Source organism: Scardinius erythrophthalmus (genome assembly GCF_964197995.2).
Source record: "Scardinius erythrophthalmus genome assembly, chromosome: 21".
NCBI classification, from domain to species: domain Eukaryota; kingdom Metazoa; phylum Chordata; class Actinopteri; order Cypriniformes; family Leuciscidae; genus Scardinius; species Scardinius erythrophthalmus.
The window spans coordinates 27,594,781-27,709,882 of NC_138241.1; the positions used below are offsets into that span (position 1 = coordinate 27,594,781).

The window sequence follows — 115,102 nt, forward strand, 5'->3', positions numbered from 1 at the left end:
AATAACAGTAAATTCAAGAGAATATGGCTTTGTGTTCTGTATATACATACATACATACATACATGAAAATCCAATCAGCAGCAACACAACACAGAAATCAAGGGTTTCAAAAACAGAAAAACATGTTAATGTGCAAACATACTGTTGCTGAATGTTTCGGCTGTCCTATTCTCGCGTCGGCTAGATTTGGTTTGTTCAGAGGAAATGTTGTGATAATACAAGATAACTGATGTGAAAAAGAAGCTAGTGAACAATTAACAGGTTATATCATTTATTCAGCAGCTGTGAGCAACAGAAGAAAAAAAAGTTATCATTCTGGGTTATTTACAAAGGCTCTTTTATCACAGCATTCATTTATCCATTAAGATACTACTTTGGATGCATGTACACTTTTGGCAAATGGCAATGACACTAATGCCCTCGAAAAGCTAAAATATTGAATCAATTAAAATCCATAAAAGCTCAATCAGAGTAGTTTTCAAGTTTCATTGTTCATCTGTATTAACAAGGCACACTTTATTCTCTATTGTTTATTGGAAGGTGGAGTACTGAAGGTGAGACGAAACAGAATAAAGAAGCAACTCTGGGTTTATGAAACAACCCAGTCGTATTTAACAGACAAGCCCTAGTGACTCTTACATTCGACTGTTTGGGACGCCTCTAACATTCAAAGGTTTATAGATAAATGTACTACTGGAGGTCAGAAAACCAGATGACCTCCTGCAGCAGCTAGCAACCATAGAAGAAGTTTAATCATCAGTGCGTTTTACTGGCTAAACAATTGTACGTCCTGAGGTGGCGTCTATAAATGTCTATGCTTTGACAATATATACTGAAAGGCATCAGTATCCTGATATCTCAGTACTGATAATTAAAGTGGCTTTAATATGCCTGTGGCATAAAGTTGTACAGTTGAACAATAAACATCTGAGGACTGTGCAAACGTTTACATACATTCAATGGAATCAAGAGCCTAGCCTGTATAACTGTATATCCCTAAACTCTTGCATGTTTCTGTATCTTGAGGCACATTATTACTATTTTTTGGAGCAAATTAAAACCGATTCAAATTCGAAAACGTCTCAATAAGACCTTTCACTTCTACTGCTTCTACATATTTCTGAATTGTGAAATCACTTTTATGCATCTGGTAAAGAACCATTTAAACTGTCTTTAAAAACTGTATGTTTAAATGAAGTTGACTAGAACAAGTCAATCACACAGTTCATTTAAAGCAAGGACAAAATGTGGTAATACACATCGCATAACCATTTTTGTATGATAAAAGAAACGAAAACTTTAAACATGTTTAAGAACTTGTTTTAAAAATGTATATCTAACAACTTCTGATCCCTGACTGTTTTAAGTAGTAGCACATGTACAGCGTATGAACTTAAGATGGAGATACTGAGCTTACAAGGGTTAAAAATACCAGAGAACAGATGAGAAACAGTTACATGATGCCAAAATCTTGGGAAATATTCTATTTAAACGGGCTGTAAGGCAACTTCCCGTCTCTTCCGGCACCGAGTCCCCGAGTCCAGAGCATAATCCGGCCAGTGCTACATGCAGGCCAAGCAGCCTCTTAAAAGAGCTGGATCATTGATTCCCTTGACTTCCCAACACCAATCCACTTCACTACAGAAAACATGGAGGAAGTCATTTGGATTACTGCAGTAAAACAACCCAATTGCATTGTCCACATTCATACTTTACAGTACGTTTACATGACAACAATGTGCTAAAAATGGAAAGGTTTTTCCTTTCCTTTTTTGAAAAGTTTCATTTTGTTGTTTTGGTTGTCAAGTACTCACACATACCTATAGACTGAGCACGTAATGCGCATGACGTCATCGTTTTCACACATTCACGTTTTTGTACTTTACACGAAACACGATAACGGTATAGTTTTCAAAAACATGCACTTTGAAACACATTTTCAGAAGTTTGCGTTTTCAGGCCCCACGTATAATGGCCAAAAAGCACACAAAAAAAGTTGCAAACTGTCGTGTAAACTTTCCTAGATCCCTTTTTTTTAATACTTTGGTCACTTTTTTAAAACTCTTCTCACAGAGAGCATAACAGCAGTCTATGTGAGCTAAACTGTAGATTATTTATCACTGCTTTGGCACAAAATGCTTTCAAATTGCATGATTTGTTTCACAATTACATTGAACCACCAGCAAAACTACAGTCCAATTTGCACGTTTACATACTCTTTTCCAAACAGTTAAACTCAAGTTTGAAACCTAACATAATACAAAACTGAATAAAGGCCCTTTCACACTGGACGCGATTTTGACGCACGAATAATTTGCACGATGGTTTTATTTTTTGATCAGCTGTTTGTGTAATGAGTGCTTCCACACAGAACGAATTTTTTTCGCTTCGATGCCGATTTTTTTTTTACTTTTGCGGCGACAGAAAAGGCTTCAGCCTATCATATACTACAAGGACAACGATTTGAAAGACAATGTGTGGCGTAGCATTGCCAACTCGGTTATCTCGACTTTGAGTATGTTCGCACACGAACTATTCGCTTTTTCGTTACGCATCCGGTGTGAAAGGGCCTTAAGACAAAAATTTGCTACATTTCTATAGTAATACCATACTGAAATATATTCCAAATCTATATTCCAAATTGGCACAGATACTGTATACATTTTGTGTTGTTGTGGTGTTGATTCACATTTTACAAAAGAAAACTTTCTGAACTGAATGGAATCAACACTGAAGTGACTTCAGCAGAATAATGACACTATTGTCTTCTGTGGAGCTGCTTTACAGCAGAATTAAATTAGTCTCATATTTCATAAAATTTGCATCAGTGATCATTATTTTCCTATTTATCATGTGAAGCTGCTTTGAAACAATCTGTTTTGTATAAGCACTATATATAATGGTGACTTGACTTGTTGACAGTGTTTTAGGGCGTTTTCACACCTGTTGATCATTTACTTTGTTCGGAAACAGGGATTAAAATTGTTATAATGTTACAATTTCTTAGTTCGGTTTGCTTTCACAAGGCAACATAACATTAGTTAATATGAGTCAAGTATGAGTAAACTCTCCTCTCACTGGTCACATTTACGTTCCAGGATTCGGCTCATCGCGGTCAACAGTCAGGATGGATAGACAACAGATCTGATTGTGGCTTTCTTTTTAGCTGTCATTATTTTACTTTATCATTTTTAGCAAGAATCAAGGCTTCGTCTGTATTTTTATGTGTTTTGGACAGTTGTTCTGAAATATGTTCGTCGACCAAATTTCAATAAGTCATTTCACATCATCTTTGCTCCAAGTTAAACCACGATTCATTTTGATAGGCATTAGAAAAACAAACATTGCTGCTTTTCATGCAACATCTATCCCATCATGTATTGTGATACAGCCTGGTTCTTTGGTCTGTTGGGTCGGATTGCTTTCTCACCACAAGCGAACCGCTCCAGAGTTCGTTTGCAATCACGCCGAGACCGCCTTGCTCAGGAGATCTCGGACCGATTATTTTTGGTGCGGATCCGAGCGCGATTGCTATGTTAACATATACCTAAACGAACCAAACAACGCACCATGTTCCGAAAAAATGCTCCGAATGAGCCAGGTGTGAAAACGCCCTTAGATCAGGGAATGTGTTTGTTGCGTGACAATCTTTGCTAGAGTTATGGAAAAATGACTTGATTTGAGACACTGTACATCAAGTGTTTTGGTAGTTTTAGTGCATTCTGAATGTGTAAGTAACTGCAGTGCCAAGCTGAACTTTTAAAAAAGTGACTTCTGAGAAATGTGTCCTAGCGATGGTAAAAGTCTTACCAGGCACACACAACTGATCTTCGATGTAGCAGACATATTTTTTTGCATTTTCTGGAAGCTCATCAAAGGTCCGGACAGCAGACGTGTCTGTATTCCAGCCTGGCAGAGTCTCATACTGGACTTCAACCTTCTGTAGCACTTCTTGGTTTGCTGGGGAAAATGTATGATATTTAACTACACTAGATTTGATCAAATCTGTATGTGATGTGAAAAATGTGCTGCTTACCTGGAAAATGTGGGATGGTTTCACCATCTAATTTGTATGCCACACAAACGTTGATCTCAGGAAGCACATCTAAGATGTCTAGTTTGGTGAGAGCTATGCTAGAGGGGCATACAGAGAGATGCATATAAGAAAACTGTATTTTATAGAACACAAATAAAAACTAAAAACAAAGGAGACATCACTGAACACTCACGCTGTGAAGCCATTAATCATGTGGGCATATTTGATAAGCACCAGATCCAGCCAACCACATCTCCTTTTGCGACCTGTGGTCACGCCCACTTCCTTGCCTCTCGTCTGTAAGAGCTCTCCAGTTTCCTACGAACAAGTACAGGATGACTAAAGTGCAACATTTCATTATTTTGTGTATTTGTGTGTACAGATATCTGAAAACGTATAATAAAGAAGTTAAACAGTCAAGCTTTTAAAAGGTTTTATTTTATTTTATTAACTAATATTAACTAGCAATGAGCAATACATTTTTTTTAACAGTATTTATTTATCTTTGTTAACATTAATTAATAAAAATACAACTGTTCATTGATAGTTCGTGTTAGCTTAGGTCCATTAAATAATATTAATAGATACAATTTGATTTTAATAATGTATTAGTAAATGTTGAAATTAAAATGAATTATGTTTAAAATGGTGTTACCATTTTAATAATTTTGTCATTTCAATTTCATATTTAGTTTTTAGGGTGACCCTGTAACATTCTTTTCAGTGACTACAGAAGAAAAATGTATTTAAAGTAATATTTATTAATGTGCACTGTCTCTGCTAAATACACAAAAAGCTATATGCAAAAATAATAAAATGTTAAAATGCTAAATTGATCTATTGTATTGACAGAATTATTTGACAGTTTGAATTATGAAGTCTAAAAAACTGTTGGCAGCTCAGCTAAAAAAAGCTCAATGGCAGCTAAAATGATTTGCAATGCAAAATAAGTACATTGTACCCAACAGTTATAGACAAGACACACAATATAAAGTCGTATATTTCATTAGAGAGAAAGAGTAACTAAAAACAAGACCATTTCGACTTTTCCATGTCTATCCCATGGCTTTATGATTTTATTAATTTCCATTGTAGAATCCTAATATTTCTGGGTTTTCCATGACCTTATGAACCCTGCTATTATTTATAAGCACATATTAAGTCATTGTAATGAAATGTAATAAGAAACAGGATATCATAAATGTCAGTCACACTTTAGTTTGGGGAACACATTCATTATTAACTACGACTTTTGCCTCAATGAACCACTAATTTACTGCTTAATAGTTAGTAAGTTAGTTGTTGTAGTGGTTAAGTTTAGGTATGAAGTAGGTTAAAGAGATGGAGAATATGGTCATGCAGAATAATGCATTAATATGTGCTTTATAAGTACTAATAAACAGCCAATATGCAAGCTAAAAAGCAACTAATTTATAGCGAGAATTGGTCCCCAAACCAAAGTGTTACCTAAATGTCTCATTCATAATATATTCATTGTCATGTGTAGCGTTATAGATTACTGACTGCTGTTCCTCCGGACTCATTATTCCTGTTTAAAACTTTAAAACAATAATTGTGCTCGAGTAAAGTCATAAAAACACTCATAACACTTGAATGCAAGGGAATATGAACAGTAGTGAGAGCTCATTAAGTATCCAAACACTGCAAGAAATAAAAGAGCTGCTTACGTTGCTCAGTTCAGTAGGGAAAGCCCCAATCCCAACTCTCGTGGTGTAGGCTTTGACTACTCCATAGACTTCACCAACGTTCTGGGGTGGCATGCCCAGACCCGTACACACCCCTCCCACAGTGCAGTTTGAGGAAGTCACGAAAGGATATGTCCCTAAAAAAAGAGCATCACATCAACGCTGTGTGTCAGTGAAATAAGGTAACACTTTATTTCGATGGTCCACTTTAGACATTCTACTAACTATAAGTAACTTTACAACTACATGTCAACTAGATCTCATCAGAGTATTAGTAGACTGTCTGCTTAACATCTGCTAACACTTTATTTTGAAGCTCTGCCAACAGACATTCAACTGACAATAAGTGACTTTGCAACTACTTGTTGCATAATCTTACGTTACACATGGCTGTGTTTCGGTGTAACCATTACTCACCAAAGTCAATGTCCAGCAAGGCAGCATTGGCACCTTCCACCAGGATTTTTTTTGGAGGTCCATGTAGCGCCTCATACATGAAGAAGACTCCATCTCTCACCATGTGCTTTATCCTATCTACATACGTCTGGAAAAAAAGTCAATGTCAGAAAGAGTGTCATAACCAATATGATACTGATATGTTGTGCATCTCTACCTCCTTTACAATAATCTGAACTCTTAACTCGTATCCTATAAGTCCTATAAAAACTTAACCAACAACAGTATTAACTGGTGTGAACTGGACTAAACTTCTCACCTTGAGTTTCGCAAGTTCCCCATCCACATCGATCTCCAGTGAAGGGTACATAGACTTATACTGCGAGGCCAAATTTTTAAATCTGTGAAAAGAGACATGAGACTGCTCAGTTTACACAGTAATAGGCTAGTAGCGTGATCAGTTGCTCTTCCATTGTTTCTGGCATGGATTAAGAACTGGATTAAGTGTTTTTACAGTGGGTGAGTTACAGTTTAACACCGTCTATGGAATGTGACATGAATGGGTAAAACAGTTGAGTTGTCAAGTTCAGTTGACAGGTAAGCACACACCCATACCTCTCTGAGAAATCATTAAAGTCAGCCAGAAGGTCACATATCCTCAGGCCACTGCGAGCCGCTTTTGCTGAATACACGGGGCCGATTCCCTTCTTAGTTGTTCCCAAACTAGATGGTGAAACAAAAACAAGGTGAGACTCATGAGTGATATTCATGTGCATTAGATAGATAAGACTGTCTTTCCATGTTGGGTGTATGTGTATGCTTTAAAACAGGGGTCTGCGACCTTTTCAGGGACCCCTAAGTAGATAGAGACACAGAGCAGGGACACTCTGTTACATTCAAGGTTTCTGCAGGTTTTATGAAGGTAAATTTAAGCCATTTTAAGACCATGATAAAAAGACTTTATTCAAGATAAAGTTTTCAACATTGATAATAATAAGAAATGTTTCTTGAGCAGAAAATCAGCACATTAGAATGATTTATGAAGGATCGTGTGATACTGAAAACAGGAGAAAATCCACATTAACTAACATCACATTGATATAAATGTGCCAGATTTAGCCAATATTATATTTAATATTAAATATTAGATGGTATTAAGATTGAAAAATATTTTAAGACATAATTATTTATAATTACATATAATTGATTTCACATAAAAAAAAAACATAGGAACGTCTCATTTGTCCGTTATAAAACAAATGCAAAAATACATATAAACCAGTCAGCTACTAACATCAACCAGAGGAGTTAGAAAAGCCTCAACTACATCTCTCAAAGCAGTTTTTCTTTTGTTATGAACTCTTGTCATAACATGTTGCTAGCGTGTTGTATGCGTGTGCATAAAGCAGGGTTTTTACTTTTTGCCAGCTTGCTGTTGCCTCTCCTGTTCCTGGACTCCATCCACAGCTTGATGGAAATCAAACACTAGAGGCAGGAGAGTGTATACATTACAGTGAGACAGAGCACTACTGTGCTGGAACTCATCTCTCGGAGCTCTGAACCCAACATGCCAAAGCAGGTCACCATAACAACACTTGTGTTGACTACAATGGATCCCAGTGTCCTTTCATTATAATGGCTCCTGCTGAGAATCTTGAATTACAACAATACACTAAAGGCATAATAATTCAAACACACCATTAATTTAACTGGATATGCTATTCTATTAAGTTTTAAAGGACTCTTTGATTATGTGACATTTGAGAGCGGTATCTGCCCAATTTAAATCCCCCAAACTATAAACAAAATAACAAACACAAAAAAGCAGGAGAGTAAAAATGTATTGAAGAATCAAATAAAATTTCAACGCATTAATTAGAGAATTTTAGATAGCTAGCCAGATTTGCAGTTCCTGAAGGAAATGCCAGTGTTTGCAAAGGCATCAAAAGAACGATGTTAAAGATTTGGGTTTAGCTTTAGGCTTTCGTTACATCCTGTATACATTTTTTTCTTTCAGAAATTTTTCACAGTGCAGAGTGTGTTATAAATGGTTTGTATATGTTAAGAAGACGATATGCAAATATTATGACAATCTCATGGACATCAGTTACACTTTGAATGTGGAGATAAACGGTGGCTTTCAAAATGTAATCTTAAATTTCTTGATCAAGTACAACGTTTTTGTTGTTTAAAATCCAAAACCCCCAATGTACTTCATGTACATAAACGCATTCATTTGGCTTAAGTTACCTACACTACCATTCAAACGTTTGTGATCATTCAGATTGATCTTTTCTATTCATCAAAGTACACTCTCAGAAGAAAAGGTACAAAAGATGTCACTGAGGCACATTTGAAATAGAAAACCGTTATTTTAAATTGCAATCAATTTCACAATATTACAGTTTTCACTGTATTTTGAGCAAATAAATGCAGCCAGTGAACATAAGTATGGCGCCCCTAAAGGAACATGGTGGTGGTGTGGGGGGGGGATTTCTCGCAAATGTTTGCGTTTCCCAGAGAAAAGCAAAAGATTTTGTGAGGGAACCCAAAGTTTCTTGGGGGAATGCAAGAGCATTGTAATTTTTTTAATCTCATATAGTTTCCATCACCATGTCCCTTTAGGGGCTCTGTACACAAGAGACTTCTTTCAAAAAACAAACTTTTGAATGATAGTGCAAGTGTATTCAGCACATATTTAAAAATAACTATGAATACAAAATAATCAAATCATATTCTGACCAAACTGCATGATCACATTATTTAGTAATGACACTGTAATCAAATCAAATTGTTTACGACCCTACAAAGCCACATTTTGCCTGTAGCTCTGAATGTAATTCAGGGATCTGATAGTGTTTATATATCATGGGAGCCATCAACCTACCGATGTGTGCACGATCAGAGATGATGAGCCTTTTCTCCCAGCCTTCCAGACCTGCAAGCAAAATCACTGTTAGACTCCTATCAGAACTCACTGAAACTCAAATATAAAGCACAAGGGCCCAAACAGATAAACACAAACCTTTTCCTTTCCGCAAATTCTTCTCGGCCTCCTCGAAGAGGCCCGGCAGGTGAATGACTACACCATTACCTGTAATCAAATGAGCAGCTGTCAGTCACACGGCCATATATCAAGGCTTTCACACTACACTTAACCCTGAGTTAACTGCATCTTTACCCTGGGAAAAAGGCCAATTTTAACCCTGGAGTGTTAAATAATGTGGTGCTAGAATGTTACAGTGAGTTGTTTAGCAACAGACAACTTACCTCATTAATATTCATGCACAGAAACTTGTTTCTTGTGTCACGCTGTGTTCAGTTTCAGTGGCAACAATTCCACAGATGGACATGCAATTATTGTCCAATGAACATGATTAACTTTGTATATATGCAAATAAGAACATTAACCCTTACAAAGGTGGAACAAGTTTACCTGTCGAATTAGTGTTTTAAAAAATTAATGTTCAGCCTAGATTTCATTAGCCACTACAATTGTTACCAAATTCAATTATTGTTGTAATGTTACTCTCTTGGTTTTGTTATTACACTGTATAACATAGAAAATTTATTTTATAAAACATTCGCAGGCTTTAAAATTGTACAGTGTGAAATCTGGAAACCTGGAACAAAAGGGTTAAGAATTACCCTGGATCTAAAAAGCCCAAATGTGTCATTTCAGGAGTTGGAATGGACAGGAAAGGTAGGAATACTGGCAAGAAATATTAAACCTGTACAAGCTGAGTCTGCTTGCATTAAGTGGTAAAGTGCTTTGTACAAGGAACATCAAGCATTTCCTATAGATCATACTAATATACAGTGCTGACATATGAATCAGAAGGCCAGAACACAATAGTGGCCATTAGCTAAATTGGATCTTTGCAAATAAACTGCATTGAATGCACTCAGCTATATTAGTCTGGATAAGCTGGCCAGCATCCAGACACACTAAGAGGAGAGGGTGGCATCCTCAAAGTAAGGACCACCAATACAGATCTTTATGCTGTATAGGTTGCATACAAGCCACTCTACACAAAAAGAGGGGCTCATTTGACATACTCACCAATGAAGGCAGTGACCTTAGGGTTGATAATCCCACTGGGTAGAAGGTGGAAATCATATTCCACTGAATCGACCACAACCGTGTGTCCTGCATTGTTGCCCCCCTACAGGAGAGAAGAACACAAAGACTTTTCAATCCTTGAGAAGAAATAATACAAATTTGGGATAGTTCACCCCTAAAATGTAAGTTCTGTCATCATTTAGTACCCTCATGTCATTCCAGAACATCTTGACTTTATTTCTTCTGAAATTTTTTGTTCCACAAAAGAAAGAAAGCTTTTGGTTGAACTATCAATATAGTTAACCTCAAGCATTATATGGTATGGTACAGACATGCTTAGACAAGCAGTTGTAAAATGGAAAATTTGAAGCATGTAAACACTGATTTTGGTTGTTGGGTGTGGATTTAATGTGAGAATACTGTAGCTCTACTGCTCCATTAGACAACATACAAGAAGGAATTCAGACGCACACATTCCAGTCATTCACTTCCAGTTCTGCAGAGTTTCAATTGTTTAATTTTTATTTATTTGAATTGTCATTACTAGATTCCATCCTTGTTGAACTTGACACATGACTAAAGAGCAGGGAAACCACAGATTACAGAGCACACTTGGTACGCCAACTGCTGTAACCATCCTTAAGAATCATCAAGAGTCCTCACATTTGTCGGTTTTCAACATGGCGTCAATCAGCTCATGTCTGAGGGAGTTCCCACAAAGTGTGCTCCATAAATCAGTCTTTAATCCAGCAAGGAACAGTGCAGAGCTATTTCCGGACAGGTCTCATTTGACCAGTTAAGTAGTGCATGTGTGTGGATGCCTCTCCTTTTCAGATCCATTTACGATGTTCTCAAACCCATGGTGACCAAAAGCGTTGCTTGCTGTAGCATTACTATTATGGACTCCTATTACAAGGTTGCTTTTAAACTTTACAAGTTTAAACTTCTAAAGCACAGATTGAACCAATACATCATATTGTTATTTGCAGCATGCAGACACTTTAGAAACTTTAGAAGCATTGGATTCATGTAATGAATGTGGTGCTTCTGTAAGCAAAATCATAGCATAGTACTAAAGGATTAATCTGTTCTATATTGTAAAAAGTGTAATAAACAGGTTTAACAGTTTTTTATGCAATTAAAGTGAACAAACATTCATAATCCATTTTGTTTTCATAATTTCCAAGTGGAATATCATTACATGAGGAAAGAACATGAAGGCCGGGATTTGACTCCATTGGGAAGAGAATGGATTGTGAAAACTGACCCCTATACAGTTTGGTAACGTCAGCAAATAGAATTGGATTTTTTTCTTTGGAATATTCTGCACAATTGCTACAACCAGTGCACGTTGTATAAAGATAATAAATAAGATCAATTCTGATTTCATGTTGACTTTAAAGCAAATTTTGTATCCATACTTCACCGTATTATAAGATGTGGCTTGTAGGGAAAATATTTACAGTAGAGTTTGTTTCAGAGAAAACTCAGAATAGCTGAGTCAATAAACATGGAAAATTACTTTCATATGATGTTTGTCACATTTGCTCTCATGACTGTCTCTGGGGTTTTAGGCTGTGTTGGATGTGTTCCAAACCTAGCAGACTAAAAGTGGCTAGAATGAGTGATCTGCTCCAATGTCTGTTTAAAGAGGAACAAGGGGTTGAGTGAGTAATACCAAAAACTAGTCTGATTGAATATGGTTTTGTGTGTTGACTCTGGTGAGATTATAATGTTGCGTTCTATCTGGCTTGGTATGTTTTGAGTTGGAGTATACAGGGAGTAGGCCTATTGTATGATTACATTTTTATCAGTTGATTCATTTCTGGTTGTTCAAACAAGAAAAATCATCAAGGACGATGTAAAAAAAAAAGTATTTGGGGCCTAATAGATTAACAATAGGTTTAAATCGGCAGCATAATTATCAGCAGGCTGCATACTTGGACTCGCTGATAAAAACAGCTGCACATTACACAGTTAACATGCTTGACCACCACAACACTCACTGCAGTCAAGAGATCTCCACAGAGACTGAATTATCAAGGATTCAGACATGCCTGTGATTTATGTTTAAAATAAGTTAAGACTCTGAAGTTAAAACAATAAGTGGCCGATATATTGTCTGAAACAAATTGTGTCAATTACAGAGTCAATACAGCAAATCTTATCGATATATCTTATCTGTCAGAGCAACAGATGGCCGTTCATTCTCGTCAGACTTGGTCTTACAGTGGCAGATCAAGAAAGAAATGTAATACCAAAAGTGTAGCTTGACTAAATGATATTCATAAACACTTCTATAGACAGTTATATGCCTAGCTCACAAAGATTTCAGTACATTCCTGTATAACAGGCTGGGCTAAAGATAGCGTCTGGTTGCGGCATCATAGATCTGTAATTCATTATACTGAAAGAGTTATAAAACAGTGACCATTTCAAAACTAAAACATTTAACAAGCCCACATGCCTGGAAAACCATAAATAAGAGAGCCACAAAAAACAACTTGATTTGTTTTTCCCAATATTGAACTTATAAAGCAGATTTAACCACTCAAACTAGGCTTACATGAAAAGAGTTTAATCTGCAAATAAAATGGATATCACAAAAAGAGGAACAGCATGCAATGGCTGTTCAGAATGCCTCATATTTGATCCTCTAGTTTCTGGACCGACATATCAAACTGGTGTGACACGGAACAGCATGATGGCCTTTCTTTCACTGCATCTGCCCGTAAGGAAAACCAGTCAGACTGCTGAGTGCAGTGTTTTTATAAAAAGACGAACACTATCTGATTTCTGTTCCATCCGTTTGCACAGCACACACATGACGGTTTGCACAGTGCGCCATGGAGTGACTTATTTAATGCAGTCACAACCTTGGCAGAATACTAACTTCTTAGGAGAGAATCCTTGCAATGTGAGCCTGTTATCAATTCCAAGCATAGCGACAGGGGGGGGGGGGGGGGGGGGGGGGGGGCGTAAAGTGGCCTGCTACCAAAGTGCAGTAGTGTGTTCTCAAGCATAACACATAACACAACACAACCACTGGAGCAAGCATACCACAACAATTTGCCCAGTTGTCCCTAAAAGTCCTTTCTTCAAAAATCTAATTTTTTTAAATCAACTAGTACATAAAAAAGAAAAGAAAAAAAGAAAAAAGAAAATCAAATAATAGAACAGATGTATACGTGAGAGTGTGTGTGTGTGTGCGTGTGTGTATATCTGGTTAAGTGAGAGCACAGCAGTGTACAAATTTCATAAGGCTATTATAGTGACACCTGTTTCTTTCTGACGTGCAATGGGAGATATGTTGACACATGATGGAGCAATATGCTATGTAAACTTTACTTTATTACCTGAACCAACTGCTTAACAACAGATATGTATTTTTAATTAATGGAAACAACCATTTTAAAATTCTCTAATATTACCATGTTTTTCATGACCATGGGAACCTTGTATTAAGAGGTCACTGTTTCTTGAGTGGTGAGAAGTTGAGGTATATTGAGTAATATGGGTCAACAACACCATCAGATGGCCAAAAACACTTGTCAAGTGTTTTTACAAACTAAAAATACAGAGATGAAAGCTATAAAAGTATTAGCAAAGCAAAGGTCTACTGTTACATTTTTTTTTTTTTTTTTACCTCAGACTTCCCTCTCTAAACAAAGAAATGTTTCCTTCAAATGTGTATAGGCTATTATAGGCAATAATGAAGTGTTGAGTTCTGGGAACAGGTGGTTGATTGATGTTATATTTTGTATAAAATATAAACCCAATTTAATTGTTACTTTTAAACACAAATCTATTCTAATGATTGGAAGTATGAATGTTGCTAAAGGCAGTAAAGTTGTAGAACATCATGTCTGAAGAATTAGTGAGCTGAAACATTTATAACACGAGACAACTGCAGAAAATCAAATAGCTGGAGGTTAATGTTGAATAATTATTACTTTAATTATTAACAATTACAACATCTGGTTTGACTGTAATACTCATATATACCACACATTCGAACGTCATAGACTTCAAAGGAGTCCTGCGCTCATGTGAACAACAGAGTCTGTGTTTACATCTGTACAACACCCCGGATAAACTAATATGTACTAAATAACATCTAGTAAGATTTCAGGCCTCCAATTAGCAGACAGCGCTTCGATATCACATTATTCAGTCAAGGTGACATTAGCAAACACCCTACATAGTGCACTGCTAGCGTAGCTAAAACAGTACGCAGGAAGCGCTGCATTTTATTTTTATTTCACGTCGCTCGCGTGCAGACAGACAGCGTAGTCGATAACAATGGAAGCGCGCTGTAATTTTTATTTCCGCTATAATAAAACAGCAGCTAACTGCTTCACAAGAATTGGCCAGCAAACAAGTCCTATAATCACATGCTACACGGACACTCACAGCACTTAACATTCATTTCACTGCTACACAGGCTGCTCACTGATGCCATGAATATTTCCGTACACGCTTGTTGATGATGGACGTTACACAGCGCATCACAACTACACAACCCACCGGAGATATACTCGCATATTCAGAGTGAGTAAGTTACTGAGTAGTGTTCATAAACTAACCTGGCATCTGCAGACCATGTCAGCGTCCTGAGCCAGCAGGTCCACCACCTTTCCTTTCCCTTCATCGCCCCACTGCGCTCCGAGCACCACGGTCACTCTGTTGCCCACACTTGGGCTCGTCACCCGGCTCGTCCTGTCCTCGTCGTGGGATCCTTCGTCCTGTGACTGTGCGACTGCTTTCCCGCTGTCTGACATGACTGTATACCCTCTGCTCTCCCTGCAGCTCCGCAATGCTCCTCCAACACACGAACAGTAGCGCACCTGAGCGAGACACCGAGGGCGGAGCAGTGAGCACCGCTTGCGTAGTACCAGCGTCTCCACGAAGTGATTCTCACTGCAGAGCCAAATGACGTCCAGTCCCCCCTCTCTGGACGTCCACCGATCTAGTCCAGCTCCACCTCTGTGGATCTAATGGGTGGAGGGATCGAGTTATGGCAAAAACACTTGCTCAGGTATTAACCAGCTCGTTTTCTTTCATTTTTTAATTACATTACAAAATACTTTAGAAAAATATTTGCAAAAAAATAAATAATAATAATTCCCCCCATGTCCATATGAAATGCATCTGAAAATGGCTCCCAGGTGAGACTTTTACTTTAAAGGGGACATATCATGCTATATCCACTTTTTTAGCCCTTAAATGCATTTTGTTGTATATTTGGAGTGTTTAGAAGTACAGAAAAGTTGAAATTATGCTCTTCAGGTGCTTCGTTGATATCTTTATATTCTGTTTTGGCCTTATTTTTCAACCTGTTCCAATTTTTCTGTTATCTATGACGTTTTGTGAACTATTACGTCACAGTATTTGCAGCGGAACTGCCAAATAAGGACATTGACTTCCAGCCCAACACTTCGAGCAATCCGCCATTTTTATTTCTCGCTGCAATTTTGTAGTCCAAGCCAAAAGATGCAGAAGTTACGAGAGGGTAAGTTAAAATGTTGGGTTGTTGGATGTAGTAACCCACACGCTTCATTACACCGCCTAATGTAGATGAACTGCCGCGCCTGTGACAGGCATGTTTAACTGAAAGAAGGAGCAGAGAGAGAGAGAGACCTGGTCGTGCGCACGCAATCTCTCTTCGGAGCCAGGCGAAAATGTAAACAAGACACCGTCTCCAAACTAGACGCTGTCTTGCTGTCTCTCCCTCGCACATATTAATCAAAAGAAATCGACACGGTGGTAAAAGGTCGGAAGACCAAAGTTTCATGTGTAAATACAGTAACACACCATTCCGATACATTCATATGAAGACGTTGTTCTGCAGGTTCGTCGTCTTCATTTTCATCTCGCTCCGGCTCCGACTCTGGCTCGAACATGTAAGGCTGGCTGGACAAGTCTTCTGTTGTTGACATTTTGTTAATAACGTGTGAATAAAAAGTTTCTGTGCCGCTAGATAATCGTATCTCTGCTATCAAACTACAAAAATGGCCGAACGGGGTGGAGTTGAACCGAGTGTCACCTCTGCATCCTGGAGAGGGGGCGGGGTATGAAGTGTCTCAATTGTATTTAAAGAGACCGCACCAAAACGAGTTGCTCTCAAACGCACATCAGAAAAGGGGTAGAAAAGGGGCCTGTGGAGCTATAATAATGAGGAATTCAGACCCAAGCATTGCAGTTCCGCTTTATATAGACTACAAATGTATGATTTATATGTAAAAAGGAACGATTTAAAAGCATGATATGTCTCCTTTAATAAGTAATCTTGCCCTGCGTCCCTGTGTGCATACAATCCACCCTATCTGCCCTAAATAGTATTGACAATTACTAATGTCACATACTATTTAGGATGGATAGTATGCACATTGGGACGCATGCACGGTTGCATGCAAATTGCATTGTTTCCTGTCAAGATCGTGGTTTATGATGCTGTTCTGTGTGCTGTAGGCTGTCAGAATATGGATAATTGATCTAGAAATCAACAACAACACTGCAATGATTTTCTCTGTCTGTAGTAAGATCAAGTCTTCTTAAAAAACCTATGCAACATTTTGGTAATATATAGGTTGTTTTGAGCTCCTTTGTATTTTAACAGTAGGCTATACAGGGTTTTTAATGTCTTTAAATGCTATATGATTGTAAAGGGACAACTTTCTTCAAATGTATTTTATATATACATGTGTAATATATTTGTTTTATGTAATTTTAACGCACGTTGTTTGATTTGTTGTAATACTGGTGCATGTTTGAAAACGTTTTTTAGAAATGCATTTTACCCTTTTTTTCTGGTATCTTTTACAAATCGAATGTGAAAGACATTCTCTAACTAGTTTTACTTTTTTTCTGAAAACATTTTAAATTGACTTTTTGTTTTTAACATTTTTTATTTTTTTTTAAATGATGTATGTGAAGGAAAAAACTCTCTCTAAATTTGTTTTTTACATTTCTGGATTTGAGGAATTTTTATGAGGGTCATCAATCAATCATTTTGACACATGGTGCCCTATACTCACTCTAGAGCGGTTTAATGGAAAGGTTCTTCACCATAGATGCCAACAAAGTACTTTTATTAAGTCTAGGATAAGAAAGTGAGACACTTCTTGTTTATTTAGTTTACCATGAAGGTAAAAACATGAATGTAACCAGTGACTATGTTTTGCAGATCACAGAAATGACCCATTTTGAGAGTGTGCACCATCTGGATACTACAAACAAGGTCTGGACAAGAAGGGTCTTTTAGAAAAGCCAGTCTTTATGAGCTGTGTTTAAAATTGCATTTAGGGAGTGAGTTGTTTGTGATGCTCATATTAGCCAAGTATTTAAAAAAAAATATTTTACTGGTATTACACTGTCATATTTATTGAGAGTATCTTTTCTTTCAGACCTTTAGCATTTATGAGGATGCCAGACTACAGAGAAAGGACTAACAACACTGATCTGTTGTGAGTGCTTTAAATGGCATATCAATGAAAGATTCTTGTAGCCTACAGACAAATTCAACCGTATCAAGGCATCCAGGTCATCCAGCTCAAAATCAAGTGGTATAGTCTCTACAGTGCTGCTTCCAACCAAGATTGGTAATTCATGCAATTCACTAAAAAGTCAGGTAAGTTGTTTGGCTACTGGTGTGGTTGGTGATGATTCTCCCTTTTCTTATTTGTAAAAACATATGTGAAAATTTTGATAAGAAAACTATATACTACAGCATATTGTATATAGATTTCCAAGTTTATTGTGGGCTGCCCACCGAAGTGTTGTCTGATGTAACAATATAATTTAGAAATCATATCCTATAATCATGTAGTACTTAATCATTTTCTCAATGTATCGTTTGCAGGTTTGTGCTTAATAATCCATCAAAGGATCTGGTGAGAATCTGTCCTATCGGCCTGTGTATTTTTTAGATACTGATGCTGTAATTTTATCAGCATTTGAGATAAATATGCGAAGCACCGTGTTGTTTTTGTCATGGAGTTACGTAACATATTTTTGAAAACAACAACTACAAAGCAACTGTGTTTCTATAAAAAACAAGATCCGTTTTTCTCCCAGTGAAATACATGTGAGGTAACTGATGATAGTCATGAGTTCTTTTAAAGTCGCACTAGAAACAATTAGCAATATGAGCCACACATACAATGTTTTGAGGAAGAAGATTGTTATATTGTGGATGTACTGTCCAACTGTTTTTATATTTTTATTTTCTTTAGATATGATGGAGACAAATCTGTGCGCAGTGTTGATGCAAATTTATAGTGCAAGAGAACTTTAATCGAAAAGACTACTTCAATGCAACCATGCGTCAGGTAATATGCATCAGATGTGTGTGTGTTTGGCAGCGTGTTGTTGTAGAAACAAAACCTTCCTTTGGCTCTGTAGGGAGCCTGCTTTCATGAGGCCCAAACATGGAAATCTATGCTAGTTGATGAGAAGCGTCATGAAGAGGCCTGGGGATCACATGTAGGTGCAGTTTTATCTCAGTTTAGTTTTCAGAACATGACTTTATCTCAGGCGATATGAGCAGTCATGTGGTTTATTAGCAATGAAAGAAAATGGAATGTATTTCATGTCTCTCTGAAAAACTGGGTAACCTTGACCAAGCTTATGAAATTATGAATAGGAGTTACAAGAATTATGTTACTTATTAATATTAATAAGTCATACAGAAGCTGATTTTGGGATACTAATAATTCGTAGATAGTTTTCAGTTTAATATTTGTAGTTGATTATCTTGACCACTTGATGGCAGAAACTTGATGTGCTCTGTGTTTTTTTTGTGTGTTTTTTTACTCAGCTTTTACGATCTTCATTGCTGTATTTGCAGTCCAAACGGAATCAGAATGTAAGCTATTAATTTCTCCTGTTATTCCTGAAAATAACAGATATTTAATAATCAATAAAACTATCTGCTTTCTTCACATGTGTGATCAAACTTGTCTTTATGGTTTTGATCCAGGCCTGTATTTTACTCATCATACTTTGCTCCATCTTCTACAGATATGTCTTCTACATTAGTAACTACAATAGTTCATGAGTGTGTGTATGTAGTTCAGATACTGTCACTTTACTACCAATGGGCCTAGTTTCACTAAACACAAGCAGAATTACATTTTCGGTCATCTCCTGTAACTACTTTATTCATTAAACACAAGCAGAACGAATTATCTTATACCAAACCGTTCATGTAAATTGTTTGATTAAATTAAATGTGGCCCTTTGTTAAAATTATTAAATCACACAACCAACTTAATGTTTGTTTATGTTCTCAGATTCAAAACAGACATTGGCTACTTATTATAACCATTAAGGCCTAATTTGCATAATGTATTGAGCTTTTATAATCAAGTGTTAATTGTGATTCTCATTCCTTCCCCAAACACAAAGCACATAGCATATAGGCTATAGTTTTTCTCTATTCCACAAAAAAAAAAAAAAAAAAAATCAGTAAATATTTATTAGTAAAATGTTGACATATATTTGGTTTTAACATTGTAAGAGTGTGTATCGATACGATAGATGAATGTAATGATGTGTGGAGGGTGTTTTGTTCTATAAAAGCATCAGAGTGGCAGTAATGCACTGCTGTGAGGTTGGGCAGCATCATCAGGCACGCGCATTCAGTTCACCCGCACTATCATCAGACACATAAAACGGGGGAGGCTGCTCACATCGCGGGTGCTAAACGTCTTCCTTTTTTTTCAGAAGTGCATCTGCTTTCATTTCCGTTCACTGTTAATATCACTTCGTCGTCTGAATGGCTGAGACTTCACGAATATTTTTATCTTTTGTGTGCCGTTCGTTTTTGCCTCCGCTGGTCAAGAAGCTAAATGGCAGTTAGCCTAGCAACGTCGCTACTCCCTGTAGCTGGACTAAATAGAAGTGGCCTAAAAATTCAATCAATGAAAACCCCTTTCAGGACCAGCTCTTAGATGTCTCTAAACTGTTTTAATACTGCAAAAGTCAAGAGGACGCAGCAGCGGTGCTTACAAGGGGAAAAACATAATTCCGGGTGCTAAGAAATAGTGAAAAGAAAAAACGGAGGAGGACCGCAGCAGCAGCTGGTCGGCAGCTAAAGTGAAAGAAAAACACATAACGTTACACACCTGTGATGGCAAACGAGCCGGTTATTCTGAACGTTTATGATATGGTAGGTGCCTTTAAAACACATACTGATAACTCGCTCCTGTGACAGAGGTGTCTAGTATTGGCATTACTTCAACACATGTAACGTTAATGGCTGTGTCCTAAAACAAAGCGAGCTGCCTACATAGGCAGTATTTTGGACACGTTTGAACGCGTACTGTAGTCAGCTTACTAGGGTTTGAGGCACAGCCATGTCAGCATGCCTTGAGATAAAATTTTAATGTGTGCACAATTTTATTGGCAGCTTATTGGATGATGATCCATCCTTTATTTCCTTAAACAATATTTAAGTCTAACCACATCTCTGCAGTAAAGGTCATCAATTGTATCAGCTGTAGAATTGTATACGACAAAGCTGCGACCCAGTTAATTCAACTGTCATTTGAATCCACCTGTGTGATCTGAGACAGCTGTTGAGAAGCCAGTGCCATGAGACACTGTATGAGAGCTTCTGGACTCTAAATCAGACTATACATAACACTAAAGTCAAAATTGCGAGTAACATTTATTTTATAGTCCAGTAATAAATAACTAATTCATATCAAGTAACTTGCGTTTCAGAACGTTTCAAATATCTTACAAGCGTCAAGCTTTGCGTGTCAACAAGCACGGAACAGGCTAAATTCCGGACTGGAATATCGTATATAAGAGGAGAAGAGCGAAAGGGAGATCTTTGCTCAAAGCGTTCTGTGATCACTCGAGGAGAACTCCACTTCAAGTTTTCCATTCCCCGCCCGAGTTTCAGAGCGAGACACCGAGCGGAAATACTCAAACAGTCCGTTACAGAAGTACATATCCCAGTCATGTTCTCCATGGGGGAATTAATTTGTAACGGTAAATTATTAACCGTTAAAGATAGACCTACTGTGAGCTACGAGGTTGTTAAACGATGGTATGTTTTTGTTGAAGCCATCAGTCCACATTATTTCAACAACTTTTTAAAATCATGTTCAACGGTGATTTTTTTCACAATTTTTTTTTTATCTATCTTATAATATTTTACATAATGTAAAGTAAACCACTTTATGTAGCAATTAAAATAGTCACTTTGTGTTGTGGAAGGCCTATTATTCATATACTACATTATAACACATTAATTTTACCCCAAATGCATTGTGGGCAGAAAGGAGACTATAAAATATTGACTCGTAATATTGACCGTACCTTCTAAGTGTCATTGATCTCGCTCCATTTAAAGATTAGTCTTTCTCATGTGTCTCATTGACCCCTTGAGACAGGGTCATGGAAATGTATACTTTCCTTAGGCCTCCTCACTTATGTTGGGCTATTTTAAGATTCTGTTCTCACATAAAGATTAAGACCAGAAATTTGAGCTGCCCCAGGATTTTTTGAAGTTGTCAAGTAATTGTAATTTGGATGGGAATCGCTTTACAAGCTGTTAACTTAAGCGTATAAACAATGTAGGAGATTTATACAGCCCATGTAGCTAGAGATGGGTGCTAATGTTTTTGACAGACTAGTGGCCTGTGATATCTAATATGTAGTTTGTAATTTCGGGGCCAATTCATTATAAATGTTAAAGTATCATAAACCCATGATCCCTTAGACATTGCATGACTATAAGGTTTTTTTTATTGAAATGAAAAGTCCCCTTACACCAGTTCCCATAGAAAAATTATCAGTGTGAGATCTACCACATAGTTCAAGTTTGAGCTTGTAGATTTTATTTTCTAATCCCATCTCTATTGGCATGGGAGTACTCTCGCTGAAAATCACACTTAGAAGCTAGTTGCTGATCACAGAGAGACTAATCCCCAGTTTTGTGATGAAGGATATGTATAATAGGCTTTGACGTAATTGAGGCCATGGGGATAAGTATCTTATTTCACAACACTGAATGAGGTGGAGTTGGAGAACTGTCTAGTTGCTTAATTTTTCTCATCCCTTACACTTATTTATTTTTTCTTATCATTTTAAATTGTTTCAACAAAACAAATCATTTTACACTGTGCCAAAATCCTTAGTGTATATTATGGAGCAGTATGCATCTTGGCTACTTTTAGGTATATGCATGAATGTATTACAAGTATAGGCTAGATCATTTACTGCTGCACACTTAATGCTGAAAAGCTTGGTCATCTTATTTTCTGGTGACACATAATCAATTGGGAGCAGCTGTCAGGTACTTCCTTGCAACTTACAACTTAACTGACTTGTTAATGGGATGGATCTGGGTGTAAAGGTTTGTCAAGTGCTCAGTCACTTTGCCTGTCTGTACATATCCACACATTACTCTGCAATGAATGTTTGCTCATTTTGAATGCAGCAATCGTTTTGAAATCAGCATACTTTAATGGTTGCACAGCAGTTCATAATGGATTAGTATAGTAATTGTAGAGATAATGTGCATAAGTACACCATTAATTTAATTTGGTCCAAATATAGGCTATATTGTGAATTTTTTGTGAGATTTTTATAGCTGTCTCATGTATATTCACTTCAAATATTTGGACTACCCACAGAAAATTAAAAAAAGATGAACAGGTTTTCACATAATTTTAACGCTCGTTCAGTTCTACACATCCCCCGTCCCTTGTGTGTTTATTCAATATTTTGAATATATTTTTGATGTTTATAGCTAGCTCTTGAATAAACACTTCATATATTTGGGCCATAAATTTTAAAAAGATGAACAGATTTCCACAGAATTGTAACGCTTATTTAGTTCCACAAATCCCCCATCCCTTTTGTGTTTATTCAATATTTTGGTTTAATAGTGCTTTAAGATGCCTTAAGAATATGGTAGGACTGTACACTTGAATGTCCATCATTTAGAATGGTTTATTATGGAAATCGAGAATCTATTTTATTGAGTATATAAAGACACATTTTTACATTCTTTTCAGATTTAACATTGCAAATCATTCCAGTTGTCCTTGAAAAACATTTACCATTTGGCAGTATGTCACTCAGACTTGTTATGTTTCCTTATAGTACTGGATCAATGAATTCACTACCTCTCTGGGAATTGGAGTCTTTCACTCAGGAATTGAGATCTATGGCAGAGGTAAGGCTCACGATATGACTCAGACACAAATGAGTCAAGCTACTCAAAAGTCCAGTTAATCAGAAGTCTTGCATCATGACTTCTACAAAGAAAGAAGGGGGTGTCTAAACATGACTAAACCTCACATCATAGATGATATGTTGATGCAACAGGAAAAGACCTTGACATCTTGTATGGCTTCTGCCTCCAAAGGCTTCCAGTTCATTCAGAAGAAAAGTTGTTTTATTTGACATTTATTTTGCATTGGCATTCTTGAATATTTTCTGTGTGATCAAAATGACAAATAAGAGCCCACAGCCTTACAGGTTATGTTTCAAACTAAGGACACAAACTAAGGTGTTTTTAGCAGATGTTCATTGCACTACCAATACAAGATACTAATCAACAGAGTTTGCTATTCGACTTTAACCCCAATTAGACAGATAAATATCTGACCTATAGCACATTAACATAGCAGGCATCTAAATTGCAATGTGTATGTAAAACTATTACTATTAAAAAACTATTAAAATACATTTTCATTAATTAAAATATAATGTATGTATTAGATTGTTAAATCTTAAACTGAATTAAAAATGTTTCCTTTGCAACTCACTGAAATAAAATAGTAATAAATTGACAAAAACAAAATTGGTTAGTGCAAGTTACTGAGTAGGAGCCTACAGTCAGACTAATTTCCCCATTAAAAAAAAAAAAAAACTTACAAGGGAACAAAACATAAAAGAAAAAAAAGCATAACAAACCTATTGGACCTTTTAGGCCAAAGTAGGGGTGGGCCAAAATCTTATTTCACCATTTTATTTAAATATTTTTCTTTGTTCTTAAAAATAAGTACGAGGATGCAAACTACTAAAAGGACAAATACAATACATGTAAAAATACAAATGAAATAAACAGTGCTTAAACATTTTCAGGAACAATAGGTCTATTTTATAGCAGCATTCAAGTTATTAATTTAATTATCCAAATTAAAAAAATAAACAACGCTGCATAGTCTTCACTGTATGAATTAAATATTCACTAATTTTTATTAAAGCTAATTTAATTTAATTTATTTAGTCAAGAGCAGTGAGTTAAAGTCCCTGTGAACTGGAAGTTGCAAACGACTTTTCTCCGGTGTTGTGACGTATTTCCAAGTGAACCGGAATATTGAACAGAGGGCAGGGTTTTCCTTTAGCGCTCCTCCTCTACATCTGTGCTCATAGCAGACTAATGGTTGGAGGGGAGTGGTTAAGCGTTTTCAACCCAAGCCGTCAAACTGACGTCATCAGAAAAGGAACGCCATTTCAGACCGGAAGTAACTTTTCAGATTTTGAATAAAGATTACCACGGCAAACAATTTTTTTCTGTGTATTAACTTGCACGGGTTAATTGTTCACCACAAGACTAGTAATATGCGCAAACAAAATAAATAGGATCAATTTTGATTTCATGTTTTCCTTTGTTGTTTGATTAACATTGACACAGACATCAGCAGGTTTATTGGGCTGCTGTCACTTTAAGACAGAATGTATAGATCACTTAAGATACAGTATAGCTGACTTGTATGTGAATTATTTTGACATAACCTTGTATGTATTTGACAGAGACAACAAGACAGAGAAAAAGAACTTGGTCCAGTACTCATGTGCTGTGACAGCTGGCTTCCTGTTTGCACGCTTTGGGTGTGTGCGCTTCTGAAACCCGTATATCAGAACAGTGTGCATGGAAAATGATTTGGCAAGGCTTTAATGCTTGCAAATCATAAAATGTGCACTGTAGCACAATACTTACGATCTCTTTGTAAAGGCAGATCGTGAAGACATTTTAATGGTTTAAAAGTCGTATCGCACACCCCTAACTCGTACTTTCTTGTGTTGCAGAGTTTGCCTATGGAGGACATCCCTATCCTTTTTCAGGTATATTTGAGATAACACCTGGTGAAGCCACAGAGCTCGGAGAGACATTCAAATTCAAGTGAGTCAGAATATTTATCTCCACAGCGATCAGACCGAAAGGATATGTTTTTAAAAACATCTTCCTCTCTCACACCCTCTTAACTTTCTACTTGCTTTCTCAGAGAGGCCATTGTTTTAGGGAGCACAGACTTCGCAGAAGAGGATGTGGAGAGAATTGTGGAGGAAATGGGGAAGGAATATAAGGGGAATGCCTACCACCTCATGCACAAGAACTGCAATCACTTTTCCTCAGCACTATCAGAGGTAAGATGAGGGAAGTAGATACATTAATCTAGTTGCTGCCATAAAGAGCCAAAAATCTCACCATATCCTCCTCATGTCTGCCCCAGATCCTCTGTGGTCGAGAAATCCCACGCTGGGTGAACCGACTGGCCTACTTCAGCTCTTGTGTGCCCTTCCTTCAGAGCTGTCTGCCAAAGGAGTGGTTGACGCCGGCGGCACTGCAGTCCAGTGTTAGTCAGGAGCTCCAGGGAGAGCTGGAGGAGGCCGAGGATGCTGCGGCTTCTGCCTCAACGCCTTCCTGCGCCGTGGCACCCGCTCCCAGGCCTACCCGACACCAACCGCGCCGATGAACCCCGCTGCCTTGACTGACAGGCCACCTCTGGTTAGAGCTGGATCACAGCTTCTGCTGCCAATAGATCCCTCGCCCCTTCTCCTGAGAGACTAGCAATCCACCAGCGGACTGGATGAAGCCCACCTTCTGATTTGTTTCATTACGCTCAAGTGACCGTTACGGGCCTGGAAACTATCAATCTTGTTTACTGTAAAACTTTCCATGGGTTCGACAGTGTTTTAAATTTTTTTGGCCTTTTATGTTTTGTTTAAAAAAAACTCAGGATTTAAATACAATGGCTCTTTTCAATCACAATTTTTTTTTTTACATTTTTTCTTTTTTTTTTATGCTTTTCTTACGCTGGAGATGCTCGCAAGCCTTTTCCCCCTTATTCCAAAAGAAAGCGCCTAGTCCGAGACCTTTTTTATGGAGAACATTTGTTTACAGATTTCTTGTGTTCCAATCCGTATATGATTGTGTTGTTGTGTGCGGATTACAAAAGCCAAATCTCCTCACTTTTGTAATGACTCCCACACTTTGGTGACTGTGCCTGAAGATTTTTACCGTTACATGCTCCGAGAGCTCTGCACTCTTTCTCTACCGGTTCGGTTTTAGTGGCAGACTTAATATCCTATGAGTCCTTCCTCAGATGTTTTACACCTTTTTAGTTTTTAGAGTCTTCTATGTACTTGGGACAACATTTGTATTCCATTTTATGAATATTAAAGAAAGTATACAAGTTCTCGAACAAGAGTTCATTTTGACAATTCAATGGTAACATGCAAGAATGTTGTTAAATATATATGATAATTCACCTTTTATTCATAATTCACATTATTTACATAACTCTCATTTAGTTTGAAATCCATATGATTTTCTTTCATTAATCAAACATAAAAAGAGATGTGAAAGGTTACTAGTGTCCAATACTGACAAGCGCCATTAAAGTGGTCCATACAACTCGTGCACTATATTCTTAGTCATCTGGAGCTATAAGAGATAGCTTAGATTTGTGTGAGGAACAGACTGAAATTTAAGTCATTATTCACTAAAAAATCTTGCTTGACAGCCATGAGCACCATAGAATAAAATATTAGTTATGAGGGTGAGTAAATGGGGGGAGAACAATATTTTTTGGGGGGTGAACTGTTCTTTAAATATCTAAACGGGTTATTACAGTGCACTAAATTACTGTATATCATCAATATTTTACACATTACAGCTAAAGGGCATTCAGTAGCACATCTGTGTCATAAAACATTTATTTCACCCTTTGTGTCAAGTCGAATATTTTTCAAATGAGTGAACCTGTAAGTAGAACTCAAGAGTTACCAATATCAATTAAGTTTATTATAATGGCAAATTTGAACAATTTTAGCTGTTTGCTTTGTCTTCTTATGCAGTCTTTTTGGCATAACATTGAACATCTTTCTGGCATTGAATCATCGTAAAAGGATAGTTCAAACAAAAATGAAAATTCTGTCATAATTTACTCACCCTCATGTTGTTTCAAACCTGTATGACTTTCTTAAGTAGACCATAAAAGAAGATATTATGAAGAATGTTTTGTTGACCATTGACTATCATTGCATGGACAAAAAAACACAGACATTTCTCAAAATATCTCCTTTTGTGTCCCACAGAAGAAAGTAAGGTTTGAAAAAACATGAGAGTAAGTAAATTATGACAGAATATTCATTTTTGGGTGACAACCCTTTAAACTAAGCTGTAAAAATTTAACAATATAAAATGAACAATTAGTAAGATTTTTTGATTATCAATTTTTCGCACATTATTCTCAGAGCATAGTCAACATACCAGATACTGTTTCCACAGTGTCTGTATTCACCATCTCCATACTCTCCTGTGTGTTCGTCCTCGCACAGCAGGGAAAGGCCTTCAAAATGTCACCAATTCCATTTGTAAGAAGGATTGAGAGGAATGGGTCCACAAGTGGGCCAAGATAGAGAAGAAGATCGGCTACAAGTCCCAAGTAGTAAACATAGGAGCTTAGAGACAATGCCTTGAGCAGTGTATTTAGGACAAAGGGGAGGTAAAGCATACTATAATTAATCAAGATGGCCACCTGCATACCCAGAATCTTTTTTCTGTCAGTCACAGGTGCTAGCCGTTTTGTACACCATATGACTCTGAAAGAATCCAGAAAGAAAAACACTAGGAGTGGTAGTGGGATAAGAAGTGCTATGGAAAACAAGACGAAATATCCTTGGTAAGCCAGGAAGAGTATTGCAAACGGAGCTGCCCACACAGCCAATGAGATCATGCTCGACTGCTTGATCTTCATGCAGAAGGCATTATATTGTGGACAGGTTACCAACAGATATCGCTCCTGAGCAACGCAGACCATGAACACGATGTTGGAAATAATGCCAAAGTAGAATATCAGGGAGGATATATCCATACTCGGCATACTGGTATTCTTGGTGTCCTCCGCAGACGCCTTCGGCCGCCCAAGGATGTTGAAGATGTCGGATGCGAGCAGGCTGATGAGGTAGACAGGAGCAGCCTTACCATTTTTTGCCTGCATGCCCATGAGGTAGATAGAGACGCCGATTCCTGGAAGCCCAACAGCAAATGTGATCCATCTAATGATCTCTTGGATCTGGTCTACTCTGCTGGTGCCATTGCTGTGAGGAGCCGTGTTATTACCGTCCAATATTGTGGTGGTATCCATATGTTGCAAAATCACACTGGTAGTTTGTAGTTCAATCGTGATTAATATATCCCATCTGATGCCATGTTAAGAAGAACGTATTCTTCAGTTCCAGCAAGTGATGCAGAGTTGTGTGTTGCTCTTTACTGTAGTAAACAGACCCGTTTTTGTAAGAGCAAGAGGACACATTTTTCCAACAGTTTTAGCTATCACCCTTTTTATGGTTCTTATGCAAACTGTTTTTTTTTTATAAGCTCTTTCATTGCTGGTTAGTCAATGCAAATACTGGATGTCCCATGTATTCACATTAGTTTTATCTATGCAAGCTCTGATGTGTCAGGAGGGGCATCCGGCATAAAACCTGTGCCAAATCCAATGTGTGTGTGGATAATTCTGATGAAGCGAACCCTTCAAATGAACAGGACTAATGCTATACTAATGAGGCAATCATTTTATTAAAAGATAAAGCCAAACAATATGCAATTAATGGCATAATAATTTATTTAAATTAATTCACAAGATGCCAACACATTCAACAATACTGTAAGCAACAGTATGCCTTTTGTACAGTTAATAGGTTAATAAATTAATAGTAACAAAGCAAACCATTGCTAACTTAAGACCACTTGAATACTGACAAGCTCTTGGAGCAAATATACAACAGTTAATAAATATTGTGGTCTAACATTGTCCCACAGCTTCATTCACCTGATGTTTTTATCTCGTCCCTTGCTTGGCACTAAATCTGATCATTCACTTAAAAGAACAATTGTATTTTCTTTACAGAAGCACATTGGCATGGCACATTCAGGCATCACAGTCGAGCACACAGAGCTGTTAAATATTTGACTTATTTATTTGAAAAGCATACTCTCTTTCCTGTCTTTCTGACACCTGGATAACTATTTTGAGTATTAAGAGGGCTGTGCCAGGCGATCACTGCATCTGATGTGTTTTAAAGAGAAAAATGTACCAGTTCTAAGTTGCATTAGCACAGTTATGCTGAATAAATAGAGCCCTAAAATTGGGAATTTGTCCATCTTTGGCCTCCCGATTCAGAATGTATCAAATGATTAAAATCAAATGTCTGATACTCACCTTTATATCTGAAACACCTAATTATTAAAGGTAGGGTAGGCAATTTCACAGCGGCTAGCAATAGCAAGCTAGCTTTGAAAGCATTAGATCCCACCCTCCCTTCAGAGCGTCTCCAAAGCCACGAAAATGTAAGCAGTGCTTGCTTCAGGTAGTTGCCAGAGCGTTGCTATAAGGTTTTCATTGATTTTTAATGCGTTGCGATGCAATTGCTAGGTGGTTGGTTGCCAGGGTATTTGGTGGTTGTTTACTGGTCGAATCACATGGCTCTGGTCTCTACCCCTATTTTATTGGATTTTTCCCCGTTTTATCGTCAGTCCGTTGAAAATCATAAGTCTAATCACTTGGAAAGCACCACTAATTAAACACATACATGGTTGAAATTGAAATCCTGTTAGCTAAATACTAAACATGGGTCATTGGAAATCCAAATCAGGAAAGGGTTCATGCGGAGGTCATGCTGAATCATCTATTTCATGCCTTGTTAATAAAACATCCTCAGCATGTCTCATGTTTCAAATCTGGTTTGTGGCCATAAATACATTCTCCATAATCCCAGCTAACAAAAAATATATTCTAAGAACATTTTGCTAACGTTCCCATTAAGTTATGAAAGCGCTATTTCTGATCATTCCCTGAATGTTCAAAACTTCCTGAATGTTTCCACTTTATAATTTTGCAAACATTATTCAAACGTAACTAAAAATGAAATGTTCTCTGAATGTTCTGAAACAAGAATAACATTTACAAACATTATACAAATGTCCAAATAAAACGTTTCAGAAAAAAAAAAAAATTCCATGAACAATGTATGAATAACGTTTTTGTGCTAACATTTTGAGAACATTATTAAACTTTGAACATTCTATTAATGTTACTGGAAGAACGCTTGTTAATAACTTTGAGAGAACGTTAGACAAACATCAAACTAAAACGTTTCAGACAAAAACATTAGCCAAAGTTCTGAGAATGTTCCCTGTTAGCTGGGATATCTGTTGTTTCAAATTTTGGGGTTTTGGAGATGGATTTTGAATAAGTTTAGTTTTTTGTAAAGAGGCGACGGGTCATTTTAATTCTGGAGAAGGCGATGAACTCTCTGTAACTGTGTCTGTGAAAGCACCAAACGATGCACCTGTTCCTGTCCTTGGGCGCAAGGCATCATCACACGGCCGACTAACACAGCATCTCCTTTCTTCTCCTCTTTTGCCTGAAAGCGGAAAGAGAAAGAATGAGAGATTTAAACAGACCCAAACGATGTGGATCAATGTCGTTTTATGCATCTGTCTTACCTTCACAAAGGAAGTGCAGGGAAAAGTGGCAAAATCGGACGAGACTTGAGCACCAGGCCTATGAGTCACTACATGTTCAGCAACCTCATCCTTTAAAGAAATAGGTTGCTTAAGTAAATATGAGACATATAAATGATGTCTATGGTTTTTAAGCATTTTTGTTTTACCTTAAGCCTATCGAGGGTGTCACTGAGCGACTGCAGTCTTGCAGTTTGCTCTAGGAGCTGCGCACTGGGACTCACTGTTAACCAAAACACATATGCGCTTGAACAATTCATGTAAAAACAACAGAAATCTGTGTTAAGTCAAATTATGACAGACCTGGACATTTCCCTGTGATGTCCACCACTTTCACATTGGCACTCATCTGGAGCAGAGTGTCCAATAGTTGGTCTGTTTTTCGGTAGAGGGCACTAGACAACACCTCCGGCCTGCAGCCCTCTCTCCAGCCCAGCTTTGGCACGTTCAGAGGAGTGAGAGACGCCAGCTGAGCACGCATCTTTTCTGCCTGCAGTCCACACACACACATACACACGCACAAAAACAAAAGTGAGACTAAATCCTTGATGCCTGCATTGGGGAAATGTGCTTGTGGGGAAGTAGGAGAGACCTTCAGTCTGTTGTTCTCGTTCTTCAAGTGCTTTATGCTGAGTCGCTGAGCTTCAATCTGCTGAGTCAGCAGTGGAGAATCCATCACTTGCACTCCTGAAGCTGCACACACACCTATTGAATTACATTAAAGGGTTAGTTCACCCAAAAAATGATACTTCTGTCATCATTTACTCACCCTTATTTTGTTCCAAACCTGAATGAGTTTCTTTCTTCTGTTGAACACAAAAGAAGATATTCTGAAGAATGTTGGTAACAAGACAGTTGACAGTAGCCATCGACTTCCATAGTAGGAAAAATACTATGGCTACCGTCAACTGTCTTGTTACCAACATTCATCAAAATATCTTCTTTTGTGTTCAACAGAACAAAGAAACTCATCAACTTGAGGGTGTGTAAATAATGACAGAATTTTCATTTTTGGATGAACTATCACTTTAACAAAGACAGAGACAACTGATATATTTCTCTAAAATATAAAATTCATGCAAGGACTCATTACATTGTGAAAATGAAAAAGTGAAAGTAAAGACATTTATAATGTTACAAAAGATTATATTTCAAATAAATGCTGTTCCTTTGAACTTTCTGTTCATCAAAGCATCATGAAAAAATGTATCACGCAAAAATATTAAGCAGCACAACTGTTTTCAACACTAATAAAGAGAAGAAATGCTTCTTGAGCACCAAAATCAGCACAATAGAATGATTTCAGAAGGATCATTTTAAAATATATTCTAAAATAATAAATAGTAATTACCAGTTTCTTACCAGTGTTTATTAAACTATTATAATAAAACAGTGGCATCTCAAAGGGAGGATCTTCTAAGGTGGATTCTATAAAATCCATTCAGGATTTTCTTAATAGTCCACTAAATGGAGATCATAATAATTGAGATTTCAAATATTATAATTCAAATATTAAATAGGCTTACAAAGCATATATGTAAGTGATAATGCACATTATAAAAAAAAAAAAAAAAAAGCTATAAGGAAGGAAACTAAACTTTTGTGTGGGAAATCAGTCAATCAAACAGTTTAGCATTTTTAAAATTATTTGAGCAGAATGTCACGATTGACCAATCAGAATCAAGCATTCTGTGCAATAAAGGACAGTGATCAAGAGACATGCATCTAAGTAAGCCTAAATTACAGCACATGCAAATTATGAATGGGAAGCATGATTAAATATTTGTAAAGCACAAACTAAATATTATATCTAGTAACATAAGCAAAGATGACTTGCATGCACACATGCAGTGCACAGAGAGACCATGACTGGAGAACTGGAGATATTTAAATGTCACACTGACAACAAATTTACCTTTTTGTTCTTCTACAAGGAATATAAACAATGAAAGACATGTTAGACAGTTTAAAATTAAGACTTAAGAAAGACATTTGAACTAGTTTGATTCCCTTATCTTACCAGCAGTGATGCCACAATTCACAATGGAGGCGATGCCAGAAGCTTGACTTCCTCTCAGGCCTTCAATGGTCATCTTTGATTGGCTGTTGATTCTCTGCTTAAGCTCTGCTTTATCAGCCTCTAGTTGGTCTATGTCAGCCTGGAGAGCATCCATGGTCTCCTCAAACTCCCTACGGATTATAATACCCATATGAATTGCCTTTTTTACAGTATAGTATCCCTATCACTATCCTGGGCCATTAAGACCCACATTAGGAGTTAGGGTGACAAGCTGCAGCCTAAATATGTGCGAGAAACCCCATCATCTCTTACTTCTCTTTCTTTTTCAGGAGTGAATGCGTCTCATCTAGGATCGTCTGAATCTTTTCCACTCGCTCATCCGCATCTTTAGACGAACTGTCCAGCTTTTTCTCCAGCAAACTGAGACGCACACTGGCCTCACTCAGTTCCTCTCCCTATGAACGTCACCAGTTTTCACTCAGCATTTTCACATTTTAATATTTTGTTATCTTGTGTAAATAATAGTATGTCTGAGTGTGAGTGTTTCTACCTTTATTTTAAGGGATTTCTTAAGCTCTTTAATGACAGTTTCTCTGTCCTCAAGTTTAAGACCGAGTCCTTCAGCATCAGTGATTTCTGCCCTTAGCGCCGCTCCTCGGACTTCAACAGGAGATATCTATACAATAGATACACAACAAACATTCATAGCCATTGTTATACAGGCAGATGACACACTAAAAGAGGGCCCAGACTCACTCCATTCTGTGGTCTGTCAGAGTCATATTCTCCCTCCTGCATAGCGGTAGCCATCTTGTTCATGGTTGCTATGACAACACTGCATGACTGCCGCAGACATTCTTGGGCGTTTATGCCCTGTGACCCATAGATCTGAAAAAAAGATCCAAAGAGATTAAATTACATCCCCACATTGTCATTTATATTATATTATATTTGGTGCTGTCAAATCGATTAATAGCATCTGACATAAAAGTTTGTAAATATATATATATATATATATATATATATATATATATATACTCTGTGTGTGTGTGTATGTATTTACAAACTTTTATGTTAGATGTGACTAGTAATATATTAAATAATTAGTGCTGTCAACTCGATTAATCGTGATTGCGAGTAATCGCATCTAGCATAAAGTATTAAGCATATATATATATATATATTTATATATATTTTTTTTTATTATTATATTTAATAAATTAATACTTTTATTCAGCAAGTATGCATTAAATTGATGAAATGTCACATGAAAGACATTTATGTTTTGAAAGATTTCAAAGAATCCTGAAAAAAAAGTATCAGTTTCTTCAAAAATATTAAGCAGCAACTGTTGTCAACATTAATAATAATAAGAAATGTTTCTTGAGCAGCAAGTCAGCATATGAGAATGATTTACGAAGGATTGAGTGACACTGAAGACTGGAGTAATTAATTACTACTGAAAATTCAGCTTTACATCTTAAGAATAAATTAGATTTTAAAATATTTATTCGAAACAGCTATTCTAAATCGTAATAATATTTCACAACATTGCTGTTTGTATTGTATTATTGACCAAATAAATGCAGCCTTGGTGAGCATAAGAGACTTCTTAAAAAAATCTTACTGACCCCAGTAGTGTATGTAACTATTACTTTTATTTCGATGTTGTGGTGACCCAGCCATGTTTTCACAGGATTCACCCAAACATACCTGTTCAGCTGCTTTAAAGGCCATGTCTTCCAGTTTGAGGGCTGGAAGTCCCTCATGTTCGCTGAGAGGGGCGATGAGCTGAGCGGCTGCTGCTGCCACTTCCTGGAGCACAGCATTCACCCAGGCCAGCTGCCTTCTGCTCTCTGCCAGGGTCTCACACACCTACACACACACACATAAACCCCATCAATGGAGGGCTGAGATATCCAAGATATGTCTAGAATTTAACATATCGGGTACATGAATAACAGCACCTGTGGCCCGAAGCTGAGGGCAGCTGGGATGCCCGGTGCATCTGTGCCTGGCATACGACGGCGGATCTTCTTGCAGAACTGTCGTATGTCACTACAGGAAGTGTCCAGATCCTTCAGCAGCACACAAAACCCTTCCTCGTCCTGTCCCGTTTGTATGAAGGCCCTCAGACGCCCCACCTCCACTGCCATACAGTCCAGAGCACTCTGGGTAAACTACAGACACATGAAAATGTGTTATAGATGTGTGCAACAGACCCGCCGACGTGTGTGTCTAAGTGATGTTCTTACTTTGATGTGGTCCGCTAGCTGCACAGTACAGTCCTCACACTGTTCAGCGAGATGAATACTGTAAAGGTGCTGCAATAAAAAGAAATGTCAATAGATAATTAGACTGTTGCCTTTGGCTTGCTCAGTTGGGGATACTTAATTTGATTAATCGATTCAACAGTGCTATTGATCTGCATTACCAAACGTGGATGTTTTACACCAGAAACATACACTGATGTACTATTTTATTTAATACTGTGAAGCTGCTTTGATATAATCTGTATTGTGAAAAGCGCTATATAAATAAAGTTGACTTGACTTGACTTGCACTTTCAGAAGAAAACACCAGGCGAACAATAGCAGTGTCTTAGGTAAGTTTAGGCTTCAGGTTTAGGTTTGTAAATGTGGCATTGGAGATGCTTTGCTGCTATTATGATACACTTCAGTTGGGAATGAGAATCAACACATGACATAACAGTTTGGGGTCAGAAACATACTGTATATATATACATATACACACACACATAATCACACAAACAAACACACACACACAAATATATATATATATATATATATAAATACGTGTATGTGTTACTCACGTGTTAAAAAATGACATTATGCTATGATACCTGATAGTATTTAATAGCTTTGGTTAGAGGTTCCACATTGACAGTTTCATCCAGCAGGTCTTTGTACAAGAGGTCTATGAGGAAATCCAGGGAACGCTCATGGACGCTCATCTCCGAGTACAGAGAACCCACACGCTTGTACACGTCCACACTGCACTGACTCAGAGCACTGCATGAGAGAGATAGAGGGAGACATTTTAAAAAACAACAAGCCTTGTTTTGAGGTGTTCTACCCTAACTTCCTGCTTCAACAGGAAATAATGGCACCGTAAAACATAATAGCACTTATTGACATATTTCATGTGGTTTTGAGGATGTTAACGCTTCAGAAAGTGCAAGTTCAGGTAGACCTACTGTTCATATTTGTGCAGTGCTGCCTGTAGCAGTGTGAGAGAATAGATGAGTCCAGCAGCAAAGCTCAGCCGCTCCCCGACGGCTCCTCTCATCCCGGCCCTCTGAGAGCACGTCTCAGTCAACTCAAACTTCTCCTGAGCCTGCTTACTGATCAGCTCTGCCTGCAACATATACACACAAACACATTCAACCAAAACTCGCAAAAAGGAATCTTGGATGGGAACTGTGGCTTAGTGGTTAGTGCACATGCTGAAAACAAGTTAAGCCATATTTTTCCAGTTAAAAAAAAAAAAAAAAAGTGTAAATACGAAAATAAATAAACAATAAATAAATAAAAACAATAAGATTAAAATAAAATTAAATAAAACAAACAAACTAATACAAAATGATTAAAATACAGTAAGTAAATGAGTAATACATAAATTGTATTACATAAATATATTTTTTAAATCATTTAATAAATAACAGTACAGTACTATAATGAGTACCAAAAAATGTAACAATGTAACTACAAATAATATTTTATACATTTATAATAATTATTTTTCACAGTATAAATTTAGTTTTTATGCAAGAAACTATATATATATATATGTCTTTTGAATTTTAGGATGGGGTTCCTCACACAAAGGTGATCATATTTGGGAGTCAATGGCATCTAAAAGTCTGAAAAGGCCTGGGTTAAGCCTTGGTATTAACATTTGAGTCACTCGCCCATAAATGTGAAAACAGGGAAAATTATATACATGTTTTGACAGCAGAATGGTGTAGTTATGACATATACCAGCTGGGGCTAGGCTAACCAGCCAAACCATTGACCCTTACTCCCCTCTACTAATTGCCAACAGCAATGCAATAACATGTTATGAAAATAGTAAAAGCTATTGATATGACACACATTAGTCATTTGCAAATGCTGTGTACACTCCCTGGAATGTAAAACACACATATATTCAGAACATTCACCTTGCAGATGAGTCGTGGGATGAGCAGTAGAGCCAGGATGCAGTCATGGTCTCCTCCGTGTTTCAGGAAGGATTCAGGCATGAAGGAAATCAACAGTGACACCTGTCTGTTAGCCTGAGTGACCTCCATTTTACGCAGCTCCATTTCTATGGTCTAGAATTACAAATAGAAATACATTTTCATATGAGAGACGCATGGCTCATTTTTGAGTTTGACACAATCTGCAGTTCAGTGAAGAAATTAATCATCTGATTACCGGTATTCAGTTCATAATTCAAACCAATGACTTCTGTGTTCAACTCAGTCTGATTCACCAATCAGTTTGACTAATTCATTAATTTGTGAATTGGATTCTGAATAGCAGTGTTAGAATGACTGTTTATGTGTTCTCTGCATTGACCTTGGCATAGGCTTTGGTTTCAGCAAATTTAATCTTGAAATCGAAGATCTCCGCAGGCTGTTGCTGCTGCTCAGCGTTGGCTTCCTGTTGGCTCATCAGCTCCCTGTTTACCTCCTGCTCCACACACACACACACAAATTATGTGATATACATTAAGGTGGGTATTTTAATCAGCATTAATGTGGTGTGGTTTGTATGTTGAGAACCTGTAGGTGTGCAGTGAGCTCTCTGTATTTCTGGATGGTCTGCTGGTAGTCTGCCACTGTTTCTTGTGCCGCTTCCACGCGCTTCTCCGCCTCCCTGACGCTGGCACCACCCAGATCCAACTGCTCTCTCAACTCCAGCTCCGTCTCTCTGGCGTTCTCCTGCAGCTCGTCATTCATCTCATTTATGGCTTCCTACATCAGCACATACACACAAATACTGCTTAACATACTCAACTGAACCACATACACATCACATCCTCAATATACTGTACATCACACTCTCTTCGATCACTCACCAGATCTGCGACAGTTTCTTTGAGCTCCCGTACTTTCTCCTCCAGGTCCAGATTACGCTCCGTCAACATCTCCACCATCTCCTCTGCCCCGAGAGCAGCATCCACCTGACACACACGAGCACATACATATAGTGACCATTACCATATACCCACAATAAGGAAAAGCACCAAAAATCTACCATGGTATAATGCTGACAATAACTTTACATCATTTGTTATATTAAATATAAATATATATTATATTTCAATTATAATTTAATAATAATCATTTTCCTTTGAACATGCAATGGAAAAAAAACATGTACCATAGTATTCTTTGAAATGTCTCGAAGTACCATATGATATATTACCACATTTTATTGGATATGGTACCATGGTACATAAATATGATATTCATTCAGTACCACGGTACATAAAGTTGATATTTGGACATGATTTTTGGCAAAACAATATAGTTATGTAAATTAGCATCATTTTTGGACATGTACCATAGTGTTTGAAGTAAGAGCTGTGTGTGTAAACCTCACTCCTCTAGGCTCAAGAGGCATGCCTGCAACCACAGCATTTAGCATCCTTGTTAGCGTGGCCGCCTCTCACGCCGGAGACCACAGTTCGAATCCCACTCGAAGGCGGTCAAATAAGACTTTAGGTTTAATTTGGTGCCGTGACCCAGATGGGAGTGAGGTTTAGGGGAGTGAGTGTAATACAGGCCAGTAAGAGCAGTGCGTGTAAACCTCAATCCCCTGGTCTCAAGAGGCGTGCTAGCACAACAGTTCGAATCCCACTCAGAGTAGGACCGGTTAAACTTGGAGTACCTTATGGTATTGCCATGCATTTTTGGAAAGGGTACCTTGGTATATGAATATGATATTAATTTAGTACCATACATATAGCAAAGTTGAGTGTCCAAGGTTACAAAAGTTTTGAAGAACACACAGAGATATAAAAAGCTGTCACTACATCATAGTTTTATTACTGGCACAACTCACTTGCTCTTTGAGCTCATCAATAGTTTTCTCAGCCATCTTCATTTCCTCCTGTTGTTTTTCTTTCTGGCATCTAAGTGTATCCAGCTCAAAATTTTTCTTCTCCATTTGTTTCTGTTGCTTTCCATACTCTTGTTTCTCTGATGCTGACAAGTCACGCATCCTAATGCACAGAGCAATTGATATTATAATCTTCACAGAGCAACATCAAATCAAACAACATCATTGAACAATGGGACTGAACACAGACTCACCTCACCAAAGCCTCCTTCAGTCGAGCGTTCTGCTCCTCTAACTGCTTTACATGGTAACTAGACGCTGCTCCATCCGAACCTGAATTTTCATAGATTAATATGTGTGGTGATTTACTTTTTTATTTTAGCAAGGGTTCATTAAATTGATCAATACAAACAGTACAGACATTTATTATTTACAAGATTTCAATTCCAAATAGATGTTGTTCTTTTGAAATTTCTATTCATCAAAGAATTCAAAAAAATAAATAAAAACTCAAATATGAAACCATATGTATAAAAATATGAAACCGCACCATTTTGTTTTCAAAACGGTTTCTTAAAGCACCAAATCAGCATACTAGAAGGATTTCTTAAGGATCATGTGACACTGAAGACTGGAGTAATGATGCTGAAAATTCAGCTTTGGATCACAGGAATAAATTGCACTTTAAAATATATTGAGATGATAAACCATTCTTTTAAATTGTAATAATATTTCACAATATAACTGTTTTTACTGTATTTTAAATCAAATAAATGCAGCCTTGGTGAGCATAAGAGAACGTATTTGTACCTTTTTCCTCAATCTCATGTTTGAGAATCTCCAAGTCCATGGTCAGCTCATCCACTCTCTCTTTTAGAGCGTCAGCCTCCAGTTGCAGTGATTCGGCCCGTTCTTCAGCCATTTCCTTATCCAGGGTGGCCATCTCAATGGCATCTGCTGTATCTGCCATCTCTTCCATGTAGTGCTCTTTAGCTTCAAGAGCTTCCTTAGCTTCCTACATTAATATGAGTTAGCTTCATTATCCACACAATGACACTTATCACGATATACAGTATTCTGGACTATTAATGTGTAGTAAAAATATAGTCGATACCTTCTTGGCCTCTTTGAGTTGTTTTTGCAATTCGTTTTGTTGTTCCTGCATCTTACTCTTCCACTCCTGCAGCTGCTCCAGCTGAATCTTGTGCTTCTCAAGCTCCTTCAGCTTTATCTTGTCCTCCATCCTCTTCATCTTCAGTGTCTCCAACTTCTCCTCCAGATCCTTCACCTGGGCACGCAGTGACTCCTCTTCCTGCAAGCACATTGCAAATGATGCAAAAGTGAATACATGGCAAGTTGGCAACACACTGGAAAATAACAAAACAAACAGTGGTTAATTTGTGTTTGTAACCATGTGTGACTAAAAGCATCTGACCTTGCTGGGGCCCGGGAAGGGAGGAGCACCAGGAGAGGGCAGTTTTCCCACAGGTGAAGGTATAACTGGAGCAGCCAGTGGTGTTTGGGCAGGTGTGCTGGGTTCACTGCTGCTCATCTCTCCAGCAGACGCTGATCCAGAGCCCACCTTCACACCCACTCCAGCCCGCGTTTGCTGAAAGAGAGACGCAGAGATCACTGACGCTCAACTTCTAACAATAACTCTCAAATTATGCATGTGACCTGCAGGACTGAGCTCACCTTGGGCCTTCTGGCCGTGGTCTGAGGAGAGGACAAACGAACACAGATTTATAACCACCACGGGTTAGTAGAAAGATGAAGAAAGGAGAATCAAAGAAAAAATAGGAGAAAACACACATATAGTAAAGATTAGTAAGGCACATGCATTAAACAAGAACTCCAAAAGTGTCTGTGTGAGCCTCAGTAACCTTCACACGTTTATCTCATCACATGTTGACAAGCTCTGCTGTCTGTCTCGTGTCCCTAACATCAAAAATACTCTTTTAGCACATAAAGAGTCAAACACTAACCCACTCTATGAAGCTGTCTGTCTGCCCACAAAGCAGAGTGCCTGGCACCAACTGGGTCAAACAAGTACACTCGTTTACATACAAGCATGCACACACACAGATGGTCAGCACATGTTTGTATTGTTATACAGATCATCTGATAGTTACAACTCAGACAAACCTGTTGTACATACACATAATAGTGAAATATTCTAAATCTATATGCCAGTTACAAAAGCTTACACTACCGTACAAATATTTGGGGTCATTAAGATGTTTAAATGTTTTTAAAAGAAGTCTCTTATGCTCACCAAGGCTGCATTTATTTGATCAAAAACAAAGTGAAAATATTAATATTATGAAGTATTATTAAAAATACCTGTTTACTATTTTTAATATATTTTAAAAATGTAATTTATTCATGGCAAAGCTGAATTTTCAGCATCCTTACTCACTGTCACATGATCCTTCAGAAATGATTCTAATATGCTGATTTGATGCTGAAGAAACATTTCTTTTTATTATCAGTTGTGCTGATAATATTTTTGTGGAAACTGATACTTTTTTTAGGATTCTTTGATTAATAAAAAGATCTATTTGAAATAGAAATCATTTGTAAAATTATAAATGTCGGCTGTCAAATTTGATCAATTCAATGCATCCTTGAAAAAAGTATTAATTTCTTTAAAAAAAAAAACTTACTGACCCCAAACTGATCCCTAAACTGTAATGTATAAACAGTTGCCCCAAACATCACACTTAAGATTATAATCACACTTATGAAAAACAATTTTTTACTTGCCATTTCTTTGTAATTGTTTGTGAAATTTACTAGAAATTTCTGAGTTAGAAAAAAAATCTACACCAATTTGTTTTGAGCATAACTTCTCTATAAAATAAAAATCACTTAAAGATGAAAATCATTTCAACTATGAATATGATCCACTAACCAGAATAATTTATATACAATATATATTATTTATACTGAAACCAGAACAAACTTCTTTTTAGGAAGTTTTACCACGTTTTGTTATTTTGTTTTAAAATGCAAAAACATTCATACATTTTCAAGTTAAACACTTCTAGTGTCCACTGTATATCATCAGATCTTTTTAGTTATGCTTGTCTATTAAGAGAACAAAATGTACTAATCAAACAAATGAATTAAAATGAACTTTTTAGCAATGAATACAATGCTGAGAATAAGAACCTGTGCTAACATGCCAACCATCAGAGAAAAACAAAAGGAAAATTGTCTCCAGAATCACAAACACCCTAGTAAGGCAATAAACCACTGAGAGTTTTGCATGCCACAGAAGTAGTAAACAATCTGTACCTTACGAGTCGTAGGTGCCTGTCTCATCATATTGGTGATTGAAGAGAAAAAAGACACAAACAGGTGCACACACACACACACACACCAGGTGCAGAAAAAGAGCAGGAAAAAGGATTGAGTCACATTAGCAGCAGATTGAGATGAGAGCCGGCCAAGCCCACAGCAAAGCCACAAACACTCATACAGCAGTTGGCAAGTGCTAGACACACAAACACACACACACACAGCGACGGTGTTGCAGGTTGTCTCTGCTGCAGCTGAAATGACTCTCCTCTCTTGTACTGCAGCAATTTTAATCCTTTTTCTCCAACAAGAACAGAACCGAGCCCTTTTCTAAGCACTAAGCACTGATTATAATGCTGTCCTTGAGGTTCTGCTAAACAGTAGCCGTCTCTCTCTGTCTGCATCCATCTCTCGCTCTCCTGCTCTTTCCACTCATAAGCTCTCAGTGCCGCTCTGCTGTGCCAACGGCTGCTTAGCAAGTACATTACATCACTACACATACACCCCTCCCTCCAGACAGACAGAGAGAGAGAGAGAGACAGCCTGTAACAAAAGGGGAAAGAGGGAGAAAGGAAGGGACTGATGGGAGTCTAGCCTGTATCCTAGCAACACTCCATTAGTATCTCTATGGGCTCTTCAGGCCAGTGTAGCGGCAGGAACATGTCTGAGTATAAGTGCAGGCAGACCATGTTTTACTCTACCTGTTTTACCAACTAATGGTTTAAATTGAAGATATATCTACACAAGTTCAACAATTACGCACACCCAAAAACACAGTCTAATTCTAATTAAGTAACACTCTACAATAAGGTTCTATTTGTTTACTACAGGTACCTAGCCACCAATTAGTTAACTACAGGTACCCAGCCTTCATTAGTTAACTACAGGTATCCATTAGTGAACTACAGGTACCTAGCCACCCATTAGTTAACTACAGGTACCCAGCCTCCATTAGTTAAATACAGGTACCCATTAGTTAACTACAGGTACCCATACACCCATTAGTTAACAACAGGTACCTAGCCATCCACTAGTTAACTACTACAGGTGCCCATTAGTTAACTACAGGTACCCAGCCACCCATTAGTTAATTACAGGTACACATTAGTTAACTACAGGTACCCATCCATCCATTAGTTAACTACAGGTACCTAGTCATCCATTAGTTAACTACAGGTACCTAGCCACCCGTTAGTTAACTACTACAGGTACCCATTAGTTAACTACGGGTACCCAACCACCCATTAGTTAACTACAGGTACCCATCCATCCATTAGTTAACTACAGGTACCTAGTCATCCATTAGTTAACTACGGGTACCCAACCACCCATTAGTTAACTACTACAGGTACCCATAAGTTAACTACAGGTACCCAACCACCCATTAGTTAACTACAGGTACCCAGCCACCCATTAGTTAACTACAAGTCAAGTCAAGTCAAGTCAACTTTATTTATATAGCGCTTTTCACAATACAGATTGTATCAAAGCAGCTTCACAGTATTAAATAAAATAGTACATCAGTGTTTGTTTCTGGTGTAAAACATCCACGTTTGGTAATGCAGATCAATAGCACTGGTGAATCGATTAATCAATTTAAGCATCCCCAACTGAGCAAGCCAAAGGCAACAGTGGCAAGGAACCGAAAAACTCCATTAGGTGACCTAATGGAGAAAAAAAAACCTTGGGAGAACCCAGGCTCAGTCGGGGGCCAGTTCTCCTCTGGCGTTTATGAAGTAGAGACCGGATTTAACTGTAAGATTAAAATATTATATAAATGCCTGGCTGAAGAGATGCGTCTTTAATCTAGTTTTAAACTGGGAGAGCGAATCTGAGCAACGAACAGTATCAGGAAGGCTATTCCAGAGTTTTGGTGCTAAATGTGAAAATGCTCTAATACAAGTACCAATTAGTTAACTACGGGTACCCAACCACCCATTAGTTAACTACTACAGGTACCCATAAGTTAACTACAGGTACCCAACCACCCATTAGTTAACTACAGGTACCAATTAGTTAACTACAGGTACCCAGCCTCCCATTAGTTAAGTACAGGTATCCATTATCCACCCAGCCACCAAACAGTTAACTACAGTTAACGAGGTACCCAGATAGCAACAGAGTCTGTGCCAAATCTGGCTTACATTCTGCACTTCTGGCTTGATTCTGGTGTCAAACAGAATTAGTGTTTTGTGTAAAACAGACTTAGGCTGAGCTCTGGCTTTTTGAGCTCTGGCCAACAAAAAGAAACAAAAGGCATCTTTTTTTTTTCGGCTAGAGTTTGGTTAGCCAGAAAAAGAAAAAAGTCAGCTGAGGTCTGGGTTGGTTTTGGTTACGTAACATGAACTATTGAAAAATACTTCTACATTTTTTTTAATTCTTAGTTAATGGCAATTTCAACATTTACTAATACATTTTTAAAATCCAAAGTTCTATTTGTTCACATTTTACTAAGTTTAATAAATGCTGTAAAAGTATTGCTCATTGTTAATTCATGTTAACTAATATAGTTAACTGTTAAAAAATTCAACCTTATTGTAAAGTGTTACCAAAGTGTTACCCCTAATTCAATATAAAACATTCTAAGATTTGAAATGTGTTTCTGTATGTTTAAAAATGCATTACTGTGGTTTGTTAGAGCATGATTTGCAGACCCATTAAAGAACAGAGTAGAGAAGGGAGACAGATTGATGTATCACATTACAGCTCTGTAAGAGAGAAAAGTGATGTGTAGTAGAAAACAGAGAGGGGGATGAACAAAAGTGAATAATAGGCCTTTCACTGTTTCCTCTCTGCATCCCATTCCATTCATTTGTCGTGCCATATCTAAGGCCTGCATCTCTACTTATATGATACTTACTAGTTGTAAGTTAGTACTAACTAAAACTAAAAACACTTAACAACATTCCAGATTTCCTGTAATAAAGCAATTGTTGCAAAATTTTGAATACATCACAGAACCCGTCTACTTACAGTGTGTAGTTCATATGTTTATTCACCGTACTCAAGATATTCTTGTATATATAACATTTTATACCGATTTATAATTTTACATAACTACTAAATATGATATTTAAATATAATGATATAATAAGATGATATAATAATTTTATATAATGTTAACACAATATAATGCAACTGTTTAAAAAATGTGATGCCAACTTCTGCACTGTTGTTTGCTTTTGGATGAGGTTTCAAAACACTTACACAGCTTTTGTAAGTTTCTTTAGTCATTTATAATTCCACCAAGATGACCATTTCACTATCACTGAGTCGACTATCCTTAAGATCAAGTAACTTTGGTGGGTGCGGTAAAATTGGTAAAGAAAATCACTAGTAAAACGTTAACACTGGTTTAGCTTTAATTGAGAAAATAAACTAATAAACCCCAAATTGAACAAGCTTTGTTTCTATTACATAAGTCATGCTGTATTCATTGATGTTACCACTGTTTTCTAATGTTAAAGAAGTGAAGGTTAAAAATACAGGCCCTTTTCTCTGTTAATTTCCTCATAGCAAGAGCTCCAAACAATCCTGACAGCCTGAACCAGATATCCTCCTAAATACCATTACCCTCAAACACTGACATTTAAAAGAAAATGCAGGGATGCGCACACAGGGCTTTCAGGTTCAATGTTTCATTGGTGGCCTAATGACAAGACAGCTATAATGCCAAGCCAGGATGCCGTACAAGGTTTGGCTCAGGGGGAATCAATCTCTCGGTCTTTCAACAAACATAGTTTATATCATACGCTCTTAAAAAATGATTTTTAGTGGAAAAAGGTTATTTAGGTTCTTCACACTAAAAATGGTTATTTCAAGAACTGTTTGCTGAATTTCTTTGGGGAACCCAAAATGATTCTTCTACAAAGAACACAATCCTTAAAAAATTACAGTAAAAAATAAAACAAAAAATTATATTTTAGCATAATTTCGTAGTGATGAGGAAATACAGTAGTGGCCAGAGGTGATATACAGCCTAAAACAATTTAAATATTGACCCTTTATTCAATTTATTATTATTATTTTTATTTTCTAAGCATATTGCGTAGTTGTGCTTGGAGTCAATTGTTTAATTTATGACAACGCAATGAAACATGCCAAATTGTGTGGACATCATTTTAGGCCATACAAAGAAATTCTGAATACATGCAAAAATGAGAAAGAACAAATGATTATGTTGTAGTAAATATATACCTTTTCATGTGTGCTATATGTTTTTCATGCATTTTATTTGCATAGTAAAATAAAACCTGCAGCTGTAGTTTGCTTTAAATTATTCAAAATCCTATAAATAAAAATTTCTGTTTATTTCTAGGTGTAAACTACTGAATCTCAGACTTTCAATGAGGTCTTAGACTATTTTTTGATGATAGTATATCGATAGAAAATACTGCTGTTCATATTTGTTTTGAAATGTGTTTAAGTGAGGATGAATCAAGATAAATATGTATGTAGAGGTCTTTTATGATACATGTAGATGTGCAGCTTTCACATTAAGAAATAAATGTGCATTAAAAACTTTAAGTATGAAGAAAATAATGCATATTATTTAAATTCACACTGACACAACTCATTTTTAAAATGACTTTTAAGAAACATGCAATCTCAGTGACAAAGTAATTGTGAATATCTGCACTAACACACCAAAAGCAAGTTAAATTTGTTCACTGACATGGTCTGTCTCACACACATAAACACATTGTACTCAGCATGCTGATTCATATAATCCATTTAAAGCATCCATTCGCCAAATAACACTGCCATCCAGCTAGCAAAGCACTTGCACACATGAATAAATGTACATAAAATGAATATAAACAATGCAGTAACAAACACGCATCACACATACACATACACACACACACACTGCAGAGCTGTATTATCATTGCTGAAACAGAGGTTAGAGAAACATGCAGCACCTTTTTTGGTTTGGTTCCTCTCTGTACACTCAGATGGAGGAGGAAGAGGTGACAGATTAAAGTTTGATCAGTCAGTGTGTTTGTAATGAGCATGAATGTCTCTCACATACAAACACACCAAGATTTCCACTTAAACAGTGCAATAATCTTTTTGTATCTTAGACAGAAACCTTATAAAAAGTCTATGAAAAAATCAGACAGGTTGCGTTCATGCATGTTTGTATTAGTGAGGGCAGGTTAAGGACCCTTTGTGAAAAAGAAGTATTTAGCATATTTAAAAAAAAGTAAATAACATGCTTAAGTGTGAACTGAATGTAATGTTTCCAAACACTCGCTTGCATGTTATTCACAATTAAATGAAAATGTATTATTTATTTAATTCTATCTATGAAATATGATTAAAGTGTACTGCCGAATGTAGTGACAAACATTGATGGTAAACTAAAATTTACTTTAATGTCATTTCTATTGAAACTTGTATGTCATGAATTTAAATGTATTTGTAATCACAAATTTGTAATGATTAAGTTGCAGATTTAAAATATATTCATTTTAAATGTAATATCAAATAACAGTTAAAATTAAAATCAAGAACTACACTTGTGTTGTAGTATGTCATAGTAAGATTTGAAATGCACTACATTCAGTAGAATTAAGCACACTTCTTTTTAACAAGAGACGAGATAAAGAGAAGGACTATATGTGTGTTTGTGTATTTTTTGGTTGGGACTGGGAAGAATTACAAAGTGCAAAGACATGCTTGTTAAATTAACGTTAGCCGTGGCCCATGAAAAAGAAGGGACTCAGAAACATGGTTCACTTTTACAGACACAGATACAGGATGAGCAATAGTTTGTGGCCAGAGAGTGTTACTATATCCCCCTCTGCTGGAGAGAACAGGTCATTCGCACTGCTTTTAAGGTAAAGTAGTCCGCCTCAGACGATGACACACCACAGGCTATTCATAGACCATCTAATGTATATTACACATAAACATGGCAAGAGCTACAGTACCTGAAATGGTGAGCTCTAATCTGATTGGTTGGCCCTATATGCAACTTTCAAGGTCATCAGAGGTAACTACACAAATTTCTGCTGATTTCTTTTTGGTAGAGCCAGTGACAGACCAGACTATTGTTGTAGTATCAACAATTTCAGATAAACTCTCACCTGGCTTTTAAAAAATCAGACTATAATTGGTGGCTTTTTGAGATGAGTCAGATGGTCCTTTTCTGTCTGATTGGGCAGTTCTTGGCCAGAATAAACTGTAAAAGTCTGGCTAAGCAAGACTAAACACCTGTTCAAAAGACCACTGGAGTTTGTCTGAGAAACAATATATGAACATATGTTTAGATCCCTTTCATCACTCACCACTTTGTTTGCCCTTGGACCTTCAATTATCTCTGAGAAGAAAAGATAAAATGAGATGATTAAAAGATGATAAAAAAAAAGCAGATGTGCATGAAACTGATTTCCTACCTCGTTTCAGCATTTTGGAGGTGGCAGCTTCTGGCGTGTCAGGAGATGTTGTGTCAGCCAAATCTTCAACTAACTGAATCTGCAAGAGGTCACAGCAGTTTCCAAGAACATTTACTGCACATGTTTTCACCCATCACACCTGTTAGTGTTTATACGCAGCAAGCATGTGTGGGAGTACCTGTGATTGGCGTACAAATATACCATGGTTCTCCTGACAGGTGAAATATCGTTTGCCCTGCACAGTCCCATCATTCTTCCCTTTAGGTTCCTCTAGAATGACTCCCACCCATTTTCCAGAGGCAAAGAGGGTGTTTCCAATATATGCCACGGTACCTCGATGACCTTTACCGATGACCTCAACTAGAGAACCCACCTTAACAGGCCGCCCGCCTCCATCTGAACTCATTCTGCTGCTGCCGCTGCTGGTGGTCTGAGGATGAGAGAGAAAAAACCTTGAATGACAAAAAGAGCTTTTGATTAAAGCTACACTGTGTAGGATTTACTCCCATCTAGCGGTGAAATTGTATATGACTACGAACTGAATATTACTTTCTAGCCCCTCCCATTCCGAGGGCGTCCTATGGTGGTCGTATTATTTCAAATCTGCCGGCAGTCGCGAGTAATCTCCCCCTCGCATTCGTCACGGCGCCACTGAGCGTAAAAACGCGAAAGGTGAAGCTTGAATTTCCAGGTATGTCCCTCTTTGTCTAATGTATTTTCAAGATGGATGCGCAACATGGCTTCCGCCATTCGAGCGACTCGCTCGTATGTATTCTAAATGGCAGATTCTACGCTTACGAGAATACTTGATTAGTTGGTTGAAGTGATTACTCATTAATGAGAACGTATAATTTTGAAAGAACAAAGTGTTTTTTGCCAAAAATCAACTTAAAATATTACACAGTGTAGCTTTAAATCAAAGAAAATGGTAGACCAGATGACCAGAACTGACCAGATGTTCTTGCTTACAGTGCCCCTAAAATATTTGGTTCCACTTTATTTTGATAGACCCCTAAATACATTATGCTTTGCAAACTATAAGTAACTTTGCGGCTACATGTCAACTAACCCTCATTCATTTGCAACTTCATTTGTCAACTCTCAGTAGAGTAATAGTAGACTGTTAGGTTAGGGTTAGGGTTAGGGTTAGAAGAATAAGTTGACATACTCACAAAGTCACTTATAGTCAGTAGAATGTCTGTTGAGGAGCATCAAAATAAAGTGTTAGCAGATATTAATGTGTGAACTTGAGGTCATACTGTACATCCACTAAAAATCCCATTTGAGACCAGCCAGTTAAAAAATCAATGCAAAAATGGCTAGGGAAAAGGACATTAGTTCTGAGACCATCTCTAACATAATTTTTTTTATTTGAAACTATAACTTTGTTTGATATTATTGTCACTTGGCTTGATATTAAAGTAATATTAAAGCATACCAAAGGGTGGCCGTTGATAAGATGTATCCAAGCGTCACTTAATGTCACAAACTAGGAACGATGGCTGGGACATATCAGAGAAGTTATTCGAGTAGGAAGCAAGCAACATGACTGTGTGATACTGCTTTTATACAACAGATCAATAAACAAGAAGTTCATGTTGAGAAATGTACATTTAAAAGTAGGGTAGGCAGCTTCGGAGAGGCTAGCAATAGCAAGCTGTATAGCTTAGTTTGAAAGCATAAGATCCCACCCTCTGCACACAGCAGAGTCTGCAAAGCGTCAAGAGAGACAACTCTAAATTACCTCATGTCTCAAAGTGTAACCGGGCCTACTTAACCCGCTTCAAGCGGGATTCGAGCCGGGGTCTCCGGCGTAGGAGGTGGACGCTCTAACAAGGAGGCTAAAGACCACACCACTGACTTGTACCACCTGACTGCTGCAGATAAATTTCGGCATTGATAGTGTTGCCATAGAAACACATAATTCCAAGTCTGAAGGCGTAGAGAGCCACGGGTTGCCATCTCTTAATTACGGTAATTATGACAACATGGCGTGAAAGCAGCATAAGCTTGTTGTTTTGGTTCAGGAGGAACTGTAAAATGCGGCTGCTGTTTATTTACGGCGCTCTGTGACTGTCTGTCTATAACTCTGCACAGCCTCATGAAACGCACTGAGGACGTGTGATGTCTGCGAGAGCAGTGTGTGCAGAGGTATGGAAATCCATAGGCTGATAGGACATCCTATCACTGCGTTTGGACCGAATGCAATGATTGGAAAAACATTTTTGATCCTGAGACTTCCATAGAAGATATATGTAAAAAATAATTATATTCAGACCAATTCTATTATTGATTGCTATCAGGATATGAAGAGAGTTTCAACAAAAAGTGTTTATGGAAAACACTGCCTACCCTACCTTTAATACACAACACTGTCAGTTTCTTTGACTGTTTTTGCTGTGCCAATGAAAATAGTTCCAAACGAAGTCACAGCAGATCCTGTTTGATATTGTGGTTTTTTTAAAACAAATTAGTTGAATTAATCATTCAATGACTAATAAAGGCAGTTTATTTGTTTCGTCCTAGAATGAATCAGCATTTTTGAATGAATCGTTTGAATGAACAAATTAATTACTGGCGTAACAATGCAGTCAAAAAAAATCCCCATCACTAAAACTCGACAGTCCGTCTAGATTCTGGATTGCACAAACACAGACAAGAGGAGTGACACACATTGTAAAGTCACAGTGCTGTTGGAACGTATATTGGCACTCCTCCAGCCAATCAGATTTGTAAAATGGCAGCTCAGCCAATCAGATTCAAACTGAATAGATGATCTGGGGGAGTTGAGTCCATTTGCAGACTCCTCATTAGGTATCTGAACTAGTCTCTCATGCCCTCCAGATTGCATGTCTGAGAGGACAATTGGTGGTTATTTAGGAAGCACTCAGACCCGAGCTCATGGCTGAAAAAAAGTTTGTGACGCAGCCTTTATCTTTACTGCAGAAGACTCCAGATGAAGCAGAAGCATTGTTACCTGCAGTCACAGTGCACACACACACACACACACACACACACACACACACACACACACACACACACACCAGCTGATCCTGAGAGACCTGCTCCATTTCACTTCTATTAAGTCATTTCAACTCCCTCTAATCACAGAGAGGCTGGGGTCCAAAATTAGTTTTATATCAGAAACTAAAAATAAGCACCAGACACATAAAGGTAACAAGCTTCGGCACAATATTTGCAGTGTTTTGTTATTCTTGCTGACTCTAATTGTAAACTCTAAAGAGGTGGGGACATTAGGTTACAATGTAACAATAGAAAGAGAACACAAATGATAGATGTGACCTCTTCGCAACTTGAACTCAGACCTGTGCAAAGACTGGCAGCAGCTCACTGCAAGGTGACATATTCATTCATTACACAGACAGATTTAATATAATGACGTTGCTGACTAATGTTGAAACATTAAGCTGAATAATACATTGTGGGCACAGGACAGGAGTTACGGAAAACTGACTTGTGACTCAGCAGAAATAAGTCACTGTGTCAGTAAGGGTTAAAAACTACGGGTTAAGGAATGTATTTTTTGGAATAGATCTTGTGAAGCTTGTTAAAAAAAGCTTTAAGTAAAAGCCAAATAATTTGAATTTTAAGTTCCTTATGAAGCTTAAGCAGTGGAGCTTTTCCATATGTAAGTGTTTAAAGGGGTCATATAATGGTACATGCACTTTTACAAGTTGATTGCACTGAAATGTCTGTTGGCAGTGCCTGTACAAAACCATCCTATCATGATAAAAATCCATCCAGTGGTTTTGTTTTAATCTCCTTATATGTTTGACCCTCTCTGAAATCAAGCCGTTCGATATTGTGACGTCATAAGATCGTACGCCCCTCCCGCTATTGTGAGTGACAGCCGTGTTTCAACACAAGACCCGCCCTGAGCGAGCTGTGACAGCCGTCATAGTAGTCCGCCATTGTTGTTATGCTGGAGTAGAATGGCGTCTAAGCGATTGTGGTGTTCAGTTCTTAGATGTAATAAGGAACACAGCAGTCATTTGGATGTTCCTAAATCCGAGCCGTTGAAGACGCAGTGGCTGAGTTTTGTTTTTGAAGCGATATGCCCAAAGGATTGACGCGGGGATTCCCTCATGGGGATTCCCCACGATCGTCCATGCTTTCATGTTTGCGCAAATCATTTCACACCAGACAGCTTTACAAACGAGAAAAAACGGATCGGTACCAACGTGCTCCTGCTGAACCTCCAGAAGATGTGAGTGTAATGTTTTATTAACCTTTATATTAGTATTTATATTAATCTTTGCGAAATTTGCCAGCCTTGCTGCAGGCTTCACGATGAATGCGTCTAAGGTTTATACTCAGGGTACATTACAGCATGTTTTCTATGTACGACATTCTCAATATATTTCATAATCCCACGTTTATAATGAACAACGCGTGGTTATTGTGTGTAGAAACGGTGTACGCACAGAACAGAGGGGCGGGGTGAGCAAAGCTCATTATCATTTAAAGACACATGCACTGAAACGGCATGCTGAAAACAGAGCTGTTTTTGACCAGGTAAAATGAGTGTTTTCTTACAATGCTAATGAGAATTTTTAATTAAAGTATATTACAAACTTTTAATTTAGACCCTAAAGAATCATATTAGCTTGTACAAAAATGGCATTATATGACCCCTTTAAGATAAGTGTCATTTTCTGTTTCTGAATCAGTTATATGTCGTCCATCAATTATTTTTCCACATGTATTTATTAAAATGTGAAAGTATGTAAATATTAAATATAGGCCTATATTTGAGTAACTAACCTCTTCTGTTATAGAACCTCTAATAATCCACAAGGTTTCAGAGAATAAATTCACAGGAATAAATAAACACGCACATTTGCCTTTCTATCATGGTGGGGACTCATTGACCTCTATTGTTTTTATACTGTACTAATGAGATTTTCTATCTTCTAACCCTAAACCTGAACCACTCCTCACGCAAACCTTTTTGCATTTTTAGGTTGTAATTAAGACATGTCTGGTAAGTTTATTAATGTGTTCGCTGGCTGCTCCCCATAATGTAAATGATTTCAGGTTTTACTATCTTTGTGGGGATGCATTACTATTCCCTAACAATCCATTTAAACTGGGGTTTAATGTTCATAGTGCTGTCTAATGTTTTATACAGGAAAAGGGCATAAAAGACCGGAAGTTATTAACCATGTCAGCTTGAGATAATGAAGTTGAGCTACAGTAAAGGCTTTGGTTCAGTTTTAATATTAGGATTTGGGCTGGAATCAAGTTAAAATAATCTAATTAAATATGATCTGACAAAATGCTTTTAGTCAAAGATAAAGTCTTTTTTATGTTGTTGCTGTGTTACTCAGCAAATGTGCCAAAAATTGCACTGCTCCATTACTGGCCTGCAGTAAAAACGGCCTCATACATTAAAACAAACACACTGCAATTGATTGCATAGCATTTTGTACACAAGCAAATGCATTTTAGCTAAAAGCTGAGCCTTACAAATTCCAGAACACTGACTGAGCCCACGCATGCTCTTGTCTGACACATGCTAAAACACCTGCATGTCCACATTGAGAGCAAATATATACTGTACACCTGCTCATCACTGCACAGCACATACTAATTCTACTTTAATACAATTAGTAGGTTTTTGAGGGTGGCAGACAGACAGTATGTGTGTGACAAAAAGAGTGTCCACTGTATGTCACTCACCCTGCTGTAAGGGTATCTTTTCATCTGAGACATGCTGCTCCTGCGTCGCTGTTGACAACGGTTCCTTGCCTTGCTTCAGCAACCAGCGCAGTCTATTCAATCCCCCAACCCACTGTCTTCCTATCTCTCTGTCTGTCTGCCTTTCTATCTCCACCTAACTCTCATCACTCAAACCTTTGTCCATACGATGAGTGTCTGAGAGGGTTTGGTTCAGCTCCAGCAGAGACACAGACTGAACCCCAGAGAGGACACAGGAGAGACACCAGTGGAGGTCCTGCTGGATGTCTGAGCTCAGACGAACCAGCTAGCATGTGAAATGTCAGAATGATCCCAGCATTAAACTGAGTTAGAATGTGAGGTGTGTGTGTGTGTAAGTCTGGCTGACTGATCTGTGCTGCTAGGTGAGTGTGTGAGAGCAGTGCAACTGCGCTAATGTCTGTGCTGCCTTCTGCAGGAGAGCAAAAGAGGCAGAACTGGGTCCTAAAGCCCTCCGACACCGAATAATGATCAAACTTACATATTTAATATGTAATGTACTCTTTGAGTGAATAAAAGACAGAGAAACCACATACTTTACAATAAGGTCTAATAACAGAGGATGACCAAAGTTATTATTTATAGTGTATGATTTACAGTGTAGTTTTATTATTGATAACTAAAACTAAATCTGAGATAAAAAATAAAGCTAAATAAAATATTTAAAAAAGACAAAATGACTAAATAAAATGAAAATGACAACTGAATAAATGCTAATTCAAAATATTATTAAACACTATAATAAATATAAATGATACTAAAATAACACTGGTGCAACTATTTAAAAAGTGTTGTAAAATGCAAACTAAAAGGAACAGTGTCACCATTCCCCTGCTTCTTTTATTATATTATCTTCTGTCTTACTGTGTCTGGTTTTCATATGCTGTGTTTAATTTCTGTAGTACCTTGTTTCTATAGTTACCCTTGGTCTTGTCAGTCTCTATGGTTACTCATCACACACCTGTTACTCATTATCTTGTTACACAGTATATTTGAAGAGTTCAGATGCAAAAGCCTCTAAGTGCCATCTGAAATTTTCTTCTAGAATGATTAAGTTCAGTAATTTCACTTAAATGACAAAGAAAATGACCTACTAATTGTCATTTAAGTGAAATTACTGAACTTAGATATACGAGCTTGATAAAAGTGATCATTCTAGAAGAAAATTTCAGATAGCACTTAGAGGCTTTTGCATCTGAACTCTTCAAATATACCCTTGTGTTTCAGTCTGTAGTTGTCGGTTGTTGTCTTTATACCTCAATGTAAAGCTGACGAGTCTCCTGTGTTGCCTATGTTATCTTGTTTGGATTATTGCCATCAGCTCCTGGTTTGGATTACCTTTGTGTTATGTGTTCCTGAAAAAAGACTGCTTGCTAAATATCCTCACCTCTCCTTGTCCCTGCTACACCCATGACAGAACGACCAACCAATCATTAGTATGGCTCTAGCTGCAAAATACCTCCCCCTCCTTACTCAGGATGATTGTTCCCTCGAGGACCATTCTAGTGAGGTTTTGGACCTTGCTCATCAGGCTCACTACCATGACAGTGCTTTGATTTCCTTTTATTATGCTAGACTCAATGACCAGTTAAAGGGATAGTTCACCCAAAAATGTAAATTCTGTCATTAATTACTTACCCTCATGTCGTTCCAAACCCGTAAGATATTCGTTCATCTTTGGAACTCAAATGAAGATCTTTTTAATGAAATCTGAGAATTTTCTTTCTCTCTATTGACAACCTACGCAACTACCACTTCTAAGTCCCAATCATGAAAGTAATCCATGTGATTCCAGTGGTTTAACCCCAATTCTATGAAGCGACACAATTGCTTTGTTTGTGCAAAATTTTTAATTACAAAATTTATCTCCAACACGCATTTACGCAATGTCTGCTCTCACGTCAACACAACACGCATGCGTCGTAGTGCTCTCATGATATTTTGTAAGTAAAGTGGTAAATGTTTTTTAGATTCAAAAATGTAGGTTAAATCACTGGAGCATGCTTTCCTGTAGCTCAAACAGTAGAGCGTTGGCGCTTGCACCGCTGAGGTCATGCGTTTGATTCCCAGGGAAAGCAAGAACTGATAAAAATGTATACCTTGAAACGCAATGTAAGTCGCTTTGGATAAAAGCGTCTGCCAAATGCATAAATGTAAATGTACAGTGTAAATGAGTCACATGGATTACTTTTCTGATGTCTTTACTACCTTTCTGAGCCTTGAAAGTGGAAGTTGCATCGGCTGTCAATAGAGGGACATAAATCTCTCAGATTTCATTAAAAATATTTTCATTTGTGTTCCGAAGATGAATGAAAGTCTTACGGATTTGGAACGACATGAGGGTGAGTTATTAATGACAGAATTTTTGGGTGAACTAACCCTTTAAAATCAAAATTCCTTTTTCCATTTATGATCCTCGAGGGAGATTCACTGAGATTCACAGCTGGGACCCAGCCGCCACGCCAGAGTCTCCAGCCGTCATGGCCGCCACGCCAGAGTCTCCAGCCGTCATGGCCGCCACGTCAAGGGTCTCGTCAATTTAAACTTAAATAAATATTTATGTCAGTTTATTTATTTGGTTAGTAACAATGTAAAACCTAGGATAATGTACTTCATTCATGCAAAATAAGCTCCTTCAAGGGTGATACAAGAGTCCTGATTACTCTATTGGGATTTATTTTGTGATAATGACTAGCTGACGGTACATTATCCTTTACATATTAATCACTGGATTACTAAAGGTCATGCGCGACTTTGTACGGAGGTGATCACTGGCACTCTTTTCTACTATGGTTCCCTACTATGGAATCCATTCAAACACAACTGTTCACACACTTAGCAAATAAGACTGTTTAAAGGTCCCGTTGCATGCGATTCCATGTTTCAAACTTTAGTTAGTGTGTAATGTTGCTGTTAGAGCATAAATAATATCTGTAAAATAATAAAGCTCAAAGTTCAATGCCAAGCTAGATATTTTATTTAACAGAAGTTGACTACAAAAAAACGGCTCGATTGGACTACACCCCTCTACTTCCTGCATTAGTGACATCACCAGAACCGTTTCTTTGACTAAGCTCCGCCCACAGGAATGCTCCCTCAACTCTACTGGCTACTTGCGCACTTCTTATAACTTAGCCTACTGTGTTTACTCAGCTCTTACGGTGATTTTCTGAAGTAAAACTGACGCTTCATCTTTTGTGTGATGTACAATAAACTTTATTAAACTCATCAGTACATGTTTGATCATCATTCAGACAGCAGACTTGTAGGCTTTTAATAAATAATGGATACATAGCCTACAAGCAGATGACAAATACGTTATAATAACCGTAATTAAACTACTAAACCATACCTGTTCCATCTCTATACAGCACTCTGACTCTGTAGGCATTATTGTCCGACTCGAAATGAACGCCGTTACTGAGAGTTTCTGATATTATCATCATTCCGTGAGATGAATTTTTCCTGACAGACTGAGCGCGAGTTCATGAAGCTCCGCCCCCTGGGTCGTCCAGCAGCACCTCATTTGCATTTAAAGGGGACACACTGAAACGGCTCGTTTTTCTGAGCCCCAAAAAATGTAAATTTAAACATGCTGTAAAAAATGATCTGTTGGGTATTTTGAGCTCAAACTTCACATACACACTCTGGGGACATCAGAGACTTATTTTACATCTTGTGAAAAGGGGCATAGAACGGGACCTTTAAGGCAGCAGGTCTCTTTAAGAGCGGCTCTCTATTCAGCCTCTCTGTTCCTCTCCAGCCCTATTCAAATGTGACGCAGGCAGCATCCGATATAAAGCCAAACACAGAAGAGTGAGTTCAGTCAGGAGAGGTGTGCACAACCTCAGCAGACTGACAAACAACACACAAACGCACACTGACAGGATTAATGCTCTTTATGAACGACAACTGCACTGAATCCCTGTGGGCTTATTTCTGTATTACACATTCTGCACAGAAAGCAAATGCTGATGTTCGCAACATGTTATACAGTTAGAAGGGACAGGTGCACAGCTGAAAACATTGTGCTCACAAAAACCAGTAAGCAATTGTGAGTCCAAACAGCAATTGGAGACATGCAAACAATGCATAAATCACACAATGAGAGCTTCTCTTCTCTGAACACTCTATGAAACAGAGCCTCTCGTCTGTATCAGTGACAGACAGTGCTCTATCAGGTTATAGGAATTGAGTGCAACAGTCGAGTTCTGGAAGTAAAAACTATTCGTTTCTCCATAGGGAAATTGATTTATAACAAAAACTTAACTACATTTAAAGACAGCTGTGAGTCAGTCAATGGTATATGCTTTTGTTGAAGCCATCTGTTCGCATTATTTCAACTTGTTTAAAAAAAGAATGTTTAACAGTGGAATTCCTGGTGAAAAACTACATTACCCATGATGCTGTACAGAAAATTCCACAAATCAGAGAGTCGTGCACTAAAAATGCTGCACTCTCATGAAGCACCGCAAATGACATACTCAAGTTAAACAGGTAAGGTTCAAATATATTCTTTCTAAATATATATATGATCAAAAATGAATAGTTTTATATTCGATCATCGTTTTTAATCTGATTATGCCATTCGCAATGCTTTATGGGATTGTAGTTCTTTCCCTTATTAAAGCCGTTAAGTACGCAGTCTTGTACCTTTGTCTTTTTGTCCAATTTTCAAATATTTTTTGCTTCAAATAAAAGTTTTTAATGTTGTGATTCACATTGTAGCTGGTTGGTTCATGGCTTATAATGCTTTATTGCAAACTTTTTAAAATCCCTGTGGGAAAAATTAATAGAAAAAATACTTCTCAAACCAATGAAACAGTGGGCAGGCACTGTTGCACTCTATAAGCAGGGGTGGGAATGAGGTTTGATTTATAGGGAAAGCAGAAGATACACTACATAGGGACAGAGAGGATATAAAGAATAACAATATAAGGAGGAGAACAAAAAAATTGCATCTGACACAAGAGCGTTCACTTATAAACACTATTTTAGCTTAAAGGGATAGTTCATCAAAAAAAATGTATTCTGTCATAATTTACTCAACCCTAGCAGTTGTGAAAAATATGATACACCGGTGTTTTGCCAGATGAGAAGTTTATCATCTTTTTACTCTTTTAATTCATTTTATAACTGTATCATACTGTATATCTCTTTTAATTTCTTTTAAAACTGTTTTAATTTTCCTAGCTTTTATTTTGTGATTATTTTAATTCCTTTCTGTAAAGCTCTTTGAATTACCATAGTGTATGAAATGTGCTATATAAATAAACTTGCCTTGCCTCAAGTTGATCCAAACCTGTATGAGTTTCTTTATGCTGTTGAAGACAAAAGAATATATTTTGAATAATACAGTTGACGGTATAGCAATTGACTGCCCTAGTATTTTTTTCCATACTTTGGAAGTCAATGCCTACCGTCAACTTTTTGGTTACCAGCATTCAGGTGAGTAAATGATGAGAGAATAATTTTCATAATTGCGTGAACTATCCCTTTAATTATCCCTTAACAAAGGCGTGAGACTTTCTGGAACATTTTATTGTAAGAATGTGTCTGATAAGAACATAAATGTCAGGTTTTAACATGCATGGTATTATTATAGGGATTTACTATACTTTGATGATTAATAAATAAAATCTTGTTAAAAATTAAAACTAATTGTTGTAATAATATATTTATATAGGCTATACACACACACAAAAACACATTTATTCATAAAGTTGTATACATTGATTTCACAGATAAATAGTATTATTATATCAATTGTACATAGATTATATAATTTATTAAATAGCATTCTCTTAAGATTCTCTTAATGACTATTTGGAATGAAATTTATTGAAACTATTGTATAAAATAAGTAAATAAAACAGTATGATTGCGTACACTTGGCTTATTTTCTGTGCTGTGCAGTAATGATAAACTGATCAAGAACCTGCCTGGTCCGTCTGTTCCCTCCCCCATTAATAAACAAACAAACAAATAAATAAATCAATATTACAGAATACTACAATCTTAATTGTAATTTACGTAAAAGCCGTTGCAGTGAATAGTAACAACAGTAAATTGAACGGTAGGTTGAACGCATCGCCAGCAGCCCATCAATTCTTCCATCGATCAGCCACCGCCTATTTATATAGCCTACTACAGCCGCTACATCCCTCAGCTGAGAATGATTAGTAGTTACAATCGCAAAAACAGATGGAGGATGTGTGGCCATTAAACGGTTCTTTCATGTTCTTTATTTCTAACCATGCGTTTGAACTTACCGTGATGTTTGTGGTGCTGTTGTTACTAAGCGTGTTGTGTCTATTCCCGTACAATGTGGATGTGACAGCTACTTCCTGAGGAGCGCTACGTCACACACAGCGGGAGCGGAGCGACACTGCTTCGAATGGGAGCTTTGGCATTCAAAAGGTCGAAAATCCATTCTAATGACATTCGCTTTTTTTTAACAGGCCCAGTGAAAGAAATTGCTTGAACATAAAGACATATAAATACACTTTAAAATCCCAATTAAATAGACAATTTAAAAAAAGGCAACAGGATTTCAATTTATTACATTTACCCTATATTAAGTTAATATTGGTTTGTAGTTAATTTAGTCTAAATAAATTTGGGAGTTAAGCTATTGTTGATATCCTGGGTAACAGGGTTGAATGAGCCTTGGACTTAATGATTCATTTTAAGTTAGATGATTTATTAGACACGTGTGATTTGTGCCTCTAATGCTTAAATTTGATAATGGGATATCAACGTGCACTGTATTCTTGTAATTTATCTTTATAATTAAACAGATTCTGTTTTGTGAATCTTTTTTTTTTTATGCTTATTTGATATCAAATTAAACATTTTAGACAAATGTTTTTTTTTTTCCACCGGAGAGATCTTGACAGATATGAATACAACTTTTCTTTTTTTGTCTTCTTTTCTTATTTTAGCATGGCATGAAACCACCAGTCCTGCTGTGTGCATATTTAAACACCATGAAATTGATCAACCTGGCAGGAAGTGATGTCCACGCAAACTCCTCCCTTTTAAACCCAATGCTGTCATACAGCTTATGAGCATCAGTTTGGACCATAGAGGTGAAAAGCACCACCCTCTTATCCACATCAACAGGGCTGTTTTACAAAGAGCTTTTGCAAGGCCACGACCCCGAAACTCCCTTTTTACAGAGATCCTTTTCACCTGTCTCCTCGACACAGGGCAAAATGCCCACAGTCCCGACAATAGACCCTTTTAGTTCTGCCACCCAAAAGCAGCTCCTGTTGTCAATCTGCATGTAGGAGTTCCTGATGTCCAACAGATCCTCACTGAGCCCAGCTCAAAAATATACTGTACTGCCATCCGACCAGCAAGCATAACCCTACAGACACCCACAATGCAGGTCAGAAATGAGCTGGGGAGGATATAGATGAGAAGGAAGACTCCACACAGCACAGCTTGAGTCCATGGCTGCTCTCTCTGAACCCAGTGGAGTATAAGGTCCTCACAGCTGAGTAATCTGCATCCCAAAACTCACGGATCTGATACCACAACATCTAGACTTTAGGACTGAGATCAGTGGAAAAGACAAAGACAAAATATTACAATAAAAGGCATGTGCCTTCTCAGTCTGTGAAGGTTTCAAAAAGGTATTAGCTTTTTTTAAATCACCCTAAATGCATGACAAAGTACAACTTTTTGTCAAGTAGCCTAGAGTGTGTATGAGTACTAGTTAAGCTTCTCCATTCAGAGATCCGACCTATCAGACGTAAAAGCGACCAAACGTTATAGGTGCAATTACAAATAGATGGCATCGATGCAAAATGTTGTCCAAAAATGTTGCGGATTCAATTAAAACAGTTATTATAGTATTACATACGATGTACAATTAAACATTTGAGCTCCGAGCTTTTTTCATTTCAGACGACTGGGAGTAAAGCTTCCTCTAAGAAATCACATGATCTTTGGGTTGCTCATCAAACCTAAATAAAAATCAGGTCAGGATGATAAATTCAACTGAAAATAGCTCTTCTATGCATTACTGACATTTCAAATAAAAATGTTAAAACACAGTACATTTCAAAAAGTTTTTATTGATTTATGTTGTTATAACAAATTACATTTGGTCTCAATAGAACAAATCACTTTATCCAAATTAATGTTGCAGTCATTTAATCATTCAGTCACAGGACAATCACAGTTTTTCCATTCTTTCATAAATTAAAAATACAAAACAGTAAAAAGTCAACTATATAGGTCATCTGATAATATTGGAGAAATGATTATGTTTGTGAGACAACGGGTCTTCGCAGGCCCGCTGTCCGGCGAAAAATTGGGTTCACAAAAAAAAAAAAAAGTTAATAAGCATAAACTATTAATACAGATATGTAATTGTCACATTCTCGCTGCCATTGTAATCAACATCAGTGCTACGGAGGTGGAAATGTGACATCATTAGCATTGCACGCAGCTTCTGTTGAACAGCATCTGTCAGTTTTAAGGCATTTACATCTCATGCCTCTCATTGACCAAATACATATACTTAAATTTATAGAAAACTGCACTGTTGTTGTTTTTTTCATAGAAGAGAACAGGCTATGTACAGTATAAATAAATTGAAATTATCTTAAGAAACACAAGCTATCTCAAAGACTCGAGTACACATCCGAATGTTCAAATATTCATTCTCATTCATTGGCACAGGTACATTAATGAAGCTTAGATTTGGACACCGTGCTTCTATTCAGATTTTTAAAACAATAATTTGAACGCATATAAGAAATTGATTTTTCTCCTATATAAACAGCTTCTTATAAAAGAAGAATTCCCTTTTTAATGATTAAGAAATAGACAAATGCTGATTGTGGTGTGCTTCTTTAGTGGTCTGAACCAGTGTTAAAAAGCCTGTTCATCAATAAAATGCTGGTCTTAGTGAAATTGCAGATCTCAGTCTCAGTTGCGATGGTGTTTTATGATGAGTTGGTACTCTATCAATGTGAAATTAGTCAGCTTGGCAATCACATCTGGAGCATTAAATTCACTGACCTTCTGGTAGCCCATGTGCTCATAGAGCTTCTGTGCATCTGTCTGGACCACCGAGGTGTGAAGCATCACTCCTAGATAACCTCGTTCGCGAGCGAAGTCTGCCACCATACGGCACAGCGCTTTGGCAATGCCTTGTCCACGGTGACTCTTTTTAACCGACATCCGCTTGAGTTCCAGGAAGTTCTCATCTTTCCCTGCAGGTAAACAAGCTACTGTACCCACAACGCGACCTTGACTCTCAGCCACCCAGAAGCAGGCGTTAGGTGGATCCAGGTAGGTCTGCTGAATGTGGTTGAGATCTTGATCAAGGGAAGTCTGAATGTACTTGGTGAACATGTAGCTTATGCACTGACGGCCTGCGGCCAAAAGCAGCGTGACTGCTAGTACAGGCAAAAGGATGGACTTTGAGCTGGTCAGTAAAGCGCAAAACACACATCCCAGAAACATCTGCGCTAGGGGCTGTTTGAGAACGTGCATGCAGGAAGGTGGGATGTGCTCACTCATTCCAACAGTAAAAACCTCCTTTACTTCTTCATGATCTTCTTCTCGGTAGCGACGAAACTGCACCTCAGCCATGACCTTCAAATCAAGCATGACGCCAGAAATAATAACAGAAAGCTTAACACTGTGTATCAAATCCTATTACACCTGTCTTATTATAATCTTGTCTTGTAAGTGAACAACATTTTACATCTACATGTCATCTAGATATTGATAATTGATAAATGATTCAAGATTTTTTTTCATTAATAAAAAAAAAACAGCATTTAATCTCACTTTTCAAGCCTTAAGTGTTTGTATTTTGTATCAAAATCATAAGACACAGTATTAGCCTATATAGTGGAACAGATACTCACAAATTGCTCGAGCAAAAGAATGCCTTGATCCTGATAAGATGAGATTTCCAGGTTATTGACCTTTACTCGATGACTGTCGGCAGCAAGTGAAGAAATATATGGCATTTGTGTGTTTACGGAAGTGTTCAGAGAGATTTACAATGTCAGTTGCAATGAATATTAACTGTAACAACATCATGCAATTCAATTATGGGAAACGAAAATGACTTTCGAAATGATTTTCGTATTTTGTAACAGAAATAATATAGACATACCTGTACTGTAAATGATCCTACAGAAATTAATCTTTTACTTTGTTCCAACGCTAGCTTCTTCTCTTTCGATGGCAACTTGAGAGGGAGCAGCCCTACCGCCATCTACGGGAGAGAAGGAATTATAAGTACGATGCATTTGGAAGTGGAAGGGTAATTAAAGGGACAGTATATATATTTTTTTACAGTCTATGCAGTACAACATTTTTAATTCTGTTATCATTTACTCACCTTCAGTTAAGTTGTTCCATACCTGTATTCATTTCTTTCTTCTGCTGAACACAAAAGAAGATATTCTGAAGAATGTCAGTAACCAAACGATGGTTTACATTGACTATTTTTTTCCATAGTCATTGAGGTCCAACAACAGTTTAGTTACCTTCAAAATATCTTTTTGACAGAATTTTCACTTTGTGGGTGAACTATCCCTGTAATTACCCTTCCACTAATTAATTACTGTCCTGTCTTTCTTATAGGTTTTGATTAAAAGTCCAATTAAATAAATGGAAATTTTCGAGCCAGTGTTCAGTCAGTGTGATATAGCACACCTTGGTTCGTTTTGTAATCAAAACCCGATTGTGTAGGCCTGTCAAATATCAAACACCTTATCCATTTTTTAAATCAGTCACAATTTGACTAGATGTCAGCGTCGAAAGCATGGTCGAAAGTCTGCAGTCTCTGATAATATGAACACTATAGCGCCATTTACTGGACACAAAAAATATGGGAGATATGTAATAGATAAAAACAGAAATCTGAATTGCTCTCAAATTTAAAGTCTTACGAAAAAGTATATTTATATATTTAAAATTATACTTTTTAATGGTAAAAAACGCATCTCAAGAAAAAATTATTTGTTTTTTAGTGAACTGAAAGACCTGTTAGTGTTTATTGTTGTTATGTTTGACATTTCAAAGTTTCTGTTATGGTGAGGTTTTTGTGGTTACCATTGTGCTGAGGATACTTTATGAATATAAACACTATTGATTCAATAAGCAACGATAATACCAATGTCAGCGACAAGTTATATCTTATTTCTTCATTAAATATACATGCTAAATAAGTGTGCTATGATAGCTGTGGATTTTAACTGAAATAAATAAGATTAATTAGTTCCAGGGCTTTAGATGGATTTTTTTTTTTTAAGTAATCAACTCGAAGATGTGTGTTAATGTTACAAATTAAGTTCCTCTAACTCAATATAATTTGTCGGTTGAACATAATTTCTTTCGAAGTTGTCATAACTGATTGATGCAAAACTTTTTGTTTTTTAGCCAACATATAGTACAATAATAAGAAAATATAATAGTAACACACAACATCACTTTATATTTCAAATAATATCAAAGCCAAAGAATAAAAATGGGTCTAAGATTAGATTAAACAATAAGAAAGGTCATCTAATATATAATGGAAAGTCATTCCACAATGTGGGGGCAGTTACAGATAAAGCCCCATTACATTTGGTATTTAATCGCGAGTGACGAATTAATTATTATGTGATCTGTATCAATTAGTTTTACTTTCAGCACACTATTGTTCTATATTTAAATGATTGTCAAACCCTTTTGTATACATACACACAAATATATTTATACTTATACAGTATATATTATATACGTGTATACACACATATATTTGTGTGTGTGTGTGTACACACATATTATATAAACAGTAATATGAATATATCAAAAATATTGAAATATTATCTGGAAAAAATATGCCCTTTGTGTTAACAGCTAAACTTTTGACACAATATTACAATTTAAGATAAATATTTTTAGAAATACTTAATTTTTATATTTTAAATATAATTAGAAAAATACATTTTTCACCCCAGAACCCAGTTTGAAAGCCCCTGTTCTAACTCATACACATGCAGTAGATGAAAACAAGGTTTAAATACATAGATAACCAATTTTGAACCACCTAATGAAACAAGCTGCAGAAAAGACAAACATCAACAATCTTCCCCTTCATATCCTTTAGTTAAAGACTGTGATTAACATGATACAGAGTCTCACTCAAAAGGTGCTGCAGCGTTGGCATTTGGACTACAAAGCTGCTCAGATACCCTGTGCTAGGCTGCCACTGCCACTGAGGAATTCCTCCACACACAGCGGGGTATTGTTGCCAGCTCGCATCAGACACTAACACTCACATCGACAAAAAATCTCTTTAAACAGTATTACAAAAATCATGTCTTCCAGGAAGATTGTGTTACATTTGTCCCAACAGCATATACAGTACAAGTCTAATATACAAACAAAACAACCAACAGTGTCTGTTTCAAGTTTTTGGTTTCTGGCACTGAAAACAATTGTTCTTTGTTTTGCTTTGTTTTCATTTGATTCTTTCTTTCTACCCCAGATTGATATCTCCAGCAAACAATGTAATAAGCAGAATTATAGTGAATCCGGTGAGCAGCCCAGCATTTTGGATCAGGAAGAACACAACCCTTCCTCGATAGCCTTTGGTATGTGCTGCCATGATACTGTTCATCTCTGGGAACTGGAAAAACAACACTGTGATTAGACTTTCTGGAATACTTGATTCTGATCAATCGGAGCATTTTTGGGCAATTTTTAACACTATTTGTTCACTTTCATGTCTCTTGTATCACACCACAGACTTGCTCACTCTTGGCACCATCTTGCATTTCAGTTATTATCTGTAGTGAAAATGATCTCAGAGGACTTAAGTATTAATATCACCATAATATTGTTGCAGTGTAAGCTAAGTTCAAAGGCTAATCGGGTATTTGTATGTTATGGTAGTACTAAAGCGTACTAAAACTGACATTTAATTGTCATTATAACAGTTCAAACTACATATATCATAACGTGATTTTGTAGGAAATGTAAATAGGCACTGAAGAGAGTTCCCATTAAAGGTTCTTTGAGTTTGGTCCTAGTGGACACCTGATTTCAAGGGAGGACCCGATTTGTCCTGACTCCAGGGATGCTTCCGAAATCGCATACTTCCCTACTATATAGTAAGCGAAAAGCAGTATGTGACAAAAGAAGCATGTCTGAATTCACAGTACTCATAAAAGAGTAGGCAAAAAGTACCCGGATGACCTACTACTTCTGGTGAGATTCTGAAGTGTGCATTTGATGGACACTTTACTATCACGGGAGAGGATTTGTGAATGGCAGTGAAGCAATGCAAGTGACATTAAGTGTAGGTCACATGATAATGACAACATGACAAATGTAATACCACCCAGCTTACACTTGAACTTTGAACTTAACATACTACACACATGTATACTATGAAAGAACATACTTTTTTTTAGCAGTTGTGAATCAAGTATTCAAAATAAGTACTTACTGATGTGAGTATGCGATTTCAGACACAGCCAAGCTGTTTTGTATATTGTAGTTGTGGGTACGATTATAAAATGATTTCAATTCAAATCAATATTTCATGGCCATGTTTTATGCTGAGTTTTAATATGTGGGATGATGTACAGTACAGTCGGGCAGTCATTATTGTAATTCATTTGAACATTTTCCACAGTTAGAAGTAAGATGTCTCACCATGTCTGCAAGGGAGATGTAGAGGAACATTCCTCCAGCAATAGCAAAGATAGCATTTGGAGCAAAACTCCTGCCCAGCAGGATCCCTAATGCAAGACCCAGATAACAGCTCATCGATGACAGCAAGTTAAAACACAGAGCCTGACCAACACTCATGCCCGAGTTCAACAGAATCACAAAATCACCTACAGAGAGACAGGAAGAAAATGAAAACAGAGACTTAAAAATTCTATTTGAAATGATCTTTTGATGATAGGTCTCTATGCCTGTGTTTTACCCAGCTCATGAGGAAACTCTTCACAGAAGATGGCAATAGAGGTGCTAAAGCCGGTGAGTAGAGAGACTGTGAAGGACGCTCCGATGGCCAGACCGTCTATGAAGTTATGTACGGCGTCACTGACAGTGATCATCCACGCCACAGTCTTTATATTAGACATTCCATCGCCTTTAAGCCAGCGACAAGCTAGCAAAGCGCAAGCATTCTGAACAAAAGTAACACAAAATAGACTTTGTTAGAGGTCATTCACACAAAATACGTGCTTAAAAGCTATTCACACAGAATGTGTTTTGCGACTTTTTATCTAACAATTCTGACTTTTTTTTTCTCAAAATAGCAAGTTTATATCTAAACTTGGAATTGCATTTTGGAGCGCTGTGTCATGAGTGGGACGCTGCAAGAGCTGCTTTTTCATGGGTGTATTTGGCCAGTGCTGTTTTTTTCATTCCACTTTCCTCACTTTTTAAATGCAAAAACACTATGTGAGCATTCCTGCTTGCCAGATCAATAGTGTGCTTTTGTAAATCAATAATCTTTATAGTCTAATATTTGTTGTACTTTTACAGCATCAGTAAATCATGCGCATTATCTGGAGAATTTGGTAAACATCTCTAAGTACTAACAGGGAAATACTAGTGTAGCAATAATGATTTATAATTGTACATGTTTATTTTTGTTTAACCCTCATCATGTTGTGTTCCAGTCATTTTGACCTGGAGAGGATTTTCTTTTTCCTGAAAATGCTAGTTAATGTTATCGCAGTGGACTAAAAAAATGACCGACCAAAAAAGAAATACAAAACCTGAAATGCAACACCTGAAATGAAAACAAGCTAACTAAAGATTGAATCCAATATTTGGTGATAATATAGCATGATGGGAGATTTACAAGCAATTAGAAAGGTAGATCATTTTGGCCAGAATCACCCAATTAGGTAAAGGATTTTCATCACAGTACAAGTTAATTATGTATGTTATAATTACAAACGTATGAATTTTGTGTTACCTGTTCAACAGCTGGACTCTCACTTGAATTGTTGGACTTTTCATTAATAGAGTTCATTTCAAGATTAGTGTCGTTTGTAATGATGTCACCGCTGATGTTGCTTATGACGATGTCATTGCTGAAGGTGGAGATGGTGACATCAGACGACTGCAGAGGGGGGAAATGACTGTGTCCGAGCTGCAGGGGAGGTGAACCATTGGGTTAGGCCAGAAACCAGCTCAATCTGTTCCAGTGAACAACGTCCAAACACGTCGAAGCCCTTACCTCTGTATCTGCTTTCAGTACTATCTTTAAAACTCGTTCAGTGAAGAACAAAATGTAAAATCCGCCAAAAATACCAACTACGTCGAGCACATAGTTATCATCTCTGGGATCTAAGCCAAGGGCCTGGCAAAAAAGTAGTGAATTAGGCCAGCATGCATGAAGATTATGAGTAATTGTTTTATGACTGATTTTGTAACCTTTGTAAGCCATTGCATTGGTCATATATCATCTATTAATCTCACTGTAACTCATTCTTACCTCTGGGATAAGTTGCAGTACAGCATTTGAAAACAGTGTCCCAATGGCCAGTCCAATAAAGTACGTCAAGACTTTTGGAAAATATGTTTTTTTCGTCAAAGGCACCAGAAATAAACCCATCAGAGCTGCCAAGTTTATCACGGTCACAGCCAGGAACCCATAACCCCAAACTACAGGAAAGAGGAAAAAGAGTTGAGGAATTAATTTACACACATATTAAGGCATACTGAAAAATGTTTTATCAGGTCAATTCAAGAAGTGAGAAAAAACAATTGTACTTGTTCTACTTTACTGCATCCCAATACGGAAACCTAAAGTGGGAAGTGAATTATTTATCTATTGGTAAAATACTATCTCTTGTACAATCCATTACCATATGAAATGGGATCAGACAAAGCCTGAGTTTTTTTTTCCTGAAACTGATGCTGTAAAGTTCAGATCCTTTAACAAAATAAGGTCTGATTCACATTGAGTGAATCAACAATGTGATGAAGGGTCATGGAAATCCCACTTCCTCTCTAAAAGAATCTGTGCATGTGATCAGATGTATGTGATAAGAATATTAACTTTAACCATCATGATTCATAAACAAAAAAGTTAAAACCACTTGGTAGTTTCAAACCACAGACAAGAAAACGTACTGTACTATAAATACACTTTAATCCCACAATAAACACTACAAAAATCAATCTGTATCTCCCAACTGATGATATCAAAACATTTTCCAGGATTTTGCCACTGTCACTAAACTGAAGGGGTTTTAATCAGACTCACCTTTATGATCAGATAAAGCAGATTCATTATGGTTTGAGGGGAATGTGTAAGGACAGGCAGGGAGCAGGACCTGATTGAGAATAGCTGGACACATCATCTCTAGATCATTGAGACTGACCACAGAAGCATTACCCAATCCAAAGACAGACAACAGCTCTGACAAAGATGAGCACTACCAAGAAAAGAACAAAAGGACATAAGACAAAACAGGTCTCATTCTAAGTAGCTCCTATTACTAGTTTGCAACGCCAGATAAACAAGTATAAAGTCTGATATGCAAAGTTTAGTAATGATTTGGTGACAATTCCATATCTGAAAATCATTAAAAACAATCATGGAGTTTCAGATCATTTATTGAGGGTTTTCAACCTCTATAGAAACAGGGAACCCCTACTTTCATTGAGAATATAATATAATAATTATAATACTGTATAGATAAATAAATAAATAAATAAATAAATAAATAAATAAATAAATAAATAAAATAAATGTTTTATTGAAATAAATAAATTACATAAAATAGGGCTTAACAGATAATTAATTATCCCAAAGTTAAACATTATACATATAGCCTAGTTTTATTTGCTTATCTATGTTCTTTTCTTCATTGTCATACTCTTTGGATGCTATGAAATGGATGCTATATTTGACAACATTCTAATAAATATATTTTTAAATGTTTTTATTCTGATTTTCAGTTTTCAAAACCACACACACACACACACACACACACACACACACACACACATACAGTTTAAAAAATAAAAAAGCAGAAATGAGAGGCCTTGTACTCTTCTTCAACAAACTTAGCTTAATAGTCCATATTAAATAGTAAATTGTCCATTCGGGCTGATCCTCTCCAACAAACCCGACCAGTACTAAATCACAATGGAAGCAGAAGATGCACTCAAACAGGTGACAACTAAACACGTTTTGATTCATCTAAAATATTTAATTTACTACTCCTTTTCACTTGTGTTGCTTGTTCTAGTAAAAATGTATTGTATGGGGGGAAAAATGCGCTTGTCTTATTATATTATAATGGGGGGAAAACGTAGCAGAACCAGTGAAATGAAGAGGTAAAAGTCTGAGATGGGACACATTCTCACCTCTGAGTTCTTCAGCGGATTGGAGTCATCATCGACAGATGCCGCGCGGCGGCTGGTAATGAGGTGCAGAAAGTTCTCCAGGTTCCCCGTGGACAGCGAGTTTTCTTCACTGTAGAAGCGCAAAACATTTCGAAGAAAACTTTCCTCCATATTTATATCCTTTCGATATGAATAATATTGCCGAGGGCAAGTTTAATGCAGTCGACGGCCAAGACGGAGGGAAACCAGACACGAGCTAATAACAGAAGCAGCAGGTTAATAAATAGAAATCCCAATTCTTTCATTTCCTTTTCAGAAATGATTTGCAATCTCGTGGACGTGGGAGTAACAAATATTTCTTCAGCTTTACTAATCAGAGGCAATCAGTGATAGTGGAACACACACATGACACGCCTTCTCCCATTCCTCGCCAGAGCTCCTCTGCACCGAGGGTCATAGAACAGCAACTGCTGCCCAAACACTGCTCCTACCAGCCTGCGAACAGCCCTCACTCGCTCCCTGTGTCAATGAAGTCTTTGTTTACCATTTTCCAGACTCTCTTGCAACGTGTTCAGGTCTGCAATCTCATGGTAGAAGGAAGTTACAACCATTGAAAAGAATCCCAATATTTGCACACATTTCCCAATGAAACCTATTTTACTGATCAACCATGACTTTGTGTTTTCAAAAATAGTCACATTAAGTGAAAATAGAAATGTACACACACACACACACACACACACACACACTTTATATTATTGCAACCCATTTATTTCAATCGATTCAAGTATTCCACAAAAATGAACTATGCACTTTGTTTTTATATTGTTAGAAACAATATGACATTAAAAGTAAAGAAGGAAACACTTTACAATAAGGTTCTGTAAAAGCAATTTTTATCTCACTTGGAAAAACAGCATCACAGGTGTAAGACAACACTCAAAAGGCAAAATTGTAATATAGAAGAAAAGGCTTTATTCTTTGAGGAATCTTTTCGCAACCGCAGCCACCCAGATGTGAAACAGAAAGCCTCCTGACATAATAAAACTGAGACATTTTATACAGGTTTCTGACATTCTTGACTCCTCCTTTCCCAGTCTCTGTAAATTTCCTTAAAGACATCTAGTATGGACTGGTTCTACCCCCCCCCCCCGGGCAGGTCATGCTGTTCTTTGTCCCTGAGAAGCCAAAAGGCCTTCATTTACAGTCTAAATGACCTCCTGCTTTCCTCAGGAGGGGGCCTGGGACCCTACTATATGACATCCTGTATTCTTCGACTAAGATTCTTTCTCGTGCCTAGGTGTTTGTTATCTCCCCGGGCTATCTGGTTTATTACATCTGCTCTTTCCTACCCCCAATTCAGCTGTTAGAAATGCTTTTACACACACTCAAATGAAATCAACAAGTTTTAAATGAATGGACACAAGAACAATGAATTTTTCATTAACATCTCCCCCCTGTTTATCATTCTCTGATAACCAATAAAATAATAAAAATTCATTTCTGTTTTCTAATCAAACCCATTATACTATTAAATCTTTAAGAATAGAATTAATTCAAGTCTTAATTCAAGAACAGTTATACCCTTCATGTATATCAATACTAAGCCCTAATTTGATTCAATCAAATAAAATCGCAAAACTTTTCTTCAACCATTAATTGGTCAACATTTTCTCCAGATATGTTGATCATCTCGTTGCCTCATGGACGTTCCATCTTCACCAATATGACACTTTGCATGCCGTAGAGAGGATTTTTTCCAACGTTGGCAGGGGAGATTTGTTTCTAGCACATATCATTGATCCCCTACTTTATTCTTTGCGCTGGCGTGTGAGGTTGTTGATGTTGGTTGGTATAGTTTAGGTCAGATGCTTGGACCCAGGTCTAACATCCTTCAGTCATTTTCAAATCCTTACAAGATTTTCCCTTAGATCACGATCGCACCCCCACTGGAATGAGTCGTTTACTGTCTGCTGTCACCTGTGAAGGCAGACCTTAAGTGATTTTGTTAGTGACCGCTTGTCTTGTCGTGCCTTTGGTGTGACCTGTGGATTCAACAGCCTGAAACATTATTGTCACCAGATAATTTTTGCTCATTGAATAGCACTCAGGGTCCTTGTTCCCACAGGGTTAGGCACTGTTTCTTCACTTTGCTCATGCCATGCGCAAAAGTCTGCATCTTCTGTAAAGAAAAACAAATGTTGAGGTTATTGTCACATAGTTTTCTTTTGTCTGCTGTGCTGCCACATCTGCTCCGGCGTTTCCTGTCAAAACAATTCTTGTTATTAGCACACTTAAAATACAAACAATGCACACAATTAAACCCAATGTCCTCCCAACATTTATCTTCCCACCTGTGCGATGGCTTTCAGCAAATGTGAGCCCCTTAGTAAACCAGATCTAGCTGGTTTAGACAAATAAAGTTCTTCTAATAAACCCCTCCTGGACTTTTACTGTCCTCATATACCAATGAGGTCAAAGCTAGATAACCTCTCAGCCTGCTGTGAAGACAATGGGTTTAGCCCTCCCCCCCCTGGATTTACTGTTTTTCCCACCTGAGGCCGAAATGTCTTTGTTTGTGGCCTGAATACAAATTATCCATACTAAAAAGTTCAAAGACTCATCTGACCACTTGTTTTACTGTGCGTTCTCTTGTTCCTGCCATGAGCATATTCATCCTCCTCTTGATGCACGGCATCTCGTGCATAAATTTAACATAATAAAATTCTCTTACTTTTATCAGACGCTTTTATCCAAAGCGACTTACATTTCAAGGTACACATTTGCATTCTTGTCAGGTCAGGTCGTGGTGTGCACACTTCGTCAACGTCAGTCGAATAGCAATCTCCCCCTTTTTTACAATACATAACTGTTAAGGGCTCTCTGGATAATCTGATATTTACTTAGCCTACGTGTTTGTTGCTGTCAAATCTATAACTTTTTCTCAACACATGACTGACGGCTATCTACGACTTCACAATTCTAATTTACACATCAATACCTAAACCTGTCCAGAAAGTAATTCAAATCTACTGCACATCATAAATGACCAAAATAATAAATAGACAGAGCTCGATGATCAATCAACTTAAAGCTCATCCTGTTCTGTGTTGCCTTCTCATCAGATTGACTCACAATCCTCAGCTTACTTTTCAAATTTGTCATTCGCCTTAACCCATCTATAATGCTAAAACACTCTTTCCAGAGGTTAATGACAAATTTACACACTATTCAGACAGAATAGTTGTCCTAAACTAACACATACTGTACAAACATGAATTAACACTCACACTCATCCCTGACTATGAACTGCTCATATTTCTTATTCATATCTTTTCTCTAAAAAGATTTAAATTTTAAATGACATTTTAACCTTACATTTTCCTGTATCTTTTATCTAATGTTTTTATGGCCTCTTAACCAGTTTCAAAGCATGTCTGTTCATTATTCATCTGATTTTAGAAAAGTCAGCTGGATTGTTTTGGTGCATAATTATTACTTTGCTTCAGCTTTCTTTGGCTGACTGATAACAGAAGAACAGACAGAGTACCATCCTCTTCCTCCACTCAAGCAGTCTCTTTCTCTCTCATTATAAGCAAATAATCTTTTCAACAGCCTCCTAGGACTGTAACTAAAATAATCATAGTCATAGTCAATCCTTAATAGTTCACAAATGTCAAAATACAAATGTTTGACTCAAATTAGAACCGTTACAATAATCTAAAATACATTATGCTATGATCTTTTTTCTAAGGTTATTTTTAGTTTAAATACTCAATTCACCTAACCTTCGTTTTTCAGAAATTTCTCTTGACTCATCACAAGCTGTTCTCATCTTTAGCCACCACCATGTCTAATGACCTTCAGGAGTTAAAAACTAGTTCAATATCAAACATTTTTCTTTGCCCATAAGGCAACCAACATCATGTTCCTTATGTCACATCTTTGATCTTCTGTTAAAACAGAACGGTCAAATGTTTAAGGTGACAAGCTATTCGAAGTCCCCGTAATCAAGATGGTTGTTGGTTGTGCTCTGTGATTCTATTTACATATTACTGAGATTGGATGTAATTGTCTCTATATGATAATTAAGCTCTTTTAAGTGAAGGAACATTTTGATATATATATATATTGGAGTGGAAGTTGTAGGGAACAGACCCCTCTTTGATGCTCTTGGCCCCAAGTAGCATCACAACCACTCCCTTCTTGTAGGTAACACCTCCCGAACCTGGTGGGCAGGTGCCCCAGTGGCGGCGATAATCCCTGCCTTAGGTTGTTCCCATCTATGGCCATCAGAGAATCTTACCCGTCTTTGGGATCTACGCCTCCTGCACACTGAGTTATGGCTCTACTTCACTTGAGCAAAATTATCATAGTTTGTGGTAATGAAATTTTTTTTTTTTTTTTTTTTTTTTTTAATCGAGGTAATCAAGAACCATCATATCCACTTGGAACATTTAATATTGACATTCAGTGTACTGTTACTTCTGTAGCCGGAGCCATCGGCCCTGTTTTATGGTGGAGGCTAAAATCAGACAAAGAAGCGGTCAAAAATGTCACTTCTATCATTTAAGGTCTGCATTATTATTTTAAAGACTTCTTTAAAATCATTCAGTTTTACTTTTAAAACATATACAAATTGTCCTCTAAATTTGTCAAATCTGATTTGTTTTAGCTTTTCCACATCTATGAATCTTTTCAACTGAAACACTGTGCTTTACACAGCCTCAGACAACAGCTTTCAGCTGATATTGAATGAGAGAGAGACTCTTGAGGCATTCAGGACTGGTACACTGCATTCTCATAAACTTTTAACTTCAGACTTTATCTACCATCTTTTTCAACTGTAGCCCATCTTAAGGCATCTTTTCCATGAATTACATGTATTGTAATTTAGACATAATATCCACTCCGAATGAGTCTCTGTTGCACTGAAACTGTGGCAGTTTCAGTCACAGCACGTGCCAGATTCAGATAAGCAAACCTGTTTTGGCCAAATCACAATCTTATCTTTTAAAATCAACATTAACAAGCCTTTGTTTAATCAAATGCCTTTTACACATTTTACATTTAGCAACTGTTAATCCTGTAACACTGCTTCTGTTTATTTTATCTTAAAGAAATAATACGAATTATTCTAGTTCTTAATAACAATTTCATTTCAATTTTACTTCAATGTTTTCTCTAGGAGTTTATCAATCTGCTTCTATGATTCACTTTTGAGGCTGCTCCCTGCTTGTGATACATTTTTTTGATTATCATTATAAATCATTCATTAGATTTGTCTCTCCATATCATCTAAAACCTTATCAAAGCATTTCATTCAAAAACACAATCATCCTTTTAGTGACCGGTACCTTTAAAATATTTTGCAACTCATTTAGTCTTATCCGTAATTTTATGTCAACCGGTACTTTTTATAGTTCTTTCCTTTCAAAAGGAATTCCTTACACTTAAATCTTTCAATCTTCTTACAACTTTCAAAAGTTCCAACTATCAACTTTATTTCTCCCTCATTTACTTTTACAGTCATACAGTGCGCATACAGTCACTGAATGACCCAGCTGACTGCAATAAAACACTCTCTGTTATTCTGCCTTTTATCTTTCTAACTGCTTCACCCTATTTTGCACTTCTGAAACATTGTGTTGTATTCAGGAAATGCAAACAGAGCCACTGATAAGTTCTCTGCATTCTCCCCCACTGTCCCAGCTGCAAATTCAATTACAATAGCCGAATTATAATCTTCATCATATTAACACTGATCTACTTTCTAACTCATATTAACACAGACTTTTCTTTAAATTTGTGTTAGTTTGGCACTTTCTTTGTTTGGAGCCAGTCAAGTTACTATTTATCTTTCCAATCAGAATCAAACTTTTACAAAAACATAATCTGCAAATCTCTTTAAACTGAGAGCTTCAGAGCAGAGCTGCTTACAGCATTTGCTCTCTTTTGTATCAGGACTATTCAGTTACTCTTCATACAGTATTAAAACATTAACGTGTAATTAATTTCATCAACACTGGTTTTAAAAGCTTATTCTTCTATCAAATGGTTAGTTTGCAGATTCAACATAAATCACAAGATTGTATTATAATTATTCAGTCCTACTTATCTCTACTGTTTCACAGAGACCACAAGATTCCCTAATTCTTCTCAGTCTCTAAATTACACAGACAGCTATCCTCAACTCAAAAATATGGCAATCTATTCTTCAATACTCTTGTTTTCATGTCATTAATACAATAAAGCATTCACATCGTAATTTCAATCATTATTTTATCTCCAAAATATCGAATTTTTCCCGTTTTGCTTACATTTGCGTACATGATTCCTAATCTTTATATCATGTTAATCCCTGTTAATCATACTCAATGCCTTATTTTATCTAACACTCTTTCCCTACATGCCACTTCCTTCTGTATCTGTTCAATCCAACAATTTCCATCAGGAAAAACATCCTATCTTCCCCTACATGCCAGTTCCTTCTGCATCTGTTCTCTTTTATCTGCAATCCAACAATTCTCTGTTTATAATTTCCATCAGGAAAAACATTCTATCTTTCCCTATCTTCTTTAGTTCAACAAACTACTGTCTGTTCACAGTTTTCTTCCATATCTCTTTCTCATAGCACAATACTTTCACGTTCCTATCGATTCTTTAACCACTTTTAATCTTGTTGTACTCAATGTTTCCTCTTCTGGAAAATCATGATATTTTATCAATTTCCCTATGTCAGTCATAATTACCACCATAATTATTTCTCCTTTGACAGAAAATTGGTGTAAAAAAAAAAAAATGATCTACTTTACTGTTAGATGACCCCATTTTGGCTGAGTTCCTCTCTTCTGGATTTCACAATTCGACACGTGTCTTACAGAATCTGTCAAACGTCTTCGACAGACCCGATCTTTTACTCCGAGATCGGACGGACCTCTGCTTGTTTACGTTCCACTCAAAGTTTTCTCACGTGCGCTTATTCGCTCGCTCAATTCTTTTGACTTGATTAATTCAACCTGGTCTTGTAATTACGTTCCACTCAAAGTTCCCCCACGTGCGCTTATTCGCTTGACTCAATTCAATGTGGTAAAACTTCGAGTAGAGCACAATCACCCAGAAGCTTCTTAATCCTGTTTTAAACTTTCTCTAAGGTTTACATAAATTTCGAGTAGAACGTAATCATCTCAGCAGCTGTGATTTCTCTGAATCACCAGTGGATCCCCTGTCCACTAACGAGCTAAGTGAGGCAGAAACTGGTCTGCTCTGTCAGATCAATTTCTCCCCATAAAATTTGTGATTAACTGACTCACCTCTTGCTCGTACCAAAAAGCAAAACTCAGCCAATATGGTTCACGTTCACTCACAATTATCAAATTACACTCAACTTCAATAAAACAATTTGCCGTGTCTTACCCAGAGATGCTTTTCTGTTTTTTTTTTCTCGCAATCGTCGCGGATTTTTTAATCCTGGTGGGAGTTTTCTTTCACTGGCCCTGAGTGCGGGGTTTTGCCTCTCTCTCTCGTAATCTGTTGAGTTTCTATCTCAAACCGTCGAGGTATGAGACGGCCGCCTGTTGCTGCCGAGGTCGTGCACTTTCCCGTCAAATCCGTTCTCAGGACCAGGAGAAGAAGCGTCCGCACAGGATCCCTCTTCTTGACACCAGCTGTAAAAGCAATTTTTATCTCACTTGGAAAAACAGCATCACAGGTGTAAGACAACACTCAAAAGGCAAAATTGTAATATAGAAGAAAAGGCTTTATTCTTTGAGGAATCTTTTCGCAACCGCAGCCACCCAGATGTGAAACAGAAAGCCTCCTGACATAATAAAACTGAGACATTTTATACAGGTTTCTGACATTCTTGACTCCTCCTTTCCCAGTCTCTGTAAATTTCCTTAAAGACATCTAGTATGGACTGGTTCTACCCCCCCCCCCCGGGCAGGTCATGCTGTTCTTTGTCCCTGAGAAGCCAAAAGGCCTTCATTTACAGTCTAAATGACCTCCTGCTTTCCTCAGGAGGGGGCCTGGGACCCTACTATATGACATCCTGTATTCTTCGACTAAGATTCTTTCTCGTGCCTAGGTGTTTGTTATCTCCCCGGGCTATCTGGTTTATTACATCTGCTCTTTCCTACCCCCAATTCAGCTGTTAGAAATGCTTTTACACACACTCAAATGAAATCAACAAGTTTTAAATGAATGGACACAAGAACAATGAATTTTTCATTAACAGTTCCATTAGTTAAAAAATTAACAATGAGCAATACATTTGATATAGTATTTATTAATCCCTTTTAAAAATTAGTTAATATTCATTGTTTGTCATGTAAGCTCAAATCAATGAAATAATATTAAGATACAACTTTTGATTTTAATAATGTAAATGTTGAAATTAACATTACAATTAATCATTAACTAATGCAGGTAACTAATGTTAACAAATAGAACCTTATTGTAAACTGTTACCAAAACATTTAAGTAGTAATTAACAAGGCCATCCTGGGTAGAGAGGCCCCGCAATATTTTTATGAATTTCATCTGTATAGAAGATTGTAATGAAGCTGTCAGTCAGACAACTAGATGCATTATAAAATCAGTAGACATCTCTGAGAGACGTGATATGAAGATTTGCAGTGATTTCTTTGGCAGTGGTGGGTCTCCATGCTCCAAAAGTAACTGTGGAGTTTTTAGACAGCATCAGGAAGCCATTGACATTAAAGTCACCAGGAATGTCATCTACATCCAGCCAAACATACACAGCAGGAAAGGAGCAATACAAAGTCACGACAAAGTTCTGCATAATTCCAGCATCCTTTACAGTAAACTGCAATACACAAACACACACACAAAAAACAACCTGTCAGTCATTTGACGGATTTGTTTCCTAAGAAAAAGCACCAGATGTCATTTACTTTCAGTAACGCCTCTGTTTGTGAAGAAACCCATTTTAGCAATGTGGCAAATGAGTGAATTAGCTGAAGTGAGTGCATTAGTAAACGGTGTGTGTTGAGAATGTGGCTCTCTCACCGTGATGTTGGGTTTCTGCAAACCTTCTGCATGTCGTGGAGAGCTGAGGAAGATGTGATTGTGAGGGCTGATCATTTGACCTTCCGGGCCACTGAGATGAAAGGTGACGATGCAGGAGCGCCGTGTGCAGTTCCCACATTGCGTCAGGAGAGCAGATATAGGATGCTGAAACACAAGGGTGCTCCCTCCTGCTTTTATTGTAGTCACATTAGACTCTAAAGAACACACAGCATCAAAGCTGCTCCAGCTGTATAATTTCACCTGTATAAACATAAACATACAGTAACATGACAAATATGACAAAAATAAAAGCATGTTTACGCTTTAGCACTAGTAAGCCTTTTAGTACTAGATGTGGTTTGCCCAAAACAAAGAACTGGAAACATGCTATTTTAGAAATATGAATGATTTACTATTTTACTTTCTTAAAACTCAAGGATGAAGTATAGGGTTTTTCACACTGAAATAGTTAACCCCGGGTCATTCCAAACCCCTTGGTAAAAAGAATCCTGGGTTTTCTTGCTTCACGTTTCACACTGCTCATAATTAACAATCATGAGGTTAACAATTAATTAACAGATTAATCCTGGATAAATATAAACCGAGGTTTCACTCTGTACATTCCTAAACCCTGAGTAAACGTTCTTATTCATTGACATCTTGTCAATGTCATTGACTGAATGAATTCTGCATGCAATATGTTTACATAAGGGCTGTGGCATTGCACATCCTCATATTATATATTGCTGCCTTACAATTAAGTTTTTCCTGAATGGTCTTTCTGGTCTGTTCCTCACTCCAGTTGACATGCTTTCCATCACCACTTAAATATTCCCTTCAAACGCTGAATCTACCGTTTATACATCACACTGTGTTTTTATGACTGTCCAAAACATGTGAATATGAGGCACGCCATTGGGTATCGGTTTGCGAAGCACTAAGACATAACATTCTAAAGCTAGACAAGTCACACAAAATTTACACGGACAGTGTAGGTCTTTGCACACTGAATCCGAAATTTTCTCATGCGTTTTTTCGTATCCGTCATTCTGTGGCTCTAAACTGTCAAAACACAATTCAAACCCTTGTTACGGATGCAAAAAACGCAGAAAATCAAACCCGATTCGATTTTTTTTTTTTTTTTTTTTGACGGACTAAAGTTTCGGAGGCAGTGTACAAGTGTGATTGACATAACGTGAGGTCGTATTTATTTTTTAACGTGCGAAAATTTCGGACGCGAATTTCGGACTCAGTGTGCAAGGGCCTTAACAGTCGTGAAATGATGTCACACTCATTTCACGCTGAATTCAACATATAACAAATAGTAATAAATTCAAAATGTAAAAATAGACTATCTACTCTTTACTGCAAAAATATGCATTCTTTTAATTCAAACAAGGTCACACCGTGACGTATCAATCTTCTGCTGGTCACACGTCTTCACGTAATGCGAATTCGCAGGTCAGAGTTCACCCAACTTGAACTTAGAAATGCATTAAAATGCTAAACTTTTCACACAAGCTTGCGTTTCTGGTCTGACTAATTCACATGCATATAAATGGAAGTCAATGGAAAGAAAAGTGTAGTGTGAACACCCCTTAACACTGGATCATTTACAATAAAAAAAAGTGCTAACTTTGCTCCAGAACAGGTTTTCATAAATCCGGGTCTATATTGCAAGTATAAATTAATATGTCACAATTTTGTTTCAATGATATTGTAAAATAACCACAAAGCACTGTTACTAAGCACTGTCCTCCTACCTTGGCTTTGACATTGTGCTGCTCAGAGTGACTGTCAGAGACGGCATACATCAGCAGGTCTCCCTTATCCTCAACCCCCACTGACAGTATAGGAGCATAAAAATCTGTAGCCCAGTAGTGCAGCATTTTCCATTTACCACCAAACTCTGAATGTGCGAGAGATTTCCCAGTCAAGAAGCATACTTTAACTTTGTACGCTCACAGTAACAATTAAATTAACATTAAAATGACGTTTAATAAACAAGGCGGCTTTCCTCTATATAGTGATGAACAGCAATAGTCCTTATTCAATATTCATTTACCTACAGAGGACCAGGATGGCCCCTGCCAGATATCATTGAGCTGCCAGTAAAGAGTGCCCATTGTATGACCTTTGCCCTCGACGATGTCACTGCGGCTGCGGCGGTAGAATTCTGTTTGAATCTTCACACACTGTGCCTGCATTACCTGTTCAAACCAAAGAGAGTGATATCAGGCACATATCCCAAAAAAAAATACATTTGACATATACTGTACATTACCGTTCAAAAGTTTGGGGTCTGTACGATTTTTTTGAAAGCTGACCAAAGCTCACCAAAGCTGCATTTATTTGATCAAAAATGCAGTGAAACAGTAATATTGTGAAATGTTATTACAATTTAAAATAACTATTTTCTATGTTATTGTATTTTAAAATGTCAATTATTGCTACAAAACTTATAGTGAATGTTCACCTGAGTGATGTAAATAGTGTCTCTGTATTTCTGCACTGGGTCTGTGCTGTTGGGGAGAATGTAATGTAGTTCTGCTTGCTTTAGCATCTGCTGGTTTCCATCTTCATGATGCTGCCGATGAGATGAGAAATTGCTGCTGAAATCCCAGTCTGAAGACACTGAAACCTGGTTGGAGGGAAGAAGTTGAAAAATAAGAGGGCTTATAAATGTTCATTCCCTTGTTAAAAATGAATTGCGCTTAATTGTATTGAATGTGCACTTCTAGTGTACTTCAAATCTTAAAAGTACATCAAATAAAATAAAAAACTGTACTTGCAGATAATATATTAATGAAATAAAGGGCCATTTTAGTGTACTTAAAGAGTACATTTCTGACTATGTTTCTTAACACACTCAAGTACACTTTTAAAAAGTGCACTTTGTAATAATGTCAAATTTAGTCATTACTTGTGCAATTCAGTTTGGTACATAATAAGGACACACGTCACCTTTTAAACTAGTGACATTAGTCAGGCCTAACTTGGTACTTGGTGTTCCAAAACTACAAATTTTTTAAATCTCAGAAAGCAGGTAGACTTGTATTAAGTGTAGTACCTTACTAAGTGTGGACAATGAAGGCCAGGACTGGAAGCCATACTCTGAGGCAAAGCGTGTGCGAGGGAAAGCAGTCCAGTCCCAGCAATCGTTGTAATAGCTATAATAGTGAGTGTCTCCATAGTGGGGGTCATAGGGGTCCTGAGCCACCCAGCCTTCCTTCTCAGACTCAACCCCATTGGTTGGGCTGGACACTAGAAAAGGACGAGTGCTGTCCTCCTGAATTAAAGCACATCATCCATTAATAAGACTTAAGATAGTACTTTGATGTAAGTCTTTGTGCATGTATCTCAGTCTCACCTGCAGCACAATGTCTCTGATGTTCTCAACATACAGTTTGACATAATCTTTCACGTACAGTGGGCGCTCAGCAACAGGTACGAGGAACCAGTCAGTTGCTATGGCAGCTTCATTCTCATTGTTCCCGCTCCAGATGACCACAGAGGGGTGCGATTTCAACCGTCGCACCTGAACAACAATAAATGTCCATAAAAGTACAAACAATGACTGGCAGGTCTAATTTAAGGCTAATTTATGATAAACCTCTTCTATGAAGAGCATTAAGAATTTCTTCTACGATGAGCTTCTTCTAAATTAAATTTTTATAGATTTTTGAAGGGAATAACAGTCAAAGTGTCATGCTATCATAATGAATAAATATTTCTATTTACCTTTAATTTATATTTATTTCAGAGTTTTAGTCAGACATTTTAGTACTTCAAATGATTACGTTACAAGGTATCGTACTTGACAAGGCAACATTTCTAAGTTTTTAACTTATTTTTTTATTTATATAATAAATAAATGTTCATATTTTATGTAGTTTCAGATTTATTTTTATTTAACATTTTTAAATGTTATAATTAAAAAAAAAAAATTTTTAGTTAACAAGACCTTCATGACTATGTCAAGACTTTGAAAATGCAAGGTTACCTCAGATTGTAAAATGTCATGTGGTGCGACACACCAGAAACGGCATGATATTCATGAAGTAACAATTCACAATTTGTAATAAAAAAACTTTTTTTAAAAGAAAGATTAAGGCGTGTACACTCAAATGTATTCAAGATGTAAGGAAAATATATTGTATTATGATATTTTAGAATCATTCCATTTGAACTTTTCTTAAAAAATGTTTTTAAAGTTTTTCCAAACACTTATAGGTCATTGGCCCTTTTATTGCTCATTTATTTGAGGTGAACACAGAATTTATGAGAGTACTGTGTATGCAAACCTGTTGCGTGACCTCCTCCCTCACAGTCTGTATAAAATCCTTCTCTGTAGGGTACAGCGCACAGGCAAACATGAAGTCCTGCCAGATCTGACATAAGGGCAAACAAATAACCAAATCAATTGCATTTAAATCATATCGCAGGTGGAGGATTTCAAATGACAAGCTTACCATGATTCCATACATATCACACAGACTGTAGAAGATGCCTTGCTCATAAACTCCACCACCCCAGACTCTTAAAGCATTCATATTCGCCTTCTGTGCAGACCGGAGCAGGATTGTGATCCTGAAATGCCAATCCATAAACATGACAAGACGGTTAAAGTTTGAAAGTGATTCCACATTAAAAAGAATTAATCTGGTCACTGAACCAGTTTGTTTTAGTGTAGTTAGGCTGTTAATCTTCTCACATGTCAGTGGTAACCTGGTCCTGAAATGCATGTACAGGAATCCAGTTTGAACCTTTCAGGAAAATTGGTTTCCCATTAATCCGGAAGTAGAAGCTGAGGCCAGGGGAGGAGGGTATGGGCTCCTGGATCAACTCCACTGTGCGGAAAGCAACCTGAAACAAAACACCACAACGCAAGAGTGAAACGATGCAGACTGAAGCAAGACTTCGAAAATGAGAAGAACCGTGAAAGATGTTACCTTTCGCTGTGCATTAAATGTCTCTCCACCCTCTAAGTTGATATCGATCTTCAGGTCATAGAGAGGCTGCTCTCCATGTCCAAATGGCCACCACAAACTGACACTCTTGAAGTGAAGACATTATTTATCATCATCATCATATATGCAAGTGTGATAGTACCTCTGAAATGAGGAATAAGGGATGATATAACATATGATGGTCATCATCAAGCAAACTAGAACTGATTTTACCTGGTTAACCTGGAAGACAAAGGACTTTCTACTCTGCCCAGGTGTAAGAGACAGTTGAAATTCCTCTGAATGTAATAACGGTATGGACAGAAGGACAAGACCCTTAGATGCAACAGCAACATCGAAGAACAATTCCACTTCAACATTCCAGCTTGAATGTGCAGAGTCTGGATACAGGGAAAGACAGAAATCATATGGAGAAGGATATGGGGAAAAGAGGGAATTTGCTTTCTATGTTGATTTGTTTTGCTATTATATTAATGTCTAAAACCCCCTTCTCATTCATATGCAAATATGTGTGTACCATATTTTGGAACTGTGGTAAAACTTAGAACCCTTAAAGTGTTGAAGACTTCCAGCTGAACTCCCTTCCAGATGCCCAGAGTGGGGAAAGATGGACCCCAGTCCCAGCTAAATGAGCTTTGAGCCTCAAAACACCAAAAGACCAAAAAATTAATCACAATCAGGAAATCAATAACAAAAAAGATATTACAAATCTCACATTTCAGATGTGATGTTATAACTGCCGTGTCATTTCTCTGCATCACGGGAAAAACTATATGTCCATATAACCGGCCTGCATCAAACAGCACAGTTCAAGAAGCAGTCGTTGGAAAAATGGTAAGAACTCAACAGAAGGTTGTGTGTATAATGTGTGAATAGTGTAAAGAATAGATTTTAACCTGATTCTTCAATTACTCCATGTAATGTTTTTCTTTGCAGTGAAAAATTTTTTTCCTTGACATAGCTATAAACTCTTCCTGGCCTTATAAGTGCTTTTGTTTGGGGATGAGCCAAACTATCCAGCAAGTAGCATTATGCAAATGTATCACATGGTACATACTGTATCTAATGTTCCATTTGTGTTTGTGAATGTGACATGGTTCTTACCTTTCGGATAAAGTTAACATGACACTCTCCTTTCTGTACAGGAGGAGGACAATCAGGTGGTACCCTGTATTCAGTGTGGGCATGACTCTTCTGAGATGCATATGTCACAGCTGACATAATCCACACTTGAAGAATATTCTCTTGATCCTTGAGCAATCCAGTAACTTCAAAATCCTGAAGACAAAATATGATTTATTTATTATAAAGCATTTTTTAAGGTGAGCCATTATTATTATAGAGTCTTTAAACATACATACAAAGGACAATTGTAAAAACGTGTGCTTGCACACAAATAGTTAGCCTAGTTATTCATTTACATATCTGCGAAACATGTTGTCTGTCTTTCCGATGGTGACTCCATTGAGTGAAATGGTAGAGATTGTGTCGACTCCTTCAAACACCAGGACGGCTTTCTCTTTCTCTCTGTAAAGAGCATGTAGTATTTGTGGTCTTGACTAAATATAACCATAATTATAGTATTCTTGACATTCTAGCTCTAGATGTATGGTACAAATCAGAGGGCAGGTTTAGTTGAACCTGGAGGCTTTCTGACTTGCCTGACATGAGTAGGTGCTGAGAATGATGTAGTGTAAGTCCAGTTGTCAAGTGAAATCCATCTGTAGGCCAGGTCATTAAACCTATAATATGGATCCTGTTGACACAGAATAAAGTTTTTATGAACATTAATTTCACAGTGTTTGGAATCTTAATATTGACTTTGAATGAAACAATGTATGTGTCTGTCTGAATGTACCGAGACGAATCCCTGACGCTGCAGAGCAGTGTGAACACATCCTGGTACCTCGGCACTGAGAGAAACAGATGAGTTTGAGTTCAGCAACTGCCATTTCCCGTTCAGAGAGAATGTATCAACTCCCAGACTGGGACTTTTCACTTCAGACGCAAATGCGCTGTCAAGAAAAAGGGCCTCTAAAAGGTAAAAGCACGCAAAAGACCATACCGCATGATTCATGTCTATTGATCATGGCAAAATGTACACTACCAAAGTCATCTTTATATTACGTTGTTGAACCACGGGACGTAAAGTCATAAACACACCGCCCTCTTGGTGTTTTCTGCTGCACTTCCCGGTTGAAATCAAAAGCACAAGGACGATCAGCTGCTCTCACACGTGAAAGCAAAACATCCGGTAGCGTTTAAAGGGATAGTTCACCCAAAAATGAACAATCTGTCATTAATAACTCACCCTCATGTCGTTTCAAATCCGCATTCGTTCATCATCGGAACCCAAATTAAGATCTTTTTGATGAAATCTGAGACCTTTCTTTCCCTCCGTTGGCAGCTCCGCAACTACCAATTTGACGCTTCAAAAAGTTCATAAAGAGATCGTAAAACGAATCCATATGCGGTTTAGTCCAAATTTTCTGAAGACACACAATCGCTTTATATGTTGAACAGATTGAATTTAGGCTTTTATTCACATTTAAACATTGATCAGCGAACATAAACAAAAGGTCAACCATGCTTGATCCGCGAACAAACCTCATTGGTTCTCGCACACCAAGCGAACATGCTTGAGCTTCCCTGTACCACAACTGGGGCCTATACCATGAAGCTGGTTTAGTATGGGTGGATAGCCAGGTATGTTTCAGTTTAGTTTGTGCCAACCCTGGGTTTTTGGCATAATTAAAGTGTCTCAGCTTTTAGCAGTTCATCATCATACTTACATCAAAGTGGTAGTTGCATAGCTGCCAAAGAATGGACAAAGTTCTCAAATTTCATCAAAAAGATATTCTTTTGTGTTCCGAAAATGAACGAAAGTCTTGCAGGTTTGGAACGACATAAGGGTGAGTAATTAATGACAGAATTTTCATTTTTGGGTGAACTATACCTTTAAGTTAAAGGTATGTGGTTGTAAAAGTGTATAAAAAATACATATACATATTTATATATATTCGAAGTGAAATTATTAGGGTTTTTATTATGCCTGCACTGCTACGTGGTTTGGATTTTGGTTCATCTTTGTATAACAAGAATCTTAAATCCATTTACAAGATTCGTTCAATGATTGGTTCAGGTGTTCTTGTTGCTGCTTACATCATTACACCAGTAAGTGGCTTTTTGTGTATTTGAAGGTGAAAAAGCATTCACAAAACACTTTACAACAAAAATTATGAGTCTGTCAGAGGAAGTGAAAAGATTCAATCACTTAAATATCTTCAAAAACACCAATTCGTTCAGTAACGAAACACCAATAGAAATGCATTTCTTGGCATCCAAAATAAATATAAAAATAGTTTTTGTCCATACCAAACTTTATCAAGAACACTAAATCAGCAGTTGCTTTTAATTCTGAATGATTCATGACCCTTCAAGTGATAAACCATAGCCACTTTCATGTGGAAAAACACATTCGTCTACATTAATTTAAATAAAGTAAAAATTTCTAACAGAAAAACAGAACCACACAGTATAACGAGTTATTCATCTTTATTGAAGGGAAAAAGTAGTGGGACTTTAAATAGATATTTAAGCCAATCGAGTGAGTTGTATTTCAGTGTCACAGCTGTGTAAGGTTGGGCCAAGAGCTGATCCGAATGTTGCAAATCTTTACAATCAAGCACAATATAGGAATCGGTCCCAATCTCCCACTGATGTACAACATCTGACCTTTTCTCCTGTGATTGCATGCACTCCAGGAGTAAGGCCCCAAAAAAAGCAGAACAACCTAAAGACATTCTCTCTCCGAGCGGCTCAGAGAAAATACACTGTGGTCATACAGGCATGACGTGTTGTGAAGTGAGGAGTTGATTGGTAGAGATCAAAGATAGGCAGAGCGGAGTGTGGATGAGCTTCGGTCAGATTGACGAGGTCCATCTCAAGACTTTGTAGTGTGGAAAGGCCAGAAGCAGGCCTGCATTCATGTTTGAGCATAAAACTGGGGTTATGCCTCCATAAGAGACAGATGGAGAAAAATGGTCTTGCAACAGTGTCCAAAACATGAGAGAACAAACAGTTTGTTAATGTGTCCAGCCAACATCACATGGCATATTTCTGAGTCCATTCCCGTGCTATTCTGTTGTATCTGCAAAAAGGGAAAAAAAACATTAAGCATTTGAAATCCAGTGATCCTTCATGCAGCCATTGCTTCCAAAAAGCTATTTTCTGATGACTCTAGTAAGTATGTAATTGCACCTTTAAAGGTGCAGTAAGCAATTTCTTTAGAAACACCGTTGACAGCCAAAATAACAAATACGCTATGCAACACAGGCAACCACTAACAACTGGCACATCAGACAGCTCACGTAAATCTAGATGAATCAGTGCAATCCACTTTGGTCTCCTAGTATTTACACAGACAGGACTATGTACAAAGTAGTGCTGCCAATCAATATAAAAATGTATTAATTTCACATTTTTCTGCAATTAATCGTGATTAATCGCATCTAACATTAAAGTTTTTAATATATTTTATATTGTAATATGATGGTACATTTTAAATACTTGTTTAATGGCATCTTTTACTATGCACTATGAATGAAGGCCAGTATTACTGATACCAGTACTGATACTGACGATTTTATTAAATGGACCCCAGTAGGTTTTTTTTCTACTGGTCCAGTCTGGCCGGTTCAGATTTTTACATGCCCTGCTAAATTGCACAAAAAAAAAAGTTATTGTTTTCGTTGTTTTTGACCTATATAAACTTGTAGGTCTAACAGGTAAAAATACAGAAATTGAATAATCAAACACTGCATAGTATTCACTGCATAAGTTGAATAAAGATTAATCCTTATTAAAAGTACAAAAGTTATTCAGTAAAGAGTAGTGAGCAGGTTTATTGGGCTGCTGGCACGTTGTCTAAAGCAGCATTCTGTGCATGCATTTCGGGTGTTTGTTCATCGTACTTGAACGTTTTAATAGCACTTGAATTAATTATAGCATGATCATATACTGTAGTGCAGCCAAAGGATGACAGAAAAAATGGTTGTTGCGCAAACTGCGTTAAATATTTTTAGTGAGTTAAATTGGAAGGAAAAAAATGTTACAAACTAAACACTAGTGATCGACCGATGTATCGGTTTACCGATATTTTTCCCGATATTTAAGCATTTTCCCATAATCGGGTATCGGTTTTGTAATATCGGATTCGCCGATATACGGCGCCATCTTGTGGCCGTTTTGAGAATTCCGCCATTGCAGCCCGCGTCTGAGGAGATCAGTCAACAACAACTCTGTGCACATGTAAAGTATACGTTCTGCTTGCTTTGCTTTAATTATTCAACTTTATTTAACATAACAGACATGCAGAAATGAGATTTGAGACATAAATGCCTGATATAGTTTATTTATGCAGCTTGGTTCTAAAACATTGAGACGAACTCATGGAGTCACACGTAGCGTAGCCTGATCCGTCATGTCCTGCCCCAATAAAGACTGATGAATTAAATAAAACAGACATGAATGAGTGCATGTTGAAAATAAAAGCGCTGAATTTAATTCTCTATCTGTTGTATCTGATCACCATTAGTCTCGAAAAAAAAAGTTCGTTCATATTGCTGAGCGCTCACTGGGTTGATGATCAGGAATGCTCAAGCACGGCTACTGAATTAAACTTTTGATTATCTTGTTTAAACACCCTAGATTATATTATCATTTACTACATAGCAATTATTTCGCTAAAACACATCTAAATATACCGCTTTGTGGAAATTAATTATTTATTATCTCCACGCGCGATCGCGGTTGAGTAAGTTATAGTTCTGGTGTAAATGCATAGATAAACAGCACTTTGTCAGTTGGCATTTCATGATCTATATTCAATCTAGATCATGAAATGCCAACTGACAAAGTGCGGTTTAAATAGTCTCGAAAAAACAGTTTGTTCATATTGCTGAGCACCTGAATGGGTTGATAATCAGGAATACTCAAGCACGGCTACTGCATGAAACTTTTGACAAGATTATCTTGTTTAAACACCCTGAATTATAGGCTATTATCATTTACTACATAACAATTATTTCGCTAATACAAATCTAAATAAATACTGCTCTGTGGAAATTAATTATTTATTTATTATCTCCACGCGCGATCGCGGTTGAGTAGCCTAAGTTATAGTTCTGTGTAAATGCATAGATAAACAGCACTTTGTCAGAAAGCATTTCATGATCTAGACCGACAAAAACATTATTAATATTTATGCAAAAACAAACAAACAAAAAAACAGCTAATTTAGATTTTTGTCCCCCAATATGTTAGAATAATTTTTGTGCTTTATTTTTTTACCTCATCAAAACTTTTATTTTTAAACAAAGACACTTAGTAACAGTGCACTTTATTTTTTGGACTCAGACCCCTCTATTTATTTGTATATAAATATAAAGGTTTTTTTTTTTGTATGCAAGGAGGGAGTGATTGTTATAAATAAAATGGTTTGTTCAGTTCATTTGTGTTGTAATAATTGTGTCAAAAACAGAAGTATAACAGTAAATAAATATCGGTTCTGCATATCGGTTATCGGGCACATAAACCTGCAAATAATCGGTATCGGTTATAAAAAATCAATATCGGTCGATCACTACTAAACACGTTCATTTTGACCGCCCTTGTACAAACACAATATATTTTTCAGTACACACACAGAACAGACATCTAGAAAATATTGGCAAAAATGTTTGTTTAGGCATTGATTTACATTTTCAACAGAGTTTCCCAGAGATCGCTTACTGCACCTTTAATGATGTATTTCTGTTTATCACTTTTTTACTTGCCCATTTTCATAAACAAAACTTATTTTTCAGAAGCTTATAGTTTAAATGTATACTATATTTCTGCTAGCATTCTGAAGCTTCGCATGCGGTCGCAAACCAAAAATACTCAGCCACTACAATTTACAGCTAACAATTTTTTACATACCTAACAAAAACATCATGCTACTGTAAGACTTTATGGCTGATTAAAAGCCATGCTTACAGTAAGGTTTAATGCAGGACTGAATAAACGCTGACAAATCAGAAGACACTGCTGCATTTGAGAAGGATAAAAGCAAATCTGACTTTCTTGTGCATTTTTCAGTCATTTCAGAAGAGACGTGATAGCATGTATTAGTGATGCACACCTGCTGTAGCCACACGCTCATGCTGCACCACACCGGAAGCGGAGTGCTTCACTCTCTCTACAGTACCTCTAATGTTCACTGTGCAGAGTTGCCCTTCACCTACAGCATGGCATATTTCTCTGTCCATTCCCTTGCCATTCTATTATACCTGATAGAGCATGGTGTGTTAGAGAAGGAGAGGTCTATTCACTTCTATTATATTTACATGCTTTTTGTCGAACTGTTCGAATGACTGTTGTAGTCCTTGCTGTTCTTACAGCCTTTTCTTTTAAAATAAACCTAGTGTCTTAAAATGATACCCACAGCTATGTCACTTCAGAAGAAAAGACTGACATAAGGTGCCCTTTTTTCTTTTACATACTTTTTACAACTGCAAAATGTTGTTAAATGAAGGTTTGATGCTGATATTAAATGTGATAAACTGCTGTATAGTCTGTGTAGCAAGCTCATCTGATTCTATTTGTTGCTGACTGCATACAAAATTTGTTTTTCTGACAGTTAAATCAGTTTTCAGTTTAAATGAAATAATGGGAGATGGGAGATAACAAATAAACAGTAAAAAAAAAATTATAAAACAATTTAAAAAAGTTAAGAAATAATATGAAAAAAATATTTAAGAACAAAATGTGAAAAATAGCAAATACTATACAATTTAAAAACAACATATCTGATATGCGCATGCGTGTAAAAATACTTGTGTGCTTCAGTCTGTACGTACTTCTCTGTGTCTGTTTTATAGATTCTGGCAATCTCTGGCACAAGAGGGTCGTCTGGATTGGGGTCACATAAGAGTGAGCAGATGGACAGGAGAACTACAGAGAGGACACATAGAACACAATATTCCATGAGTTGCTCTACTTGACATGGAATCTTGGAATCTTGTCTCTTTTCCCAAATCTTCACTCAAGTCACTTTAGCAGGAGATTATAAAGTTTCTTCCTTTTGTTCACTTTTAATTACTATATTTGCAAGTAGAAAAATGCTGTAGGACAAATACCTTTTTACTTGCACATCAAATTCCATTTAACACAGTTTGTGCTTGTTAGACTTGCTAAGGCACATCAAGTTTATTTGTATAGTGAATTTTGTACACGCCGGTAATTTAGTTCCACTTTCGCTGGCAGTGTAACATCAAATATAGGCTAAATGTCTTGCACCTGCGGAAGATAAAATTTGCTCTGTAGACCTTTTACAACAAGTGTCAGTTGCTTTGGAACTTTGGGAAAAGACAAAGGGACAAGAGACAAGAGATGGTCTCTGTCCTGTGAAAATGATACATTTAGTCCTGGTTCGCTTAGCGTTCACACTCTAATTTTTTAAAGATACAAAACAAAAAACTAAATGTGCTTGCTGTATGTGCGTACATATGATGGTATATGATGGCACTGACAACTCGTGAAGAGCTTATAAAATGTGTAAAGGAATCAAAACAGCGGCAGGAATCATTCCGTCACACACACAAACGAAGATCTGCTACGAGGAGACGCGGGTCTGATGTCTGTAACGAACTGTGATCATCAACATCGCAACTATGATGAGATAAAACAGGTATGCTTGAACGAAGCATTTCCTCTTCAGGGTCGCATCTTGTGACATCATGTCCTGTCTTTGGTTCGTTTACATGCCTTTAGTCCGTGTTGCGTTAATATTTCATTCGAACCTATCTGACCATTTTCTAATAAAGCATCATGTATTATTGTGCATGTACCTTTAGAAATAGTAAGTGCAGGTGACCACTGGGACCTGAGGATATCCAGACAGATGCTGCCATTACTGTTTATGTTAGGATGGTAGATTCTTGTAGTAAAAGCAACCTGACACAGAGAAAACAATGTTATACACACCTACAAACAAACACACAAAGGGGAAAAAAACATTTTTACCAAAGTTCTCACCTTAGGTGGTTTAAAGGGGTAATCTGTTGGGAAGTGTATGGTTAGGAAAAAAACGCCACCCTGATATGGACTTTCATTCTGTATTTATATAAAAAAGGAAAAAAAATACAATTCTGTTCAAAAGTTTGGGGTCAGATTTTCTTTTTTGTTTTCACAGAAATGACGCATTAAATTGATCACACAAAAAAAAAAATTGATAGTGAAGATATTTTGAACTTGAACTTTCTAGTCATTAAAGAATCCTGAATAAAAGTGTATCATGTTACTCAAAAATATTAAGCAGAACAACTGTTTTCAACAAAGTTTCTTGAGCACCAAATCATTATATTAGAATGATTTCTGAAGGATCATGTGACACTGAAGATTGGAGTAATAATGCTGAAAATTCAGCTTTGCATCACATGAATAAAATTACATTTTAAAACATATTCAAATAGAAAATGATTTATTTTTATTTCACAAAATTACTCCCCCCCCCCTCTCCTGTATTCTTGATCAAATAACTGGTAAGACTGGTGAGCATAAGAAAAATTTATGAAAAAAAAAACATAAAAAAAATCTTACGAACCCCAAACCTTTGAATGGTAGTGTACATTTTCTGCCAGTATTATGCTATTTAGTAACATGCTTTTACAGCAATGCTTTTTATTTTACTCACCGGTCCCATGATTGTTGCCTGCCAGTGGAACACTACAGAAGAGATCACACGTACAACATCAGTTTACAGTAAATACATTACAACCATAAACACCACAATATATGTAAAGTGCGGGATCTCACCATCATCCCCCACTGGACCTGCTGAACACTGTGCAGGAGGATCACGTGCCAAATCAGTCAATTCCTACAGGGAAGAGTCAGAATGAGTGAAACAAGCATGCAGAACTGCTGAAAAGATGTAGACTCTCCATAATGAAGGGTCAATAATGGCACTGGCCTCTTTTATCACTATAGTGACAGCAAGATGAAACCAGCAGATTGAATGTTTAGCAGCACAGTGTATTTATAGTTCTAGAGAGGGGTCATGAGGGAGAGGAGCTGGAACACAACCTGAACGAGCTCACAGGCATGTCCGTCTGCGCCCTCCACTTTAAGAGCACTACGTTTATTTTTATTTCAACATGTCTGTTGGGTGGGAAGACACCTAAGGGGTTTTTAATGACAGGGGGGGTTGCTAACGGTCATCATTTTAGAGCTTTTCAATTGCACAACCACTGGCAGTTTTGAATTTCCCAACACACTGAAACATAGGAACATTTATGGTTTGATAGGTTTACTTCATAATATGGATTCAAAACTGTTTAGGATCCCAAATGAAACCTTGCAGTCCCTAAAGGTCAAATAAAAAGGGGCAGTTTTAAGGAGACCTGACGTTTAGTTTTTGTCTCGTATAACGTTAGACAACCTATGGTAAGAATTTAATTTCCACATCACGAGACAAAGAGCGATAATAATAATAATTTGAATAATTGTTATTTGTTTCAATATCAATATTGTGTGAGATTTGTCATCTGTACTATTAATTAAATATTTTATAATACGACGTAGAAACTGTCTTCCGTAAATAATTATTAGACGTCAAGCCCTGTATTCACACTCCCTGACAGTGGCATGTTATAATTGTATATATAACGTACAGACTTCAGGGGGGGGGATAATAAATAAAACAACATATTTGATATCCTTATAAATACACATAACTCGTTCGTCGTTTGTACTAATAATAAGCACACACTCGCTTTATAAGCAATACGCCAACACAACACGCTGCTAGATGACTGAAATAATTAAAGACACACTGGTTTATAATATATCTGGCGTATATATTTATACTCCATATTATTTCTCACTTACCTTTTGGATTCGTTTAAGCGCCATCTTCCCACTGGGTGTAGTGGCTCCTGAATAACTAGCGCCCTAAATCTCGCTCTCTTTCTCAATATGTGAGCTAACCTGAGAGCTAGCCAGCTAACTAGATACAAACTAACATTAAATATGGCAGGATGTCAAAATCTAGCTTACATTCAATGTCTAAAAATCATAAGGCAATCAAACGTGTGAATACAGACAGGCCCTGATCCCTGTCGATGACTGTAATGCTGATGTGTGTACACTTCGTTCTCTTTCAGTTTGTCAGTGCTGACACAAGATGTCCGTGAGCTTGTTGTTAGCACTTCTAGCTGCTTCTTCTAATCGTGCGGATTAAATGGCGAATCAAAGAGCAATTATGAGCCGAGCGCCACCGTGAGCGCTGGATGAAAAACTTGGCAGCGTGAACACGTTTTAACGCTGCCAACTGTTATTGTCAAGGAGAATTGTAAAGGGATTATCGTGAATCATGTGTATGTTATTCCTTGGAACTTAAATATTTCTATATGAAATGCAAAGATAATGGTCCTGGGCTAGACAATTATAGGTTTAAACCTTCTTTTTTTACAGTCTATGGTTTAAACACAGAGAGGAAATTTGTGAAAGGGAGGTGACTTCACCATTGAGCTTTGAAGAAAACATACTTAAATTACAACTGTGGTATGAAATGAAAATTACATTGTATTTGTGATGTCATGGAAGGCCTGTGGTCATTTGGGATGAAGGGAGATTACTGAAGGTTCTCCATGGCATTTTGATCTCAACATTTTCTAGTTGTTCTTGATTGACTGGATAAGGATTAAAGGAACACTCCACCGTTTTTTGAAATAGGGCTTATTCACCTTCTTTCCTACATTTAGATAGGTGGGCAAATGCATTTTTATCTCAGTGCATGCATTGTTTTAGTTTGACAGGGTCGGCGCTAGCTTAGCTTAGCATAATGAATGGAATTCTTTGTTGCCAGCTAGCATGTCCTGAGTAAAAGTGATATAAAAAAAAACCCAACTAATTACTTCTTGTGGCCTGCGTATTCACAACGAGTACAAATAGCAATGCAGATTAACACTAGGCGATTTCCTAGGAAGATATTGACTTATATATTAAGGACTATATTAGGGGGAAGCACAGGCGAAGCACTGCTACTTGGGCGTGATATCTCTGCGCCCAAGTAGCAGTGCTTCGCCTGTGCTTCCCCCATTATAGTCCCAAGTCAATATCTGCATAGGAAATCGCCTAGTGTTAATCTGCATCACTATTTGTACTCGTTATGAATACGCAGGCCACAAGAAGTAATTAGGTGTTTTTTTATATCACTTTTACTCAGGACATGCTAGCTGGCAACAAAGGATTCCATTCATTATGCTAAGCTAAGCTAGCGCCGACCCTGTCAAACTAAAACAATGCATGCACTGAGACAAAAATGCATTTGCCCACCTATCTAAATTTAGGAAAGAAGGTGAATAAGCCCTATTTCAAAAAACGGTGGAGTGTTCCTTTAAGGATGAGGATTTTTTCTTTTCTTTTTTTTTCACAATAATTACAATTTCTACCCCATAAAATATTTTAGCTAGCCTAGGCATAACTACAAAAAATGAGTATTCATTATAAAAATGTCCATGTAGGTTTATGATTTTATGATTAATTTACAATTGAATTAGGCTCAGCCTTATTTAGTTTTGAGGGGGTGAATTAAATTACAATAAGAAATCTTAATTTTTAGTTGTTTTGGCTTTTTAGTGCTGGTTTTAAATCATCTTGGGGTCCTTTGATTGAGAACCACTGCTCTATGCTATTTTTTTAGTTGATGATATACTGGTATTCAACGAACACCATATTCATGGTAATCACATGCTACCTCAAGGTACAAAAAATATAGTATTACAAAGATGAATTTACACAAAAAAATAACATATTACCAGATTTTAAACACCATGTTTGCCAGATTGATAAATTATTCCCAATATTGTGAAGTGTTAAGAATTACTGATGCTTGTTTACGCCACAGAATTAAAAATAAAAAAGGTAATTCTGACTTTTTATCTCACACTTCTGACTTTAGTTCTCACAACTCGCAATTCTGACATTACTTCTCAAAAATGTGAGATATAAACTCGCAATTGTGTTTTAAAGCTTGAATTGTGAGGACATTTCTTTTATTTATTCCGTAGCAGAAACAAGCTTCCATAAAAGAAGGCAATGCAATATGATATGAACTTTCAGGAATCTGCAAGTCACTGTGAGTTCTTTAAAAAAAAATCCACAAAGAAAACATCTAGCAATAACTTCAGTAGTTTTAATCATCATAACCATTAAGGCAATTGAAGAAACGCTAAACTGGACATAGAACAGTCTCCAAATCACACTGATACTGGTTTTAAACGAGAACAATTTTTTAATGAGTGTGATTGTATAAGCATTTCATCTTTATTCTCTGCTCTGTGAAACGTAGTCTCAACTGGAATCTCCCCATTAACAATGACCTTTGCTTTGTGCAGTGAACACAACTTTATTGACTGTCTATTATTTTCTGTCTGCTATTGTCTCCCTTCATTTTTGCAGAACTCATCCACAAACCATATTGTAATTGAGAGAATAGTCACCATGACTTGGACACCTTCATTACAACCACATAATTTCAGTTCAAATAAAAACACACAATGGAGTGATTCAGAGAAGTCAGAGGCACAGATATGAACAGTTCTGCATCACTTAGAATGCCATTCACTCACGTACCATAATCGGTCTCTGAAATAACTCAAACAGAAAAGTCCTTTAGATGCCCAAACACCACATACAAACCATAGACTTAGTTAACGGCCAACATGAATTTGTTTGTGTGTGTAACATCTTTCAAGTCTTCCCCTGATTGGACAATCATCCAACATTACACATCTTAACAAATGTCAAGAAGAGATTTTTCAAAATGAATATCATTTGGTATCTATTAAACTAACACTGCTGAGGTGCTGTGATAGGATCAGTCCAAGCACACAATCAGCAGGACGTCTTCTGAGTAAATCATATACCTGCAGTTTTTTCCTGCATTTCTGTCAGTTATTTGTAACCCTGTGCTGTTATGGCTTCCTTTGCTATGTCCCACTTTCTTTGAGCTTTCCTAAGGATGATGATTTCTGCCACTGTCAGTCTGTCTTGTTCCAACGGCAGTTTCTCTGTGTTATGCTTCTCCGGCTGAGCTTATGTTTCAGTCCGCTTCCCTCAGCTCCTGCGAAGCCACTTTAGGATCCCCATCTGATGAGCAGCTTGGTACAGGATTTGCCACGCTTTGGGAATCACCATTAGCACCACAGTGCAAGTGTTGGAGACTCTCTGTGCTACAATTCCTCTCAGAGTTAGGGTATTTCCTGTCAGACTCGTCACAGTTCCTCTCTGGTGAGCAAACATCATCTCCCTGTGATCCCTGCTCCTCCTGCTCCTCCTCCTCCTCCTCCTCATGGGACTCAGGACGAGGGTGTTGCTCTGATGGAGGTGGGTTTGGGTGTGTCGGCTGAGCTTCACCTGCCGTAGCCGTCGGTTTGGCCGAGGAGGGTTTGATGGAGGCATGGCACATGGGGCATGTCTCTTGCACATACAGCCACTTTCTCAAACAGTTGCCATGGAAGAAATGACCACAGTATGTTATCACTGCTGATGTCATGTCCTGCAGGGACAAAAAGGGAAAAAAAAATTTAAATGGTGATGCAAAGTTTAAGTCGATTACTTAGAAGATATTCCCTAGGATCCTATTCTTTTATCATTTATGTTATGCTACCTTTAAAGTATAAAAACTAGGTATGCAACAATACACTCATGTCACGATTCAGTTTCATACACGCTACAGATCTCACAGTCCAACACTCTCACATACTTTGAACAGAGCCAAAATAAAGTTAAAATGGTTTGTTTTTAAAATTATTACTTCTAACACATATGGTAAGCCATTAAAGAGCCCCTATTATGCTTTTTAAGATATTACCTTTCATGCAGTGTGTTGTTTGGCTGTTTGTGAGTGTAAAAGTTCTGATAGTTTTAATCAGTGCACGACAAATGGAGTTATTGTTTCCCAAAAGAAAGAAGCGATTCTAAACTGCCTGAAACAAGTCGTCAGTAATTCCAGTCTTACTTCCTACTCTAACCTACTTAAGTTTGTAACAAATTTGCATAATGCAAGCTTATGGTCTTCATTGGTCGCTGCAGATAACGATGCCATGTTAACTGTTTGTATCACTGCGTTTACAAGCGTGGAGGAAGCCTCCGGAGCTGAAATTAAGATATGGTAAATGGGTGTTTAGTTTCAGACATGCGCTGTAAGTGGCAGACCAATCACAACAGACTGGGCCATCTGACCAATCAGAGCAAAGTAGGCTCTAAGGCCATTTAAACCTGGTATTAAAATGCGTTTTGGTCAATCGGATCACAAGACGACGAGGGAGACACATTCCCGATTACACCTGGTGTTTTAATCTGTCTCTTTTGTCCACTTTCAACCACTTCTGTCCTGATTTCTTCAAGGGGAGGATCTATGGGCGGGACAATGTACGTGCTTTTTCAGATCTCTCGATCTAATGGACGAGAAAAGCTCACGTAATTTTCAAACTTAGGTCTTCAGCCGATGAAGGTTAAATGGCAACCACACTTCCCATAATGTTTATGCCTTGGCTTAGGTCACTAGGTGGAGAGTAGGCGTCTTTTGTGGTTGTTCGAATGAATTTCGTTTTCGACTACCTCTGGAAGTGTCGTCCACTTGTGATCCGATCGACTAAGATGCATCTTAATAACAGGTGTAAACAGAGCCTGTGAAAGGAGGGGTTTAGAGAGACAGAATACTTGATCCATTTGTTTCAGACACTGTGAGAAATGAGGTGATGCTATGTATATTATGATAAAATTAAAGTGTTTCTTGACCCTGGATGCATGTAAACTTATTATAGGTGATCTACAAAACAAAATAAGGAAGTTTAAAATAGAATAATAGGGGCACTTAAAAAGTACTGTTTATTAAGTAGACTTGAATAAGCTTAGATTTGGTCCTTCAACACCAAGCAAAGGGCAATGGTGACACCAGAATATTCATGATTCTGCAGAATTATGTTAAACATGTGCTTGCATTGTATTGCATCTGATGCTAAATAAAATGTCTAAACGATACATGATGCATATTGTCGCTATCCACAATACATAATGTTGGATTTTTGTATAGCGATGTTTTTGTTAGGGGTGTAACAATATATTCTCACAACTTCTACTTCTAGCACATTTGAATATGTTGCAAGTCAACCATGAGGACAAAACTTGATGCATGCAGAAGGCCTGCCTTATGCTTGTTCTGACCTGGAAGCAGATGGCACAGACATCGTTGTGATCCCGTAGCTGCTCTGCACTGGCCCTTGGCAGTACATTGATTTTGCGAGCGGCTTCCTGTCTAAGCAAGAAGCTTTTCCAGCCAGCCTGGGCGCGTAGCCACACATTGCAGTAGGAGTGGATGATAATGACCGACGCTCCCATCCAGCTCCATTCTCCCCACAGTGACTCCCACGCCCCATAAGCCACCACACACACAGCCACCACAAACTCCAGCACTCGACACACTCCGTTCACGTAATAAACAATCTCATCCAAACCGGGCAGGGCTGAACCGCGCCACACTTCCACCATGAACAGGCTGTAGATCAGCAGAGTGCCCGTCACCTAAGAGACATATAAAAGATCACTATCCAGCACAGCATGCTGGGATCTCACTAAAATAAAATGAATTGAAAATTAAATGAATTTTTTAATTTGAATCACAAATTCATAAAACAGAGCATACCTGCAGTGATGTGAGCATACAGCTAGAGACCAAAATCAGCAGCCAGAAATCCATGTTGAAAAACTGGGAGATCTTATAGGCCATGAATCCTGGAAACAGCAGCAGAAACCCACACATAGATAAACCACGCAAGTGCTTCCACACACTCCTGTGGAGAGAGAAAGACCATATTGAACAATTTAGATTTGATCAAGCATTGAAAAAACTGAAATCACAAAAAAACTATGTTAAATTCTCAAATAAAACAGACACTCAAAATAAACACAGAATAGTACTAAAATAACTAAATCAATCAATCAATAAATAATATACAGTATAATACTGGACAAGAAATGTTAAAATCACAGTAAAAACAAAAACAAAAAAACATTCCGGAAATTCAACCCCCAAAGTGTTTTATATAATACTGTTTAAAAGTTTGTGGTCAGAAAGATATACATAAAAAAGATGCATTAAATTGATTAAAAGTTAATGTAAAGTGACTGATATTTATAAGGTTGCAAATATTTCTATTTAAAATAAATGCTGTACTTTCTATTCATCAAATTTATCACCGTTTCTACAAAAATACTAGACCGCAAAATCACTCAACATTGATATAACATTTGGTGTTTCTTGAGCATCAAATCAGCATATTACAATCATTTGAACAATCATTACAATCATTACATCATTGAAGTAATATTTCACAAATCACAATGTAACTAAGTATTATATCTTATATATCTTATCAGTGAATTAAATACATGAATTAAATGGACGATTCCAACGTGTGTGCAAAGTTTCAAGAGTTTTATGAGCATGTTAAGGGCCCCAAAAGTGCACGAAAGGTAGAATTACTTTTTTTACCGCCCGTCAAGGCTTGGGCCCTAATTACATACCTGTTTCTACTGGCTCCAAGCCCCAACACAACAGGCTCTGTGATCTCACTCATGCTTTGTAGAGTAGATGTGAGAACGATGAAGAGGATGATGAAGAGCAGAAAGCAGCGCTGTAAAGCTGCCATGTCCAATAACCCAGTCTGCAGGGCCAGCAGCAGCAGAGTCACCCCCTCTGTCACACCCCTATAATATATTAGAAACATACACATTTGAACTGAGCAAACACATGCACACAATAAATGTACACTATCTTCTCTTACCTGTGCATGACATTATGGTTCTGGAGAGCGTTGAATCCTCCGAGGTAGAACTTACAGAGACTCAGGAGTCCCAGAGCCGTATAAGACACCACGAATGTTAGGCCGAGCAGGGAGTATGGGCTAGCACAGCATTCAGATACACTGTAAAACACACACACGTCAGATTCAATTAACATTACATATGGCAGATTGAGCACCCTGCAGTTTACCTGGTCAGGAGGTAGAGAAGCGGCCCCTGTTGGACAGTAGCGATAGTGCCAAAATTGGTGATCAGTTGCACTCCGAACAGCACAAACCAGAAGACACTAAACAATACAGGCACAGCAAAGCCATGCCAGAGAGACACTCCGACTGCCATCAGTCTGTATAACTCAGTCACCTACAGAAACAACAGAGTTTGAGAAAAGAAGAGCCGAGACGATGTATGTAGATGCAGGTGTGTTAGTGTTTTACCTCTATTTCCATTATTTCTCTGTAAGTGGCTCTGGCCAGTCTGTATGGCACAAAGAGGTTGGCGAGGAGAAAGACGGCAACCTCGGCCCCTGTGATCATCATGGACACAGAGGAGAGCGTGAGGAGCCAGTCCAGAGGGACAGAAACCACACGTGCCAGAAGAGGGAGCAAGTGTGCTGAGAACAGCCACACACGTTGAGTCCGCATAAGGAACGCGCACAGCGTGCTGATAATTATCTGACCTGCAGGTGATCACACACAGATGCATTTTACAGTAAAAGACAATAATCAATACTGATATCCACAAATATTTCAAAGATAACTGGGCCATTGCACAAACCATACAAAAATACAAATATATATATATATATATATATATATATTATATTATATTATATTATATTATATTATATATATATATATATATATATATATATATATATATATATATACACACACACATATATACACACACATATATACACACACACATATTTACAAACTTTAATGTTAGATGTGATTAATTGCGATTTGTGGTCTGGTTGGTTATTACAGCAAGTAATTAAAAAAATGGTTATATGTAGTGGCTATAAACAAAATAGTATTTGGACACTTAAGCCACAATTAAGAATGTTAGAAATCAGGGGCATTTATTACATATTACATAGCACAAACACACTTTTTAATCAAAATATTTCACAAAATAAAGTTTGTCATGTTTCAAGGTTCCATAATAAGCAATAGAGAAACTGTTCAAAATGAAGACAAAAACAGAAAGTCTTAGACGATTTCTGGTTGTCAAACGTTTTAAATATAAATATGTTTATTCACTGACTTTACACAGCCAAGAAAATTTTGTTTTGAGAAGGGATCTAGCATAATTTGTTTCGAATGCTACTTGGTCTGATATTTCGTATTTAATGCAACAAAATTCAGACATTTTTAAGCGTAACTTAAGTGTCCAAACTTTATTGAGGCCCACTGTATCATATTGTGTAATCTAATGCAATTGAACTAATACATATTTAAGAGTAGTTTAAAGGTCCAAGTGCTTTAAGGCATCACCGTAAGGTTTGTGATACTCGTAACTTACTGGTGAGTGCAGTCACGAAACGGTTCAATGCTGGAGAGTCCAAAAAGATTGCCCCATCATACCCATACTGAGCTTCACCTCTTACATAATCTCTGTCAACAAAATAAAACCTTTTGAAAAACGTCAAACAAATAACTCTACCATATTTATTTCCACCCTTCAAAAATGTGCAATGACCAAAATCACGTTCATATTTTTACCTGACAATCTGATGACCCATGTAAAGTAGCAGGGCACAGAGAACATGCAGATAGAGCTGGATAATATGTCCAAGTGGCAACAGCAGCACCACAGCACTTACTATGTGACCTGCAGGACAAACCCAACAATTCATTGCATTTTAAGCTAATACTGCAATAATGTTAACTCATAATTATCACATAATATTTACCCAAGTAATATATGTTCCAGATGACATATTTGTACTTGAAGAGCATGTCTTCAGTCCTCGCTTTGAGATGATCCGTGAAGCTGTCAATGTCACATTTATACAGCATGTCCAACACCAAGATACTGGGCACCCTGAGGACAACATTAGCTACCTCTTCTAGTCGTGGCATCTTAACACTGACAAAATAACCACCTGCACCATGTAGGAAGACTGTCACATTATGACATTTTCATAAGATCCAGATCTTGTATTCTGCTTCGGTTTGGCTGAACTCTTGAAAACGTTAAAGCCATCTCTCAGTGTGGTTAATCAGTAGATCCCATGTGAAAACTGTGGGAAGAGAAACGATGACATATATGACATAGCGTCTTTGATTGCTCGCAAGACACAACAATCCTTCCGGGTTATTTTCTGACGTTCAGCAAAAAGACTTCATGCAAAATGCTGATACGAACACATCTTAAACCAGTGTCTTAGCTGCTCTCCAGGGCCTACTCGGACGGGTTTAAATGGGTATTGGGAACTTTACAGCTATAGCCAGGCAGGGAGACAATCTAGAACAGCTGAAGACAAGACTAGCAGCCAGGACACCATCTTAAACTAGCAAAACTTCTTAATACATGGTGTAATTCAATCCTGCTTTAAAGTTATCTGATGGAAAATAACACAAACTGTCACTTTTTTCATATTTCAATGTATTTTTAAAGACGGTTGCCTCCCACCTCCAGTGTGTGTGTTATAGCAGCATGGCAGCTCGCGGTCTTTCGTCGCAAAACAAAAGAGCTTCGACACAATTCATCCTCGAAAAATAAACAGTTCCCACACCTGTCACAACCACACACTGGTTGTACCGTCAACTGCAAATACACGACTTCCTTTCCTCCATTCCCTTCTTCTTTATTTTTTAAAACAGTGGATGAAAAACTACACTATTGCATTACCGCCATCTACTGTTTACAATACCGCCGCCGACCAGAGACTGTCCCTGTCTTCAGCTCCGCTAGCATCCACTTTGAGCCCGTCACAGCCCAGAGCTAGCTAAATACCTATACAAAATCTACATTTATATAGATACTTCACTCTCCATATATGTCATGTTCTTTTTTTTTTTATCTAACTGTCAAACAATCCAAAGCCACCTCATCCTATTTATTTTCTGAGCCCAACCATCACAGACTGTCACTCACAATAGGTAGCCTAGCCTACTTAATATCCTTCTTAAATGCCTATACATTGAACTTTTTAAATTGTAACTTGATTTCATACTGATCCAAATCATATTATATCAGAGTCTTCAATTAGCATATTAGGCCAGCCACAAAAACATTAAAGCTGTCCCATGATTTTTATCACTTTTTCCTTTTAGCATTGTGAATGGCTGTCCATTTTGGCCTTCAAATAGCCTTTTAAATTAGGCTACTATTTAATAACGCTCATCATCTACAGAGAGAAATTGCTACTTAATTACATCAAATACACACATAACAATGAAAGTAGTATGCATCAAGGATTGTGAATATATTTTACATCTTTTTGTGTTATATTTCTTTATGCAATAATTCATGTTCAATGTTATTTATCATTTATTAATGTAGCTATTCAACTGTTAGGCACTGTGAGTTTTGCTACAGTTCCCAGTGTCAATAAAAAATTAAAGTTTTTAAAACCCTAGGTTATTATAAGACAGCAGTAAAAAAGCATAATATTAATAAATAACATAAAAAATCTGACATTAATGAACATTAAAAGGTGGTTTATAACACTATTCTGTAGCACTTTCAAAGCATGGTTCTTTAGAACCTTATAAAATGGTTCTATTTGGCGTGAAAAGGGTTCTGCTGTTAAAAGCCGAAGAATCCGAGCACTGTTTAGAACCTTAAGAGTAGCCTATATTTCACTTAATCTCTCCTGCTCCCATCATAAAGCCTTAATTTATTAACTTTTGGTTGTATTGAATATAAATATCTACCATTTTTTCTTTGTTCCATTAATCCTCTGATTCTAATGTATTTTTTTAATTATTGATTTAATCTCTGATCTGCTATGTGTTATTTAAATATGAAATGTCAAATACTTGTTTTGCAACAATGTCTGCTTCCTCATTCTCCTCCACACGCATGAAATCTAAAGCACAAAAAACATTCGTACCTCTACATTTCCTTGATGTAATATACATATATAAATATAATTTGGCCTATTGAATTTTCAACATCATGTCCTCTTTTGTTTCTGACTGGTAGAACCGGAGTCTGCTGTGACATTGTTTCATTTATCTACTGCACGGCCTGCATTTTTAAGCACCGTAGTGCCATGTGTAATGGTCTAGAACAAATTCATGAGAGCTTTAGTCATAACCAAGCAAATATTTAAAAAACAATTCAATCACATCTAAACATCACTTTTATTCTTTCAACCAACAACTGAAGACAGCGTATATTCATTTAAATCTAATAATTTGCACAGCGCTTGTGAAGTTGTCCTTATTGTCACCTTAAAAATTTCCAATGTTCCCCAATTATTGAATTTCAGTTGTATTATTTTTAAATTAGGACAGCATACTGGCATTTCCAAAGCATGCTGTATAATTGGAAATTTGTCAAAAATAAGGATGATTATAGTGAAAATAGCGTATGTACATAAAATTAAGAATTACAATAAAATATAAAATGGGCAAATAAAGTAAACTGAAGTGTTGAACATCATACATCTTTCTTGCTACAAATGACATTAGAAATTGTAAGAACTAATGAAAGAATTTTAATAGAGGATGCTAATATGAGTTATGGGCTGACCACTAGTAAAATTAAAAAAGAGAATTTCCGCTACCGCATTAACCTAACTGATTTTGCACAAGCAGTTTACAGGAAATAAAGGCAAGGTCCACTTCTGCTAATTTCAGTAATCGGCGCTTTCTTCTTGGTCATGCGTCTCAACTGTGACATCAGTTTTTGGGAAGGCATCATCACACCACCAGAGTCATCGAACACTGACCTCAGATAACCTTGACCTAAGGAGAGCACACACATTGAGCGTTTTAGAATGGTAACTATTAAAATACAGTGCAGGTAAAAAGCAGTGGGTGCAGTAAAGGTCTGAGTCTCTGTGAGCAAGGGGGAGAGGAAATGGGCTCAGTGACCTTTGCAGCCAATTTCCCCTGTGTTCAAACAGCAGCATGAAAGCCAGGTCTGTTTCTGAAGTCTGTGCAAAATGTCAATTGCAACTTATCCCACCAGCAGAAAGAATTTGCTCTGAAAGTAGATTCCCTTATTGTGGCCGTCAGCTTTCAAGTCATTGCACATGGATGGTTTGACCCTATCCTCACTCCTTATGGATAGGACATACGAATGATTTAGAGATTTTCAAAATGATTTAAAAATGAATAAAAAAAACTTTGCACCATCCTCCATCCTAACTTTTCTATTGCTCCGGTATTTGATATCCTTCATAAAATGTACTGAAACTGATTTCATCTCTCAATTCACCCAAAAATGAAAATTATCCCATAATTAAGGTTACTCACCCTCAAGCCATCCTATGTGGCTTTCTTCTTTCAGCCAAACACAATCAGAGTTATATTAAAAAATATCCTAGCTCTTCCAAGCTTTATAATAATAATATATAGTGAGTAGCACCTGAGATTTTGAATCCCAAAAAAAGCGCATCCGTCCATAATAAAAGTAGCCTAATCCATATGTCTCCTAAAGGCTTTCTGCAAAGTGTTTTTGTAAGAACAATGTCCATATTTATAACTTTATCAACTATAATCATTGACTTTCAGTAGCGGCATTACATTTTTTATACATTTTATGTAAAAAAAAATAGGCTTACTGAATAATTTCCATATCATCATTTGAAGTGATGAAACACCTCGGTGGAACACAAAAGAAAAAATATCCAAAACAACACTGTATGAAGCAGAAAAACATTTTTCAAAAAATATCTTCTTTAATGTTCCACAGAAAAAAGAAAGTCATGCAGGGTTGGAAGAACATGAGGGTGAGTAAATGATGACTGAACTCTTTGTTTTTTTGGTGATCTAACCATTTAAGGTGACAATTGCAGGTTACCGCTATGCTAATAGTTCTCACTCCACCACAAATAAACTATTTCCATCATAATATTAGTAACTGAGCTGATGTTTCCTTTAGATACAAAATGAAAATAGGCTAATGAAAAACAACCATCATATCCGCACAGGCAGGTAGTTTAAATACCGAGCCGTCAATGAAACTATCTGTTTCAGGAAGGAGGGTGTGAAATGCTCAATGACTTCATTTTACAGTAAGCGATAGATGGAAGTAGTGTGGGGAGTGGAACAACTGTATTCATGGTTTTGACACCACACCTCATAATGATGCAATATACATGTATCAATCAGCAGAAAATTCCATATGACCATTTTTAAACTATTTTTGTCTGAGATTTCAGTTTATGTAAACATGACTTTGCACATGTAGGTTCCACATGTGCCATTTCCATTTCCTTTATGGAAACACATTGCGCTCAGTCTCTGCCAGTCACTGCTCTTGTCATGAAACTGCTCTTTTGCAATAAGGGGAATTCCTAGTTCCTTCGCTGACAAGCCTTTTTTTCTCTCTCTCTCTATCCGTCTCCCCTTTTCCTTTTTTTTGTTTTATGGGAACTGAGGGCTGAACCAGTGAGATGTTTTTCCTCAGAAGCGCTTTGTATTGATTCATTATGAGGGGGCGGGAGATTCCCTCCCACTGCTTCCTTCTTACTGGGAAGTGATTGCAGGCTTTACGGTACTGAAAGAGCATGAGGGAGTGAGTGAGTGAGTGAGTGAGTGTAAGAGGGAAATAGAAAGAGAGAGAGAGAGAGATATTTAAGCTGAAAGAACTCATCAGAAGTCATATATTCAGAAGTCACAAGAACAGCGCTCATCTCTGGCTTTACATGTGAGTTACTGGAGACTCCAATGGCAAAAAAAAGGATTGTGGATTTTAAAGCAACAGCTTGATCCATGATAGTACCAGAATGAGAGATAGCTATGAAGTCGCCCCTGACAAGCTGGGATAAGCGTGACTTTCTTTATCAGATAAGTATTTGATGTTTAGTATGACATGTATTTTGGGAGAAAAATACTTGTAAAATTAATTATGAGAGATGTGTGGTGTGTAAAAAAATTTTTTTACTGGCTCTATAAAATACGAAAAATATTACTGTGTTGTTATGTGATTTCTAATCATTTAACTGTAATGTCAGAGTTGTACACTTACACAGAGTTTAGTTTTTATATCAACTCAAAATGTGGCATGTAGTTCATGAGAGAATAGGAAAATATAATAATAGATATTTCAGGTTCTTCAGAGGGGGTTTCCAACTGTGCACCCATCAGGGCAGTTCGACTGGTTCATTGCCTTTATTGGGAAGAGACAGTTTCCTGAAAGTCCTCAGGTGTGGCAGGTACTCTGTTAAGGACATGAAGTTCAGTGCTTTTTCGTAGCAGTTAAGTAATGATCAAACATTAAACAAATATGTGATGGAGATAACATTGAGACAAAAACCTGAGTTGGATTACATCACTGACCCTTTGGCCTTCCCAGAGATTGATGAATTTATAAGCTGCAACAACCCAAAAGCTCTGAAACGGTCAAAATATCAGAACACCTTGGTTGTTTGTTCATGTATTTTTAAAAAAAAGCTTTGAGAAGCTTTCGGTTTGGATTTCTGAGTGGAAATTAACCATTTTAATACACTTGACGGGCAACAGCATTTCTTTATCATTACCATATGAGTGTAATTTTTTTATTTATTTTTGAAGTTTAGTAAATGCTGACAAAATATGTTTTGAGCACTTAGCCCTGAGAACTGAATTCCATAGATGGTGTTCATAAAGAGTTCATCTATGGGCTCAGTTCTTCTGGTATTGTGTTTAATATCTGCAACAACAACAACAAAAAAAGTACCAAGAAAACATTAAATACGTAAACTTACTTATATTTCCATTTTATTCTATCACTGTAAGAAGTAACTTCTGGAAAAACTGTTTTATATTTCTTGTTTATGTTTATATATATATATATATATATATATATATATATATATATATATATATATATATATATATATATATATATATATATATATATATATATATATATATATATATATATATATATATATATATATATATATATATATATATATGTATATATATGTATAAGAAAAGGTAAATAAAACAGGTTTGTCACAAGTTACTTCTTACCGTACAATAAGTTACAATGCCGTAGTCAGTGGTAGACTTTTGAGCTTTAGTGAGGTATATTTTTTACATGTTGTGTTCCAATAAATGTTTACAAATCATTCAAACCACCTTCCTGTATTCTTTGCTTTTTATTTATTTGTTTATTCATTTTTTTTTAAGTTTTAGTATTTTTAATGCACACTCACATTTATCAGACACTCTGGGTGCGCTTATCAAATGAACAAAGTCTGTCCACTGCTTCCGTGATCCATGAATGTCCTTTTTCAAGTTCTGGGGGCACCTATAGTGAACAACAGCATATAGGTCAAATGTTCAGCAGTGCCTTTTAGATGGTTTATGATTCGTGTGTCCTACATTTATGACATATGTCTCTAGGTTGGATATACATGGCCAGATTTTCAAAAAAAGCCAGTGGTGAGCTGACATATGCAAACGATGCACTGACTCCCACGCTGTAACCGCAGGCATGTCTTATCTCTTATTCCCAGCAAATGACTCAGGATCAATTCCTTGGAAATCTGGAGTAATGGACACTCCCAACACAAATGTCCAAAACCTGTCCAAATATCATAATGACCCAACACGGACCTTCATTGCAAAGTCTAATAATAGTATTAGAGTGGTGTTAGTGGCTTCTCCTGACATTATACCTACATAGAGACTTGTATGATAATAGCTCATTCTCATTTGATTTTCAAATTTTCATCAAATTTGTTTTATTGAAGGGTTATTTGCAAATTTGTTAAATATGTATTTTTTCTTTGTTGGCAATAACAAATATAGGCCTACTGTTATAAAAAGTTTATATTATTTTTTTACATATCGAAAACAAATAATTTTTGTATCAAAAGTACAGTATCATGGGCACTTTGAAGATGGGAATATGATAACAGTATACAGTATATTTCACTGAAAAAAAAGTATTGGTGTAGAATTTACTAACAATTTCCACTCAGAAATTGCTACAAATAGTAACGGATTGAATTAAATATGTAATTTTGAAGTACAATGACTAAAATATATATATATATATATATATATATATATATATATATATATATATATATTTTTATGTAAAACATTCTCCAATAATCTTTGAAAGAATTTTTTTTTTTACCGTGTAGTGTGTGTAAATAAAAAAAACCTGTAGAGTGTCAAATTAAATTGTGGTTAAATAAAAAATCTACCAAAATTGTGAAACTCAAATTGTGACAGATCCAATACAAAGATTTTTTACAATATATACAGTATATATATATAAATTATATTGTATAATTAAATTTTTGTTATCTACAAGGTCTGAGAGTGGATTTTGTACAAGTAAATAGATTAGGCCTTAGTTCAGTTAGGACATTATAGCTTTTATAAACGTGTGTGAAAAAACATTACTGGTGTGCATCTTGATTCAAAACATATATTATGATATGTCAGTTCAAGTTGCTTTCAGTTAAAACAGCTCAAACGTGCATTTTAGTCTGGGACCATATAGGCTTAAGCATTCTCTGTGAAACCTGGGGTATAAGTATTCCTATTTACACTATTTATTCTTTGCATCAGCATCTATATACATACATATATCTACATTAAATCATCTAAATAATCACTCAGATTTTTTTATCCCAATCAAATAAGCTGACAGATAGATATAAACATACATTACAGCAAGAGTCACACTATAAGATTATTACACTCTCTTTTGCTTCTTCTTTTTCTTTTCTTTTACTCACACTATGGAAGACTTGTCTCCTTTTGCAGAACCTTCTTTTCCACCCTTTATTCCTGTTCACCCACATGAGGGTTCCCTCGCACTAAAAACTCGCCGTTCTGATAGCTGATCCTCACAGCTGTGCTGGGGTAAGTGCCCTGCACCCGCCTTAGATCCTCTTTCACAAAGTCTGGAAGCTCTCAGTTCACAGCGAACACTCTTGGAGTTTCCCCCAGTGCAGCTCATCAGGGGGGTGAACCCTTCTGGCCATGCTTCACTAGACGTCTCATGGTGACTAAATCCTGGGACTTGTTTTGGAGCAACATTTGGCAGAGAAAGCACACTTGATTGCTGGCAATATAGGACTAAAAGAAACCGTTTGGTTTGGTCCATATAAATGGTGGTACTCAGCTGTGTCCTTATAGCTCCTGATGCTTTGTGTGTAAAGGGTCACTGGCCCCTGCATATGGTTGTAATCTTGGAAGCAAAAAGTGGCCATGGGTCGTCCAATGAGGAGCCACCGTCAACATGGAATAGCTCGGCTGATATAAGTTTGGATGAAATAAATAAATCCCACATGTAGAACAATTCTGGGTATGTCTAAACAAAAGTACATACAACCTTACAATGTAAACAAACAAAGTAAACATTGAAAAACACACATAATTGGTAAGGAAGCAGTGTGATAGTTCTGATTATGACATTTTGGAAGAATCATTGAAACGGAAATTTTATTAAAACGGCTGCATAAGAAAAATTGGTAACACTTTACTATAAGGTTAATTAGTAACATTAGTTATCTGCCTTAGTTAACATAAATGAACAATACTTCTAAAGCATTTATTAATCTTAGTTAATATTAGTTTCAACATTTACTAATACATTATTAAAAACAAAGGTTGTATTTGTTAACATTAACCCACTGTGACCTAACATGAACAAACAATGAACAGCTGTATTTTTATTTACTAACATTAACAAATATTAATAAACACTGTAACAAATGTATTGCTCATTGTTAGTTTATGTTAATTAATACATATGTTAACTAATGAACCTTTTTGTAAAGTATTACCGAAAATTGGTTCCACTTCAAATTAATAAATTAAATAAATCGTTTGATACAATGCACCTATTATACAGACAAGTTTGTACATTGTACATATTTAAAAAATACCTCCATGTAATTAATTCATTCATTTCCGTATAAGAATTTAAGTCAAAGTGAAACATTGAAAACCAAGAACTTACTACGGCATCTGATTAAGCAATGTAATGTTAATTACTCATGTCATGAAAATGGAAAATAAAGTTAATCATGTCAAGACATTGCTTTTCTGTGTAACACACATTATGCAACAAATGGCATAACAAAGGGTTTTGGTAACCAAGCACCACATAACATCAATAAGATGTAGCCGTCGTCTTATCAGTCATGCCATGAACAGGACTGGTATTACTGAGCATAAAT

General features: G+C 37.0%; 7 protein-coding genes across 14 annotated transcripts; 1 reads left to right on the plus strand and 6 right to left on the minus strand.

Annotated features, from left to right (window-relative positions):
- Positions 1-254: 254 nt before the first annotated feature.
- Positions 255-14,982, minus strand: adss2 (adenylosuccinate synthase 2; the record flags this gene model as incomplete). The annotated part of the gene is made up of 13 exons (XM_081350387.1): positions 255-1,638; positions 3,811-3,960; positions 4,037-4,134; positions 4,230-4,354; positions 5,725-5,879; positions 6,160-6,286; positions 6,458-6,539; positions 6,754-6,861; positions 7,557-7,623; positions 9,026-9,076; positions 9,164-9,232; positions 10,202-10,304; positions 14,788-14,982. 13 exons carry the CDS (start codon positions 14,980-14,982, stop codon positions 1,586-1,588), a joined length of 1,383 nt encoding a protein of 460 aa, XP_081206513.1. The 3' UTR covers positions 255-1,585.
- desi2 (desumoylating isopeptidase 2) lies at positions 14,370-27,178 on the plus strand. 2 transcript variants are annotated; one of them, XM_081350388.1, is made up of 9 exons: positions 14,370-15,239; positions 17,388-17,441; positions 17,608-18,531; positions 18,605-18,685; positions 19,020-19,067; positions 23,324-23,396; positions 25,259-25,352; positions 25,456-25,597; positions 25,684-26,726. In XM_081350388.1, the coding sequence occupies exons 3-9, from the start codon at positions 18,523-18,525 to the stop codon at positions 25,924-25,926; spliced, it is 690 nt and encodes a 229-aa protein (XP_081206514.1). In that variant the 5' UTR covers positions 14,370-15,239; positions 17,388-17,441; positions 17,608-18,522; the 3' UTR covers positions 25,927-26,726. The 2 variants fall into 2 exon arrangements, with proteins under 2 accessions (XP_081206514.1, XP_081206515.1); XM_081350389.1 differs by lacking the exons at positions 14,370-15,239; positions 17,388-17,441; positions 17,608-18,531; positions 18,605-18,685; positions 19,020-19,067 and adding an exon at positions 19,807-20,372 and having other exon boundaries at positions 25,684-27,178.
- Positions 27,179-29,060: 1,882 nt separating this feature from the next.
- dctn1b (dynactin 1b) lies at positions 29,061-64,732 on the minus strand. Its single transcript, XM_081351639.1, has 33 exons — positions 64,665-64,732; positions 64,411-64,483; positions 63,998-64,132; positions 48,957-49,208; positions 48,779-48,857; positions 48,671-48,702; positions 47,300-47,320; positions 42,375-42,404; positions 40,770-40,790; positions 40,510-40,683; positions 40,189-40,386; positions 39,885-40,089; positions 39,329-39,407; positions 39,078-39,237; positions 38,089-38,193; positions 37,793-37,984; positions 37,587-37,700; positions 37,187-37,339; positions 36,221-36,381; positions 35,867-36,035; positions 35,259-35,327; positions 34,971-35,183; positions 34,717-34,878; positions 33,760-33,891; positions 33,554-33,679; positions 33,316-33,458; positions 33,004-33,173; positions 32,899-32,910; positions 31,576-31,688; positions 31,287-31,473; positions 31,133-31,206; positions 30,966-31,055; positions 29,061-30,883 (listed from the first exon to the last, which is right to left on the minus strand). Exons 3-33 carry the CDS (start codon positions 64,127-64,129, stop codon positions 30,746-30,748), a joined length of 3,906 nt encoding a protein of 1,301 aa, XP_081207765.1. The 5' UTR covers positions 64,130-64,132; positions 64,411-64,483; positions 64,665-64,732; the 3' UTR covers positions 29,061-30,745.
- Positions 64,733-66,446: 1,714 nt separating this feature from the next.
- On the minus strand, positions 66,447-72,383 carry slc39a8 (solute carrier family 39 member 8). Its single transcript, XM_081350731.1, has 8 exons — positions 71,891-72,383; positions 70,782-70,953; positions 70,008-70,177; positions 69,750-69,872; positions 69,486-69,662; positions 68,481-68,685; positions 68,204-68,388; positions 66,447-67,172 (listed from the first exon to the last, which is right to left on the minus strand). The coding sequence occupies exons 1-8, from the start codon at positions 72,038-72,040 to the stop codon at positions 67,023-67,025; spliced, it is 1,332 nt and encodes a 443-aa protein (XP_081206857.1). The 5' UTR covers positions 72,041-72,383; the 3' UTR covers positions 66,447-67,022.
- Positions 72,384-72,629: 246 nt separating this feature from the next.
- Positions 72,630-88,113, minus strand: manba (mannosidase, beta A, lysosomal). 5 transcript variants are annotated; one of them, XM_081351425.1, is made up of 17 exons: positions 87,728-88,091; positions 87,531-87,625; positions 87,291-87,396; positions 86,974-87,147; positions 86,387-86,510; positions 86,083-86,249; positions 85,852-85,956; positions 85,614-85,765; positions 85,372-85,489; positions 85,204-85,290; positions 84,270-84,437; positions 83,970-84,188; positions 83,376-83,540; positions 82,965-83,109; positions 82,663-82,808; positions 80,900-81,160; positions 72,630-74,051 (listed from the first exon to the last, which is right to left on the minus strand). In XM_081351425.1, exons 1-17 carry the CDS (start codon positions 87,944-87,946, stop codon positions 73,977-73,979), a joined length of 2,526 nt encoding a protein of 841 aa, XP_081207551.1. In that variant the 5' UTR covers positions 87,947-88,091; the 3' UTR covers positions 72,630-73,976. The 5 variants fall into 5 exon arrangements, with proteins under 5 accessions (XP_081207551.1, XP_081207549.1, XP_081207548.1 ...); XM_081351423.1 differs by lacking the exon at positions 72,630-74,051 and adding an exon at positions 79,610-80,696 and having other exon boundaries at positions 87,728-88,113; XM_081351426.1 differs by lacking the exon at positions 72,630-74,051 and adding an exon at positions 80,139-80,608 and having other exon boundaries at positions 87,728-88,113.
- A 1,294-nt stretch (positions 88,114-89,407) lies between these two features.
- ube2d3 (ubiquitin-conjugating enzyme E2D 3) lies at positions 89,408-97,285 on the minus strand. The gene is made up of 8 exons (XM_081351540.1): positions 96,802-97,285; positions 95,728-95,791; positions 95,606-95,637; positions 94,948-95,025; positions 94,761-94,866; positions 93,771-93,864; positions 93,119-93,200; positions 89,408-90,019 (listed from the first exon to the last, which is right to left on the minus strand). Exons 1-7 carry the CDS (start codon positions 96,823-96,825, stop codon positions 93,152-93,154), a joined length of 447 nt encoding a protein of 148 aa, XP_081207666.1. The 5' UTR covers positions 96,826-97,285; the 3' UTR covers positions 89,408-90,019; positions 93,119-93,151.
- A 1,657-nt stretch (positions 97,286-98,942) lies between these two features.
- Positions 98,943-106,709, minus strand: LOC308681450 (RING finger protein 145). Of its 3 annotated transcripts, none has more exons than XM_081350347.1 (11): positions 106,423-106,709; positions 105,701-106,030; positions 105,510-105,618; positions 105,310-105,401; positions 104,217-104,458; positions 103,973-104,142; positions 103,764-103,904; positions 103,504-103,686; positions 102,623-102,770; positions 102,145-102,501; positions 98,943-100,474 (listed from the first exon to the last, which is right to left on the minus strand). In XM_081350347.1, exons 2-11 carry the CDS (start codon positions 105,867-105,869, stop codon positions 100,019-100,021), a joined length of 2,067 nt encoding a protein of 688 aa, XP_081206473.1. In that variant the 5' UTR covers positions 105,870-106,030; positions 106,423-106,709; the 3' UTR covers positions 98,943-100,018. The 3 variants fall into 3 exon arrangements, with proteins under 3 accessions (XP_081206473.1, XP_081206474.1, XP_081206475.1); XM_081350348.1 differs by having other exon boundaries at positions 106,526-106,599; XM_081350349.1 differs by lacking the exon at positions 105,310-105,401 and having other exon boundaries at positions 106,423-106,599.
- Positions 106,710-115,102: the final 8,393 nt, after the last annotated feature.

Excerpts from the sequence above, each read along its gene's own strand:
- desi2 (XM_081350388.1), top strand. Across the intron at positions 25,353-25,455 it reads GGAGAGACATTCAAATTCAA|AGAGGCCATTGTTTTAGGGA; the intron begins GTGAGTCAGAAT and ends TTGCTTTCTCAG. Across the intron at positions 25,598-25,683 it reads TTTCCTCAGCACTATCAGAG|ATCCTCTGTGGTCGAGAAAT; the intron begins GTAAGATGAGGG and ends TGTCTGCCCCAG.
- dctn1b (XM_081351639.1), bottom strand. The coding sequence starts at position 64,129 with ATGGCTGAGGTGCAGTTTCGTCGCTACCGAGAAGAAGATCATGAAGAA. Across the intron at positions 39,408-39,884 it reads ACATGAGATTGAGGAAAAAG|GTTCGGATGGAGCAGCGTCT; the intron begins GTACAAATACGT and ends ATGAAAATTCAG. Across the intron at positions 33,174-33,315 it reads CTCCTGAAAAAGAAAGAGAA|GGAGTTTGAGGAGACCATGG; the intron begins GTAAGAGATGAT and ends TATAATCCGTAG.
- slc39a8 (XM_081350731.1), bottom strand. The coding sequence starts at position 72,040 with ATGGAGGAAAGTTTTCTTCGAAATGTTTTGCGCTTCTACAGTGAAGAA. Across the intron at positions 70,178-70,781 it reads TGCTTTATCTGATCATAAAG|TTTGGGGTTATGGGTTCCTG; the intron begins GTGAGTCTGATT and ends TCTTTCCTGTAG. Across the intron at positions 67,173-68,203 it reads ACATCTCCCTTGCAGACATG|TTCCCAGAGATGAACAGTAT; the intron begins GTGAGACATCTT and ends TTGTTTTTCCAG.
- manba (XM_081351422.1), bottom strand. The coding sequence starts at position 87,946 with ATGAATCATGCGGTATGGTCTTTTGCGTGCTTTTACCTTTTAGAGGCC. Across the intron at positions 87,397-87,530 it reads TCAGCACCTACTCATGTCAG|AGAGAAAGAGAAAGCCGTCC; the intron begins GCAAGTCAGAAA and ends TGCTCTTTACAG. Across the intron at positions 81,161-82,662 it reads AGCACAATGTCAAAGCCAAG|GTGAAATTATACAGCTGGAG; the intron begins GTAGGAGGACAG and ends ATGTTTATACAG.
- ube2d3 (XM_081351540.1), bottom strand. The coding sequence starts at position 96,825 with ATGGCGCTTAAACGAATCCAAAAG. Across the intron at positions 95,792-96,801 it reads CGCTTAAACGAATCCAAAAG|GAATTGACTGATTTGGCACG; the intron begins GTAAGTGAGAAA and ends TCTTCCCTGTAG. Across the intron at positions 93,865-94,760 it reads TGCACTTACTATTTCTAAAG|TTCTCCTGTCCATCTGCTCA; the intron begins GTACATGCACAA and ends TCCTCTCTGTAG.
- LOC308681450 (XM_081350347.1), bottom strand. The coding sequence starts at position 105,869 with ATGCCACGACTAGAAGAGGTAGCTAATGTTGTCCTCAGGGTGCCCAGT. Across the intron at positions 105,619-105,700 it reads CTGGAACATATATTACTTGG|GTCACATAGTAAGTGCTGTG; the intron begins GTAAATATTATG and ends TTTGTCCTGCAG. Across the intron at positions 103,687-103,763 it reads AACCATAATGTCATGCACAG|GGGTGTGACAGAGGGGGTGA; the intron begins GTAAGAGAAGAT and ends AATATATTATAG.